General features: G+C 39.7%; 7 protein-coding genes and 4 long non-coding RNA genes across 22 annotated transcripts in view; 5 read left to right on the top strand and 6 right to left on the bottom strand.

Moving 5' to 3' along the window:
- LOC113168689 (Fc receptor-like protein 5) overlaps positions 1 to 8,350 on the top strand; it is a gene marked incomplete at its 3' end in the record, with an annotated part of 12,420 nt that extends 4,070 nt beyond the window's left edge. The window contains exons 3-4 of the mRNA XM_033326742.1: positions 7,781 to 8,044; positions 8,124 to 8,350. Of these exons, the coding sequence (XP_033182633.1) occupies positions 7,781 to 8,044; positions 8,124 to 8,350 (491 nt within the window). The remainder of the gene's footprint in view (positions 1 to 7,780; positions 8,045 to 8,123) is intronic.
- A 14,005-nt stretch (positions 8,351 to 22,355) lies between these two features.
- Positions 22,356 to 24,199, top strand: LOC117153089. Its single transcript, XR_004463522.1, has 2 exons — positions 22,356 to 22,843; positions 23,924 to 24,199. It is a non-coding gene; the product is annotated as an uncharacterized LOC117153089 (long non-coding RNA).
- Positions 24,200 to 26,076: 1,877 nt separating this feature from the next.
- LOC113168386 (hepatitis A virus cellular receptor 2 homolog) lies at positions 26,077 to 28,990 on the top strand. Of its 2 annotated transcripts, none has more exons than XM_026369421.2 (3): positions 26,077 to 26,515; positions 27,014 to 27,049; positions 27,893 to 28,990. In XM_026369421.2, exons 1-3 carry the CDS (start codon positions 26,494 to 26,496, stop codon positions 28,408 to 28,410), a joined length of 576 nt encoding a protein of 191 aa, XP_026225206.1. In that variant the 5' UTR covers positions 26,077 to 26,493; the 3' UTR covers positions 28,411 to 28,990. The 2 variants fall into 2 exon arrangements, with proteins under 2 accessions (XP_026225206.1, XP_026225205.1); XM_026369420.2 differs by having other exon boundaries at positions 26,078 to 26,524.
- Positions 28,991 to 31,561: 2,571 nt separating this feature from the next.
- LOC113168363 (coxsackievirus and adenovirus receptor homolog) lies at positions 31,562 to 38,332 on the top strand. The gene is made up of 6 exons (XM_026369381.1): positions 31,562 to 31,591; positions 32,918 to 32,973; positions 33,472 to 33,507; positions 36,100 to 36,435; positions 36,604 to 36,936; positions 37,236 to 38,332. Exons 2-6 carry the CDS (start codon positions 32,943 to 32,945, stop codon positions 37,739 to 37,741), a joined length of 1,242 nt encoding a protein of 413 aa, XP_026225166.1. The 5' UTR covers positions 31,562 to 31,591; positions 32,918 to 32,942; the 3' UTR covers positions 37,742 to 38,332.
- Positions 38,228 to 59,431, bottom strand: LOC113155710 (uncharacterized protein PB18E9.04c-like). Of its 3 annotated transcripts, XM_033326667.1 has the most exons (9): positions 59,302 to 59,431; positions 43,526 to 43,955; positions 42,665 to 43,362; positions 40,796 to 40,846; positions 40,211 to 40,474; positions 39,886 to 40,131; positions 39,227 to 39,313; positions 38,899 to 38,911; positions 38,228 to 38,790 (listed from the first exon to the last, which is right to left on the bottom strand). In XM_033326667.1, the coding sequence occupies exons 3-9, from the start codon at positions 42,693 to 42,695 to the stop codon at positions 38,664 to 38,666; spliced, it is 819 nt and encodes a 272-aa protein (XP_033182558.1). In that variant the 5' UTR covers positions 42,696 to 43,362; positions 43,526 to 43,955; positions 59,302 to 59,431; the 3' UTR covers positions 38,228 to 38,663. The 3 variants fall into 3 exon arrangements, with proteins under 3 accessions (XP_033182558.1, XP_033182557.1, XP_033182556.1); XM_033326666.1 differs by having other exon boundaries at positions 38,228 to 38,911; XM_033326665.1 differs by having other exon boundaries at positions 38,228 to 39,313.
- Positions 56,170 to 62,297, bottom strand: LOC117153111 (Fc receptor-like protein 5). Its single transcript, XM_033326741.1, has 5 exons — positions 62,267 to 62,297; positions 61,851 to 62,114; positions 61,545 to 61,771; positions 58,031 to 58,247; positions 56,170 to 56,243 (listed from the first exon to the last, which is right to left on the bottom strand). Exons 1-5 carry the CDS (start codon positions 62,295 to 62,297, stop codon positions 56,170 to 56,172), a joined length of 813 nt encoding a protein of 270 aa, XP_033182632.1.
- Positions 62,298 to 73,714: 11,417 nt separating this feature from the next.
- Positions 73,715 to 91,503, bottom strand: LOC113155764 (putative protein TPRXL). Of its 5 annotated transcripts, none has more exons than XM_033326671.1 (10): positions 90,658 to 91,503; positions 89,419 to 89,454; positions 82,963 to 83,226; positions 78,997 to 79,089; positions 77,376 to 77,639; positions 77,094 to 77,186; positions 75,326 to 75,388; positions 75,044 to 75,136; positions 74,083 to 74,240; positions 73,715 to 73,885 (listed from the first exon to the last, which is right to left on the bottom strand). In XM_033326671.1, exons 1-10 carry the CDS (start codon positions 90,686 to 90,688, stop codon positions 73,859 to 73,861), a joined length of 1,122 nt encoding a protein of 373 aa, XP_033182562.1. In that variant the 5' UTR covers positions 90,689 to 91,503; the 3' UTR covers positions 73,715 to 73,858. The 5 variants fall into 5 exon arrangements, with proteins under 5 accessions (XP_033182562.1, XP_033182561.1, XP_033182565.1 ...); XM_033326670.1 differs by having other exon boundaries at positions 74,083 to 74,223; XM_033326674.1 differs by lacking the exons at positions 75,044 to 75,136; positions 75,326 to 75,388.
- Positions 91,504 to 91,923: 420 nt separating this feature from the next.
- Positions 91,924 to 100,236, bottom strand: LOC113168381 (T-cell surface glycoprotein CD4-like). 4 transcript variants are annotated; one of them, XR_004463476.1, is made up of 3 exons: positions 99,829 to 100,236; positions 95,674 to 96,006; positions 91,924 to 92,454 (listed from the first exon to the last, which is right to left on the bottom strand). XR_004463476.1 is itself a non-coding variant. In XM_026369415.2 (3 exons), exons 1-3 carry the CDS (start codon positions 96,306 to 96,308, stop codon positions 92,330 to 92,332), a joined length of 603 nt encoding a protein of 200 aa, XP_026225200.1. In that variant the 5' UTR covers positions 96,309 to 96,343; the 3' UTR covers positions 91,924 to 92,329. The 4 variants fall into 4 exon arrangements, 2 of the variants coding, with proteins under 2 accessions (XP_026225200.1, XP_033182590.1); XR_004463475.1 differs by lacking the exon at positions 95,674 to 96,006 and adding an exon at positions 92,754 to 93,086; XM_026369415.2 differs by lacking the exon at positions 99,829 to 100,236 and adding an exon at positions 96,164 to 96,343.
- Positions 95,328 to 97,732, top strand: LOC113168416. The gene is made up of 3 exons (XR_003299418.1): positions 95,328 to 95,346; positions 96,806 to 96,807; positions 97,573 to 97,732. It is a non-coding gene; the product is annotated as an uncharacterized LOC113168416 (long non-coding RNA).
- A 16,138-nt stretch (positions 100,237 to 116,374) lies between the features above and the next one.
- On the bottom strand, positions 116,375 to 130,756 carry LOC113168402. The gene is made up of 3 exons (XR_003299401.2): positions 130,316 to 130,756; positions 118,830 to 119,159; positions 116,375 to 117,241 (listed from the first exon to the last, which is right to left on the bottom strand). It is a non-coding gene; the product is annotated as an uncharacterized LOC113168402 (long non-coding RNA).
- A 956-nt stretch (positions 130,757 to 131,712) lies between these two features.
- Positions 131,713 to 137,241, bottom strand: LOC113168413. Of its 2 annotated transcripts, none has more exons than XR_004463514.1 (2): positions 136,480 to 137,241; positions 131,713 to 132,649 (listed from the first exon to the last, which is right to left on the bottom strand). It is a non-coding gene; the product is annotated as an uncharacterized LOC113168413 (long non-coding RNA). The 2 variants fall into 2 exon arrangements; XR_003299413.1 differs by lacking the exon at positions 136,480 to 137,241 and adding an exon at positions 132,724 to 133,120.
- Between the last annotated feature and the right edge of the window lie 6,938 nt (positions 137,242 to 144,179).

Genomic DNA, 144,179 nt, shown 5'->3' with positions numbered 1-144,179 from the left:
AGGAAAGGAGGTTCACCACTGTCTCAGTGAAGTTGTTTCTCCTGGGGCTTGTTTTTTTTCCTTTTTAAACTTGCTTAATCCCATTTTTGTGACTTACACGGTTGCTACTTGTAAGACATGGATGAGTACATTCTATTATGGAGTCATTTTAGGACGATCCAAAATGAAAATGTTTACATTAAAAACATAGTGCTAAGTTACTGTCATATAAAACTATGTAGTACAAAAAGATCTTCTTTAATCCCTGTTTACAGACCATCACACATGATGGCAACTAGGCTCCACTCTGCAAGATTTCTGGGCTTCTTTATATGGTCTCTGAAAGATACAAGGACTTGATTACAATTACAAGTTCCAGCTTAACTCACAGCAGTTTAACTAGTTTCCACTGAAAGCGATAAAATGGGCACAAGACAGGTCCGAAGCACCAAGAAGTAGTTTCGTTTTATGTTGATTTAATGATAATGATCAGCTCAGTAAGTTCACTCTCTGCTGTGGGTGTGTTCGTATTGTAATTAACAGCTGTCATTGTTCTGTCACTAACGTGTTTTAATGACAGTGGAAACGTGTTGAGTTCTAATGGAAATGTTTGTATTGCCTCAGAGGAGTTTTATGGTGAAATGAACTTTATCAAAGTACTTTTCTTATCATGCTGTTTTTCAATATGAAACATTTATCTAATAATCTTCATGAAATAATGTAAGCTTCAAATAAATCTATGGTGACTTACATTTACTATATATGATATGGTAATATGGGATTAAATGTTTACAAAACATATTTTTAAGCTGGTTTAGCCTTAGTCCCAAATCTATGTTTTAAGAAAAGTTTAAATATTTAACGTATAGGTCAGAAGATCAAGACATCAGTGTGTTTTATTTACAGTTAAACGTCTTCACTCTTTATCTGAAAAAAATTACATATTTTTTTTTTCTATTTTTTGTGTGTGTAATATATGTAGTATGTGATAATACTACATATGTAATATTATGTATTAGAGGTGCTGAGGTTGTATAAACAATAAGGTTGCAATAATGACAGATTACTAGTAGACTAGTTAGTGTACTAGTTCGTACAACTTCAAAAGTAGATATATAGCGTAAATTAACATGAAGCATCTCCAGATACTACACATAGTGAAGTTAAGTCTTTAGAGAACTGTATATAGAAAACCTACAAGTATGTTGAATTATAAACACAATCCAACAAATCCTCATTAAGCAACACTAGGTGGCAGTGGAGAGGAAAAACAAGGAAGCACAATTACAGGACAAAAAAACACAAACAATGGTGGCAGATATTTATGCAAAGACATGCATAAGGCTGGCCTAAAGTTGCATAAATACAAGTCACACATACTTGCTAAACTTAGACCAAATAAAATCACAAATTAACATCACAAAATGTTAAGTTCGGACGCAACTTCTCGTCCTCCATCACACTCTGCACAGGCCCCCACAGAATGCATTCTTCTTTTTTTTTTTTTAAATACTTTTTGATCTGCTTGGGGAAATTGTGGTTGGACAGACAGTAAATGTTGACTCTACTACAGGGTTTTGGTGTCTTGTCCAAGGACACCTCAGCAAGTAGCCAGGAGGAATGGGGTTCGTAGATGACTGCTCTACCACCTGAGCTACTCCCGCCCCTTCATCCCCATTCCCATCCACTCCTACAACACCATCATCAAATTTGCAGACTACACCACTTTGGTCTACCTAATAACTGGAGGAGACAAGTCAGTATTCAGGAATGAAGTGAGGGCATTCACCAGGTGGTGCATAGACAATAACCTGTCCCTCAAAACCAAAAAGACGAAAGAAATGATGATAGACTTCAGGAGGAACAGAATAGACACCCGCTTTGCATCAACTGGGATATGATGGAGCAGGTCTCCACCTCTGCTGGGGATGACCATTTCATAGGACCAGAGACTAAAAGAGTTAGTATCTAAGATGAAAACTAACTTTGGTCCTGTAAGCTGTGGAACTATTTCAAATTAATGGTGAAACACACCTGGCTACAAAGAAAAAGCAGAATTCGACCATTTAGCCTGTGTGACTATGACCATGATTATTTCAGAAACATCATTTGTGGAACTGTAATGAAAACGAAAACACAACACAAATATTCAAATTTGATCTGTTCTGATTTTAATCTAAACACCAAAATAAAGTTCATGTCAGGATTTTAAACATGAAACTTGAGCAGCTGCAGCAAAATGAAACCAGGCGGTTCTTGAAAAAAAAAATTCAGTAAGTAAACAAGGAAACAGTTTTATAATTGCGAAAGAATATGTTACAGTTCCTCCCTCTGCCCCTGTCTTTTGGTTTGGTTTTGTTTGTTCTGTCTCACTCTCCTGCCACACACCCATATATGGACTTCCTCTTCCCCCACTCTCCACACTCTGGACTGATTACAGACTCAATTCACCTGTGACTCCCTCCATTTTAAAAGCACCCCTCAGTCCTCAGTTCGTTGCTGGTTTGTCACTTCCACTCACACATTGCCTTCACCCTGAATTCATTCATTCTGCACACTACTCCTCCACATCTCTGGTCGGTCTGTTCGTTCGTTTGTTTGTCTGTGAGGCACCTGTCTGTTTTTGGTTTGTCTGTTTTGATTTGTTGGGTCTGCGTTTATGCAGGATTTTTTTGTTGTTACTTTGTCCTGTTGGTTTTGTATGTTTGTTTCCGTCTATCCTGCCTACTGCAGCGATTTTGGTTTGTTACTTTGTACATCTGCTTTGTTCGTTAGTTTGGTCCACATTAGTGTGTAGTTTTCGTTGTTACTTTGTATGTCAGGTCTAGGGTTTGGTTTGTCACTTTGTAGTTAGCACCGTGTGTTCGGGTCTCTTTCATTTGATACTTTGTTGGTTTGTGTTAGTTCCCTGTGTCCCCTGCACTTTGTTAATAAATATATCTTTTTTGTTCTTACTCGTTCGTCCTGTTAGTCTGTTCGTAACAGAATAATGTTCTGCTTTGCCGAAAAGGAGCCAACAGGAATATTTACTCTAAATACTAACTACTAACATGTTGTTCTACAGTAGTATAATAAGCTTATAATGACTACGAGTCCTCAAAAATGAAACTTCAGACAGTCCTTCAAAAATTTTTTTCAACACTTTTTAAGGATTCTGCTCAAAACAAACCTGTGTGAAAATGCTGGAGGCATTCTACTGCTCCACCACTGAGAGCATTTTGACTCACTGCATCACTGTCTGAGAAAATCTCAGACCTTTTCTAGATGATATTGCCCACTCAAGATGTCTGAGCAGAGCCAGTAACATCCTGGTTGTGAGATTAGATATTTTATGATTTACGTGTTCATTTGTTTTATCTTTCATTGGTCAGATTTGGAACATCAAATTTTATTGTACTTATGTACAACGGCAATTAAGCCAGTTAGCACATTAACCAATCTTAGTAAGATAGCTAACTGGCTAACATAGGGAGCACACAGAGAGGCACCACCTACCAATGTAGTCAAACCAAAGTGCATTCTTGCTGTGAGGCAACAATGTCAGCCACCCCAAGACCGTGCCGACCTGAGCAGAGCTGAAGTTTGACTAATTGATTTTTGTGGTTAATTTATTCATTGTCTTATTTTCCTAACCACTTGTCCTCTTAAGGGTTGTGAGGGAGCTGGACACACGTAGAGAACAACTCCACACAGAAAGGCACCCTGCAGACCTGTGGTGCTTCACGCTTTCACATCTGTTCAAATTTACACTAACATAACTCAACAACTAATGACTCTTACAGACATACAGACACTCAGTGCTAAAGTGGTTTTATGTACTGTTTCCACTGCATGGTGTCCATCCTGTTTATAGCCTTGCAGTTTTTGCATTTATGCTATTGGTCAACCACAACCAAACATACAATTTTTCCATCCAGCAACTTGTTAAACCCACAGAACCACACAACAAAACCAACAAATGAGCCAAGCGAGAATTTATTTATGTTGCAGAGAAACCAGGTCACTACTTAAACGACAAGAGCCGGGTCAAAAGATAAATGTCAATAAGGACGTGCATCACAAAACATTTGTGTCTTGATGGACAACAAAAACGCTGACAAAATGATTAATGAAAAGTTTTTAACATTATGTTAATCTATTGTAAAAGTAACTCCCACAAATCATAATAAAATACTTCACCTGGGAAATGGTGGTGGGAAAGCTGTCAGACAGTACCCATCAGCACTACTACAGGGTGTTGGTGTTTTGTCTAAGGACACATCGACAAGTAGCCAGGAGGCACCGGGAATCAAACCACTAACCCTGGGGTTCGTAGACAACTGCTCCACCATCCGAGCTACTGCTGCCCAAAAGTGACAGCATCTTGTATTCCCAGGCAGTCTCCCATCCAAGTGCCAACTAGGCCCGACTGTTTAGCTTAAGGGATGAGCTGCTAATATAAACATTTTTTATTATTATACATTTTGTAAATTTTCACTTTGCAAATTCAAAATGATTGTGTGGCCTGTGTAGATATGTGAAGGTTTCTTTAATGTTTTCCGCATGTTCTGTGTAGCAGAAAAGGTTCACTTGATGACACTTGAGAACATAATCACAGAGTGATCATGGTTCATCTGTAAAATACTGACAAAATCTAAATGTGCTCTCTCCTGCCAACTGCTGGAAAGGAAATTACACACTAACATACTCAAGTACAAAGAGGAAGGAAGTGGGACTAACTGCTGTGACTGAAATAAGTTTTCAGGTCACATCATCAAGTTTTACAATGGACCAAACATCTATTCAGCGACTGCTCTGTAAGTACAATCTAAAGTTTTTATTATTTCACTTCTGTCAGATGTCTTGAAGAACAGGATGAAACCTTTAGTACAGAAATTAGTTTTGAAATATAATATGTTTTTAAACAGGATTACGAAAATAGGAAACAAGAAAAATAGATAGATGTTAATTGTTGAAAAGTTTATCTTCGGAAAATATTGATCACTGTAAAGAAGCATTTGAAACTATGGCAACTTGTTAAAAATATGATTTATATAGTATGACAGTATTGGGTATTAGGCCCATGAGGAAGATTCTTTTTTTTCTTGTGTAGATTTAAGTCTAAATTAAAAAAAAAAAAAAAAAAGTCAAAATGTTAAGAATGAATTAAACTACCAGCTTTAATGCAAAGGCTCAGCAAAGTACCTTGTGTAGATGAACTAGTGACATAGTACTCGAGCACTGGTTTTATTAGCCTGGGCATTTTTGGGGGGCTGGTAAACGTAGTGTGATATTAGGAATTAGGACTTTTAGATAGATTATAGATTGTGCTGATATCTGCTAACTGCATCTGTTCAAAAGGACAAAAACCACACAAACTTGTGAGACGTGGTTGGACTTACACAGATGGCTATATGGCTGCACCTGCATGTATTACAGAGAGCAAACAGTCAACCACCTCCTTGGGCCCCACAAATGCATGAAGGGTTTCCTATTCGGTTTCTTACATATCTGCAGGCTGCAGGAAACAATAAAAAGTCACGAATAAGGCAAAATAAAAAAAAATACATTTCTTGATTCAGTCATGTCACAGATGATATAATCAACAGTTTAAACTCAGGCAACAAACCACAATTTCGGCCTCCACACCACCACTTTAAGTTTTTAAAGTGAAGCATCACATTGTAAGTCTAAGGACAAGTCTATGAAATGTAAATTGAAACTTTGGAGCAATGAATAAAGTTCATGTGGTTTGATAAGTCCACATCGATCAGTCTGCAGTCTGACTCTGCCATCGTCAAAACCATTGTGAAGATGAGAAAAGTTGATGAAACTCTGGACAGAAATACTGTAAATTTTGTGACACTGCAGAAGCATATCAAAATGATGCCTCAGCAAATTTGTGTTGTAATAACAGCTAAAGACAGTCCAACAAAATATCAGAGTGTGTGACTTTTTTTTGGACAGGCAGTTTTTTACTCACAGGGAATAAATGCACTTCACAACATTTTATGTGATTGATGAACAAGACTGAGCAGTTAGGCTGTGAAAACAATGAGCTTGAGGAGAGTGACAGTGAGAAAGAGTGTACCCCAGAATCAGGTTTGAAGGAGAGTTAGGAGATCGGGTTCAGTCAGTGAAGTAACATACCCCCAGAACAGAGCCAGCCCTCCTAATCAGTTTGTTTAGTCTGTTAGTGTCTGCCACCTTCATGTTGCTGCCCTAACAGACCACAGCATAGAAGATGACACTGGGACCATAGCCCAAGTTCAAATCCCCACTCAAATGGCAATTGTCACATAGGAAAATCTTACAGGTGTAAAACCAAATTAGATTAATAATAATTAACTGAAAGTTTGGAACTATGTGTGTGCTGTCAAGCACTTTAGAGATATTTATTTTATTGTTATATAAAAATTGAAGAGAATATTGAAAAATTGGCTGATGCTTCCACTGACTGTGACCAGTGCACATTTAGGTGCAAATGTTCAAGTGTCATCTGGACAAAGGATTAAATTCTTATTAGCAGGTGTCAGATCCCAGGCTGTAAAACAATATTTATATTTTTTTATTTTCTGTTTCTATTGAATAGATGTAATCAAGCAAAGAGAGGGAAGACTGAGGAAGAAAATTGTTATCCTCCAAAAATGTTACAGGTTAAGGTTCATTTGTCTGACAAATGAAAAATGCAATTTTATAAAACTCAATTAAAATAAGTTACCAAAATGTTTCAACTTTAGTAACGCTCCTTTGTATTATTTTGGTAAATTGGATAATTTGGCTAACTTAAGCCTATTAATAAAATTGGTTTAGGCTGGCTAAATGGATGTTAAGAATTTACATACAAATAATTATTAGATCAATTACCTATTATAATTAGAATGCTAACATCAGTGCTATTTCAGTTTGCAGAATAAGCAAATAACTATTTTTGAGGTGCATGAGGACACAAAAAAGTAAATACAGAGAGTCACAGAACTATTAATTATGCAGAATCAGTATCATACTATTGATACAGGTTGATGAAGACAGATAATTTTTTTATAGTTGTTTAAATTTATATTTGGTGCTTGGTGGTGGTGCTGTGACAATGTTCTCTGTAACATAATTATTCTATGAATATCATTATTAAATGTCATATTTCTATTTAGTTGTGACCTCACTACTGTGCTGCCCAGCTAAACAAGGTTAGTAAACCTCTACTCTAATTCTCTGAAGGAGTTACAGGGTCAGTTCACTGATTTTTGCTTATTATATTAGGTGTTACATATATGTATTTTTCACAAACTGACAGAAGTGACAGTGCTTGGGGCTGAGCCTGTGTTTTAAAATGGCCATATGATTTACATCCATGATTTAACTGAGTCAATTGACTAGTTTTAACACATAGACTCCTCCAAAATCAAAAACACATTTCATATACTGCATATTAATAAAAGCAACTAAGAACTAACTAACCAATAAACAATCGATGAGTGTAACAATAATTCTACTGAAACATCAATAGTGGTGTGATGACTGAACTGCTAACAACCTTTCTGTGTAGTTAATAAAACACTGTATTATGTCCCTTACACTCCCTTGGCTTTCCTGTGCTATTTTCAGGAAAGCACAGCCTTTTGTATTAGTCTTTGAGAGAAAAAATAAACTTACTCCACTCTGGCCAGAATGTGACATTAATAAGAGGTCAAAAACAAACAAAGGAAAGAAAAAAGAACACCTTACTATTAGTTGGTATTTTAAAGAAATGTTGCCATAAGCCCACTGACTTATTTCATAATGTAATATTCTGAGAAAATATATATACTGAATCTTTCTACAGTTCATCTGACTGTGAGTCCCAGCAGATCTCAGTTGTTTGTTGGAGAGTTCGTCTCTCTGAGCTGTGAGGAGGACGACAGCTCTGCTGGATGGACACTGAGGAGGAACACAACCAAACGACAGATGACTCAGTGTGGAGATGGTTGGGGAAGAACAGCTGGTTCTTCTTGTAACATCAGTTACATCGACCCACTGGAAAGCGGAGTTTACTGGTGTGAGTCCAGAGAGGGATCAACCAGTAGCATCATCAACATCACTGTCTCTGGTAAGATCAGACTGTGGAGTTAGTGTTGATGAGTCTGTGTGGAAATGGATGAAATGCTGTAGTTTGTCTCTGTGTTGAGGTGGATCAGTGATCCTGCAGAGTCCTGTCCTCCCTGTGATGGAGGGACATGATGTCACTCTGCACTGTCAAACAAAGAGCCCTCCCTCCAAGCTCCCAGCTGATTTCTATAAAGATGGCTCCCTCATCAGGACTGAGCCTACAGGTCACATGACCATCCACCATGTTACCAAGTCTGATGAAGGCCTCTACAAGTGTCACATCAGCAGTCATGGAGAGTCTCCACCCAGCTGGATCTCCGTCACAGGTCAGGAGGGTGGAGAAAACTCAAATTCTCTGTTTTGATATTAATAAAGTTATTATCCATAATGTGACAATATTTTAATATGTTAATTGGTTAATTTTAGGGAAAACAACTACATCACCTCCACCAACCCCCACTTCTACTTCTACTGCCTACGTACCTTCCTCCCCTCCTCCTCTCCTCGTCACAGTGTCTGTTATATCTTCTGTTGTCCTTGTTCTGCTTCTACTGATTTTACTGATTCTACTGATGAGACACTGTGTTTGGAAGAAATCTAAAGGTGAGATACTAACTCCTGTTTTTTACACCTGGCTTTTATTCTGTTTAACATTTGTTCATCCATGTTAACTTAAATTACTTTTTACTGTTTCCTTCAATTATACTGAAACTATGAGTTCATATTTCATTTAGTGGTTCATTTTGATTTGTTGCAGTTCAGGAAATAAAGGTTGATGAAGATGACATCATATACAGTGACATCAAAATATTAAATACAAAAAGTCAACAAAAACAGCCGATCAAGCAAAGAACAGGCAAGTTTTGTTATGTTTTAATTTCTACTGCTTGTGTTTTCATGGTTTATTAATATTAAAAATTATGGGTTCATTTATTAAGTATTTTTAAATGCAAAGACATTTCAGTTCACATGCATTTCATGAAAACATCTGTACACATGAAAAGTAAGGACTTTTAAAAAGTGAGGAGTTTTGTAAAATAGATGATGAAATGTTTTCGTGAGGCACAGTCACCTCACAGCTAGAATGTTTGAATCCAGGAGTCAGTCAGGTCTCTGGCTGTGTGGAGTTTGTGTCTTCTCCGATTCTCCGGCTTCCCCCATGACCCTTAACAGGAAAAGAGGTTAATCTAATGGATTGACAGAAAATTCAAATGTCGGCAGGTAAAAAATCCCTAGTTTCTCACGCTGGTCTTTGTCAAAGTCAGTATACTCATTCATTTTAGTAGCACGTGTAAAACCACATCAACTTTAACAAGTTCTGCTTTAGCTAATAATATGTATTCAGTGTGACCATTGTAATGGAAACAACTAGACTTTGGTGAGAGCTGAAACAAACCACAATGACAGATTTGTCTTTTGCAAGTTTTGCAAGTGTAACTAAAAGCCGACAGTCATACAGAGTGTCGAAGCAAGGTGCAAGATAGTGGGTGTGAAACAAACATATAGAGCTCTATATACAAGTGGGAGGTTGTGATACTCACAAAGAGCTATGTTTCTTGGTTTCTGCTATCTTTCACATGGCAGTAGAATGTGAAGATTGTATGATTATAAATCAATCATGGTCAATAAAAGTTGGTGACTTTGACAAAAATATAAATTTATATCAAAGGTTTCTTCAAAGTAATGTCAATTAAATGAAAACATGTCAGGTGAAATCAGTGTTTGCATTAATATTCACCCCCTTTAAAATGACTGACCTAATTCCAAAAGAGGTCCGGGTATTTGGTGCTAGTAGTTCCACAGTTAATGAAATAGGGATCACCTGAGTGTAGTCAATGTGTCTCAACTGATTGCAGTATAAAGAAAATTGTATCTGGAAGGTCCTGTCACTGGTTCTTCAGTATTCCTGGCTACCATTACACAACAAAGACAAAAGAAAACTCCCAGCAACTCAGAGAACAGGTCACTGAAAAGCATAAGTCAGGAGATGGATACAAAAAAATCACTGAACACCCCCCAGAGTTCAGTGAAATCCATCATCAATAAATTATAGGAATATTGCACATGTCTAAATCTGCTTAGAACAGGTCGTCCACACAAACTGAGTGAAGGAGACTAGTGAGAGAGGCCACTAACACACTGATGACTACTCTGAGGGAGTTACAAGCTTCAGCAACTGATAGGAGAGACAACAGGGTGAATGTTCTGGAGTTACTGAGTCAAAGCCCAGACGTCAATCCAATAGAGAATTTGTGGATGAACTTGAAAAGGGTTGTTCACACAACCTGACTAATTGAGATGTATTCACACAGACTCCATGCTGTGATTGCAGCCAAAGGTGCCTCTTCTGAATACTGGCCTGGAGGGGGTGAATATTAATACAAACACTGATTAGACCTTCACATTTTTATTTAATTGACATTACTTTGTAGGAACCTGTTTTCACTTTGACATTAATTAGGTATTTTTCTGAAATTATTTTTATCAAAGTCACCAACATTTATTGACCATGATAGATTTTTAATGTCAATAAACAATAAAACATCCAAGGGGGTGAATACTTTTTATAGGCACTGTAGGTACTGGTGACATATTGGTGACAAAAATCCTGAACCACAAGCTGCAAATAAAATGTATATCTTCTAAACTCAAAATGTCTTTTACATGATGTGTTTATCTTTTTGTCTTAAAGTAAAATGTGTTTTTCATTAATTGAGTGGATCTTTGTTTACGCATAACATTGGTGTTATAAGGAAATCTAGCCACAGGGGTTGCAAGCCAGTTACTTCTGTGCCGGTCCCAAGCCCGGATAAATAGAGAGGGTTGCGTCAGGAAGGGAATCCGGCGTAAAACTTGTCAAAATTACCATGCGAATGATTCACAACACTTTCATACCGGATCGGTCGAGGCCCGGGTTAACAACGACCACCACCGATGCTGTTAACCTACAGGGTGTCGGTGGAAATTTGACTACTGTTGGTCGAAGAAAGAGGGGAGGCAGAAGGGTTCGTGGTCAGAGAGAGAAGGGAAAAGGCAGGAGCATAGATCTGAGAATAGGGACTCTTAACGTTGGCACGATGACAGGGAAAGGCAGAGAGCTGGCAGACATGATGGAGAGAAGGAAGGTAGATGTTCTGTGTGTGCAGGAGACAAGGTGGAAGGGCAGCAAGGCACGTAGTATTGGAGGAGGATACAAACTGTTCTACCATGGTGTGGATAGGAAGAGAAACGGGGTAGGAGTGATCTTGAAGGGGGAGTTTGTGAACAATGTTCTAGAGGTGAAAATAGCCTAAAGCTAGAAATTGAAGGGGTGATGGTGAATGTAGTCAGTGGGTATGCTCCACAAGTTGGCTGTGAGTTAGAAGAGAAGGAGAGATTCTGGAGTGAGTTTGATGAGGTCATAGAGAGTATCCCCAGAGGAGAGAGAGTTGTTGTTGGAGCAGACTTCAATGGGCATGTTGGTGAGGGCAACAGAGGTGATGAGGAGGTGATGGGCAGGTTTGGTGTGAAGGAAAGGAATCTGGAAGGACAGATGGTGGTGGACTTTGCTAAGAGGATGGAAATGGCTGTAGTCAACACTTACTTCCAGAAGAGAGAGGAACATAGAGTGACATACAGAAGTGGAGGTAGGAGTACGCAGGTGGACTACATCCTATGTAGACGAGGTCATTTGAGAGAGGTTAGTGACTGCAAAGTGGTGGTAGGAGAGAGTGTAGCCAGACAGCACCGCATGGTGGTGTGTAAGATGACTCTGGAGGTCAGGAAGAAGAAGAGAGGGAAGACAGAGAAGAAGACCAAGTGGTGGAAGTTAAAGAATGAAGAAACTTGTGAGGAATTCAGACAGACGTTGAGACAGGTTCTGGGTGGTCAGGATGAGCTTCCAGATGACTGGGAAACTACAGCAGAGGTTATCAGGGAAACAGGTAGGAAGGTGCTAGGTGTGTCATCTGGAAAGAGGAAAGAAGGTAAAGACACTTGGTGGTGGAATGAGGAAGTACAGGAATGTGTCCAGAGGAAGAAGTTAGCTAGAAGGAAGTGGGATGTAGAAAGGACTGAGGAAAGTAGACAGGAGTACAAGGAAGCGCAGCGTAGAGTGAAGAAGGAGGTGGCAAAGGCCAAACAGAAAGCTTACGATGAGCTGTATGACAGGTTAGACACAAAGGAAGGAGAGAAGGACTTGTACAGGCTAGCCAGACAGAGAGATAGAGATGGGAAGGATGTGCAACAGGTAAGGGTGATTAAGGACAGAGATGGAAAGGTACTAACAACCCAGGAGAGTGTGCAGAAAAGATGGAAGGAGTATTTTGAGGAGCTGATGAATGAGGAAAATGACAGGGAAAGAAGGGAGGAAGATGTGGATGTTGTGGAGCAGGAAATAGCAGAGATTGGGAAGGATGAGGTTAGGAAGGCTCTGAAAAGGATGAAGAGTGGAAAGGCTGTTGGTCCTGATGACATACCTGTGGAGGTGTGGAAGTGCTTAGGAGAGACAGCAGTGGAGTTTTTAACCAGTTTGTTCAATAGGATTCTAGAGAGTGAGAAGATGCCTGAGGAATGGAGGAGAAGTGTTCTGGTTCCGATCTTTAAGAACAAGGGTGACACGCAGAACTGCAGCAACTATAGAGGAATAAAGTTGATGAGCCACACAATGAAGCTGTGGGAAAGAGTAGTGGAAGCCAGGCTTAGGAAGAAGGTGGAGATTTGTGAGCAGCAGTATGGTTTCATGCCCCGTAAGAGCACCACTGATGCTGTTTTTGCTTTGAGAATGTTGATGGAAAAGTACAGAGATGGTCAGAAGGAGCTGCATTGTGTCGTTGTAGATTTAGAGAAGGCGTATGACAGGGTGCCGAGGGAGGAGCTGTGGTACTGTATGAGGTCGTCTGGAGTGGCAGAGAAGTACGTCAGACTAGTTCAGGACATGTATGAGAGAAGTATGACGGTGGTGAGATGTGCTGTAGGTCAGACAGAGGAGTTCAAGGTGGAGGTGGGACTACACCAAGGATCAGCTTTGAGTCCCTTCTTGTTTGCTATGCTGATGGACAGGCTGACAGATGAGGTCAGACAGGAATCACCCTGGACAATGATGTTTGCGGATGACATTGTGATTTGCAGTGAGAGTAGAGAGCAGGTGGAGGAACAGCTGGAGAGGTGGAGGTTTGCTCTGGAAAGAAGAGGCATGAAGGTCAGTCGTAGTAAGACAGAATACATGTGTCTGAACGAGAGGGATCAAGGTAGAAGCGTTAGGTTACAGGGGGCTGAGGTGAAGAAGGTGCAGGAGTTTAAGTACTTGGGGTCAACAGTTCAGTGTGATGGAGAGTGTGGAAAAGAGGTGAAGAGGAGAGTGCAGGCAGGTTGGAGCGGGTGGAGGAAAGTGTCAGGAGTGTTGTGTGACAAAAGAGTGTCAGCAAGACTCAAAGGAAAGGTCTACAAGACAGTGGTGAGACCAGCTCTGCTCTATGGGTTAGAGACGGTAGCAGTGAGAAAGAGACAAGAGGCTGAGATGGAGGTAGCAGAGATGAAGATGTTGAGGTTCTCCTTAGGAGTGACCAGGTTAGACAGAATAAGGAACGAGTACATCAGAGGGACGGCTCACGTTGTCTGTGTTAGCAACAAAGTCAGAGAGGCCAGACTGAGATGGTTTGGACATGTGCAGAGGAGGGACAGTGAGTATATTGGTAGAAGGATGTTGGAAATGGAGCTGCCAGGCAGGAGGACAAGAGGACGACCAAGGAGGAGATATATGGATGTTATAACAGAGGACATGAGGTTGGCTAGTGTTAGGGTAGAAGATGTTCATGATAGAGTGAGGTGGAAAAGATTGGTGTTATAAGGATTAAAAGTGTAACTGTACCTGCTGCATCTGAAAAGAATTACATTATTTGTTATAGCTCTAGTACTACAGTTCTAACTCGTCGTTCTAACATGTGCAGTAAAAAGTAATATTATCAACTATCTGCAGTGATGTCTTCTGTATTTTATTTTGCAGATACTGATCCAGATGTTGTCTACTCAGGTGTGAGAACAGAAGACGTCAGTTATGAACAAATAGTCATCAGACCAAACAGGAGCAGAGGAGCAGCTGCAGGTACAGCTACATTCACTGTTTCCTTATGCTAAGCTAAGCTAAGCTAAGCTAAGCTAAGCTAAGCTAAGCTAAGCTAAGCTAAGCTAAGCTAAGCTAAGCATGTCGTGCATCCAACTCTGTACTTTACAGAGTTACAAACCCAACAAACCCCTTTGAGCAATCAATAGGTGACAGTAGGTTGCTCCAGGGATGGGTAAATCAGGTCCTTGAGGGCCACGTCCCTGGTTGTATTTAAAAAAAACTTCACACTGTAACTACACTGGAAAACTGTAGTTACTAAAGGCTTCTTTCAGCCTTAATGCACACTCATTTATGACCTGCAGTAGAGTAGCCAGACATTTAACTAATTAAATACTAACTATTTAACCAACACCTACATGATGAAGTGATAGTAATCTTACATATGTCAGAAATATCTTACTTACTTAAAAATCTTAGAGTGGAGAGATCATGTCGTCAGAGGCTGATTAACAAACGTGTGACTGTGTGTTTGTGTTCAGACTTTTCTCCAGAACCAGAGGTCGTCTACTCTTCACTGAAGTCGAGCTTCACACCTTCACAACAGTTCAAACACTGACGTCCACCTGCTGATCTGGAACTGGTTACAACACCTTAAATTCTTTTATTTCATTTTTAGACATGGATCATTTTTTGTGGTTTATACAAAGGTGTCAAAATGGAAACTTTGACTTGACTTTTGACTGGTAACAGATCCACACCTCTCTACTGTGCACAAACATTCACAAACCATAACCACAGACTATTAACAGCACCGACATCATTTAGTGTTAAACTGAACAGGTAACAGCTTTAGTAGAGGAGGTCTGTGTTTGTTTAGATACAACCAACTCTTTGTGCAATGAATTATTGAGATGATTCAGGCTGAAAGTTTCTTCTCTCATCTGTTAAGATATTCAATATTGTTATTACAGTTTTTCTCAATAGCTAAAACACTACACCCTATTGTCTGAACCAAATGTTCAGTTGCCTGAACCCACTGATTGAATCAATCACTCTTTTGGCAAAACCAGAAGGACTTTTCACCTGTTTAGACACAACTTGCCAACACATTTTCATTGTGATGCACCAGCGCTGCATAATGGTGAGCACAGATGACAAAAGTCAAACACAAACTGTGGCCTGACCCAGTACGGAGACATGATGCTGTGGCTGAGTAATGCGCTTATTTGCATATTTTTGCATTTTATTTTTACATAGGCTTACTGTACACAAGTGGCAAATGCATAAGATTTCGCTTGTTTTGCAACATGCATTTAGCCTACAGTGAACAATAAACTTTTATTTCTCCAGCTTCATGTCCTGAGCATTGTGTTTTATATTTTTCTACATAGTGTTTAGTGACTGTTCAGTAGTGTTTTTAATTTTGATTGACTCGGGGCACGATTTGACATCATAGTTCAGTTTTGAGTACAGATTGAACTGTTTTGAGGTGAAAGTTTGGTTTTGCAAGAGGAGTCTGAGGTTTTGTGAATGTAGCTTGAAACTTTGGTTTGTGTTCACAGTTTAGAGAAAAGGAGAGCAGCTTTCAAGAAATGTGTCTTAGCAATCGAGAAAAACTGTAATATATTATCTTTCAATTGTTTTAACTTTAGGGCAGCGTTAATGTACTGTCACCTAAAAGCAAGGAGGTAACAGGTTCAGATCCATAGCTCAGCGGGGTGCCTTTGTGAGGTGTTTGCATGTTCTCCCTATGACTGTGTGGTTTCTGTCTGGGTACTCCAGCTACCTCTCACCTCCAAAGACATGTATGTTAGGTTAATTGGTGACTCTAAATTGCCCATATATGTCAATGTTTGCCTGTCTCTGTATGTTGGTCCTGTGATGGACTGCTGACCTGTCCAGGTGTACCCTGCCTCTCACCCTGTGACAGATGGGATAGGCTCCAGCATTCCTGCAACCTTTCAGAGGACGAGGAGAAGTGGTTAAGATGATGGATGGATGGATGTATTCATTTTATCACAGTCAAATATAGTATAGGAGCAGTATAGGCGGCTGGTTAGTATAGTGGTAAGATCACCACCTTCCATGTGGGAGACTGGGGTTTGAATCAAAGCTGTGGTCTACCTTCAGTAGGGGTCCTTAGGCAAGACCTTGTTATGCTTACCCTCCCTAACCTTGTAAGTTGCTTTGGATAAAAGTGTCTGCTAAATATAAATGTAGTACAGCAGTACTCTAACAGTGTTAAAATTAAACTTAAAGACATTTTTATTGTTACTTGTTGTAAAATGAATTCACCATAAAATAACAGCTTCTTCTGCCCCCTGCTGGACACAGAGAGAGTTACTCTGACTGAAGTAGTGACCGTGGTGAATGTTGGACACAAATATCTTCATCTTCACCATCGTTGGTGACGTCTGCTCTGTGTGGTCTGAACGTCCAGTGAACTAAATGAGGAACATGTTGGTCTCAGTTCTGCAGTAGTTTGTCTGATCACTGCTGATAGAAGGTTCTAACAGAGACAAGTCAGCACTGCTGCTCTGGTTCATGTTGTTCTCCTAGTTTACTGTGTCCCTGTGTTACTGGATGATGGGAGCACATCTCTAATGAGCTCACGCCAAGATAACTCACTGCCAGTTAAAGGCAGTTTATTTTGTCTACCAGTAGATAGTGCAATTTCGCCACCTACTGGTACAGACAATCTACAACGTTTTAGATTCCTGATTGTGTCGTCTTGTAAATCACATGGCAGTTTGGGCGTGGATCAGGATTGAGAAAAAGAAAGTGCTGAACCTTTTACTACTGTAATAACAGAATAATCTGTAATAAGGAGCACTTATTTTGAACTATGTCATGGGTTTAATTAAAGTATGTGCTTTTAGTAAAAGTATATTTACTTTAACATGGACTTTATCGATGTGGCTCATCACCCATTTCCTGGTTTATTCTGTCTCTGGAGGTAAGCTGTGTGAGTGGAGACTCTGATCACTGAAAATTGACTTTATTCACTGAGATGAATAAAACTGAGAAACTGTGTAACTCATGGGGAAACTTACAGGTTCTGTTTTGATGAGCTGCAGATTCAGGGTCATAAAGTTATTGTAGTGGATTTTTTTTTATCAACTCTGTGACAGGTTTTCCTCAAACTGTGTCTCTTCCACTTTAACTGAGCACAAAGTATTAATATATGAAATATGAAACATATTTAAACAGGTTTACAATATTGGTGGTTTAGAGGGAAAATTTGTTTCTTGTAATGTTGGAGTTGAACAGCTGAAGTACTTTTTTCATTTTTGTGTTAAATGTGCAGATTGTGGATCTGAGTTCTTGACGTGAACATGTTTCTCTAAATATCCAGGTCCATTAGTACTGAGAACCATTAGACTTCTCTTAAAGTTTAGAATCAGTATCTGACTTTGTTTGTATATTAGATGTACTGTGGTGTCTGACAGAACAAATCTGAAGAACTCAGCTAGAGTTCATGTTCAGTCTGTAGCCCACTTGAGATACTGTACGCAAAGAGAGGGTATTCTTATTATAAGATCAATTGACAACTTTTCAACAAACTCTATGAATCTGCCCTAAATTCACTGTTATTGATGATATTGGACTTCAGTCTTGGCAACAGGACTAAAAAGGGCTACACAAAAGAAGTGAAAAGAAAGATGATTTTCCAATCACACATTAGTATTTACTATTACTGATAATAAGAAGAAACTGGTTTCTTCCCACAGTCCAAAGACATGAATGTGTTTGTGTGTGACTCTGAGACAGACTGCTGACCTGTTCACTGTACTTCATCTTTCACCCATTGACAGAAAAGACCTTTGACCTTTAACAGGATGAACAGCAGGTCAAATCTGGTTCAACTCAGACCATGATTCGCACACATTAAATCAGTTCTTATCAAAAGTAATTTGTCCATGCAGACAAACTTGGGATTCAGTCAGTACTTTTCAATGATTAGATGGAAAAGCTGGTTGAATATTAGTGAAAAAATATATTCTTTAATTTTTTTTTCTTGTCTTTTAAATATGAAAAAAATAAAGACTTGTATCATTGTCTTCCTGAATATTTCATGGTGGATTTTTTTCAGACCTGCAAGAGATAAAAACCAAACCTGGAGAAAATGTCCTTCTTCAGTGTCAGGGTTCCAGAGATGCTGAAATTGTAATGTTACAGTGGATCAGACCTGACCTTAAGTCAATGGGTAATGTCTTCCTCTTCAAAGATGGGCAATTAAATAATGACGCCCAGCATGAATCATTTTGTGGTCGAGTGGAGCTGAAAGATCCAGAGATGAAGGACGGAGACGTTTCTGTGATTCTGAAGAACGTCAACATTAATGATACTGGAACATATGAGTGTTATGTTGGATATGGAGGAAAACCTGAGCTCATCAACACCACCAACCTGACATTTAAACCAGGTGAGTTAGTGTGTGTGTGTGTGTGTGTGTGTGTGTGTGTGTGTGTGTGTGTGTGTGTGTGTGTGTGTGTGTGTGTGTGTGTGTGTGTGTGTGTTTGTGTGTGGATCAGAGTTGAAGCTGCTTCCTGGTTGTTGATGTGAGAGTGAAACATCACAGATCAGATGTTGGTGTTGATGAGACTTTGTAGAAAACAGCTGGTATGAGTGATGGGATCAAAGTGCAGTAGATAATGTCTGACAGGAGTTTGAAGAGGAAATGGATTCTGTTGTGTTCTTCACTCATCACCTACCTGACACCTGCTGACTCACTGCTGCTTCTCATCTGCAGGTGATGCAGCTGGACGCAAGGGGGGTGAAGAAAACAAGGATGGAGGAAACACTAAAACAAATGTTGGTCTGATAGTTGGTCTGCCACTTTTTGTTATTGTTGTTGTTGTTGTTGGTGTAGTGATCTATAGAAAATATTGTTCTGACCAGAATTACCAACGACCTCCTGCACAATCTGAACTTCACCAACACTGAAGTGACTGCACTGTTGAATTTTCTCCTCCAACTGTCACATAACAATTAAAAAACAGGACTTTGAGAAACTATAAATATTTGAATATGGAACAATTGACACAGTTCAAGTTGATCCTATCTTGAGTGTTTATAGTTTCAGTTAATTAATCAACTCAGCTTTATATTTATATTTAATAAAAACACCTGAAACAGCTGTTTATTTATCATGAGAATAAGAAAGTCTTATATTAAAGAGATGATCTGACAGTATCTGAGGTACCTGGTGCTTCTTCTTCTTCTGAATATTGTTTTAGAATAAAGGAAGAAGAAAGAATTTAAGAAAAGAAAAAGATATTTTTTTAAAAGATATTTACAGATATTTTGTACTTAAATAAAGTTTTTTTTTTTTTTTTTTTTTTTTAAATACAGAACATATGTCTCAGTCATTATAAATAATTCACTGCTCTGGTGAAGATCACAGTTAATTACAATAATTCAGAGGAGACTGTAAATGTCTCAGAATGTGATTTAAAATTAAATAGACCAAAAGATTTAGGAATAAAAATAAATCTGTTTCTAATGTTAAGTCTTTCTGATGGTTATTTAAAAAGGCATCTATAGTCTGTCTGTGACCTTTAGTTCCCTGATTCCTCAGGACAAAGACTCTAAACCACGTGACACTGAAAAAAGAAACCAAACCTGTTTAAACCGTCACTGCTCTGGAACATGTTGAGACTTTTTCTTGACGTGTTGATGTTAGAAACTTAAATAAAGCAGAAATGTTGTTTTACAGTGGGAAACATGATCCATGATCTTCTATGTTACAAACCACACAGACACAGTTTTTATTCATCAACGATAGAAACTCTGCGACTTTAGTTTCAGTGACCTTTATAATCACGTCTCTCTGTGTGTGGATAGAAAAGTTTTTCATTTACTTTTAACAGCAGTTTAATTTGAAGAATTTCCAGTTTTTATGAACAACACAGAAAGAGACAAAGGTGTAGTTGTTGTAGTTGTTGTATTTGACTAATGCAGCAATAACTGAACTGGATTGACTAGATAATTTTTTTCTCTCAGGTTGTTCAACCACTCTGTCTGGGGATCTTTAGGTTTTCAGTGTCGTATCTTGAAAAATGTATGAGTAAGTGGAGTTGGGATTCAAACCACCGGCCCCAGAGTTGATGGGCGACTACTTTGCCAACTGCCCCAGAAAAAAATTTTCCATCATATTGCAGAATGAAAACCTGGATCTTAATGTAAACACAACAGGTTTAGACAGTCAAATCCTCGAATCCCAGTGTCGACTTTATTTACTGACTGTTTTTAATGAAAACATTTTGAAACAGAGCAGAAACAAATCGGTGGGTTGAACAAAACAATGAAAAGACAAACGACAGAGGCTGATATAAGAGGAGCTTTACGAGTGAGTGGGTGGAAGAAGGTGGAGCAAGGTGGAGCAACAATACAAGGAAAACACCTGGGAGGGTGGAGAGAGAGAGAGAGAGAGAGAGAGAGAGACAGAGACAGAGAGCACCATGATAACAACATGTCAGTGTAGGTAAAACACAGATCCAGGAAGTGATGTTATAAAAACACTAAACGTGTTCTTCAAACTGTTCTCATGACTGTCAGAACCTCCAGGTCTGGGGCTGTGTTAGAGTGTGTCACAGTTAAAGCTCCTCATTATTATTATTTTCTTCTGTTGTGCCTCCACCCATTTGTACAATTCTCCTGTAGAAGGGGTGGATGTCATTTTTTAGAAGTGGTTATCTTCTCCCTCCAGCAGAGGGCGCTAACTAACCAAACTGAGGAATAAAGCGATCATCAAGTCAAATTCAAGCTCGTTTGTTAAAGTAAAAGAGTCTGATGGAGAAGAGGAGTCAGATTATTATTAAAAGCTCCAACATTCACCTTCACAGAGCTGAATATACTGAAGTGTCTCTGATTTAAAGAAGTAGGAACCTGCTGCTGTTCAACACAAACACTCTGTCTGCACCTGAAGAACTCATCTCACTGCACTAAATCTACTCCACACAGAGTTTGTTCATGTCTCTGTGTTTGGAAATCAGAATAAGAACTGATGCTGCAGACAGGTACCGTGAAGCTGCAGCATCACCTGCAGCATCACCTGCAGCTCACTTCCTGTCACACAGAGAAAACAGTGACAACACAAGTTTGTACAGGAAGTAACAGCTTATTTTTATTTTTAGTGGTTACTAATGATGTCATTTTCAAAATCAGATATTAATCACTTTCAAACCGCAAACACACTGTTGATTTTAATCCGTCTTTACGTCAGGTTTCATTAACTGAGGCAAAATAAATAAATAAATAAACGAATAAGCACTCAGTGAGAGTGTCAAAGGAAAGAGGAGGTGTTTGATAAAAGTCAGATCTGAAGAAACCAGAGATTTATTCTCACTCAGTGTGAACATGGAAGAACTGTCTCTGCTGTGTCTGCTCTGTAAGTAACATCTGAGGTCAGAGTTCACATAATGAAGGCACTTTGATATCTGCAGCTCATCTGTAGGTTCTAGATAAAAACATCATGTCAAAGCTGATAAAAGAAAACAACTGTGCTGAGAACAAAGTAGAAAACCTGCTTCCTGTGGCTCCGTTCCTCTCACCTCAGTCTTTTACCTTTTTTACTGAGTTGCATGCTGAATAATCAACAAAAACAATAAGTGAAGACTGAATTTTTAGCTCTGTTCTATTAAAACCTAAATATTCCATTAAATTAATTATATTTAGTTTGAATTATTTATTTTGTCTGTTCTCTGTATTATAAACATTAAATACATCCAGGTTCAGGTCTGTCACACAAACACCTGAGTTCATGTTTAATTACATTAAGTCATTTATATTTATTCAGACACTTTTATTCAAAGAGACAATTAGAAATATCTAAACAAGGAGAACTTTACTTTAAAGTGCTGTAGGAGGAGCTGTTTTCATTTCAGGAGGTGGAAGTGAAACATTTTCTTTAAATTTAAAGAAGAGTTTCTGTTTTTAGCAGGTTTTAAATAATTACTTTTACTATCACTACTGTTATTATTACTATTACTATCACTCTCTCTCTTCATTCATTGTTTAGCTCACTCGACCACTGCTCTCTTACTGAACCAGGAAGGAAGAGACCCGTGGTGCGTTCACTGACAGCTACGGACAAATCACTGGCCATAAATTCTTCTTCTGATGACTATATTTAAAAACATATATTAATTCTAACTGTTTAAGTAAAGAGGAGACGACTGGATTAGGGTAATCTGATTACTCCTCTGCCTTGTGCTGATTTTTGAAGCATGGTTCACAGATTTTAACTGTATGAACACAGCAGAGACCACTTCCTGGTGTGTTGGGGAGGTGACTGACAGACACAGTTACAGGTTCTGCTTTTTCCAACTGAACCTCAGTAAAGTGTTTTGTTGGACTCAGTTTTAAATGGACTTTATTTAAAACTAGTTCACGTCGCTCCGTGTTTTCATCTCACTTTTCATCCAGCTCTTCTCAGCTGATCGTAGCAGAGCAGAGAGTGTCTGCAGCTTTTATCCTGCACATGTGCTCTTGTAAAAAGTCATTAGCAGCACGTTTACATGTTTTCATGCCACAGTAATCTGAGTTCTCTGGGTGAAATGTACCTGGAGAAAACGTTTACATGACAGTTCAGAACTCGGCTCTCTGGAGGAATCCGACTTTACTGACTGTGGATTCAAACGTTTGTGTTTCTTCAGTTTCTCTTTTGTCTTGTCCACTGTCAAACCTCAAAGTAACTTCAGTGTCTTTCCTCTTTAGTGGTGGCTTCAGTTATGTGCTGCTCAGATGAACAAGGTTAGTAAACTTCCTCTATCACAGTCTGAAACCTAAGGAGCCCCTTAAGGGTCATTCTGAGAATATGATCCCTGTACTGCAGTAAATCCCCTCTGTCAACAGAGAGTGGTTCAAGTATCACTGTAACTCAGAGAGATAGAGACAGTCAGTTAACAGAGGACAGAACCAGCTCTGCTGAGGCTGATGGAGACAAACTACAGCTGGGATGGAGCTGCTGACTGGGACTGGAGCTGTGTCTGTGCTTTAAAAACTGTATGAATCAGTCTGTAGATAGAGATACAGGAAGAAAGGTTTGTTATTATTGTTATTCATACAGTGTTTAACCATCATCAGCTGTTCAATCAGCCTCGTTGGTGCAGGTTAAAGGCTCCGTTAACTAACTGTGTCCGTCTTACTACAGCGCTGTAACGTGTCCAGTCAGGTTAAGTATAAGTTAATACACTGACACTGCAGAGAGACGATAGTGGATATATTAGTGGAGAACACAGTTACGTGCTCTGTGACATGTTAGGAGATGAATTTACTGCTCATCACTACTTTTAAAAGAGCTCTAATATTGGTCCTGGGCCACTCAGCATATTTAACCATCATTAACTAGCAGGTACAGTGAGCAGCATAAAAAACTGAAGCACAGACACATCTGTAGTCCTAATACATAGGACCATTACAGATCTGAGACCTACAGTGACTCTGTTTTAGTCAGCCTCAGCAGTGCTATATCCAGGTTAATGCCAGGTTATATCCAGGTTATATCCAGGTTATATCCAGGTTAATTCCAGGTTATATCCAGGTTACATTCAGGTTTATCTAGGTTATATCCAACTGTCAAAAATGTCACCACCATGACCCTTAAGGGACTCTGTAGAAACTTGTCGTGTCTGAGAAACACATCTACACATGAATGTTCATAATCCAGTCTTTTATTTACTGATGAATTCACTTCTGTTATTTGAGATAAGGACCACGTTTCATGTGGGCAAAGTTTAGTCAGTAGAGTTGTTTAGATGTTAGCTGAAAATTAAAGTGTTTAATAAATAACTGACTTCATGACTTTTACTTCCTGTTTGTTTAAATCTCAAGACGTAACAGCAAAACCTGGAGAGGACGTCACTCTGCAGTGTCAGGGGCCCAGAGATGAAGCTGTTTTAATGTTGAGGTGGACGAGAGCTGATCTGACGGCAGAGGACGGTTACGTCTTCTTTATGAGAGAAAAACATTTGTCACATGAAAAGTACCAACATGAATCTTATCGTGGTCGAGTGGAGCTGAAAGATCCAGAGATGAAGGACGGAGACGTGTCTGTGATTCTGAAGAACGTCAACATCAATGATACTGGAACATATGAGTGTAGTGTTGGATATGGAGGAAGCTACCCGAAGGTCTTCAACAGCACCAGGTGAGTTAGTGTGTGTGTGTGTGTGTGTGTGTGTGTGTGTGTGTGTGTGTGTGTGTGTGTGTGTGTGTGTGTGTGGATCAGAGTTGAAGCTGCTTCCTGGTTGTTGATGTGAGAGTGAAACATCACAGATCAGATGTTGGTGTTGATGAGACTTTGTAGAAAACAGCTGGTATGAGTGATGGGATCAAAGTGCAGTAGATAATGTCTGACAGGAGTTTGAAGAGGAAATGGATTCTGTTGTGTTCTTCACTCATCACCTACCTGACACCTGCTGACTCACTGCTGACTCTCATCTGCAGGTGAAGCAGCTGGACGCACTGAGGATGAAGGAAGCAAGGATGGATGGGACGAGGAGGAAGACGGAGGAAACACTGCTCTAATTATTGTTGTGATAGTTGTTTTGTTGTTGCTTGTTGTTGGTATTGTTGGATTTAGGATCCATAAAAAATGTGGACGACCTGTGGTTTAATATTCATATCAATGACCTCCTAAACACAGAATTCAAACAGTCTAAACTGACTCTGCTGCTGAATCTTCTTCTCCTGCTCCTGTTACACAACAATGATAAAACAGAACATTTGTAGAAAACTAAAACTATAAAGTCTATAAAATATTTGGGACTCTGTTAAAATGTGGAGAACAGAAGTGACAGTTTGGTCTTTTTCACCAAACTCCATCCAGAGATGTAAAGTGGTCAAACTGCTGCACTCTGATATTTACTCTTTTCATCATCTCTGGAACCAAAGTTGTGCAAACAGTTAGTAATAAACACAGATATTGCTAAAAACTGAAATACAACTACCTGTGGTCATTTTTCATCACGTCGCAGAGGGAAGATCTGCACGAAGCAGGCACAAAGTGAAGTTAATCAATCATGTATGTAAAGATAAAACACGATAAAACAGTCAAATCCACTCAAATGTTAATGTTAAAAAGACAAAACCTAAAACCACCTGTTCTAAAGTATGAGAAATCAAAATCAAACCCAGACAAACGTCAGACAGTCAAAGTCGAACTAAATAACAAAATAACAACCAAATTTAAATTCTGTTACTGAAATCAAAGCCTGAAAACAGCAGCAGCGTCCAGTTGTTCTGCAGTGAATCAAGAACACCGTGGTCAGTGAAGGCCTCACATGATCCAGAACTGTGGCTACAATTATTGTGAACGATCATAAAATAAACCAACACGCGGTTTCTTTGACTTGACATCTTAATGTTAAAATAATGTTTGTCAGACAAAAAATATGGATTTTAAGTCAAATACTGTGACGTGCAGCGTTTGACACATGCTCCTCTTCTTCTTTAGATGCACTTTATAAATTTACATTTATTCTTCATCCTGCACTGCTAATAAAGCATAAAGCTGCTTCTAGCTGTTCTGCCTCCTTCACCTTATAATTAGTTTAATTATATTATATTATAATTCTATTATAGATGCACTGATCTAGATGAGGATTGTTGATGTTCTCTTAACAAAGATTTTCAGTTTAAACACTGAACAGAGCAGATGAGATAATCAGCTTTATGTTTCACACTGAACACTGAGCTGCTAACTGAGCATCTACAGCTTCTTCACCACCACAACTAAAAAAAAAAAAAAACAGCCTGCAGCTCACTTCTTGTCATGTAAACCATCAACACTTACAGGAAGCAGCTTTATTTTCAAACTAACATGTAAGACGACATTTTAAATCAGAGCTTTACGATAATAATCAGTGGTTTAAGATGATTTCAGTTCATCTCTTCCTCCAGGATGAATGGAGTGGGAGAAAATACAACAGACTGAGACAGAGTAAATGTGTGTTTATTTTATTTATTAAATGTTAAACTGAACCCCAGTCTTTCTGTTTAGATTAAAAACCCATTAAAGCCACCACTCTTTCCTTGTGTTGGTTCAGTTTCACCAGGCTTCACAATAATCATATGTTTCTTATAAACTGTCTTTCACACATTCCAGTTGATACCGACTGTAAACCACAAACATCTGTCACTCTGGTCAGTGAACACACCACACAGCTGCTGTTGCTTTGCTTTTACTCTTTCGTTTTACTTCTAATTTACAACTCTATCTTGACTTCAGGTTGTGTTTCATTGTCTTAGTTTATCTAGTTTGTTGCATTTAAAGAAAGGTTTCTGCAGAAACTGTCACAACAGGAAACCACTGACAGACGCTACGTCATCAGAGGAAGGATGGTTTTACTTTATGTATCTCTGCATTCAACCTTAGATTTATTCTCACGCCAGCTGTTAACATGAAGGGAGCTTCTCTGCTCTGTCTGCTCTGTAAGTACAGTGTTTTTTTATTTCAACAGTGATTTGGAGACATATTCAGACATATTTAAGTGTGTGCAGCAAATCAGCAGGTTTTGGTTTCAGTAGTATTTGTAAATCAACCACCATGCCACTAAAAATAAATTACTTTGACCAGATCAAATATGCTGCTGTTAAAAGCAAAGTAGACAATGATAATGTTTAATAACTTTCTGGAACCTCTTAATATGAAATAAGGGAGATAATATAGGAAGAAGTAGAACTAAAGAAAGAAACCGGAAGTTTATGAGGTGATAAAATATAAAATATTAAATATTTAACAGTGAAGCCATTGATTTGATCAAAGACCACAGTGAATTAGTGTTTACCAGAGCCAGAGCTGCTAAACTTGATTTTAAACCTATCCAGACACCAGTAGGTTCAAACATCCTGTTAAAAAAAAAAAAACTAAACAGGAAACCGAACTGAAACTTCATATTAACTTGTGTCATTTCTCTTTAGTTTTCACTTCAGTGCTGAGCTGCTCAGCGAAGAAAGGTTAGTGAACTGTCTTTTATTTTAAATTACAGTAATGTTGTCTGAGTCTTAGTTTGGCTCTAAAGTTTAGTTTTCATGTTTAAAGTCATGTTAGTCTTCTAGAGGTGCTCGCATCAGAAAACTGTGTGAATGACCGGAGAGCATTTTAATTTCACTGTACATGGTTCAATAACACTAAAGATATTAATACAGTGAAACTTCTCGTCAGTGGTCGGTTGTTGTTCACTGTAACAGTCGTGGTGCTCGTACAGATGAGTTAAGAGGTGTTTCGTGCTGTGGAGCTGCCTACAGCACGACACACACTCACATGTTAATGCCAATAAACATGCAGGAGCAATGTGCTCCGAGCCAACAGAGGTCTGCAGAGACGTGTCCATAGACAGAACTGATGATGAGTTATATGAGCACAAGAGAAACTACAGTCAGGCTGCATGTGTCATGGAAATATTCAAACACGTCACTAGCTGTTGGTTATAGATGGTGGTTGTGGTGTGAAGGAGGGCGACACAGACTCGGACAGGTCTAGTACGACACCTCTCTGATTGAAATTACAGCTGGTGCATGAGATGAAGCTGAAGTTCACTAACCTGACTGGATGAACTTAAAGAAGTCAGTTACCACTGAACAGCAGCTTTGATAAACACGACCTGGACGATAATTCACAGCAGACTTCTTAAACCTCATCTCTCTTTATTACAGATCATGTTCTGTGGTGAATTCAGTGTTTAGCTACTGTAGTAGTGAAGTGATTAGACTGTAGAAATGTTTAGAGAAGTGATGAATATGAAAATATTTCCTAAAGAACTTTATCACTGACTTTTGTTTCTCATGTTTTTTCTTCAGAACAATATGAGATTAAAGCTGAACCTGGAGACACAGTCACTCTGCCATGTGGAGTTCACAGTAACATCAGTATTATAGTTGTGGAGTGGAGCAGAACTGACCTGGAGACAGAATATGTCTTTTTACAGAGGGGCAGTAGGTCTGAATCATTCAAACAACATGAATCATTTAAGAACCGAGTGGAGCTGAAGGACAGAGAGAAGAAGGATGGAGACGTGTCTTTGATTCTGAGGAATGTGACGTTCAATGACACTGGAACGTATGAGTGTCGTGTCGTCCAGAGAAGAACAAACCACAGGAAGAGATCCATTTTAAAAAGTGACCCCATCATCACTCTCAAGCTGACAGGTGTTGGAGAAAACACAACTGAAAAACCTGGAAATGAAGGAGACAAGGAGGAAGACGGAGGAAACACCACAGTAATTAGTGTAGTGGTACCTGTTGTACTTCTTTTGTTGCTTGTTGTTGGTATTCTTGGATTTTGGTTCTATAAAAAACAAAGAGGATCCACAGATTAGTCTTCATACCAACAACCTCCTGAACATTGAACTGAACTTCAAACAGTCCAAACTGACTCTGCTGAATCTTCTTCTCCTCTGTGAAGAAAAACAGGCTTAAAAAAACAGTGAAAGAAATGTTTGATAGTTGATTTGCTTGTTTTTGTCTTTTTGTTGTTGTTGTTACTGTTGTTGTTTTTGTTGTTAAGGAGTGATCTATAGAAAATGTCGATCTGATTAAAATTACCAACGACCTCCTGCACAAACTAAACATCACTAACTCTGAAGTGACTGAAGTGCTGAAGAGGAAATGGATTCTGTTGTGTTCTTCACTCATCACCTACCTGACACCTGGTAACTCACTGCTGCTTCTCATCTACAGGAAACAACAACTGAAAAACCTGTGAATGAAGGAGTGAAGGGTGGATGAAGGGTGGAGGAGGTGACAGAGGAAACACTGCACTAATTTTTGTAGTGGTGTTTGTTTTGTTGCTTGTTGTCAGTATTATTGGATTTTTGTTCTATAAAATATCTATATTAAAAAACAAACCACAGTCCAGTGTTCATACCAACAAATGTCTAAATAAAGAATTAAACTTCAGACAGTCTCAGTTTCTCATGATTAGAAATAAGGGGAAGTAACAAAAGATGCCGTGTGGGCCAGGAGGGGAAACGAAAGACAAAATAAAAGCACGGGGACATGAGAATGACACATTTAATATTTCATATTTATCCAACCTCTGCCAAACCTGGGTCTCCTGTGAGAGTTTAAACAATGAACAGAGCAAATGAGATAATCAGCTTTATGTTTTACACTTGAGCAAAATCAGGGAAAACACCACTACACTGAACAATGAGCTGCTACACTGAGTAAAAAAAAAAGACGTGAGAAAGAGGAAAAACACCTGCAGCTCACTTCTTGTCATAAAACCATCATCACTTACAGGAAGCTACTTTATTTTCAAACTAACATGTAACAAGATTTTTTCAAATCAGAGCTCTAAGATCATGTCAGCTGTTTATTGTGAAAGTCTCTGTCACAGATTTCAGTTCATTGTTGCTCCAAACAGTAAACAGAGGCTGATTTTTCTTTTTTTTTGTACAAACCTTTATTCACTTCATCAAACTTCTATTATTAAAAACAGTGCTAATCTGAGCTCTGATGTCCAAAGAGAGACAGTATGTGTGCTCTCAGAATCTCCATCCTGTCTCCTTATCTGAGAGTTTGGTCATTCAGACACATGGACGTCGTGTTCATGTGTCTGCTGCAGGTAGCTACACCATCCGTCTCTTAACTTCTGTGTGAGCATCATGAATGCAGCAGTCGCCTGTCTGCACTGTCAGCACACGCTTTACTGGGAAGTTTTTACTTTGTGCATCCACCTGTAAACTCACACATCCAGTCTGTGTCCTGCTGCAGCCTCTTCCTCATTCTCTCAATGTGCAGGATGAATAGAGAAGGAGGAAATACTAAGGTGTTGAGTGAGATGTTTGAGAGTGTTGGAACAGACTGGGACAGATTAAATGTGTGTGTGTAGGATTCTGATGCTTTTCTTTCATTTATAAAAAGTTGAACTGAATCACAGTCTTTCTGTTTAGAATGAAAAATAATCCAACTCATTGTTCAGGAGTTGATCTTATCTCGTTTCGACTACTGTAATGCACTGCTGATTGGGTTAACAGCATCCACGACCAAACAGATAAAAACTTTTATCTGTTTGTCCTTGTTTTAATTGTCCTGTATCTTCTGCAGAGATGGCAGAGGGCAGCCGATGATCTTCTGGGTTCTCGTGGTGACTCTCTGGAGAGCTTTCCTAGCCGCAGCTGGCAAACCAGGCACAGACACAGTATGATAAGATACTCTCTACTGAGCAGCAGTAGAAGGACACTAGCAGTTTCTCACTCAGGTTGTTTTTCTTTAGAAGACTGAGAAAGTACAGTCTCTGCTGGGCCTTCTTCACCAGAGCAGTGGTGTTGGCGCCCCAGGTCAGGTCCTGCTCAATGGTGACGCCCAGGAGCTTGAAAGCAGCCACCCTCTCCACCCGATCTCCACCAATAAACAGTGGCTGAATGTCTGTTTTGTTCCTCGTGTAGTCCACCACCAGTTCCTTGGTCTTTGTTGTGTTGAGGATCAGATTGTTCTTTCCACACCAGACACAGAGCTGCTCCACCTCGTCCCGGTAAGCGGACTCATCATTTCCAGAGATAAGCCCCACCACTGTGGTGTCATCAGCAAACTTAATGATGGTGTTGCTGGGGTGGGTGGAGGTGCAGTCTTGTGTGTAGAGGGTGTGGAGCAGGGGGCTCAACACACAGCCCTGTGGGGAGCTGGTACTGAGGGTGAGAGCTGTCGACATGTGGGACCCTACTCTAACCCTCTGGGGGCGGGCTGTCAAGAAGTCCAAAATCCAGAGGCATGTGGAGGCTGAGAGTCCGAGGGCATCTAGTTTGGACACAAGTCTGTGAGGAAGGATGGTGGTAAAGGCGGAACTCAAATCCACAAACAGCAGCCTCACGTAGCTCCCCGGCTGCTCCAGGTGGGACAAAGCAGTGTGGAGAGTAGTGGTGATGGCATCTTCTGTGGACCTGTTAGCCCTGTATGCAAACTGGTAGCTGTCCAGTGTATCAGCAGCCTTAACACTGCAGATGATCCAAAATGCAGCAGCACGCCTCATTTTCAATCAACCAAAAAGGTCTCATGTCACACCGCTCTTCAGATCTTTGCACTGGTTCCTGTGGCTGCAAGGATCAAGTTCAAAAGCTCTGTCTCTTGCCTACAGAGTGGTTAACTCCACAGTTAACTTGAAAGCTCCTCACTCCTCACAAGTCGCTTTGGATAAAAGCATCTGATAAATGACTAAATGTAAATGTAATAATAAAACCCCATTAAAGCCACAGCTCTTTCCATGTGTTGGTTCAGTTTCACCAAGTTTCACAATAATCAGTTGTTTCTTATAAACTCTCTCTTGATCTTTACTTAAGGTTATGTTTCAGTGTGCAGTTTACAAAAAATAGCATTTATCTAGTTTGTTGCATTTAAGCAAAGAAATGTTTCTGCAGAAACAACAGGAAACCACAAGGACCACGAAACCATGTCATCAGAGGAAGGATGGTTTTACTTTATGTATCTCTGCACTCAACCTGAGATTTATTCTCACGCAAACTGTGAACATGAAGGGAGCTTCTCTGCTCTGTCTGCTCTGTAAGTTCAGTGTTTTCATATTTGAAGAGTGATAAATTACTTTGACATGATCAAATATGCTGATGTCATTGAAAAGAAAAATAGACAATGATATTGTAATCATAACTTTTTAGAATCTGAAAAAAAAGGAGCTAATATATGAAGAAGTAAAACTAAACAAAGAAACAGGAAGTTTGAGGTGATAAAATATTATAAAATGCGAAAAGTTGAACTGTGAATTTCTCTTGTAAAACTTTCTTCTATATTTTTACTCCTTTATATTTGTAAAATGTTTTTATATGTTTAATTAGTTCAATGAAAGTAAAATAATGAAATATCTGTCCTTCGTGTTGTTCTATGAACAGTGTTTATGTGATGCTTTTATCCATGGATATAGACGAGGATTAGGGGACACTATTAAAGTTTTTTGCTGTCACTTGCAGTAGTCTCCTGAGATTCACCCTACTATGGGGGCATGAAGACATGAGAATGACACATACATATTTAATATTTATCTATCCTCTGCCAAACCTGGGTCAATTTCACAGATGGTTAATTAATTAAAATCATAGCATCATCACATGATTATGTCCTGCGGTCAAATTAGTTTATATATATATATATATATATATATATATATATATATATATATATATATATATATATATATATATATATATATACACAGTATATATTTCATCATTCTTCACAGTCAGGGACCCAGAGATGCTTTTATAATAGACACAGGTTCAGTGCACTGATCTAGATGAGGATTGTTGATGTTCTTTTAACAAAGAAGAAGTTTAAACACTGAACAGAACAAGATGATCAATGAGCTGCTACACTGAGCAATTACAACTTCTTCCACAACTAAAAAAACAGAGGTTCGAGATGCAAAAGCAAAGACACCTGCAGCTCACTTCTTGTCACGTGAACCATCACCACTTACAGGAAGCAGCTTTATTTTCAACATGTAAGACGATTCTTTTAAATCAGAGATTTAAGATAATGATCAGTGGTTCATTATGAAAGTGTCCGTTTATAAAATGTTAAACTGAACCATATTCTGTTTAAATTAAAAACCCACTAAAGCCACAGTTCTTTCCTTGTGTTGGTTCAGTTTCACCAGGTTTCACAATAATCAGTTTTTCCTTATAAACTCTCTCTCAATCTTTACCTCAGGTTATGTTTCAGCGACCAATTAAAAAAAAATAGTATTTATCTTTTTTGTTGAATTTAAACAAAGAAAAGTTTCTGCAGAAACAGTCACAACAGGAAACCACTGACAGTCGCAATGACGTCAGAGGAAGTAAGTTTTACTTTATGTATCTCTGCATTCAACCTTAGATTTATTCTTACACCAACTGTGAACATGAAGGGAGCTTCTCTGCTCTGTCTGCTCTGTAAGTACAGTGTTTTTATATTTCACCAGTGATTCTGAGACATATTCAGACATATTTAAGTGTGTGCAGCAAATCAGCAGGTTTTGGTTTCAGTAGTATTTGTAAATCAACCACCATGCCACTAAAAATAAATTACTTTGACCTGATCAAATATGCTGCTGTCATTTATAAACAAAATAGACAATGATATTGTAATCATAACTTTCTGGAACCTCTTGATATGAAATAAAGGAGATAATATAGGACGAAGTAGAACTGAACAAAGAAACAGCAGGTTTATGAGCTGATAAAATATTATAAAATATTCTTATGTATAACAGTGAAGCCATTGTTTTGATCAAAGATACAAATGAACTGAAATGAAACTTGATTTATAAGTTATCCAGAAACAAGAAGTTGTTAAAAAAGATGTTTGAAAGAAAACAGGAAACCAAACCAACGCCTTTGTGGGTTTTCTCAGAGTGAAACTTTATAGTAAACTGTTTCATTTTTTTTTAGTTCTCACTTCAGTGCTGAGATGCTCAACGAACCAAGGTTAGTGAACTGTCTTTTATTTTTAATGACTGTCAGATAGAGAGTCCAGTTAGTGTGGAGAACAGTGTTAAAGTCTGCAGAAAGCAGCACAAAGGGAAAACATGACATAACACGGACAATCACATGCAGGGTTTGATGTTAACACCCATCAACACACCAAGTCCATGGGTGGGTAACTCAGTCTCTCCAGCTACTTTGACTTGTTGATTTGAGTTCTTGTATTTGTGGACAAATACAAGAAGAACAAAAAGAACATGAACTTAAAACAAGAGATTTGCAAAGTGACACCACAAAACCACAAGTAGAGACTGTTGCAGTGCACAGACGCGATGTGAACAATGAAAAACTTCCAGTAAAACTTCTGTTGGCAGTGCAGACAGGAGCGATGCTCACACACAGAAAAGTTAATAATAATAATAAATTGAATTATAGACCACTTTTCTAAACATATGTTACAAAGTGCTTCACAAAATAGACAAAAACACATGTAGCCCAACAAGATCAACTTGAGCAAGCACTAGGCAAACAGTGGAGAGGAAAAACTCCCCCTAGGGAAGAAACCTCCAGCAGAATCAGGCTCAAGTTAAACGGCCATCTGCCTCGACCGGTTGGGGTGCAGGAAACAGTCATACAAACAAAACAATAATACAAACAACTACCCTAGAGTCCTCCCAAGGACAGATTTGTTTTAATTTACAGAAGATCGCAAAAGGCTCGCCGGTAGAGGTATGTTTTAAGGAGAGTTTTAAAAGATGTTACTGAGTCAGCTGATCTTATATCCTCGGGTAAGTTGTTCCAGAGTTTAGGGGCTCTAACTGAAAAGGCTCTGTCACCTCTAGTAGTCATTCTGACATCAGGGACATACAGAAGATTTCTACCAGAGGATCTCAGGCTACGTTCAGGCTCATAAGGCTTTAACAGCTGGGATAAATAGCTGGGAGAAAGGCCATGCAGAGCTTTAAAAGTTATTAATAAAATCTTAAAATCAATCCTAAAACATACTGACAGCCAGTGTAAGGAAGCTAATACAGGAGTGATGTGATCGTATTTTCTTTTTCTAGTTAAGAGTCTTGCAGCTGAATTCTGAAGAATCTGAAGCCGATTAATAGATTTCTGACTGAGACAGGTGAACAGACTGTTGCAATAGTCAAGGCGTGAGGAAATAAATGCATGTAAGATTACTTCAGTGTCATGAAAAGAAAGAATTTAACGTATTTTGGAGATATTTCTAAGATGATAAAAACATGCCTGAACAAGCTTTGTGACATGATGCGCGAAGTTAAGTTTACTATCAAACCAAACACCAAGACTTTTTGCAGTGGGCTTAGAATTATCTAAGAGAGAATCTGTGAATCTGTGTAGGAAGTGGTGTACAGTAGAGGTGGGATAAACGAGTCTTTGAACTGCAAAGTGAACGAACCATTTTGAGTCATTTCGTTCATTTTACAGCGGGTTGTGGTGTAACCCTCTATTGGGCGATATAAAAATGGCCGCGGTTCTCAGAGACTATATAGTAAAGACAAAATGGTTTGTTCAAATTATAATACACAAAATGCCACAAGCAATTCAAACCATGTTAAAACATAGGAAAGCAAATACACACCACAATAAAGTGACTTGTGTTCCTGCATCCTCCCTGATGTTGTTGTTTAAGGGCGCAGCAGTGACTTTGTTGCTGTCACGTGACAAATGAACAAGAGACCAATTCGCGAACGAGTTACTGCTGCTACAGCCTGAGCTGTGAACGATGAATGATGAACGAGAGCAAGTTACTGCTGCAGCCTTTCCTGTGACGGCTGGTAGAGGATGAGTGAAAGTTAAACTTATTGATAATGAGTGAGACTTTTAAAGCAACAAGTAACAAGTTCCCGAAAATATTTACATGGTGCATTTATTGTGTCCACGCAACATCACTACACACATCTACAAGAATCAAAGACCACTAATTAATTATGATTCCATGAATAAATAATGACGTCAGATATCAGACATCATTCATTTCCATGTTTCTCAGTCCACAGCTCCGTAGCTGAGCTACAGCTGTCACGTGACAAAAGAACGAGGACCTGAGTACAGACTCACAGTTGAGTGAGTCGTGAACGAATCATTTCTGTTTCCTGTCCTGCTGACTGAGCTAATGCAGCTGCTGCCATGTGGCGAGAGAAGGTACAGCAATGAACTGGAGAGGAATGAATCACTCACTGAGAGGACTCATTACTCCCAAGTTATAGAAATGATTCGTTCATATTGAACGAATCATTCAAGACCGAAACAACGCTAGTGTACAGTCATATCATACGTGCAGAGTGCTCTGAACTAGTCCTTGAGCAGAGCCTTAAAGAAAACTCTGACATTAGTAAGTTAGAGTTTTAGACATGAAATCAAGGTTTGGTCTCAGAGTTTTGTTTCTACTGAACCACATTTCTAAACAGTTCTTCCAACATGTCAGAAACAAGTCTTTATTCTTTCAGTCTAGAGAGAAAATCATTACAAATGTGATGTACTGATGACAATAAAATAAAATTGATCGACTGCATCAAACATGTTTTTAAAACCTTTGTTTTGAGTTTTTGGTGATTTTGTGTCAACCAGAAGTCATTAAAGCAAACCCAGAAGACAACGTCATTCTTCAGTGTAAGGGGAGTGGAAATAATGCCAAGTTAATGTTAAAGTGGATCAGACCGGACCTGAGGTCCGAGGGTTACGTCTACTTCTTCAGAGAGGGACGCTCCTATGAACAGTACCAGCATCCGATGTTTCGTGGTCGGGTGGAGCTGAGAGATCCAGAGATGAAGGACGGAGACGCATCTGTGATTCTGAAGCGTGTCGGCATGAATGATACTGGATCGTACAAGTGCTTCATTGTGAATAACAGCACAGCAGGGACCACTGAGCCTATCAGCATCATCCACCTGAAGGTTGAAGCAGGTGAGTTTGAAGTGCAGCTGTTCCCTGGTTGTTGATGTGACAGGTTGAAATAGGTCAACCACTCTCATGTGCCCCCCCGACCTAGTTAAACACAGATCAGCGTCCAGTCTTTGGATACTGTAGAAGTGGGGAGTTGTACTTTTACTTCTTTTGTTTTTTCTCCTTCAGACCAGAAAAACATCACAGCTGAAACTGGAGACGCTGTAACTTTGCCCTGTCAAGTTCCCAGAGACACTCAAATCTTAGTCTTAGAGTGGATCCGACCTGACCTGGAGCCAGAAAATGTGTTTTTCTATAAGAACGGACAATCTCATCCAGAACGCCAGCATCCATCTTTTAGGAACCGGGTGGAGCTGAAGGACGAACACATGGAGGAAGGAGACCTGTCTTTGATTCTGAAGAACGTGGTGATTAGTGACACTGGAACGTACGAGTGTCACGTCTACCAGAGTGAAAGAAACCACACGATGAGCATCATCGACCTGAAGGTCGACGACTCAGGTGAGTTAGTGTGTGTGTGTGTGTGTGTGTGTGTGTGTGTGTGTGTGTGTGTGTGTGTGTGTGTGTGTGTGTGTGGATCAGAGTTGAAGCTGCTTCCTGGTTGTTGATGTGAGAGTGAAACATCACAGATCAGATGCTGGTGTTGATGAGACTTTGTAGAAAACAGCTGGTATGAGTGATGGGATCAAAGTGCAGTAGATAATGTCTGACAGGAGTTTGAAGAGGAAATGGATTCTGTTGTGTTCTTCACTCATCACCTACCTGACACCTGCTGACTCACTGCTGCTTCTCATCTGCAGGAAACGCAGCTGGACAAAAGCTCCGTGGAACAGCTGTCGGTTCAGTTCTTGTGCTGCTTCTTGCTGCTGGTTTTTGTTTTTGGATCCTAAAAATGTGTAAAACTAGAAATGAGGGTGAGACAGGCCAACAGGGAGAGGGTGAGACAGGCCAGCAGGGAGAGGGTGAGACAGTCCAACAGGCAGAGGGTGAGACAGGCCAACAGGGAGAGGGTGAGACAGTCCAACAGGCAGAGGGTGAGACAGTCCAACAGGCAGAGGGTGAGACAGTCCAACAGGCAGAGGGTGAGACAGGCCAACAGGGAGAGGGTGAGACAGTCCAACAGGCAGAGGGTGAGACAGTCCAACAGGCAGAGGGTGAGACAGGCCAACAGGCAGAGGGTGAGACAGGCCAAGAGGCAGAGGGTGAGACAGTCCAACAGGCAGAGGGTGAGACAGGCCAAGAGGCAGAGGGTAAGACAGAAGAAGAGACAGAGTCTGATCCTCTGATAAATAAAAATGATCCCTAACAGCTGAGGAAGGATCCTGAGGACGTCCCAACAGGTGTTTCACAATCTTTGATCCGAACTTCTGAACATGTGTTTCTTGTTGTTGTTAAAGAACCGACAGCTGAACGTACTGAATCAAACTACAGTGAATACGTTAGTGCACTGACATGTGTCACACTGTTTAACACACAGTCACGTTCCTGAGACTTGAAGAATTTGACAGGATGATGTAAAGGTTTCTTTTTTAGTAAATTAATGAAAAGCTTGAATTTACAAACTTCTGCACAGGTCAGTCATTCATCTGATTTCAAAGTAGCTGCGTTTTATCAAACTGAAAACCGAGAAAAGTTAACTTGTGAATTTCTCTTCCTGTGTCTTTCATGTATTTTTCACTCCTTCATTTTTGTAAAATGTTTTTATTGTGATATAAAAATCCAACCAAAATGTTTTTTACATGTTTAATTAGGTCAATGAAAGTAAAATAATGAAATATGAGCTTTGCTGCCTTCTGTCCTACATCTCTTTCTATGTACAGTGTTTATATGATGCTTTTATCCATGGATATAGATGTGGATTAGGGGCCACTATTAAAGTTTGTTGCTGTCACTTGCAGTGGTCTCCTGAGATTCATCCTTCTAAACAATTAGTGATGTGTCAAATAGATTTAACAACAAACAACAAGTAACTGGAAACTGAATGAAAAATAACCTTTGTTAGTGAAAAGAGTGCAGACAGATAAAAACCTTTAAATAGTAAGTCAGAGAAGATTCTCAATCATCCAGGTGGAGTTATCTTCTACCTTCAAAAAGTAGAAGAAACAAAGAGGGAACGTTTTGTTTTTTTGTAGTTTTATGGGACGTTCTTGAAGATGGAGGACGGAAGAATGATCAACAATCATTTTAAGGGAGGTGGGATCCACCCACGGTCACAGTTAGATGAGCTGCTATGAACCCCATAAAGGAGGACAAAGGACAAATGGACAGATCACCACTAAGAGACACGTCCATGTTGATACTGCTGTAGGAGGGGCTGTGGATGTAGAATGCACTGTTGTAGAGGGTGGAGATCTAAAGATGGGATGAGCAGTCGTATGGAGGTCGAATTGTGACGTGGGCAGAGCTCTGGTTGGAGCCATGCGTCCTGATTTGGACTGCACTGTTGTAGAGGGAGGGGCTCTAGAGGTAGGGAGGAATGATGTAGGTGGTGGGGTTCCTGATGTAAGCAGGTCTGCTGTAGATGGTACAGGTCCCAGTCTAGACTGCACTGCCCCTGATGTAAACAGGGCTGTTGTAGGCGACATGGATCCTGACGTGGACTGCACTGTTGTAGAGGGAGGGGCTCCTGAGGTAGGAAGGACTGATGTAGGTGGTGGGGTTCCTGATGTAAGCAGGTCTGCTGTAGATGATACAGGTCCCAGTCTAGACTGCACTGTCCCTGATGTAAACAGGGCTGTTGTAGGCGACATGGATCCTAAAGTGGACTGCACTGTTGTAGAGGGCGGGGCTCCTGTGGGAGGTGGGACCTCTGAGGCAGGTGCAGTTGAAGCAGAGAGCAGACTTCTAGAGGTGGTTGAAGCTACGTCTGAAGGTTTAGCTGTTAGGATAACACGAGGACAGGTGAATATTTGGACCTGGGGTCACTGTCAACCAGACATTTGACAACACTGAACCTGTGCTGCTCCATGAGCTGTCGGTGGACGACAGTTGTTTTTTAATCTATACTTTTTATTAATTTTGTCAAATGATCTCTGACTAAAATCAATAAAGGAAGAGACACCTTTTACTATTTTACTGAATAATGAGGAAAACTGATGATTTTCAGGAAAGTTTTACAGTTTGTCTTCATATTTTTATTTGTCAGAGGTTTTGGGAGAATCACATTTGAACATTGAAGTCTTACTGAAATTAATAATTTCTCATTTATCATTACTGTATCAAATTGTACCATTCTGCTGTGTCTTGTATTAATTTGTGTTTCATAGAGATCTTTGCAGCTACAACTACTGAATCAACTCAACAACTAAACTACAATGATTAACTTCCTTTTGTTTTTAGGACACCTGAGTATCCTGAACCTGTCCCCAGCTGCTGAATCATTTTATGTCCCACTCTCATTCAACTTCTCACAAATTTAAAAATATCTGAAATCCAAGTTTTCCTCCTGACCTGTGACAGAGATCCAGCTGGGTGGAGACTCTCCATGACTGCTGATGTGACACTTGTAGAGGCCTTCATCAGACTTGGTAACATGGTGGATGGTCATGTGACCTGTAGGCTCAGTCCTGATGAGGGAGCCATCTTTATAGAAATCAGCTGGGAGCTTGGAGGGAGGGCTCTTTGTTTGACAGTGCAGAGTGACATCATGTCCCTCCATCACAGGGAGGACAGGACTCTGCAGGATCACTGATCCACCTCAACACAGAGACAAACTACAGCATTTCATCCATTTCCACACAGACTCATCAACACTAACTCCACAGTCTGATCTTACCAGAGACAGTGATGTTGATGATGCTACTGGTTGATCCCTCTCTGGACTCACACCAGTAAGCTCCACTGTCCAGTGGATCCATGTAGCTGATTTTACACAAAGAACCAGCTTGTTCTCCCCAATCAGGTCCACATTCAGCTATGCTGTCTCTGGTTGTGTTTCTCCTCAGCTTCCATCCTGCAGAGCTGTCGTCCTCCTCACAGCTCAGAGAGACGAACTCTCCTTCAAACAGCTGAGAGCAGTTTGGTCTCATAGTCAGCTGAACTAGAGGGAACAGGTTGAATGTAAGAGGTAGAGTACTGTTCAATCTTATGTTTTCAATCATGCTTTTTCCCTTATTTATTTTATCATATACATTTTTTATCTTCTGTTGACCTTGATATCCATTGCCATGAATCACCACCTTCTTGTTATTGATGAATTTGCACAGCTCTGCAATCATGGGAGCTGTGGTTTAGTAGACTGCAGCAATCTTTCTAGATAATGGTGCCAAATGAGTCCTGGCATGTTGCAATACCTTAGAAGGTAAGTCAAGGGCTGTGTTATGTGAGTGTCATTCACTGTCCTCAACACTACTTTACTGACCTTGGTTTGTTGTGCAGCACAGTAGTGAGGTCAAAACCAAACAGGTCACAACTAGAAGAAAAAATAACTGAGGTCACTCTGAGTCATACACTCATTTACAACGTCTGCAAGTCCAGAGCATGTTGGATGGTCCAATGGATCCATGTAGCTGATTAAAGAGTAAAAACCTCAACTATCAGGAAACACTTTGTTATGGGAACAGAATAGTGGGAAGCATCTTTATGGAAAGATGTGGCCAGAGTTGTTGGTACCCTTCTGTAAAGAAAGAAAAACCCAAAAAGACTTCTTCTACTACTATGCCTATCTCCTCACAAGCAAACTGTTCCCGTCCAAACTGTTCGTCCTTCATGTGATTTAGATCAGGACTCATAAAAGGTCACTTCAGAATAGTTCAATGATTTGTCCTAATCCATCCTTGGGTGTTTTCAGCTGTGTTTTTGGTTATTATCCTGTTGGAGGATTATGAAATGACACAAAGACTAAGCTTTCTACTGGGCAGCATGTTTTGCTCCAGATTACCTTGACAGTCTTGAGACTTCATTGTACCCTGTACAGATTTAAGAAACCCTGTGCCAGATGGAGCAAAGCAGCCCCAGAGCATAACCGAGCCTCCGCCATGTTTCACAGTAGGTACACTGATGATGTGCTGATGAGACTCACCAAAAAGTTCCAGTTTTGTCTCATCTGTCATTCTCCCAGAAGCTTTGTGGTTTGTTAATATTTGTTAATATTTGTATTCTATTTTTTTTTTCCAATTTGCTTTTATCAGTGGAGTCCACCTCAGTTGTCTTCTATTCAGTCCACTTTGGCTTAAACAGTGACTGATGGTTTCATCAGTGACCTTTGTGGTTTTTCTTTCTTTAACCTTCCTGTCATGTTCGGGTCAAAATGACAAATGTCGAAATGAAAAACCGGCTGCCATCAGGAACATTTAGGACAGGTGGGTGGGCCGCCTACCACTTATGTACAATCCAGGCCCTGAGGTTGACAGTTGATGAGTCTCTGGTTCCTTTCAGAGGTCGCTGTGCCTTCAAGGTGCACAATCCAAGCAAACCAGGGAAATATGGAATAAGCTCTGGGCAGCATGAAACACCAGGAGCAGCCATGCCTGGAATATGCAGGTATACATGGGGAAACCCAGCAGTGGAAGGGCCGAAAAAAAACAGGGCAAGAGTGTTGTGCTGGACATGACAACCGGTCTTCAAGGGCATAATATCACATGTGACAACTTCTTCACATCATATGCTCTTGGTCAGGAGCTGCTGAAAGGAAAGCTCACGATGGTAGAGACAGTGAGGAAAAACAAGCCTGTACTTCCCCCTGTACTGGTATGGACCAGAAGAAGAGAGGGACTTTCATCAAAATGTACTTTCACTGACATAAACACTCCTGTGTCATATGTTCCCAAGAACAAGAAGAATAGAAATTTCATCCTGATGAGCATGTTTGTTGAGTTTGTTCTTTAGTTTTTCATTTATTTTTAACATTACATACATAACATTAATACATTTTCAGACAGAAAGATATCATGGTAGAAAGCACAACACACACAGGAGAAGTGTTTTGAGTGACTTAAGATTTATTTTCAGTAAATTCAGTTTCATAAATCCAACCTCAGTTACCAAACTGATTGATCCTGAACAACAGGATACCTTACAGGTAATTAAAATCCTGGGTAGAGCCCAAAATGACTGATGTTGTGTTGACAATACTCATAAATTACTCTCTGTAGAGTTTTACAGTTTGTTTTGTCTCTACTCATCAGAAACTGATTTATACCAGGAGATCTAGTCTTTATCATCCCTCTATTCTTTTCATATTGACTAAAGATCTTTTTACTAAAACTTACACAAAACAAACTGTACTTACTGATCCGCCACTGAAGAGACATTTGCCCCATTGTATCAACCGATGGACACAACAGACACTGATTTGTGGGAATGTGAACAGATACGGAAGAACATGAACTGATGTCTTAGTTTGACTGTGGATGTTTTTAACTGTACCAGAGAAATGGGAAATGAAAGTTTTTTTTCTGGACTGTCCTCGTGGTCGGGAATTGCACAGACCGAGGCATGTGCATGTTTTGATGGAAAGAGAAAAAGAGAAGTTCTTTCTTTCAAAATAATAACGACACCCTGCATCCAGTGGCTTTACCATCAAGGTTCACAGATTTGTACTGATTAACCAGACAAGACGGTGATCTGTCACCTACCTGGAGGTGAGAGGCAGCTTTTAGTACAGAAACCTCTGCAGTAACGTAGGTTTCAGTTCAGTAAACAGTTTAACTTAATAACTAAGTTATTAAGTTATTATTAACTAACCAGTGAACTAAACTGGTTTTGACTAGTTGACTTGTAAATGGTCACAGAACTATTTATTACATTTAAAGTCCATTAAATCTCATTTTCAGTGCAGCAGGTGAACTTCTATTTCTAAAATGAATAAACTTCAGTGTAACTATCATCTCACTAACGTAACAGTGAACTGGGATCAGAAGTGATACTCGGTGGTGACTGCTACGATGTCATCAAAGTCCTGGGTGGATGCTGATGTTGGTTCATTATCTGTCAGAGGAAATAATCAGAAACTTTTGATTCAGGTTATAGACGGTAAAAAAAATCAACACGACATAAATAAAATGATAAAAACAAATATCAAGAACTACTATGATTGACTGACTGATTGTGTTGAGTATTTGTTAATTCAGTGACTGATTCAGAGTGTTACCTGTGGGTCTGTGTCGATATAAAGACACCATGTGGAGAGTGGAGATGAAGTACAGACAGAACACCACCAGGTGGAGGACCAGTCTGAACACAAGCTCTGGAGGAATGGAGGTAGGAGGTGGGGTGGCAGATGTGGCTGGAGGTGTGGTGTTATTTTCTGCAGAGAGAATCCAGCTGTTCAGGTAAATGTGTGGCTGTTGATCCCTCTCTGGACTCACACCAGTAAACTCCACTGTCCGATGGGAGGATGTAGCTACTGTTGCAAGAAGAACCATTTCATTCTCTCCAACCATCTCCACACTGAGTCATCTGTCGTTTGGTTGTGTTCCTCCTCAGTGTCCATCCAGCAGAGCTGTCGTCCTCCTCACAGCTCAGAGACACAGACTCATATTCAAACAGCTGAGAGCTGCTGGGACTCACAGTCAGACGAACTGTTGATGATTTTAGTGCATTTGAGAAATCAACAATACAAACTAACAACAAATTTATATGTCTGTTGTCACAAGTCAGTGAAAGATGAAGATTCTTGTTGTACTGACTTTAGCTAAGTGTCGTACTTCTGTGTAGTACTCTTTAGGTAAGACGTCCTCACACTTATTCTACCTGCCTTTGTACCTTGTACATCATAAATACATAAATCTCATTTCATTTTAGCTACTTTTAGTTTTTAATTTAGTCAGTTTACACTGAATCTCAACACCACTTCTCTAAACTCAGCTATAGATATAGAAATTATACAGATTGTACTTACAGAGCAGACACTGCAGAGCTGCTTGATCCATTGTATGACTTTACAGCACAGTTACTGATAATTAGATAATAAGATAGTAAATGTACTTACATCATCCAACAAACATAAAGGAATTGACCATAAATACTTTGGCATGTGACGTGGCAGCCGGGAATCAAACCACAAATCCTATGATTGGCAGATAACTGCTCTACCTATTGATCCACAGCCATCCCCTGTTCTTTTCTCTCTCCTCTTTCCACTTATCCCAACCGGTCGAGGCAGATGGCCGCCCACCCTGAGCCTGGCTCTACTGGAGGTTTCTTTCTCTAAAAGGAGTTTCTCCTCTCCACTGTTGCCTAAAGCTTACTCAAATGGGTTTGTTGGGGTCTTAAACCTTAAACACTGTAAAGTGCCTTGAGATGACTTCTGTTGTAATTTGTTGCTATTCAAATAAAAATAAATTGAATTGAACTGATGATAGATAAATGGTGTGATGGGATCAGGTTTCCATGCTCCACAGTAACTGACCAGATGTGTGGTTTAGAAAAATTATTTGACAGCCTTTGTTGGATTGATCAACAATCTCAAACTACAGATAGATTAATTCCTAAAAATTACACATTGTGTCTTTAAAACTTTAAAACTAGTTCTAGTGAACGACAACAAGTCTCTTTGTGGTATTAAAATACTGTATTAAAAAGTGTCACTAACATCATTTTGTCCCGTTTTCATAATGTATTTACAAAGCAGTGATTCCAGAGTCAGACAGGTTCATAGAAAGAATCACAGTTCATTTTTTTTAACAGCAGATGTCAGCAGAGAGAATCTGAGCAGAAAAAAGAACCACACAGTGTTTAGTTTATGATCTACATCAAAGATATAATGGAGCACAGGATGTAATATTTTTATAAAAATTAATGCAGCCAGACTGGACAAGATTAATACTAATGTTTAAAAAAAAATACAAAATAAAAAAATCCCCACATGACTCAAAATACAAATTTACAGTACAAGACAAAGGACTGACAGGACCACAGGTACAGTTAACAACTGGAAGAAGGAGTTCTTATGATGAATCATTCAAAGACAGAGAAACATCACTGCTGTGTCTCTAACATTCAAATACATCATGCCCATGTTTGATGTCTCCATCCTCAGTGTTTGCTGGAACTGTGGATTAGACCTGAACAACGTCCAAAAGCAAAGCAGCTCCAAGTCATGATGCTCCCTCCACCGTACGTTACTGTTGGGAAGATGATAAAATATTTTCTATTAGAATATTCCTAAGATTGAATGTGATCATATTTGGATAAGATGAACTTGTGATGCATTATATGAATAGAAAGACACAGACTACACAGTGTTTAACTAATTCTGGTTTTTATTTGAGTCCAATTTCAGATTGTCAGAGTTCATTTCAAACTGGTGATCTCACTGAGTAATGTGTCTTTATTCATATTGAAGGTGCTGATCATAATACATAATAAATAATAATGTGTCTCTTTTGACAGGAACACATCGGACAGATTTTATTTTCATTGACATCATAATAAAAATTAAAGGTCAAAGACCAGGTTTTCTGTAATGTTATATTTACACCATGTGTGTAGAAGAAGACAGTGAAAACCAAATCCAGCCGACAACAGCTGTATGACTGTGGATCAATAGGTAGAGCAGTTGTCTGCCAATCATAGGATTGGTGGTTCGATACCCGGCTGCTATGTCACATGCCAAAGTGTCCTTGGGCAAGATACTGACCCCCAAGTTGCCCCCCGGTGAGTCAGGTCAGCTGCATAGCAGCTCTGCCATCGGTGTGTGTGTGTGTGTGAATGGGTGAATGAGATGCAGTGCAAAGTGCCAACTTGAGTACCAGGTAGGTAGAAAAGTGCTATAAAAGTGCAGAACATTTACCATTTACTGTCTGGTTATTTCTACATGTTGAAAAGATCATTAAAGAAAAAAGATGCAGGACACTCACTGATTCAGGAGCCATCAGATGAATCAGCAGGAGCTGGGTTTGGACTCTGTCGTGTTCTCTTCAGTTTTATAAAGAACATAAAACCAAGAACAAGAACAAGAACAGTAACTGAGAGACCGACAGCCAGTCCAACGTGTCCTCTGCTGTTTCCGTCCTTGTGTCCTCCATCCTTGTCTCCTCCATCCTTGTTGTTTCCTGCAGATGAGAAGCAGCAGTGAGTCAGCAGGTGTCAGGTAGGTGATGAGTGAAGAACACAACAGAATCCATTTCCTCTTCAAACTCCTGTCAGACATTATCTACTGCACTTTGATCCCATCACTCATACCAGCTGTTTTCTACAAAGTCTCATCAACACCAACATCTGATCTGTGATGTTTCACTCTCACATCAACAACCAGGAAGCAGCTTCAACTCTGATCCACACACACACACACACACACACACACACACACACACACACACACACACACACACACACACACACACTCACACACACACACACACACACACACACTAACTCACCTGGTTCAACTGTCAGGTTGATGGTGTTGTTGAACTCAGAGCCTGTTCTGTATCCAACATAACACTCATATGTTCCAGTATCATTGATGTTGACGTTCTTCAGAATCACAGAAACGTCTCCGTCCTTCATCTCTGGATCTTTCAGCTCCACTCGACCTCGATAAGATGGATCCTGGTAGTTTTCATAAACACGGTTATCTCTGAAGAAGAAGATATAACCCTCTGAATTCAGGTCCATTCTGATCCATTTTAACACTGTGACGGCAGAAACTCTGAGGCTGTGACACTGAAGGACGACGTCATCTCTAGGTTTTGCTTTCATCTCTCTATCTAGAGAAAAATGAAAAGGCAAAAGTCAATAATATGACCCTTTTTCTGACAAACGTTGTGTCCCAAACATGAACAAGTGACTGACTGGAACATATCAGACATTTAAGATCATTTGGTCAAAGTTCACACTGAGCTGTTGTAAAAGTCTCTGATTTAAAACTGCAGTGACACATAAAGCCTGACACAGCAAAACCATTTCACTGATTCATTTATCTTTATTATTTAGCACATTATTAAATCTCCCATGCATACATCACATTCTGGAGAACACATACTGCCTCAGTACATAAGCTGAACGTAGGATCAACCTGCAGAGGCCAGAGGTCACGACCCTCAACATCCCAAATCCATCACCAGAGCAGGTGAATGGAGAAAATCTTCCAATGACCAAGCAGTTCACATTTGGGCAGTAATGTCAGTGTGAGTGATCAGTGATATAAAGAGTCGTCTTTACAAGAACATGAATGTATTCAGAATGTTGAATAGTGTTTGGAGGTCCCAGCAGAACATCACAAAGACCACTGGGTTATTATTAATGGAGGTAACTGACTGTGGTCCACACTCTGACAGTACTGCAGCTTAACTCTGAACATTAGAGTTCAGGGAACAACTGAACATCTACTAACAGTTCTGATCTCCCTCTTCAACATATACTTTATACTTTATACTGTAAAAATGTGTTTTATTTGTATTTTAACATCAACTGTAGTAATGAGGAAGTTGAGCTGCACTGAACAGAGACAGGGTGAGTTCAGTTATTGATCAGGTTTATTGGTTACAGTTTTATTTCTCCAGTGTTTTAAATCCGTAAATTGAAACTTGTAAGTGGTTTCTCTTGTTTGCCCACAGTTCAGCAAACTTATTCAGTTTTTATTGAATGGCAAACCCGACTTCCTCTCACACAACCTACCTTCAGCAGCAGCGTGATACAGCAAACATGTGATCAGACAAAGGAAGAAAATCCACTGTGAAGACGTCATCTTTACCTTTTCTGATACTGTTACTGTTAATTTTACTGATATTATTTTGAATAAATTTCTTGCCTCATATAAATCTAAAAGTTTTCCTGCTTAAGATTCTTCTTCCGTGTTAAACGTCTCCACATGCGCACTAGTATTTCTGCGCACTAGTATTTCTGCGCACTAGTATTTCTGTGCACTAGTATTTCTGCGCACTAGTATTTCTGCGCACTAGTGTTTCTGCGCAGGTCCTCGTTTACTCACTCTTCCTGCTCCATAAACTACGATGATACAAATATAAAGTTTTGTTGTATCTTTATTAACAGATATTTAAGTAGTTATTTAGTCTCTTGTTTTGTGGTGTATTTCAATCTTTTTTTCTTTTTTGTTGTATTTGAAGAAAGATCAGCTGTAATAAGTCGGCCTGTTGGTCTTAAAAGACCTGATGCTGCAACTTAACACTTTGTGAAGAGTTTTCCAAAAACTACTTTATTTATATTAATTAAATTTTACACTTTCTTACTTTTTTACTGTGTGGATATGAAATTTTAAAAACTATCTTGGAGCACACAGGTGATTTAACTATCAAGCTCCTCTCCTGTGAACCAGCTCCCAGTTCAGGTTCTGGAGGCAGACACCCTCTCTACATTTAAGACTAGACTTTAAACTTTCCTTTTTTATAAATCTTATAGTTAGAGATGGATCAGTGACTCCAGACAGGTCTGCTTCAGGCCTGGCTGGAACTTTTCCACCACCTTCACCATTAAAGTGAATTAAATTTGATGTGGAAATTGGAAACACTGTTTTAACTTCACCTGCAAACTCTTAAACTCTCTACTAACAGAAACATACAGCTCCCACTTTAATGGAACATCTAAAGAGCATCAGTAAGAACATTAATTCTTACCTTAGACTTCATGATGAGGAGGATGGTTCCTTTAGCAAAGGAAAAAACAAAAGACTCATAATCTCCATGTTTCTAATGTAGGATATACAGACAGAAGAACATCTGTCACTGCTGCTGAAACATTTAACAGTGTCAGTAACAAATAAGAACAAGAAGTAAAACCAGACAGCATCACTTACAGGAACCACTGGTTATGTGGTTTATGTAAGTGTGTCATGTATTGAATGTGCAGTTAGTGACAGTCGTCTCTTTTTGTATTTTATAGATGCAGTCTAGCAAAATTCTTAAGTGAAAATCATTATGAACTATCTTCATCATCAGAGTTATCAGTTATCAGTTCAGGAGAGTTCAGTGTTCTGTTGTGATTTGTAGATTTCATTATAGTTTAATTAAATGTCTTTATATCAGAATTGGAAATGAGATAATTTGTGACACTGAACAGGACTGAACTGATAATTCTTCATCACATTAGAGAAACTGTTTTAAATTTTTTTTGTGATATTATCGATTTCTTTCATTTTTATTTCAGAAAAACTTGCAGAACCACATTCAGACGTCATGAGAAACAGGAAACAGGATGACTACAGAGCTCTTCATGTCTTAATCAGCTTCACCACAGAGAACAAAACAGTCTACACAGCACGACACTTCATGTTCAAGATGTCTCAAGTTCTGTCTCAGTCTGAATCCATCAACATGTAACATCAGAATGTATGAAATGGGAATTTTAATGCAGTTCAGTGTAAAATCACAGGATAACATTTGTACTTCACAGTAAATAACATCAAATCTTCATCTTTGCTGTTAAACAACAACTTTTCTAATCCTCATTATTATTATCCATCACTTCTGTAATGTCCTTATCTACAAAGATGTTCTCTCTTCTCAGTTTGAGGATCTTAAATCTAAAGACTGTGAATTACCAAAGTGACTTCAAAGAACTAGAGGCGACTGAGAAACTGCTGAATCACCTCAGTCTGAGAAACAAGAAAATAACTGTCTGTACCAGCAGGTGGCAGCAGTTTGTGTTCATCATCTAAAAGAAAGAGCAGATAAAGGATCACAGATATACAAACTGTTTTTATATCACTCTCTCACCACAGACAGTTCACAGTTACTGCTAAGAGAGAATTTGTCTGAGAAGAAGTTGTAATTGACTCAGTTTATATTCAGAATATGTAAAATAGATTAATGAAAATGGGTCAATATTTATAGTCCATGGTGGAATGACTATAAGATTAAGATAATTATAAGACACAAACTATCACTTCCCCCACCCCTTACAGAGGGTGGAGGAATTGCACAGATTGATGGTCACAGGTAGAAAGGATCTCCTGTGGCGCTCTGTGGATCATTTAATGTCTTTGGCTGAACGTGCTCCTTCATCCAGCCAACACACTGTGTAGTGGGCGGGAGGTTCGTCCAGGATTGAGAGGAGTTTGGACAGCATCCCCCTCTCAGCTACAACATGTAGAGGGTCCAGCTCCACCCCCAGAACAGAGCCAGCCCTCCTAATCAGTTTGTTCAGCCTGTTTGTGTCTGACACCGGAGGCAGACACCCTCTCTTCATTTAAGACTAGACTTAAAACTTTCCTTTTTTATAAAGCTTATAGTTAGAGATGGATCAGGTGAGTTCTGCTGCTATAGGTTAGTCTGCTGGGGGACCTCTACTGATACACTGAGCTCCTCTCCTCTCTCCTTTCTCCTCTCTCCATTCAAATGCTTCCAGAGACCAGTTGATCTGCCCAATGTTCTTGCTGCTTGTTGTTGTCTTATTGCCTGATGTTCTTCTCTCTCTTCTCTTTCCACTCACCCCAACCGGTCGAGGCTGATGGCCGCCCATTATGAGCCTAGTTCTTCCGGAGGTTTCCAGAAGTTAAGCGTTAAACTCTGTCAAGTGCCTCGAGATGACTTCTGTTGATTTGGCGCTATACAAAAAAATTGAATTGAACTGATGATAGATAAATGGTTTGATGGGATCAGTTTAGTTTTTCAACAGCAGAGAGAATCTGAGCAGAAAACAGAACCACACAGTGTTTAGTTTATGATCTACATCAAACATATTCTGCATCACAAGATGTAACTTTTTATAAAAATTAAAGCAGCCAGAATGGACATTATTAATACTAATGTTTAAAAAATAAATCAAATAAAAAATCCCCACATGACTCTTGTAAAACTGCAAATAAAAATTATTACTTACATTAAGAAAATCTCTCACAAAGGACGTGGAGGTCAACAGGGTCAGTTAACAACTGGAAGAATTGTAAGAATTTTAAGTATTGTTTTTTCAAATGATGAATCATTTCTGCCACGTGTGTAGAACGAGACAGTGAAAACCAAATCCAGCAGACAACAGCTGTGTTACTGTTGTTTACTGTCTGGTTATTTCTACAATACTGTGCAAAAGTCTTAGGCACCACTTGATGAACAATGACCAGTATTTCTTTCTCTTTTTCTTTTTTCTTTTACATTAAAACACAAAAACTGGTTTCTTGGCTTTTGTCTTTCTATAAAAAACATTTCTGGTCCAGCTTCTTCAGGCTGCAGAAGGACCAACTCAGCATTCACATGAAGCTACCAGATGCTGAACCATCATCAGATCTTCCACTTCTGTTTCTGTCCTTGATCTTTCCAGATTCCTTTACAGAGGTTCCACTTATTATTTGTCACTTTAGCCACTTAATGTTAAAACAAACATGTTTATTCTGATATATATATATATTTTTTTATCACTGTGAACATATTTCCTATGAACACTAGCTGTATTCTAATCAACTGACTACAATATAAACAGGTTTATAGTTATAATAGTACTGCCAAACCAAAGAAAAAATTAATGATGCCTAAGACTCTTGCACAGTACTGTACATGTTGAAAAGGTAATTCACTGATTCAGGAGCCATCCGATGAATCAGCAGGAGCTGCATTTGTACTCTGTCGTGTTCTCTTCAGTTTTATAAAGAACATTAAACCAACAACAAGCAACAGCAACTAAGAGCCCGACAGCCAGTCCAATGTGTCCTCTGCTGTTTCTGTCCTCGTCTCCTCCACTCTTTCCTCCATTCTCGTCTCCTCCCTCCTTGTCGGTACCTGCAGATGAGAGTCAGCAGTGAGTCAGCAGGTGTCAGGTAGGTGATGAGTGAAGAACACAACAGAATCCATTTCCTCTTCAAACTCCTGTCAGACATTATCTACTGCACTTTGATCCCATCACTCATACCAGCTGTTTTCTACAAAGTCTCATCAACACCAACATCTGATCTGTGATGTTTCACTCTCACATCAACAACCAGGAAGCAGCTTCAACTCTGATCCACACACACACACACACACACACACACACACACACACACACTCACACACACACTCACTAACTCACCTGGTTCAACTGTCAGGTTGATGGTGTTGATGGGGTCAGTTTCTAAAATGGATCTCTTCCTGTGGTTTGTTGAAGCAGTCTGTGTGTACACTTTATGAATATCTGTCAGTGAGTAAAAACCTCATCCATCCTATTTATATAACTCCACCTGTTGATGTCTTTACCAAAGCCATCAGGAAACACTTAGGAACAGAAGAGGTGAAGCACTTTAATGCACAGAGGTAAAGAGGGGTACCAAAAATTTTATCCAGCTGTGTACATACTGACACCACAGACAGAAAGATATTATTGTAGAAAGCACAACACACATAAAAGAAGTGTTTTATTAAAGACTACTTTGAGACATTCTTCAGATCTAAAGAATGTTGACTAAAAATTTGGTGGTGAAAAATGTTTTTTGTGCTAATTTAAGAGCAGTTAAAGCAGACCAGTGAAGTTTGACCGGGAACACTAAAGTAAGGGGCAGGAGACAAACACGACCGGAGGGTTTAGTGACCAGTTGAACCAGGCTTACCTCAGGCTTAAGATTTATTTTCAGTAAATTCAGTTTCATAAATCCAGCCTCAGTTACCAAACTGATCCTGACTCAACAACAGGATACCTTACAGGTAATTAAAATCCTGGGTAGAGCCCAAAAATGACTGATGTTGTGTTGACAATAGTAATAAATTACTCTCTGTAGAGTTTTACAGTTTGTTTTGTCCCTAATCAGAAACTGATTTATACCAGGAGATCTACAGTCTCTATCATCCCTGATCTTGTCTCTATTCTTTTCATATTGACTAAAGATCTTATTACTAAAACTTACACAGAACAAACTGTACTTACTGATCTGATACTGAAGATGGACACAAACATGTGAACAGACACATAAAGTGACGTCTTACTGTTACTGTAGATGTTTTTAACTTTAACAGGAAAATAAGAAATGAAAGTTAATCGTTCTGGATTTTCTCTACGATAAGGAAACTCCCAGACGAGGCATGTGTTTTATTAAAGCGAAAAGGAAAAGAGAAGTGTCTGAGTGAAACATGTTTTAATATTAAGTTAAATATAATATAATATATCAATATAAAGATCAGAGACCTTGTGGTTCAACATTTCTACAACCTCTTTAATCCACATTTGATGTATTAACAGGCTACATTCAGCTTTGTGCCTGTGAATCACCAAAAAGTCCAAGTGTTACATTTCCCCATCAAAATAATAATGACACCCTGCATCCAGTGGCTTTACCATCAAGGTTCACAGATTTGTACTGATTAACCAGACAAGACGGTGATCTGTCACCTACCTGGAGGTGAGAGGCAGCTTTTAGTACAGAAAACTCTGCAGTAACGTAGGTTTCAATTCAGTAAATACTGACAATACCATCAGGACCAAGCAGCTGAACCTGGGACTAGTGGACAGTGTCTCTATGTCCTGAGCCACACTTGGAAGATATGATATGATTTGAAGCTAAATATGAACCTGGAACTACAGCAGCATTACATGGACAGATAAACTTTAAAAGGTAAAGTAGTAATATCAGCATGTCAAGTATAAAAGGTAAAGTGCAATATTTAATAGTAACAAGACACAATAAAACAACACGGACGACATAAGTAGGGAGTAGTAACACTAAAGAGACACGTGTGAAGGTTTCAATAATTATTAACAGTATGAACAATGAACCCCAAAATGACATTTAACCAGAAAAATGAAAGAACATACTCAACAAATACTCCAGGTCTAAGATGTATGTAGACAAATAAAGACACAAAGCAAAGGACTCCAGCAGGAGACGGGACCATGAGGTTAGTGTGGTAGATGGAAATTGTCATACAGGTAATAGATGATGAAGCCTAAAACAATATTGTTAAAATTTAAATAAGTTGGCATTAAGAGAATATTGTAGAGGATACAGAGTTTATTCATGGAGTTGATCCTTTAAAATAATAGAAACATGTTAAGATTAGAAACAGTGTAAATGCTCCATACAGAAACCCAGTTTGTTGTGTAGAGAACAGTAGTATAGTCTGTGATAAAACAGGGAATTCTCTGAATGTGTTCAGTAAAGTTCACCTGTAATGAATTAGTTGTGTCTGTTAATGTCCAGTAGGAGAGTTCTCACCGCGGTAGCTTCATTCTTCATAAAGATGTCATAGACTGAAGTCTGTGGGAGACATCTTTAGTGATTTTCTCCATTTTCAGGTATTTAAAACCTTCCTAAGTTTTGAATGTGTGACCAGTAAGACAGTAAATGCTGATTTAAGTTTGTTTTATAATGTTAGTAACTGTTCTAATAACTGTGTTCACAACATAGTCTGTTTATGTAGTGAAGGAATTAGCATTAAGCTAGCAAGTGTGGTACGATGTATGTTCAGTGTAACAACAAGTGAAGACGAGCTGTGTTGATTAATGTCAGTGGAAAACGTTTTGGATAACCCATAAAGAACATCTGCAAATATAGAAAGTATAAGAGATGGAGTCTGTGGCATATTTGGATTTATTGTAAGTTAGTACAAATGTAAATCAGAGTGTGCAGAGATGTTAGCGCCCAGGTTATAGTCAGTGTCAACATGCATGGTTAGCTCTACATGTGGTTTGAATAGTGAAATTCAAAATGTCATGTGTGTTTATAAAAACATGTTAATGTTACTGTTACTGTTTGTATTCTGACAAAATGTTGTTTATAAGTAATTTAGCAGCTACGTCTGTCAGGATTGAGGGAAACTCAACAGGATAATGTAGACGTGAATTCACATGATATTCTGTGTATTTCTTTTTGGTTGCTACTGTAAAAAAAGGATCATGAGAGTTACTGGACTGATCATAAGAACAGAAGTTGAAGAACTAAGACAGATGTGTATTGAAGTAGAATTTAATGCCAGTAGACACATATCGTGGAACAGGCTTGCTTCTATGTTCATTATGTTTTATGAAATGATTCTGCAAAAAGACGCCATAAAGTGAAGTCCATGTGCGTCATCTTTGTTGATTTTCTCCCTTTTCAGGGTGGAACATTAGCAGGTGTTGCTGGCCTCTCCTGACTCTTAGTCTCTGGCTGAAAGTCTGCGTTGTGTTTTCTTTTTTTGAGAACAGGACAACTGCTGCCTTGCCGACTGGTTTATTTGAGGAAATCTGTATAAAAAAAAAAAAAAAAAAAACACAGTACAGCGACTCCATCAACCGGTCTCTCACATACACACCCTACAAAAAAGAAAAAAAACACAGAACCACCGCATGAAAGACCGACCACATGCTCCACAAACATATCATTTGTTAACTTTGAAATACAAGTTTAAAACTATCGTTTATCAACAACATGTTTTAACATATTTACAGGAGCATCCGCATAAGTTTGCCTTACCTCAGCGAGGCTTCAAGCCGATTGAGGAAAGTAGCGTGACTTAACCGGAAATTACATTTCTAAAAAGGTCAGAGGTCACAAAGAAAACAAATTCAAAAAATAAAAAATAAATAAAAATTCCCTCAAAATAAAAATCACATAAACCATGCACATAATACAAAAATATAACAGAACAAAAACAATGGATGGATAATTGGTGAAATATAAAACACCTTTTGATATTTCACATACACATGCTACACAGGCACCAATCAGTGATACAGTTTTTCTTCCCATGACATAATGCTAAACAGTTAGGTTAACGTAATATCTGGAGTAAACTAAACTGGTTTTGACTAGTTGACTTGTAAATGGTCTCAGAACTATTTATTACATTTAAAGTCCATTAAGTCTCATTTTCAGTGCAGCAGGTGAACTTCTAATTCTAAAATGAATAAACTTCAGTGTAACCATCATCTCACTAACGTAACAGTGAACTGGGATCAGAAGTGATACTCGGTGGTGACTGCTACGATGTCATCAAAGTCCTGGGTGGATGCTGATGTTGGTTCATTATCTGTCAGGAAATAATCAGAAACTTTAGATTCAGGTTATAGACAGTAAAAAAAAAACAACACGACATAAATAAAATGATAAAAACAAATATTAAGAACTACTGTGATTGGCTGACTGATTGTGTTGAGTATTTGTTAATTCAGTGACTGATTCAGAGTGTTACCTGTGGGTCTGTGTCGATATAAAGACACCATGAGAAGAGTGGAGATGAAGTACGGACAGAACACCACCAGGTGGAGGACCAGTCTGAACACAAGCTCTGGAGGAATGGAGGTGGGAGGTTGGGCGGCAGATGTGGCTGGAGGTGTCGTATCAATTTCTGTAGAGAGAATCCAGCTGTTCAGGTGAATGTGTGGATGTAATAAATGTTGAAATCCAAGTTTTCCTCCTGACCTGTGACAGAGATCCAGCTGGGTGGAGACTCTCCATGACTGCTGATGTGACACTTGTAGAGGCCTTCATCAGACTTGGTAACATGGTGGATGGTCATGTGACCTGTAGGCTCAGTCCTGATGAGGGAGCCATCTTTATAGAAATCAGCTGGGAGCTTGGAGGGAGGGCTCTTTGTTTGACAGTGCAGAGTGACATCATGTCCCTCCATCACAGGGAGGACAGGACTCTGCAGGATCACTGATCCACCTCAACACAGAGACAAACTACAGCATTTCATCCATTTCCACACAGACTCATCAACACTAACTCCACAGTCTGATCTTACCAGAGACAGTGATGTTGATGATGATACTGGTTGATCCCTCTCTGGACTCACACCAGTAAACTCCCCTGTCCATCAGGTCAATGTAACTGATTTTACAGGAAGAACCAGCTGGTTGTTCACCCCAAGCAGCTCCACACTCAGCTCTATTGTCTTTGGTTGTGTTCCTCCTCAGTGTCCATCCAGCAGAGCTGTCGTCCTCCTCACAGCTCAGAGAGACGAACTCTCCTTCAAACAGCTGAGATCTGCTGGGACTCACGGTCAGACGAGCTGAAACGATGTAAGATTTAGAAAACACAACATAATTTCCGGAAAAAGTCTGCTAATATTTACTAATTTTCATAACATCTGTGAAGAATCTGAAGCACATTTCCTATGTCACATGTCAACAGGTTCTATATTTTACAGGGTTCTACTACAGATCTCCTCAGTTAATTTGTTGACTTAGTCAACAGCACAGATCTTGTCAAACTCAGTTCAACAATCATTTATCGATTCTTTTCCAATACAGACATTTACTAAGATTCTAAATATTGAACTGTGTGAACAATCAGTCATCACATCCTCCTTACTGACATATCTCCCAGTCTTTCTCAGACACAACCACTGAGTTATAGGCTAAGACTGTTACAGACAGAACGAGACAAACGAGTACAAACCAAAATTATTTATTAACTAAACACCCAGTCCAAAATAGGGAACATGGGGAACCAAACAAGACAAGAAAAACACTAAACAAGCACGATAATAAATGGAGCAAAGTAACACCAAAAACGCTGCAGTGACGCAGGCAAAAATACAAATTAATAAACCAACGTAAACATAGAAAGTACCAACTAATAAAACAATGCACAAAAATATAAAGTAAAACTCACTAATAAGAAATACAAAGAAACAAACATAAATCACTGCCTATGGTGGCAAGACACTAACGGACCAAACAAACCAAACAATACAAAGTAACAACGGAAGTCAACGTGCTAAAAACTAACATAATAACTAGACGTACAAAGTAACAAGGAGCCTCAGGTGTACGGCCTCGACGCAGCAAACCAGACAGGACCATCACCAACTGGTGAGCCAGCTGGAGAACAGGTGATTGAAGAGCTGGCTGAGGGCTCCCAGGCGGACAGCCTTAGGGCAACAAACTAGGCTGAAGAACCCCAGAGAGAGACTGCCTTGCTGCGACGAACAAAGGGCCTGCTGAAGAGTGGAGGCCAGAATGGGACGGCTGGTCTCAGGGGCCTCCCAAGGGGATAGGAGCAGGGTGGGGGCATCTTCGTTGTCATCCTACCACAGATCCTGGAGTGACAAACAAACCTGACAAACAGACCTCGGCGTCGGACCGCCTGATGACTGGACAGGAGCCACTGCGACAGTGACTGCAGGGGCAGAAGCGAGAGAGCTGATCCTGGAGCCAGAGGAACCTTCGGCCTCCGAAGTGGATGTCAGCGCTTGCTGGGAAACCCCATCTATAAGGCTAGGTGGGTTCCCTCATACAGCGAGTATTGGGCTTCACTAAGTACTGGAGGCTGGCTGACTGAACAGCCGCTCCGCAGGTCCAGATCCGGAGGTGACTGGGCTTTGAGCTTTGCATAAATAGAGCGAGCCTCCTCCGGGCTCAGAGCAATGGGTGCTAAAGAGTCAGGTGAAGTGAGTGCAGTGCCTTAAAAGTCCAGGTAAATCCTCATCTGAACTATCAGCACCATGAACAAAACGGGAGCAGGGGAGAAATAAAGAGCGACCAGTGGCGGAATGTGGAATTCCACGGTTGCTATATTTGGCTGCCTAAGGCAGGAAGACGTTAACGGACCAAACAAACCCAACAAAACAAAGTAACAACTGAAGTCAATGAGCTAAAAATGGACAAAAACTAACATAAAAACTGGAAGTAACAACAGAAAGGCACTGCAACGGTAGGCAACAATACAAACTCACAGACGAAACCAAGGTCCAACTAACAGAGGTGCTGTAAAACAAATGGGGAGTCCAGAGTTATCAAAAACAACGAACAAACAAACCAGACGTGGATGTGTAGAGGGGTGTAAGCTTGTGGAAAGAAAATCAGTGAACAAACGAACAGGTGTCCGTCCAATGAAATCCATGTATGATGTAACAACCCAGCAACAAACAAAAGAGTGAGGGGAGCCTGTAAAGCAAAGGGACACACAGGTGAAATGAATCAGTCCATAATGAGTCCAGGAGAGTGGAGGAAAGGAAAGTCCATGTGTGGACAAACAGGAAGTGGCAGGAGAACAGAGTGCGAGCAGGTGACAAACAAAAAGAAAACCAACAGAACGGGGACCAAAGGGAGAAACTGTAACAATGACACAAGTTTACTGACCTTGGTTTATTCTGCAGCACAGCAGTGACATTACAGCTAAAGAGAAACAAGAGGCTCATTGAGTTTAGAGCAGTCACAGAGTTACATTCAATTACAGTAGAACAGTTATACAGTGATATGTTCAATTTAAATTAAGTCATGAAACATATAACAATACATGATTCATTTAAAGGAAACCCAATTTATTACGTGTTACATTTGAAAATCACAGGACATGAACTCAGGTTAAATATTTGATGCAATGGTTTCACTTGAAAATCTGTCTGATGAGAATGTGAATCACTTAAAGTTTAGCACAACCGCTCTGTGGTTCCAACAGTCACATCCCAGTAAGGAGGGACTGGGTCTGAATCCTCTGGGTACTAATATTTCCCCCATGTCTAAAATCTCTGAGTTGTCTTTAATTACATTTTCATCAGTGGGACTAAACATTATCTAGAATTTAGTGACTGAGTGAAGCTGTTTGCTTTTCTAGCTCAGATCAGTTTCATGCGTTTCTCTTCCTGTATTGTCGACACATCTGTCAGTCACAGCAGCTACGTTTGACTTTCTCTAGACTTGAAGCTGTTCACTTTCCACTCTAGTATCTAATCTTCATTTCCCAACATGCTACATATGCTGAACATGTAATTATTGAATCAGAACATGTTGTACTTACAGAGTAGATACTGAACAGATGTTTGTCCCATCATACACTTGGTGGTCTGAGATCAATGTGCTGTGAAGTATTCAGTCAGTCCGAGGTGTTAAAATGAGGTGTTTCCTGTGTTTTCTCTGTTATAGTTTAGAGGAAAGTTGTTGCAGACTGTGATAAAAGTAGCTCTGTGAGCATTTAGCTGTGAAATTCATTCATTTCCTTGAACTTTACACAGACTGATTGTTAATCAGCTTATGGTTTAAGAAACAAGCAGGCACAGTTATGTTGGAATATATGGACAGTATAACTACGACTAAACTAAACGAGAGGTATGAGACACAGATAAATCTGAATCTTCTTAGCGTTTCACTGATTAAAGAATAAAACCTCTTTAAACACACACACACACACACACACACACACACACAGTCGCCTACATGAAACCACAACAAGACACAACTTTCCATCCATTAACTTGTTAAACCCACAGAACCACACAACAACATTTCTCTGAAGAAGAAACTGATCAGCAACAGGAGCAGCTTCTAAAAGAATGAATTAAACATGACCTACAACAAACGGCATTAAACATCAGTAGAAGACACTGATTACTTTAAATCAACATGTTCAACTGATAATATATTGAAACCTGTGACTGGATGTAAATAGTGAAACTCAGAGAACTTAGTGACTTAAACAGTAAATATTTCTGTTAGCACCACTGAAGAACGTAGTTATGTTGGTCAAGACGATGTCATTTCCTCGTAGACATTCAGTAGTGAGCAACAGTTTTTTTTTTTCTTTTCTAACACCTTTACTGATTATTTATTGAAAACAGTGAGTTGGTTGATCACAAGTTAATTTTTTATTCTGTTAAAACACATTTTACAACAGTGCACAAAAAGTAGCAATAAGAAACTTGATGATCTCACTAATTCACAGTTTTGAAGCAGTTACTGCTAAAAATAAATTTAAACAATATTTAAATTTAGTGATGATTTATATAAGATTTTATTGAAGAAGAAGAAGAAGAACACATTAATCACATAGAATCAGTTCAGAAGTGATGCTCTGTGGTGACATCATCATAGTCATCATCCAATCCCTGCTCAGCCTGAGGGGGTGAGGTCATCACCATGGAAACAGACAGGTGATTTTCTACAGTCAGAAAATGTTAAAAAGAAAAAGTAGAAAATTTATCAAGAGACACTGAGATTGATTGATTGATTGATTGATTGATTGATTGATTGATTGATTGGTTGGTTGATTGATTGATTGATTAGTGTTTGTGAGGTCAGTGACTGATTCAGAGTGTTACCTGTGGGTCTGTGTCGATATAAAGACACCATGAGGAGGGTGGAGATGAAGTATGGACAGAACACCACCAGGTGGAGGACCAGTATGAACACAAGCTGGAGGGAGGTGGAGGCAGGAGGTAAGGATGAAGTAGGGATCAGTTCTGAAGCAGAGGATGTGGTGGTGTAAGTGGTTGTGGTTGTAGTTGTAGTTTTCCCTGTAGAGAGAATCCACCTGTTCAGGTGAATGTGTGGATGAAATAAATGTTGAACTCAGAGTTTTCCTCCTGACCTGTGACGGAGATCCAGCTGGGTGGAGACTCTCCATGGCTGCTGATGTGACACTTGTAGAGGCCTTCATCAGACTTGGTAACATGGTGGATGGTCATGTGACCTGTAGGCTCAGTCCTGATGAGGGAGCCATCTTTATAGAAATCAGCTGGGAGCTTGGAGGGAGGGCTCTTTGTTTGACAGTGCAGAGTGACATCATGTCCCTCCATCACAGGGAGGACAGGACTCTGCAGGATCACTGATCCACCTCAACACAGAGACAAACTACAGCATTTCATCCATTTCCACACAGACTCATCAACACTAACTCCACAGTCTGATCTTACCAGAGACAGTGATGTTGATGATGCTACTGGTTGATCCCTCTCTGGACTCACACCAGTAAACTCCACTGTCCGATGGATAAACATTAGTGATGTTACAGAAAGAACCAGCAGGTTTTCCCCACCCATCTCCACACTGAGTCATCTGTTGTTTGGTTGTGTTCCTCCTCAGTGTCCATCCAGCAGAGCTGTCGTCCTCCTCACAGCTCAGAGACACAGACTCATATTTAAACAGCTGAGATCTTCTGGGACTCACAGTCAGAAGAACTGAAGATTTAGACAACACAACATAATTTCGGGAAAAGTCTGCTGGGGGGGGTGACCCCAGGATACATGCTTTTTGGCCATACTTTGGTCTGTAATTGCACATACAGCACAGTAGATGGCAGTGGCGCTCTCTGTGTCACAAGTTTACTGACCTTGGTTTATTCTGCAGCACAGCAGTGACATTACAGCTAAAGAGAAACAAGAGGCTCATTGAGTTTAGAGCAGTCACAGAGTTACATTCAATTACAGTAGAACAGTTATACAGTGATATGTTCAATTTAAATTAAGTCATGAAACATATAATGATACGTGATTCATTTAAAGGAAACCCAATTTATTACGTGTTACATTTGAAAATCACAGGACATGAACTCAGGTTAAATATTTGATGCAATGGTTTCACTTGAAAATCTGTCTGATGAGAATGTGAATCACTTAAAGTTTAGCACAACCGCTCTGTGGTTCCAACAGTCACATCCCAGTAAGGAGGGACTGGGTCTGAATCCTCTGGGTACTAATATTTCCCCCATGTCTAAAATCTCTGAGTTGTCCTTAATTACATTTTCATCAGTGGGACTAAACATTATCTAGAATTTAGTGACTGAGTGAAGCTGTTTGCTTTTCTAGCTCAGATCAGTTTCATGCGTTTCTCTTCCTGTATTGTCGACACATCTGTCAGTCACAGCAGCTACGTTTGACTTTCTCTAGACTTGAAGCTGTTCACTTTCCACTCTAGTATCTAATCTTCATTTTCCAACGTGCCACATATGCTGAACATGTAATTATTGAATCAGAACATGTTGTACTTACAGAGTAGATACTGAACAGATGTTTGTTCCATCATACACTTGGTGGTCTGAGATCAACATGCTGTGAAGTATTCAGTCAGTCAGAGGTGTTAAAATGAGGTGTTTCCTGTGTTTTCTCTGTTATAGTTGAGAGGAAAGTTGTTGCAGACTGTGATAAAAGTAGCTCTGTGAGCTTTTAGCTGTGAAATTCACTCATTTCCTTGAACTTTACTCAGACTGATTGTTAATCAGCTTATGGTTTAAGAAACAAGCAGGCACAGTTATGTTGGAATATATGGACAGTATAACTACGACTAAACTAAACGAGAGGTATGAGACACAGATAAATCTTCTTCTCTTTCGGCTTTTCCCATCAGGGGTCGCCACAGCGAATCATCCTTCTCCACCTAACTCTATCATGAACATCTTCTACCCTAACACTAGCCAACCTCATGTCCTCTGTTAAGACATCCATATATCTCCTCTTTGGCCGTCCTCTTGCCCTCCTGCCTGGCAGCTCCATCTCCAACATCCTTCTACCAATATACTCACTATCCCTCCTCTGAACATGTCCAAACCATCTCAGTCTGACCTCTCTGACTTTGTTGCTAACACAGGCAACGTGAGCCGTCCCTCTGATGTACTCGTTCCTTATTCTGTCTAACCTGGTCACTCCTAAGGAGAACCTCAACATCTTCATCTCTGCTACCTCCATCTCAGCCTCTTGTCTCTGTCTCACTGCTACCGTCTCTAACCCATAGAGCAGAGCTGGTCTCACCACTGTCTTGTACACCTTTCCTTTGAGTCTTGCTGATACTCTTTTGTCACACAACACTCCTGACACTTTCCTCCACCTGCTCCAACCTGCCTGCACTCGCCTCTTCACCTCTTTTCCACACTCTCCATCACACTGAACTGTTGACCCCAAGTACTTAAACTCCTGCACCTTCTTCACCTCAGCCCCCTGTAACCTAATGCTTCTACCTTGATCCCTCTCGTTCAGACACATGTATTCTGTCTTACTACGACTGACCTTCATGCCTCTTCTTTCCAGAGCAAACCTCCACCTTTCCAGCTGTTCCTCCACCTGCTCTCTACTCTCACTGCAAATCACAATGTCATCCGCAAACATCATTGTCCAGGGAGATTCCTGTCTGACCTCATCTGTCAGCCTGTCCATCAACATAGCAAACAAGAAGGGACTCAAAGCTGATCCTTGGTGTAGTCCCACCTCCACCTTGAACTCCTCTGTCTGACCTACAGCACATCTCACCACCGTCATACTTCTCTCATACATGTCCTGAACTAGTCTGACGTACTTCTCTGCCACTCCCGACGACCTCATACAGTACCACAGCTCCTCCCTCGGCACCCTGTCATACTCCTTCTCTAAATCTACAGAGACACAATGCAGCTCCTTCTGACCATCTCTGTACTTTTCCATCAACATTCTCAAAGCAAAAACAGCATCAGTGGTGCTCTTACGGGGCATGAAACCATACTGCTGCTCACAAATCTCCACCTTCTTCCTAAGCCTGGCTTCCACTACTCTTTCCCACAGCTTCATTGTGTGGCTCATCAACTTTATTCCTCTGTAGTTGCTGCAGTTCTGCGTGTCACCCTTGTTCTTAAAGATCGGAACCAGAACGCTTCTCCTCCATTCCTCAGGCATCTTCTCACTCTCTAGAATCCTATTGAACAAACTGGTTAGAAACTCCACTGCTGTCTCTCCTAAGCACTTCCACACCTCCACAGGTACGTCATCAGGACCAACACCCTTTCCACTCTTCATCCTTTTCAAAGCCTTCCTAACCTCATCCTTTCCAATCTCTTCTATTTCCTGCCCCACAACATCCACATCTTCCTCCCTTCTTTCCCTGTCATTTTCCTCGTTCATCAGCTCCTCAAAATACTCCTTCCATCTTTTCTGCACACTCTCCTGGGTTGTTAGCACCTTTCCATCTCTGTCCTTAATCACCCTTATCTGTTGCACATCCTTCCCATCTCTATCTCTCTGTCTGGCTAGCCTGTACAAGTCCTTCTCTCCTTCCTTTGTGTCTAACCTGTCATAAAGCTCATCGTAAGCTTTCTGTTTGGCCTTTGCCACCTCCCTCTTCACTCTACGCTGCGCTTCCTTGTACTCCTGTCTACTTTCCTCAGTCCTTTCTACATCCCACTTCCTTCTAGCCAACCTCTTCCACTGGATGCATTCCTGTACTTCCTCATTCCACCACCAAGTGTCTTTACCTTCTTTCCTCTTTCCAGATGACACACCTAGCACCTTCCTACCTGTTTCCCTGATAACTTCTGCTGTAGTTTCCCAGTCATCTGGAAGCTCATCCTGACCACCCAGAACCTGTCTCAACTTCTGCCTGAATTCCTCACAAGTTTCTTCATTCTTTAACTTCCACCACTTGGTCTTCTTTTCTGTCTTCCCTCTCTTCTTCTTCCTGACCTCCAGAGTCATCTTGCACACCACCATGCGGTGCTGTCTGGCTACACTCTCTCCTACCACCACTTTGCAGTCACTAACCTCTCTCAAATGACCTCGTCTACATAGGATGTAGTCCACCTGCGTACTCCTACCTCCACTTCTGTATGTCACTCTATGTTCCTCTCTCTTCTGGAAGTAAGTGTTGACTACAGCCATTTCCATCCTCTTAGCAAAGTCCACCACCATCTGTCCTTCCAGATTCCTTTCCTTTACACCAAACCTGCCCATCACCTCCTCATCACCTCTGTTGCCCTCACCAACATGCCCATTGAGTCTGCTCCAACAACAACTCTCTCTCCTCTGGGGATACTCTCTATGACCTCATCAAACTCACTCCAGAATCTCTCCTTCTCTTCTAACTCACAGCCAACCTGTGGAGCATACCCACTGACTACATTCACCATCACCCCTTCAATTTCTAGCTTTATGCTCATCACCCTGTCTGAGACTCTTTTCACCTCTAGAACACTGTTTACAAACTCCCCCTTCAGGATCACTCTTACCCCGTTTCTCTTCCTATCCACACCATGGTAGAACAGTTTGTATCCTCCTCCGATACTACGTGTCTTGCTGCCCTTCCACCTTGTCTCCTGCACACACAGAACATCTACCTTCCTTCTCTCCATCATGTCTGTCAGCTCTCTGCCTTTCCCTGTAATAGTGCCCACATTAAGAGTCCCTATTCTCAAACCTATGCTCCTGCCTTTTCCCTTTTCTCTCTGACCACGAACCCTTCTGTCTCCCCTCTTTCTTCGACCAACAGCAGTCAAATTTCCACCGGCACCCTGTAGGTTAACAGCATCGGTGGCGGTCGTTGTTAACCCTGGCCTCGACCGATCCGGTATGAAAGTCTTGTGGATGATTCGCATGGTTATTTTGGCAATTTTTACACCGGATGCCCTTCCTGACGCAACCCTCTCTATTTATCCGGGCTTGGGACCGGCACAGAAGTCACTGGCTTGCAACCCCTGTGGCTAGATTATGAGACACAGACGAATCTGAATCTTCTTAACTGATTAAAGAATAAAACCTCTTTAAACACACACACACACAGTCGCCTACATGAAACCACAACAAGACACAACTTTCCATCCATTAACTTGTTAAACCCACAGAACCATACGACAACATTTCTCTGAAGAAGAAACTGATCAGCAACAGGAGCAGCGTCTAAAAGAATGAATTAAACATGACCTACAACAAATGGCATGAAACATCAGTAGAAGACACTGATTATTTTAAATCAACATGGACAAATGATGAAACCTGTGACTGGATGTAAATAGTGAAACGCTGAGAGAACTTAGTGACTTAAACAGTAAATATTTCTGTTAGCACCACTGAAGAACGTAGTTATGTTGTGAAGATGATGTAATTTCCTCGTAGACATTCAGTAGTGAGCAACAGTTTTTTTTTTTTTTTTCTTTCTAACACCTTTACTGAGCAGGATGTTTTATAATATAACAGGTTATTTATTGAAACAGTGAGTTGGTTGATGACAAGTTATTTTTTTTATTCTGTTAAAGAATGTTGACACATTTTACAACAATGCACAGCAAGTAGAAACTTGATAATCTCACTCAGTTACAGGTTTGATGCAGTTTCTGCTAAAAATGAATTTAAACAATATTGATTTTCTTCAGTCAGAAAATGTTAAAAAGAAAAAGTAGAACATTTTTGAAGCGACAACTGAGATTGATTGATTTAGTGTTTGTGAGGTCAGAGACATGAAGAACCAACTAGTTTTCCCCATTCATCACACTGAGTCCTGGTGTCTTTGGTTGTGTTCCTCCTCAGTGTCCATCCAGCAGATCTGCCGTCCTCCTCACAGCTTAGAGACACAGATTCTTCTGTAAAAACCTGTGAGCTGTTGGGACTCAGTCGGACAAACTGTGAGGTTTAAATAAAGAACTACTGATCATTCAATCGTCAAAACTAATAAAACCTCCCAAATATTAAAATACAATACAAATTTAAACCTGTCTGAGTGTTTTGACAGAAATATCAAATATGTTTTTGCAGTTTCCAGCTCCTGTCACCGGCTGGATGAAGGACTCCATGACCAGAGATAAAACAGAGTACAGGAAGAGTTTAAGGTTTTTATTAACAACAAAAGGTACCAGGGAATAAATCAGATGGATACTTGTAGGAAACTTGTCAGTGCAGATTGAGGGTGCAGGTCTGGGTGAACCGGAAGTAGTAGGTGACAGGAAAGGGGGTGTGATGTCACGGCCAATATGGCCGACCAACAGAGAGCATGTGGAGCAGATGGAGACAGTGAATGGCGACTGGCAACAGTCTAATTAGTCCAGGAGAGTGAAAACTGTTTGCAGAAGTATGATGGGGAAAACGTCCAAATAAAGTCCGGGGCAGAACAGCGATAAATCCAGCAGGCTATAATTCGCAGTCAGGGGCTCAGGGAAGTCCAGCAGACAAAATCCACAACAGAATAGACAGTCCAGGTCAAAAACACTAGGAGGTCCACACAGAGTTAAAGCAGGGAAAGGAACAGAGAGAGAGAACAGATCAGGGGAAAACACTCACACAACAGCAGGTTCAGGTCTGGTGAGGGGAGTCTGGCAGATACAGGTCCAGGTCTGGTACTGTGAGCAGGGGCAATGACGGGGAGTTAGCAGAACTCACAGACCCAAGGGGTCAGGCAAGAGACAGGGTCCAGGGCAGGCAGAGTCCGAAAAACCCAAAGTAAGTCAGTCCAGATGAAACCCAAGATAGTGTTGAGGATTTGAGAACAGACTATCTGTCAGCAGAGGAAGGTGAGCAGGTCTGTATATGTAGTCTGGGGGAAACCAGGTACAATCAATCAGGTGAGTGAAGGTAATCAGACTGGGAGGAGGAAACAGGAAGTTGTCAAAATAAGGGCATAGGGGAAAGACAGGCAGAAAGGAGGATGGAATCGTGACTTTCTATTGACATGAACAACATGAATGAAAGATTAATTTTACCCACAGAACATGATCGCGATTAACAGAATAGTTTTTTTTAAGAGAGTAGGTTGAAAATCAACAAACTTTCACAAATTAGTGGAAGCGAAGAGGCAGAAATAAATGGAAACAGAGTTATTCACAGATGACTACAAAAATTAGGAACTAAACGGGGAGGGGGGGTCAACAGACTCTACAAAAACAGGCAGAAAACACGAAGACAAAGTACAAAAGTTAACCACTGCTCAATGGCAAAAACAACTCACAGAAACAGGTAATAAGTGTCCAAAGTTCAGAGACAGGAATTTCTCCTGCTTCTCTGAATCTTTTTCTGATATTATGAACTGTAGATGATGAAATAAAAGTCATGTTATATTGAGAACATGTCATCTCTAACCAGACACACACTTCTGTCACAGAACGATGAACCTAGCTCAGTGTTTGTTCTTTGTTTTCTTATATTATTTTGCTTTTTGTAGTTTTCACCTGAAACACTTTACTGTTACTGACTTTATTTTAATATCATGTCCTTCAATAACACAAACACACTGATTCTCTACTTACACAGCAGACGGTGTAGAGACGTTCCCTCCATTCCCCTGCACAGTTATTGGTGATCAGCTTGTTGAGTCTTCTGTTGCTGACAGTAAATCCCGCCTTCTTCCTCTGTGTATGTGAGTGTGTGGTTATCACCTCTTTGTCATGAAACACTGTCCTGCATCACGCTGCTCTGTCTTCTACCTCTGTTAACAGTGTCTCTCTTTCTCTGGTCTTAAAGATTCTTTATATGACACCAGTGTTACAGATGTCTGACGGTGACTGAGCTGGAAGAACATGCAGCAGAGTCTGAACGTGTCCACAGGGACATGAACCGATGCCAGTTATCACTGAATAATGTTACAGGCACCATGTGATTAATTTACTTATTCTAGTGTTTATGGTGGAACTTTGTTTTGATGAGACGCTGTGACGACCCTCTCTGGAAACATCTTTCTCTCTGCTGGAGATTTAGCTGGAGGTTATTTTCAGAAACAAGGAACTGAACTATGAATTCTCATTTCATACTCTGTTAAAACATGTCGACACATTTTACCACAAGGCACAGAACAAACTTCATGTTACACTTTATTCACAGTAACATCAGCTAAAGCAGAACCTGCTGAAATAGTTCACTGAAACCAACGAGAGGAAGTTGATGCAGTTGTTTTATCTGTTTAAAAACCGTTGTTTCTTTAGTGTCGGTCCACCATTCACCATCCTACTGCTAGAAATACTAGAAACTGAACGTGGATTAATCTACTGCTGAAAACAGTTTGAGAAAAGAGGGAAAAACAATAGAAGTCACTGAACAAACACAGACCTGAACAAACACAGACCTCGACTGTTTCTGATCAATGATCAGAAACAACTCAAACAACTCAGCTTCATTGAAGAAGGAGAACACATTGATCACAATGGATCAGTTCAGAAGTGATGCTCTGTGGTGACATCATCATAGTCATCATCCAATCCCTGCTCAGCCTGAGTGGATGAGGTCATCACCATGGAAACAGACAGGTGATTTTCTACAGTCAGAAATGTTAAATAGAAAAAGTAGAAAATGTATCAAGAGACACTGAGATTGATTGATTGATTGATTGATTGATTGATTGATTGATTAGTGTTTGTGAGGTCAGTGACTGATTCAGAGTGTTACCTGTGGGTCTGTGTCGATATAAAGACACCATGAGGAGAGTGGAGATGAAGTACGGACAGAACACCACCAGGTGGAGGACCAGTCTGAACACAAGCTGGAGGGAGGTGGAGGCAGGAGGTGAAGATGAAGAAGGGATCAGTTTTGTCAGTTCTGAAGCAGGGGGTGTGGTGGTGTAAGTGGTTGTGATTGTGGGTGTAGTTGTAGTTTTCCCTGTAGAGAGAATCCACGTGTTCAGGTGAATGTGTGGATGTAATAAATGTTGAACTCAGAGTTTTCCTCCTGACCTGTGACAGAGATCCAGCTGGGTGGAGACTCTCCATGACTGCTGATGTGACACTTGTAGAGGCCTTCATCAGACTTGTTAACATGGTGGATGGTCATGTGACCTGTAGGCTCAGTCCTGATGAGGGAGCCATCTTTATAGAAATCAGCTGGGAGCTTGGAGGGAGGGCTCTTTGTTTGACAGTGCAGAGTGACATCATGTCCCTCCATCACAGGGAGGACAGGACTCTGCAGGATCACTGATCCACCTCAACACAGAGACAAACTACAGCATTTCATCCATTTCCACACAGACTCATCAACACTAACTCCACAGTCTGATCTTACCAGAGACAGTGATGTTGATGATGCTACTGGTTGATCCCTCTCTGGACTCACACCAGTAAACTCCACTGTCATATTTGAGGATGTAGCTGAGGTTACAGGAAGAACCAGCTGGTTTTCCCCACGGTTTTCCACACTGAGAGACTTGTTTGTTTATGTTCCTCTTTACCGTCCATCCAGCAGAGCTGTCGTCCTCCTCACAGCTCAGAGACACAGATTCTCCTTCAAACAGCTGAGATCTGCTGGGACTCACAGTCAGACGAGCTGTTGAGGATTTTAGTGCATTTTTAAAATCAACAATACAAACTAACAACAAATGTTTTATCTGTTGTCACAAGTCAGTAAAAGATGAAGATTCTTGTTGTACTGAGTTTAGCTAAGTGTCGTATTTCACTAAACTATGAACAAAATGTTCTTCTTTTCTTCTGACTGTTTCAGATGCATCACCTCCTCCTTCAGACAGATGTGGACAGATGTTTATCCCTTTGTAAATAAAATCATTTTATATTTACTCAGGTTACCTTTGTGTAATATTAAAATTAGTTCGATTATCTGAATGATTTAAATGAAGCAAATGTGCAAAAGAAAAGAAAGTCACAGAGCAAGTACTAATAATAATACTCATTCTTCAGAAACAGGATTCTCATTTAACAGCTGTAGATGATCAGATGAGAAGTTTACTGACCTTGGTTAGTTGTGCAGAACAGTAGTGAGGTCACGACTACATGAACACAAAGACAAATAGTGACGTTTGATTTCAAGATACAGGAAAATATCAGGCTGCAAGCTGAAGCTCAGTAGAAGCTGAGTGAAGCATCAGGACAATGATCCTAATCATCAGAGTAAATCTACTGCAGAATGACTTCTTCCTGTGTTTCACATGTTGTTCTGTAGACTTCTCTTTGCTGCGTGTTGTCATGATGCTGAACTCTGTCATTTTAAATCTCATTTCATTTTAGATACCTTTAGCTTTTAATTTAGTCAGTTTACACTGAATCTCAACACCACTTCTCTAAACTCAGCTGTAGATATAGAAATTATACAGATTGTACTTACAGAGCAGACACTGCAGAGCTGCTTGATCCATTTCATGACTTTACAAAACATCTACACTGAGTTTTTGTAGCAGCAGTTCCCACTTCCTTCCTCATTGTAGCTAACTAGTCAGTGTGTTTCCTCTCCAGGAGATGGCAGAATAGAGCTTATTTAGTTTATATTAGCACACACAGGCCTCCAGTAGCTCCTGTGATAGACTGCTGACCTGTCCAGGGTGTACCCCACCAATCACCCAATGGCAGCTGGAATTGGCTCCAGCACAGTTTTACTTACTGATAATTAGATAATAAGATAATAAATGTACTTACAGCATCCAACAAACATAAAGACATTGACCATAAACACTGAAGTAAATCTACTACAGAATGGCTTCTCAGACAGAGTCCAGACCTCAACCCACTAGAGATGCTGTGGAGTCACATGAAGAGAGACATTCACACCAAACCTCCTCAGAATATGGCTGATCTGAAGCAGTTCTGTAGGAACCAATGGTCCACAGTTCCTCTTGGATATGGTGCAGGTCGTCTACGGCAGTCTGTTAGTGTGTACGGCTGTGGACTGATCCACTGCTCAGTCACAGAGTCACAGCAGGTCTTGAAAATAGGTCTCTGGAAGAAGAACGTTCAAGTCTTCACAGTGTGATGATGTCAGGAGCCAGAATGAAACCAGCAACACAACATTTTACACTTTCACACTTTCTGTTGTTGCTATTGTAAAACCTGCATAAGGTTTGTGGGGCTGCAGTTGGTGAAGGAGCAGTGGACAGTTTCTGTGAGTCTCTGCTTCCTGCCTCGTATGGACCTTGGGTTCAGTGACTCAGATTCAGTAACATGCTACTGTTACATGTTACTGCAGAGATAATATGATGCCACCTGCTGGCTGTTTCCAGTCTGCTCAGTGTGATCCTCTGACAGTGATTCAGTAGGAATTGGCCGTGAAGTGACACCACAAAAACTAGAAAACTCCCAAAGGGGTGTCTGTGGGTGGAGAAGTCCAGGACGGATGGTTTGATTCCTGGTTCGTCCTAAACATGTCTATGATGCTAAATCCAAGAATTTTTGGAAACATCTGTAACACACATTCTGACACCTTCTGATCCTGTCGTCTACATCTTGCTCTAACTTCACCACTGTTTTAAAGACTTATTAGCAACAGAGATCATATTTCTCCAACTTTAGCTTCTCTCCATTGGCTCCCTGTTAAATCCAGAATTGAATTTAAAATTCTTCTCCTCACTTATAAATCCCTTAATAATCAGGCTCCATCTTATCTTAAAGACCTCATAGTTCCATATCTTCCAAGCAGAACTCTACGTTCTCAGACTGCAGGTTTACTTGTGGTTCCTAGAGTTTCCAAATGTAGAATGGGAGGCAGAGCCTTTAGCTACCAAGCCCCTCTCCTGTGGAACCAGCTCCCAGTTCAGGTTCTGGAGGCAGACACCCTCTCTACATTTAAGACTAGACTTAAAACTTTCCTTTTTTATAAAGCTTATAGTTAGAGATGGATCAGGTGACTCTGAACCATCTCTTAGTTATGCTGATATAGGTTAGTCTGCTGGGGGACCTCTACTGATAAACTGAGCTCCTCTCCTCTCTCCTTTCTCCTCTATCCATTCAAATTCTACCATTTCATGTCATTAACTTTGTGTCTTCTCTCTCCTGTAGTTGTGTTTCCTCCTCTCTGTCTCCCTCTCTCTGTACTTTTCTGCAGGTATCCTCGGCCTGGAGCTGTACATCTCCAGAATCCAGTTGACCTGTCCAATGTTCTTGCTGCTTGTTGTTGTTTTTGTTGCCTGCTTTTCTTCTGTTGTGATTTTATATTATAGAAATAAAATTGAATTGAATCAAATAACAGATGTGATTTTGAACATTTATAAAACATGTAAACATGTTCCTAATGGCTTTTTTTTATATCAGAGCATATGCATGATAAAAGCTGCAGACACTTTCAAATCTGCTACAATCAGTTTTACCAAATGAGATGCAGATATCTGGATGATAGAAACATTGTTAGAGTTGTGAAGAAAAAACTTTTATTTTCCAGACAACTCAAATATATAGGCTTCATTGAAGAAGAAGAACACATTGATCACAATGAATCAGTTCAGTGACATCATCATAGTCATCCTCCAATCCCTGCTCAGCTTTGGGGAGGTGAGGTCATCACCATGGAGACAGGCAGCTGATTTTCTACAGTCAGAAAATAAAAAAAAGAGATGATTTATCAAGAGACACTGAGATTGATTGATTGATTGATTGATTGATTGATTGACTGATTGATTGATTAATTGATTGATTGATTGATTGATTGATTGATTGATTGATTGATTGATTGATTGATTGATTGATTGGTGTTTGTGAGGTCAGTGACTGATTCAGAGTGTTACCTGTGGGTCTTTGTCGATAAAGAGCCACCATGAAGAGAATGGAGATGAACAGCGGACAGAACACCACCAGGTGGTAGACCAGCTTGAACACAGGGTGGAGGAAGGTGAAGGCAGGAGGTGGATGTGTGGTTGCAGGTTTCCCTGTAGAGAGAATCCACCTGTTTAGATAAATGTGTGGATGTAATAAATGTTGTAATCCAAGTTTTCCTCCTGACCTGTGACAGAGACAGCTGTTGTTTAGACACGTACTTTTCTAAAATCTTAGATAAGAAAGGTAGTTTGAAGATTGGTCTGTAGTTTTCAAGGAAAAGAGGGATCTAGTCCAGGTTTTTTTCTGACACTGTTTGTAGAAACTCAGATAAGGACATAGGAAGAACCCGGCTTAAGGTGATTTCTACAGAGGGGTGAAAACTTTAACTGGTGAGGAGTTAAGGATAATAGAAGCTCTGACTGATCACACTCTTCATCTCTTTTAGCCAGAATGCTGTGAGGGTTTGGGTTTACTGAGTTATCAACAGTCGGAAATAGAAACTTTCTTTTGTGGAGATGAGCAGTGATCAGGTCTGAGAAGTATTTAGCTCTGGTATTCTTTACCGTTGGATCGTAGGGGTAGTAGTAGTAGAGTAGAGAGTCTTTCTACAAAGTCTCATCAACACCAACATCTGATCCTGTACATGAACATGTAGAACTCTCAATCAGGAACCAACAAGACAGATATTAGTGTTAAATCCAATGCATTTCCTCTTCAAACTCCTGTCAGACATTATCTATTGCACTTTGATCCCATCACTCATACCAGCTGTTTTCTACAAAGTCTCATCAACACCAACATCTGATCTGTGATGTTTCACTCTCACATCAACAACCAGGAAGCAGCTTCAACTCTGATCCACACACACACACACACACACACACACACACACACACACACACACACACACACACACTCTCTCACACTCACCTGGGTGGGAAGAGGCAGGTGGTGAGGATTGTTTATGGGTTGGAGCTTTAGCGGTGGGGGAGGATGTGGTCGCAGGTGAAGTTGTAGGTTTCCCTGCAGAGAGAATGTAGAATTGGAGGGAGGGCTCTTTGTTTGACAGTGCAGAGTGACATCATGTCCCTCCATCACAGGGAGGACAGGACTCTGCAGGATCACTGATCCACCTCAACACAGAGACAAACTACAGCATTTCATCCATTTCCACACAGACTCATCAACACTAACTCCACAGTCTGATCTTACCAGAGAGAGACACAGATTCTCCTTCAAACAGCTGAGAGCTGCTGGGACTCACAGTCAGACGAGCTGCAGCAAAAGATATATCTGTAAATAATTTACATTTAGCCATTTATAAGACACTTTCTTTTAAAAGTAACTTACAGGGGAAGCATAAGGAGATCTTGCCTAAGGACCCCTACTGGAGGTAGACCACGCCTGGGATTCAAACCCTAGTCTCCCACATGGAAGGTGGTGATAGTACCACTACACTAACCAGCCGCTCTAACACTTAAACATTACATTTTGCAAACTCCCATGCAAGTACCTTCATTGAATTATCCCTCATTTCTAATTACTTTACAGGATGGTTGTTTTGCTCCTGGTTAGACTCTCCAGCTTCCATCTAGTCCAGATGATCTGGTTCTGACTCTGCTCTGCCTCCTGACCCTCTTCCTGCCCCTCACCAGCTTTGTAAGTGTGTCTGTCTGTGATTTATTTATTTGAAAAAACCTGGTCTAGATCCCTCATCCCCTGAAAACTACAGACCAATCTCCAAACTACCCTTTATATCTAAGATTTTAGAAAAGTACGTGTCTAAATATTTATTTCTAGCTGCAGACAACTGTAACATTTTTGACGAATTTCAATCTAGTTTTCGCAAACACCATAGTACAGAGACCACCCTACTAAAGCTAACTAATGATATTCTGTTGGCCTCTGACGCTGGTATGTGCTCTGTTCTTGTCCTCCTTGATCTTAGTGCTGCTTTTGATACAGTGGATCCCCACATTTTGTTGAACAAGCTAAAACACTGGGCTGGAATAGAAGGTACTTCAAGTCATCCTTTTCTCCTGTAAAGTACGGAGTCCCACAAGGTTCAGTGCTGGGGCCAATCTTGTTCTCTTTGTAAATGCGCCCTTTGGGACATGTTATTTGTAAACACTGTGTTTCTTTTCATTGCTATGCTGATGACACTCAGCTGTACTGTCCCTTTAGAATCTCTGACCACAGAGGACTGAGTTCCTTACATCAGTGTATAAATGAGATACAAATTGGATGGCTCAAAATTTCCTGCAGCTGAATTCTGACAAAACAGAAATAGTTGTTATCAGTCCACAGCGTGTAGCCAGACACATTCTGCCCTGCACAGATTCTCTCTTAGCTAATTCTAAGCCCACTGCAAAAAGTCTTGGTGTTTGGTTTTATAGTAAACGTAACTTTGAGCATCATGTCTCTAAGCTTGTTCAGGCATGTTTTTATCATCTTAGAAATATCTCCAAAATACGTTCAATTCTTTCTTTTCATGACACTGAAGTAATCTTACATGCATTTATTTCCTCACCCGTTGACTATTGCAACAGTCTGTTCACTTGTCTCAGCCAGAAATCTATTAATTGGCTCCAGATTGTTCAGAACTCAGCTGCAAGACTCTTAACTAGAAAAAGAAAATAGGATCACATCACTTCTGTCTTAGCTTCCTTACACTGGCTGCCAGTAAGTTTTAGGATTGATTTTAAGATTTTATTAATAACTTTCAAAGCTCTGCATGGCCTTTCCCCCAGCTATTTATCCCAGCTGTTAAAGCCTTATGAGCCAAGAAAGATCCTGGTCCTGCATCCACACAACACCTTCATACAACCAGCCAGAGACACCAGCACCTCAGAGCAACTTCACCTCTTTATGAGAATAAAGCTGTTCTAACACAACAACATCTGATCTGTGATGTTTCACTCTTACAACAACCAGGAAGCAGCTTTAACTCTGATCCACACACACACACACAGTAACTCACCTGGGTGGGAAGAGGCAGGCGGTGAGGATTGTGCATGGGTTGGAACTTTAGTGGTGGGGGACGGTGTGGTCGCAGGTGAAGTTGTAGGTTTGCCTGTAGAGAGAATGGAGAATTGGAGGGAGGGCTCTTTGTTTGACAGTGCAGAGTGACATCATGTCCCTCCATCACAGGGAGGACAGGACTCTGCAGGATCACTGATCCACCTCAACACAGAGACAAACTACAGCATTTCATCCATTTCCACACAGACTCATCAACACTAACTCCACAGTCTGATCTTACCAGAGACAGTGATGTTGATGATGCTACTGGTTGATCCCTCTCTGGACTCACACCAGTAAACTCCACTGTCGAATACAAATATGTGACTGATGTTACAGGAAGAACCAGCTTGTTCTCCCCAACCATCTCCACACTGAGTCATCTGTTGTTTGGTTGTGTTCCTCCTCAGTGTCCATCCAGCAGAGCTGTCGTCCTCCTCACAGCTCAGAGACACAGATTCTCCTTCAAACAGCTGAGATCTGCTGGGACTCACAGTCAGATGAACTGTGGAAAAGATATAAAGTCTATACATAATTTACATTTAGCCATTTATAAGAGACTTTCTTTTCAAAGCAACTTACAGGAGAAGGCAGGGTAAGCATAAGGAGTTCTTGCCTAATGCCCCCTACTGGAGGTAGACCACCACTGGGATTCGAACCCCAGTCTCTCACATGGAAGGCGGTGATATTACCCCTACACCAACTATTACACTTTATCATTACATTTGGCAAACTCCCATGCAATCACGGTATAACAACCATCCTGTAAAGTAAATTTGCTTGTCCTGTAGAAATGGGGGATAATTCAATGAAGCTTGTTCTTGTCCTCCTTGATCTTAGTGCTGCTTTTGATACAGTAAACCACCACATTTTGTTGGACTGGCTAAAACACTGGGCTGAAATAGAAGGTACTTCAAGTCATCCTTTTCTCCTGTAAAGTACGGAGTCCCACAAGGTTCAGTGCTGGGGCCAATCTTGTTCTCTTCGTATATGCTCCCTTTAGGACATATTATTCGTTAATACTTTGCCTCTTTTCATTGCTATGCTGATGACACTCAACTGTACTGTCCCTTTAGAATCTCTGACCACAGAGGACTGAGTTCCTTACATCAGTGTATAAATGAGATAAAAATTGGATGGCTCAAAATTTCCTGCATCTGAATTCTGACAAAACAGAAATAGTTGTTATCAGTCCACAGCGTGTAGCCAGACACATTCTGCCCTGCACAGATTCTCTCTTAGCTAATTCTAAGCCCACTGCAAAAAGTCTTGGTGTTTGGTTTGATAGTAAACGTAACTTTGAGCATCATGTCTCTAAGCATGTTTTTATCATCTTAGAAACATCTCCAAAATACGTTCAATTCTATCATTTCATGACACTGAAGTAATCTTACATGCATTTATTTCCTCACGCCTTGACTATTGCAACAGTCTGTTCACTTGTCTCAGCCAGAAATCTATTAATCGGCTCCAGATTGTTCAGAACTCAGCTGCAAGACTCTTAACTAGAAAAAGAAAATACGATCACATCACTCCTGTCTTAGCTTCCTTACACTGGCTGCCAGTATGTTTTAGGATTAATTTTAAGATTTTATTAATAACTTTCAAAGCTCTGCATGGCCTTTCCCCCAGCTATTTATCCCAGCTGTTAAAGCCTTATGAGCCAAGAAAGATCCTGGTCCTGCATCCACACAACACCTTCATACAACCAGCCAGAGACACCAGCACCTCAGAGCAACTTCACCTCTTTATGAGAATAAAGCTGTTCTAACACAACAACATCTGATCTGTGATGTTTCACTCTTACAACAACCAGGAAGCAGCTTTAACTCTGATCCACACACACACACACAGTAACTCACCTGGGTGGGAAGAGGCAGGCGGTGAGGATTGTGCATGGGTTGGAGCTTTAGTGGTGGGGGACGGTGTGGTCGCAGGTGAAGTTGTAGGTTTGCCTGTAGAGAGAATGGAGAATTGGAGGGAGGGCTCTTTGTTTGACAGTGCAGAGTGACATCATGTCCCTCCATCACAGGGAGGACAGGACTCTGCAGGATCACTGATCCACCTCAACACAGAGACAAACTACAGCATTTCATCCATTTCCACACAGACTCATCAACACTAACTCCACAGTCTGATCTTACCAGAGACAGTGATGTTGATGATGCTACTGGTTGATCCCTCTCTGGACTCACACCAGTAAACTCCACTGTCGAATACAAATACGTGACTGATGTTACAGGAAGAACCAGCTTGTTCTCCCCAACCATCTCCACACTGAGTCATCTGTTGTTTGGTTGTGTTCCTCCTCAGTGTCCATCCAGCAGAGCTGTCGTCCTCCTCACAGCTCAGAGACACAGATTCTCCTTCAAACAGCTGAGATCTGCTGGGACTCACAGTCAGATGAACTGTGGAAAAGATATAAAGTCTATACATAATTTACATTTAGCCATTTATAAGAGACTTTCTTTTCAAAGCAACTTACAGGAGAAGGCAGGGTAAGCATAAGGAGTTCTTGCCTAATGCCCCCTACTGGAGGTAGACCACCACTGGGATTCGAACCCCAGTCTCCCACATGGAAGGCGGTGATATTACCCCTACACCAACTATTACACTTTATCATTACATTTAGCAAACTCCCCTGCAATTACAGTATAACAACCATCCTGTAAAGTAATTTGCTTGTCCTGTAGAAATGGGGGATAATTCAATGAAGCTTGTTCTTGTCCTCCTTGATCTTAGTGCTGCTTTTGATACAGTAAACCACCACATTTTGTTGGACTGGCTAAAACACTGAGCTGAAATAGAAGGTACTTCAAGTCATCCTTTTCTCCTGTAAAGTACGGAGTCCCACAAGGTTCAGTGCTGGGGCCAATCTTGTTCTCTTTGTATATGCTCCCTTTAAGACATATTATTCGTAAATACGTTGCCTCTTTTCATTGCTATGCTGATGACACTCAACTGTACTGTCCCTTTAGAATCTCTGACCACAGAGGACTGAGTTCCTTACATCAGTGTATAAATGAGATAAAAATTGGATGGCTCAAAATTTCATGCAGCTGAATTCTGACAAAACAGAAATAGTTGTTATCAGTCCACAACATATAGCCAAACACATTCTGCCCTGCACAGATTCTCTCTTAGCTAATTCTAAGCCCACTGCAAAAAGTCTTGGTGTTTGGTTTGATAGTAAACGTAACTTTGAGCATCATGTCTCTAAGCTTGTTCAGGCATGTTTTTATCATCTTAGAAATATCTCCAAAATACGTTCAATTCTTTCTTTTCATGACACTGAAGTAATCTTACATGCATTTATTTCCTTACGCCTTGACTATTGCAACAGTCTGTTCACCTGTCTCAGCCAGAAATCTATTAATCGGCTCCAGATTGTTCAGAACTCAGCTGCAAGACTCTTAACTAGAAAAAGAAAATACGATCACATCACTCCTGTATTAGCTTCCTTACACTGGCTGCCAGTATGTTTTAGGATTGATTTTAAGATTTTATTAATAACTTTTAAAGCTCTGCATGGTCTTTCTCCCAGCTATTTATCCCAGCTTTTAAAGCCTTATGAGCCTGAATGAGCCTGAGATCCTCTGGTAGAAATCTTCTATATGTCCCCGATGTCAGAATGACAACTAGAGGTGACAGAGCCTTTACAGTTAGAGCCCCTAAACTCTGGAACAACTTAACCGAGGAAATATGATCAGCTGACTCAGTAACATCTTTTAAATCTCTCCTAACATACCTCTACCGTTGAGCCTTTTCTGATTTTCTTTAAACTAAAACAAATCTGTCCTTGGGAGGACTCTCCATTAGATTACCATGTCTTTACGTTGGAACAGGTCTTCCTAAGGACCAATGCTGTAGTTGTTGTAAGTTGTGTTTTGTATTACTGTTTTGTTTGTATAACTGTTTCCTGCACCCCAACCAGTGGAGGCAGATGGCCGTTTAACTTGAGCCTGGTTCTGCTGGAGGTTTCTTCCTCTAGGCGGAGTTTTTCCTCTCCACTGTTTGTCTTGTGCTTGCACCAAATTTCTTGGTGTTCATCTGGAGGAGAACCTCACCTGGTCACTCAACACCCGCTCCATCAGCAAAAAGGCCCAGCAGCGTCTCTACTTCCTGAGGAAGCTGAGGAAAGCCCATCTGCCGCCCCCCATCTTGACTACATTTTACAGGGGAACCATTGAGAGCATCCTGAGCGGCTGCATCACTGCCTGGTTTGGGAACTGCACCGTTTCGGATCGCAAGGCCCTACAGCGGATAGTGAGGACAGCTGAGAAGATCATTGGAGTCTCTCTCCCCTCCATCACGGACATTTACACCACACGCTGCATCCGCAAGGCTACCTGCATTGTGGACGACCCCACCCACCCCTCACACCCAATCTTCACACTTCTGCCATCAGGGAAGAGGTTCCGGAGCATTCGGCCCTCACAACCAGACTTTTGAACAGTTTCTTCCCCCAAGCCATCAGGCTCCTCAACACACACACAACAAACTGAACTGAGCACACACACTCGCTAGATTTGACATGTTTCCATCTTTCAGTTGTTAATTGTATTCATTTCCGCTACTGGTCGCTGCTGTTTTGTGTTTTGTTCTGTTTTCTGTCTTCAGATGTCTGTCTGCACTTTTTCTTTGTGTTCTTGCACTGTTTGCACTAGGTTGCACAGGATGCACTTTATGTGTTTTGCTAGGACAACTTAACAGTCCTCAGCTCCATGTTCTGTCTTGTTGCCGTTTTATGTAGCACCATGGTTCTGGAGAAACGTTGTCTCATTTCACTATGTACTGCTTCAGCTATATGTGGTTGGAATGACAATAAAGCTTCTTGACTTGATTAAAGCTTCTTGACTTGATTAAAACTTCTTGACTTGAGTTTGATCTTGTTGGGCTACATGTGTTTTTGTCTCTTTTGGGAAGCACTTTGTAACATATGTTTAGAAAAGTATAAATAAATGTATTATTATTATTATATTTATTATTTAGTGTTTTGTGTTTCTGCTGTAACAGTCTATAGAACAACTGTTTACTGGGGAAGTTCAAACTGCTCACACGTTTTCCTCTCTCAGTCTTTCACTCACCTCAAGTTACCACGTGGCAGATAGCGATTCACTGGGATCCGCCATTTTGTGTGCTCTCACCTTCACCACTTCCACCTCAGCCAGTTCTCAGCTCTGATTCTGCAGACACCACTTCTCAACAACCCAGACTGGTCTCCACCATGAAGACACACTTCCTGCACTAACTAATGTGTAAAAAAAAACTTTCCTGCTTCCTTTGGCTTTTGTCATTTTAACATTATCTATCTGAGGCCCCCAGGACTCACTGTCCTGCCTCTGCAGAGAAAGATCCTGGTCCTGCGTCCCCACAACACCTTCAGAGAACCAGGCAGAGACACCAGCACCTCAGAGTAACTTCACCTCTTTATGAGAATAAAGCTGTTCTAACACAACAACATCTGATCTGTGATGTTTCACTCTCACAACAACCAGGAAGCAGCTTCAACTCTGATCCACACACACACACACACACACACACTAACTCACCTGGGTGGGAAAGGGGTGAGGATTGTGTATGGGTTGGAACTTTAGTGGTGGGGGAGGATGTGGTTGCAGGTGAAGTTGTAGGTTTCCCTGTAGAGAGAATGTAGAATTGGAGGGAGGGCTCTTTGTTTGACAGTGCAGAGTGACATCATGTCCCTCCATCACAGGGAGGACAGGACTCTGCAGGATCACTGATCCACCTCAACACAGAGACAAACTACAGCATTTCATCCATTTCCACACAGACTCATCAACACTAACTCCACAGTCTGATCTTACCAGAGACAGTGATGTTGATGATGCTACTGGTTGATCCCTCTCTGGACTCACACCAGTAAACTCCACTGTCCCATGGGAAGATGTAGCTGATGTTACAAGAAGAACCAGCTTGTTTTCCCCACCCATCTCCACACTGAGTCCTGTTTTCTCTCGTTGTGTTCCTCCTCAGTGTCCATCCAGCAGAGCTGTCGTCCTCCTCACAGCTCAGAGACACAGATTCTCCTTCAAACAGCTGAGATCTGCTGGGACTCACAGTCAGACGAACTGCAGCAAAGGATGTAAAATCTATAAATATCCATCAGTGTGTTTCACAAATCATCTTTAAGTATTTTTATAGAAAATTAAATCAGTGACTCTTTGAGTGTTCGTACCAACATCACACTAAGCAAGCTCTCATACATTCAACATTCAATGTCTTTGAATTATCCCATTTTTTTTCTACAGGACATGAGAGAAGTACTTAAACTTGCAGAGTGATAAAAGAGGTTCACTGACCTTGATTTGTTGTGCAGCACAGCAGTGAGATCACGACTACAGAGAAACAGGAGTCAGGTTAGTTTGAGTTTCACATACAAGAAAAACAAAACATGAAAAACTCCGACAGAAAACATCAGTTCTCAGTAGTTGGAACAATCATACTCATGATTCACTGTAAAGAACCCAGGAAGTCGAGTAATCCTAAACACTCCTATAAAGGCTGAGAACAAAATCACAGCTACTGTAAAGACCTTCAAGCTGTCAGAGGTAGAAATACACAAACTCAGTACTCAAGTAGAACTGTAGTACTTTAGTGTTTAGTACTGTAGTTTAAAAACAGTACTAAATCAAATTCTTTATTCTATTTGACGTCCATGTTGTAAATGTACCTACAGTCCAGGTACTCCACTAAGACCACAGTATTATTAAGAGTATTGAGTCTTGTCCACATGTGTTTTTACTTTTTAAAGTGAACCTCTACTTCATCCAGTTCTAATTATAAGAGTTGAACTTACAGAGACGCTGTAGAGACGTTTCCTCCATTTTCCTGTTCTGTGACATGTGATTTGCTTCTTTCATGTTCTGTCAGTGACATTAAGTCAAACCCACCTTCTTCCTCTGTGCAGACTGCAGGCTCTAGTCTGTGGTTTTCACCTCGTCTTGTATAAATACAGTGAGGTACTGTAAACCTGAACCCCAGACGCTCGGATGCACCCAGTCATTCCTCAGTTTCCAACATTGTTATGACTCAAAACTAAAAACATGAAGCTCATACACTGAGACGTCTGTTACCTGTGGACAGGTGTCAACCAGCAGGTGGCAGCACATCATCACCACCAGTGGAGCAGTAATGTTAGTTTTTATGAGTTGGTGTTGGGAACATACAGATCCAGGTTCAGACTCTTCTTGTACCTACGTGGTCTGAAAGAGCTTCTGGTCCAATAAGGAGTTTAAAACACTGTTTCTGATTTGACTTATTTCTCTCATGACTTCCTGGTCTTACTCTTTTGCCTCCCTGTTGTCACAGTTCCTGAAAACTCTCCTGCTGCTTTGCTTTCTTCCAGCTAATCAGCTCCTTGTTCTCAGCTTTTCTGAACTCGTTCACTGACCTGTTCACTCGGTTGTTTTGCTCCTGTTCAGACTCTCCAGCTTCCATCCAGTCCAGATGATCTGGTTCTGACTCTGCTCTGCCTCCTGACCCTCTTCCTGCCCCTCACTGGCTTTCTAAGTGTGTCTGTCTGTGATTTAGTGTTTTGTGTTTCTGCTGTAACAGTCTATATAACAACTGTTTACTGGTGAAGTACAAGCTGCTCACACGTTTTCCTCTCTCTGTCTCTCACTCACCTCAAGTTACCACGTGGCAGATAGCGACTCACTGGGATCGGCCATTTTGTGTGCTCTCACCTTCACCACTTCCACCTCAGCCAGTTCTCAGCTCTGACTCTGCAGACACCACTTCTCAACAACCCAGACTCGTCTCCACCATGAAGACACACTCCCTGCACTAACTAATGTGTTCACAGTTAAACTGTCCTGCTTCCTTCGACTACTGTAATATTCATATGATCTATCTGAGGCCCCCAGGACTCACTGTCCTGCCTCTGCAGAGAAAGGTCCTGGTCCCTCGTCCACACTCAACTCAACTTTATTTATAAAGCCCTTTAAAAACCAAAGTGCTGTACACGGCTAGTCAAAAGAAAAACAAGCAATTAAGACGATACTTAAAACAATGAATAATAAATAAGATGACAATAAAAACAAAAGAATAAAACAAAGGAACAAACACAGAGTCTTCATGCTGAATTAAAAGCCAGGGAATAAAAATAAGTCTTCAAGTAAGTTTTAAAAATGGACTCGTCCACACTGCACCTTCATCCAACCAGCCAGAGACACCAGCACCTCAGAGTAACTTCACCTCTTTATGAGAATAAGGCTAATAATAAACCAGAGTTGTTACAGGACAGTAATAAATGTTCTAGTCAGGATCTCCTCTTACGACTGGTTTGATTTTATTCATCTTTGAGTTTTAATGAAAGTCAAAGACTCATTTGCTTTTTCATGTCTTTGTTTTTAAGCACATGATGTTCTGATTCACTTTGACATGAATTTCTACATTAACAAACCTGATCTGCAGTAACCAGCTCCTCAGGACTGAAATCTGTGGTATATAAAACCATCTGACACCAAGTGCAGCTGCTCTGTTTTCAACACTTTGTATCACACCTTAAAGCTGGTGTGAATATTTTGTACATACTGAGTACACACTGGTAGAAGTAGAGAGAACAAGGAAGTAACACGTTTGTATTTAACATTAACTTATAAAACTAAACTAACATGTTCTTCTTAATCTGAACTTAGTGTTTTCAGCAGCAGCAAAGTGAAAAACACTAAACTATATTAATAAGTCACTAGTTTCAAAGCAGCTTTCAGAGTTTTTGTTGATTCATCTACTGTAAAACTTTATGATTTGTAAACCAGATGTTCCTGAACTGAACATTCATGATATTAACACAGTTACTGCATCTTTCCTGTCCTGTTAGTTTAATGGAAAATGAATAACGTTGTGATTAAACAACTCCAGGCTGTGATTATTACTGTTGTAATGAATCAGCAGCTGAATTAAAGTCTTCAGTTTTTAGTTCATTCACAACTCTTCAGTTTATCACTAACATCAGTGCTGCAGCTTGTTTACAAAGAACTAAATGTTAGAAGTCTGAAGTGTGATGTTAGAGTTTCCTGTGAAAACCGTTTCACGACCTTGAGTGTGTGATGTTCAAACAGCTTCTGAACCGAGCGAGAATCCACTTCACTTTACTCCAACTGCAGCTTCTCGATACTTCGCTGATTAAAGTTTGAAAACTCGTAAAGACACTTTGTCTCTTCTGTGCAGTCACCGCCTCCGAATGATGGCGATCTGTGATCGGTCAGCCACAACCAATTTGAAACACGTCAACTCGTTAAACCGACAGAACCACTCGACAGAATCGACCACTGAGATCAACATTTATTAATATTACTGAGATACCAGGTCCTGGATACTAACACAATAAGACTTACAGTCATATTAATGATATTTAACATGTGACCATTAGAATAAAATAAATCAACATTTATTAATATTACTTAGAAACCAGGTCCTGGATACTAACACAATAAGACTTACAGTCATATTAATGATATTTAACATGTGACCATTAGAATAAAATAAATCAACATTTATTAATATTACTTAGAAACCAGGTCCTGGATACTAACACAATAAGACTTACAGTCATATTAATGATATTTAACATGTGACCGTTAGAATAAAATAAATCTACATTTATTAATATTACTTAGAAACCAGGTCCTGGATACTAACACAATAAGACTTACAGTCATATTAATGATATTTAACATGTGACCATTAGAATAAAATAAATCAACTTGTCATCTGATGGACATCATGAAAAACAGAGGGAGCTGATTAAGCTTGGAAATAAATAAACTAAGCTAATACACTCATTTAATACTTTACTTCATATGTGAGGAGTTGTGTGGACCAGTTAAAGGTCAGCAGGTCGTCTTCAGTGGTTGGACTGAAGGTCTGAAGGTGGGAGGGTTTTGTTCAATGAGGAGTAGACCACGTCTGGTTCAGGTTGAAGCTCTGAACACAAACACACAGTTCAAACAACATGAGACGCTGTTGGAGACAAAGATGTCTGACACATGTCTGAGTTCTTCTTCTTCCAACAGGAAGTGTTTGTAAGACCAAGAGTGGAGTCAGCAAAGCCAGTTGCACAGTCAGACAAACTTCTGCTTCCACTAAAACTGCAGAGTGTGGTGTTATCTATCCGTTCTATACAGAGTAACCTCCTAAATACAGAAGTCATGTGAACGTCTACATTTAGTTACAGGAACATTGACTAAGAAGCGACTTCTGGAAGCTTCAGTCTGCCTCTGACCAGAATTCGTACCTCTCTTCTTCTTTGGTTTGATGACTATGTCTCCATATGTGACGTCTCCTGTTTTCACTGCTGAGTAAACTGCAGCTGAACCTCTCTCTGCAAAATAAAAATAAAAGACCAACGTTACCACAAATACTACAACACAGACCAGTACTACACGGAAAATGCTGACACTGCATAATAGCAGCAGTGTTGCTTCATCCACAAGTATAAAAATTGTTTATTGCAGAGTTTGATTTTTCACAGATTAACACGTCTTCAGTGTGTTACGACACATCACTGTTATTTATTATAAACAGAGAACTGCACAGTTTCTTCATTCTCCTAAAATGTGTCATGAGCTAAAGCAGAAGCTGCTGTGGCGAGAAACCAAACCAGCTTCACATTGTAGATAAGTTAAACCTAAAAGAGGAAGTTTCTGCAGAGGTGTTATTTATTATTTATTTATCTATTAAAGGCTGGTTTGAGATGCAGAAAAGTACGTTTGTTCATCAAAATTGTCTTTTCTGTCTATTTCTGCATAAATATCACCTCTAACCCAGTTTAATTTTCACCAGTCAAACCTAGGTGAAGGGACCCAATTATACAAACGAGAAATCACACAAATTATATCCTGCTTTTTTAACCTGTTACCATGAACAGACAAAGCTCAGAGAAGCTGGACTCAGTTCAATAAACAGTATTTTTAAAAACTGTACTCTACCTGTGTCTTGTTTGATTGACTGACGTTTTTTCCTTAATATGTTGACATCACTGTACGTGACGTCATCTTCTCCAACTTTAAATTCATCAGCTGCAAAAAACAAAAATGATAAATATGAAAAATGATGAATTATTTACAAAAAAGAATATAACATATGAACATGTAACCCTGCAAAGATGTGTACAAGTAAAACAAACTGTGAAACCTACATCAGCAGAAATCAGACCAAAATAAATAAAATAAGTAAATGAAAGAATATTAAAAATGGGACCTGTTTGTGAAATAAGTCATGTTTTCACCTTTAGTTTTCCTCTGAACCTGTTTCCACAGTAGAACCAGTGACATCAGAAGAACCAGAAAACAGGCAGATCCAACAGACACCAACACAAAGAGAAGATGAGGGGAGGAGGAGGAACCAGCAGAAGAGGGGGAGGAAGGAGAACCAGGGGTAGAGGATGGAGATGAACCAGAAGAGGGAGAAATGGAAGAACCAGGAAAAGAGGAGGAGGAATGAGAAGTACGGGGTGTTGTGGTGGTGGTGGTGGTGGTGGTGGTGGTGGCGGGTTTCCCTAATATGAACCAAAAACAATAATAAAACTTTGTTCACACAATGAACACAGAAAATGAAGAATGTTCTTTATAGAAATCAGCTGGGAGCTTGGAGGGAGGGCTCTTTGTTTGACAGTGCAGAGTGACATCATGTCCCTCCATCACAGGGAGGACAGGACTCTGCAGGATCACTGATCCACCTCAACACAGAGACAAACTACAGCATTTCATCCATTTCCACACAGACTCATCAACACTAACTCCACAGTCTGATCTTACCAGAGACAGTGATGTTGATGATGCTACTGGTTGATCCCTCTCTGGACTCACACCAGTAAACTCCACTGTCCGATGGATAAACATTAGTGATATTACAAGAAGAACCAGCAGGTTCTCCCCACTCTTTACATTCAGCTCTGGTGTCTGTGGTTGTGTTCCTCCTCAGTGTCCATCCAGCAGAGCTGTCGTCCTCCTCACAGCTCAGAGACACAAACTCAAATTTAAACAGCTGAGATCTTCTGGGACTCACAGTCAGACGAGCTGTTAAAGATTTTAGTGCATTTGAGAAATCAACAATACCAAGTATTTTATATTAATATTTTGTTAATAATCTTGTGTATCTCAGTCTGTTCTCTAGATCATTATCTACTATACTGAACTGGAGTTAATCAGGAACTACTCATTAAGTACTAATTTATTATCTGCTCATTGCTGATTCCTTCTTCAGAAACAGGATTCTCATTTAACAGCTGTAGATGATCAGATGAGAAGTTTACTGACCTTGGTTAGTTGTGCAGAACAGTAGTGAGGTCACGACTACATGAACACAAAGACAAATAGTGACGTTTGATTTCAGGATACAGGAAAATATCAGGCTGCAAACTGAAGCTCAGTAGAAGCTGAGTGAAGCATCAGGACAATGATTCTAATCATCAGAGTAAATCTACTGCAGAATGACTTCAGAGACATAAAATCCACCATTTTGAGTCTGATTCCAGACCTCAACCCAACAGAGATGTTGTTTAATGACATGAAGAGAGACGTTCACAGCAGACGTCCTAAGAATCTCTCTGAGATAAAGCAGTTATGAGAGAAACAATGATCCAAATTGTCTCCTGAATGTTGCAGTATATTGCAAATTATATAAGTATTTACGTACAGAAAAATGTAATTATGTATCTGAAAGACTGAAATTACAGTTTACAGAGCACACTGATTCAAATAACAGATGCCCTTCTCAGTAAAAAAGAGTTTGCTAATTATGTTACACAATTGTTGATATTAATGTAATAACTGATATGATGAAGCTTCTGAACGTGGGTGACGATGAGTTTATCTGCTGCATCTGCTTTTAGTCCATATTGATAAGATATTGACACATCTGTGTGGCTTTGAACGTCTCTAGTAATATATAATGTTTGTTTGAGAGTAGGTAAATGAAAAGTGATATTTAGACAGGGAGGAAAAATAAAAACAATAAGTTCATATTTATTTTATTATTTTAAACAAATATTGGTATGAAATGTTAACACAAGACAAGTCTGACATGTTGCTGTTAAATAAATGAAACAATTTGTGTTGATTTCATTAGTTTTGTAGTTTTATTTAAAAAATCACGCTCAATTAACTATAATAAATAAAAATGTAGTTACTCACAATTAAAATATGTCTCACATGTGGCTCTTCCTAAAAATGTTTATTATCCCCACACTAACGAGAATGGATTTTACAGATTAACAGCAAAGGTTTTAAATCATACATTTAAATTGATCGTCTTTTATTTAATTTATACCTATTTAAAATTATTTCGGAATTAAACTTTTTTCTTCCTGTGTTTCACGTTATTCTGTAGACTTCTCTTTGCTGTGTGTTGTCATGATGCTGAACTCTGTCATTTTATTCTAAATCTCATTTCATTTTAGATACTTTCAGCTTTTAATTTAGTCAGTTTACACTGAATCTCAACACCACTTCTCTAAACTCAGCTATAGATATAGAATTTATACAGATTGTACTCACAGAGCAGACACTGCAGAGCTGCTTGATCCATTGTATGACTTTACAAAACATCTACACTGAGTTTGGTCGCAGCAGTTCCCACTTCCTTCCTCATTGTAGCTAACTAGTCAGTGTGTTTCCTCTCCAGCAGATGGCAGAATAGAGCTTATTTAGTTTGTATTAACACACACATGCCTCCAGTAGCTCCTGTGATAGACTGCTGACCTGTCCAGGGTGTCCCCCACCAATCACCCAATGGCAGCTGGAATTGGCTCCAGCACAGTTTTACTTACTGATAATTAGATAATAAGATAATAAATGTACTTACAGCATCCAACAAACATAAAGACATTGACCATAAACACTGAAGTAAATCTACTACAGAATGGCTTCTCAGACAGAGTCCAGACCTCAACCCACTAGAGATGCTGTGGAGTCACATGAAGAGAGACATTCACACCAAACCTCCTCAGAATATGGCTGATCTGAAGCAGTTCTGTAGGAACCAATGGTCCACAGTTCCTCTTGGATATGGTGCAGGTCATCTACGGCAGTCTGTTAGTGTGTACGGCTGTGGACTGATCCACTGCTCAGTCACAGAGTAACAGCAGATCTTAAAAATAGGTCTCTGGAAGAAGAACGTTCAAGTCTTCACAGTGTGATGACGTCAGGAGCCAGAATGAAACCAGCAACACAACATTTTACACTTTCACACTTTCTTTTGTTGCTATTGTAAAACCTGCATAAGGTTTGTGGGGCTGCAGTTGGTGAAGGAGCAGTGGACAGTTTCTGTGAGTCTCTGCTTCCTGCCTCGTATGGACCTTGGGTTCAGTGACTCAGATTCAGTAACATGCTACTGTTACATGTTACTGCCGAGATAATATGATGCCACCTGCTGGCTGTTTCCAGTCTGCTCAGTCTGATCCTCTGACAGTGATTCAGTAGGAATTGGCCGTGAAGTGACACCACAAAATACTAGAAAACTCCCAAAGGGGTGTCTGTGGGTGGAGAAGTCCAGGACGGGTGGTTTGATTCCTGGTTGGTCCTGGATCACAGAGGTTGTAGATTTGTTAAGTTGAATCCTTCAGACACTGTTCAAGTCAAGGTTCTTTGAACTAGTTTGATGCTGTTGATTCCAGCTCTGATCAAACCTGCATCAACATGTTCAACAGGTCAGAGAAGTTCCAAACATAAACCCTGCTCCTCATAAACATTACTGATAAAGACAGAGTCAGAAATCAAATATGAAGTCAAACTTTATTGACAAATGAAGTTTGACATATTTATGTAGAGTACAGCAAATTAAAAGCACCAGTAAATATAAGAAGCTGCACACAACAAACAACAGTTTCCAATAGTTAATGCAGATATAGAATTTAGTAGGTTGGTAGAAGAAGAACAGAAGAAGAAGAATGCATTTTCAAATGTAAAAAAACTGCACTGATCCAACAGTTTGTTTTACTGAATCAGGTTTTAGTGTTAGATGTGTTTATTATATTTTTATGTGTTTACAGAGTATTATTTCTGTAAATACTGTTACTGTATACAGTATAACATGCAGAACAGTCAGTCAGGAACAAACATGACAGATTTTAGTGTTAAATGATAGATACTAGTGTTAGATCACAGATTTTAGTGTTCTCCTAATGAGTAAAGAGATCTGATGATATTCACCTTCAACATTAACAGGTAGTTAGTATGAATCCTGTCCTCTGTGACCTTTTCTATACAACACAAAACCAACAATACCAGAAACAACAAGAGCAACAACAGTAAGTGACACACCGACTATCAGTCCAGTGTGTTCTCTACTGGGACCTGTAGAAAAAACAGGTGAGAGTCAGCAGGTGTCAGGTAGGTGGTGAGTGAAGAACACAACAGAATCCATTTCCTCTTCAAACTCCTGTCAGACATTATCTACTGCACTTTGATCCCATCACTCATACCAGCTGTTTTCTACAAAGTCTCATCAACACCAACATCTGATCTGTGATGTTTCACTCTCACATCAACAACCAGGAAGCAGCTTCAACTCTGATCCACACACACACACACACACACACACACACACACACACACACACACACACACACACACACACACACACACTAACTCACCTGGTTCAACTGTCAGGTTGATGGTGTTGATGAGTTCAGGTTCACCTCCAAATCCAACACGACACTCATATGTTCCAGTATCATTGATGGTGACGTTCTTCAGAATCACAGACACGTCTCCGTCCTTCATCTCTGGATCTTTCAGCTCCACTCTATTTACAAAGTCAGCACTCTGGTCTCCTGGCCTTGGTTTCCCACCTCTCCACACGTAGACAATCAGATTCTCAGGTTGCTGAGGTTTGTTCCATTCTAACAGCTTAAATAAATCTTTTCTGGAACTGATACACTGAAGAGTGACACTGTCTCCAGATTTTGCATTTATCTCTTTTACATCTGAACAAAAACAGAAAAACAAGAGAGAGAAACAGGAAGTTAAAGTTACTGATACAGTTCTTTAGCAAATACTTTTATTTACATCATTTAACATTCACACAGCTCTGAAGGTTAAACACCAGGCTACACAATTACTCAATGACTCATTTTAAATATATTATTATCATATTTCATTTTAAAATTTATCTCGAGGTTGTTTAAGAAATGTAAAGAAGAGACAGGAGCTTCCCTTTCTGATAAAACTTGCAGTCAGAGATGGCTCAGGTGAAAGAATCCATCCAAATAACAAGAGAGTGAGGGTTGAAATGTGCATTTAATTGTCTAATATGGATTTTTTTAAGTGTTATAGTTCAATTTCAGCGTAACAATGTAGTAACACAGGCACATGTTGGTGACAAAGGGACCTATTTTTATCCCCCCAAAAGAGTAATAATATGGTAACTTTAGGTGAAATTCACTGATTATATTATAGTTTATCAATGTCTTCTTTTGTTGTGGTGAGATAAACTGATAGAGAAGCTTGTTTTTGCCCATTATTAGGGTTAGGGTTAGGTGATGTGTGTAATAAATAAGTTGGTTGGACGCATTTTAGTTCACTTGGATTTTTCTCAGTGTTAAAAGAAACAAAATCAAGAAGAAAATAAAAGTTTCCAAACTCAGTAGAAAAACATGTCTGACACTAACGTTATCTCACCATGGATCATACTTGTGTTTCTCCTCATGTATTTCCTGAACTGTTCTGTCACTGAAGGTAAGTGGTCAGAGTGGATCAACAGTAGGGCCAAATCAAAAACTACTTATTGGGCTCCAGAGCTACAGTACAATTACTTGGTGAATATTCAAGGTGATGTGTGTACTAAATAAGTTGGTGTAGTTATAGCAGGATGCGTATTTTAATAATCAGCAGTGAAAAGCTAACTTCTCTCACCTTGTTCATTGTAGCAGCCTTTAAAATGCATCAGATGTGTTTAAGTGACTGAACAATCCCAGTACACTAAGACAGTGTTTAGGCTGTTTGTTTGAACCATGCAGCGTTCAGAGTGGACTTTTGTTGCATTCTTCAAACAGACATATTCATTTATGTGAGACCAGTTTCTAACAACATGGTTGGAACTCAGTTTTTGTCTCGTTTTGGTTTAAAGTGTTTCCACATTAACTGTGATTAGAAAATAAAGGATGTCTGTTCCCAAGCCGAGAAATACCCGACGTATTTCTACAGTAACACCACGAGTACAGTTAAATAAAAATAATAAATATCAAACTTTTGAAATAAAAAAAAACTCATACTTACAAATTCTAACTAATGAATATCCACATATTTTGGTTCAGCCCTGATAAAATATTTACCAGCTTTAAAGAAGAAGCAGGACTTACAGACAGAACCGGCTCAGGTAATATCTTTACACTGTTGACCCCTGGTTTGAGTTCTAATCTCACTGTCTTACTAACAAACTACAGACATGGAAGAAGCTCCAGGTTTCAAATGGGGTCATTTATCTGAGCCTCTGAAATGTGTGTTAATGCAGCTCAGTCTGTAGAATGACTATGACAAGATGCTAAATGAGTTAAAACAGACATTAAACAACCACAAAGGTTATTATTTAACCTATAGATAGACCTGTTTGTCCACTCTGGATCATTTCTATCAGTCTTTGACTGTAGCTACTTTGCTGTTGTAGTAGTTTAACACTGTAATATGACAAAGTGCAGTACCTTACAGTATATTTCTACACTGAAGATGAAGAACATTTATGTCTGCTCGGCTACTGACGAGTTTACATTTTAGAAAATGAAAGTGAAACTGGATTTTACAGGATCAGTGGCTCATTGTCAGTGGAGACATTTAACATGTGGACTAATCGATCAGGGGACGTGGGTCCTGCTCTATGTTTCTACTTAGACCCTCTGAATAGGACCTAAAGTTAAATTGGAGACATTGAGCATAAATACGACCTCACGACTCTAAACGAGAACGACGTCCTTCGTCTTTTATAATTATTTACTTCAAGTGTCCACAAATGATCACACTTTATGAAGCCGTACCTTCACTATTACCACACAGATGCACTTTGTGTCTGTTTATCGCACTTTGTCACTGTTTAATTGTGATAAAAGCAGCTGCAGAGTTTCTAAAGGTGGAAATACATGTTCGTCTCCTTCCTCCTGCTCCACCCATCCACCGCCGACTGAACCGACATCTACCCGATTTCCTACGAAGACAGTCAGAGCTCACCTGCAGAGGTGGACACCAGGAAAAGGAGTGAAATCCAAATCCAACAGAAGGAGGCCGAGCTGACAGACATAGATCTATTAAAAGAGCTCAAACTCCTGCAAGAAGGTCGACTAACAGCAGCACAACGTTTAGTGAGGGCCGACATGTTGGATCATGATACGACAGTGACGTCATTGTGTCGCAAAGCATTTCGGGATTCGTCATTATCAACATTTAATTATTATCATCATTCATCTTATTTATTTATCTATCGTTAAGTGTTTTAACTCTTTTTGTATCTTGTTGATGTCATTCTTTAATCTTGAGCTGCAGTTTAAACCTTGCGTTCACACACACACACACACACTAACTCACCTGGTTCAACTGTCAGGTTGATGGTGTTGATGAGCTCAGGTTTTCCTCCATTTCCAACATAACACTCATATGTTCCAGTATCATTGATGTTGACGTTCTTCAGAATCACAGACACGTCTCCGTCCTTCATCTCTGGATCTTTCAGCTCCACTCTATTTTTAAAGTCATCATTCTGGTCATCTGGACTCGATTTCTCATCTCTCCACACGTAGACATTCAGATTCTCAGGCTGCTGAATTTTGATCCATTCTAATAGTTTAAATAAAGCATTTCTGGAACTGTTACACTGAAGAGTGACACTGTCTCCAGATTTTGCATTTATCTCTTTTACACCTGAACAAAAACAGGAAAAAAATGCAGAGAGAAACAGGAAGTAAAAGTTAGTGAACAGTTCTTTAATGTGTTGATGTTTTTATTTTGATAATTTAACATTCCACCGCCGACTGAACCGACATCTACCCGATTTCCTACGAAGACAGTCAGAGCTCACCTGCAGAGGTGGACACCAGGAAAAGGAGTGAAATCCAAATCCAACAGAAGGAGGCCGAGCTGACAGACATAGATCTATTAAAAGAGCTCAAACTCCTGCAAGAAGGTCGACTAACAGCAGCACAACGTTTAGTGAGGGCCGACATGTTGGATCGTGATACGATAGTGACGTCATTGTGTCGCAAAGCATTTCGGGATTCGTTTAAGTCATTATAAACATTTAATTATTATCATCATTCATCTTATTTATTTATCTATTGTTAAGTGTTTTAACTCTTTGTGCATCTTGTTGATTCTTTAATCTTGAGCTGCAGTTTAAAGCTTGTGTTTCTTCTACGTTTGTAAAACATTTAATTTTCAAATGTGACTAAAATTGGTGAAAGTTTAATAAATTACAGTTATTGTTTAGTGTAATTTAGTTTAATACAGCCCCACACTCCTAAACAAGAGAACAAAAGAGAATCAGTGTTATTGACTGGTTTCTTTGTTATTTATGATGATTTTACATTTTATTTAAGTTTAATGTTGAGTTTGTTTTGGGACTCTGCAATTTTTACACATACTTAATGACGTTTGACTCAGTTGTCAGTTTTTTCACCTACAGGTAAAACTCAGTCTAATCTAACAGCTCGACTTGATACAGCTGTGTTAGAAGATAATTAAGCATCTATTCTTTTTTAATGACCAGTATAACTGAACTGAGTTTTCTTCATGCAAAAAAAAAGTGATTATAGCTAAAATCTTATTACTGAATTATTATTCTGCATTTGATTGACTTCTGTTCTATTTAAAACACATTAAAATATCAAATCTTTTCATCACTTACTACTATGACCAATTCAGTGGAGGTTTCATCTTTCTATCTTTATTTCTAATCAGCTTTCAGGTGTCTTAAGGTTCTACCTTTTATCCTGTTAGGTCCAGATTGTGTTTTTGCTTCCTTGGCATGAGGCCCTTAAAGTGAACAGTGTGCTTCATAACTATAATTAACGTTAACATTATCCATTTACATGATGAATCAGTATTTATTACCAGGTGTGTACAGTGTGTTTACCTCAACAATCCAGTTGTATTTTAACTTAGCTATCTGTACTAGCTATGCTCCTAATCAGAGTTAATTAAATCCATCACTTTTAGTGGAATAATGTTTAAGGGGGCTTTCACACCTACAGGCCTTAGTTCAATTAAATCGGACTCAAGTTTGTTTTTGGTGCAGTTTGTTTTATCTGGTGTGAACACAGCAAGCGCACTAGAGTTCGCACCAAAACAACCGCACCAAGACCCCCAAAAAGAGGGGGTCTCGATCCGAATCACTTAGTGCGGTCCTCCTGCTAAGAAAGCGAACCGAACCGACATCTACCCGATTTTCTACGAAGACAGTCAGAGCTCACCTGCAGAGGTGGACACCAGGAAATCCAAATCCAACAGAAGGAGGCCGAGCTGACAGACATAGATCTATTAAAAGAGCTCAAACTCCTGCAAGAAGGTCGACTAACAGCAGCACAACGTTTAGTGAGGGCCGACATGTTGGATCGTGATACGACAGTGACGTCATTGTGTCGCAAAGCATTTCGGGATTCGTTTACGTTATTATAACAATTTTAATTATTATTAACGTTCATCTTATTTATTTATCTATTGTTAAGTGTTTTAACTCTTTTTGCATCTTGTTGATGTCATTCTTTAATCTTGAGCTGCAGTTTAAACCTTGCGTTTCTTCTACGTTTGTAAACTGTGTTGCAGTGGATACGTGAGGAGGTGAAATGTCTCAGAGAGACCAGGTCTGATGTAACGTAAAAAAACAATAATCAACAGGATGAACAACCTGTGTTAACATTCATTAAAAATCATCTCTCTCCACACTTCTTCTTCTTCCTGTTTTTACTTTTTCTGTTCCCGCTCATTGGTCAGATGCAAACACATCTGACCAATGAGCGGAGAGAACGATCTCGCGTGATTTGACATGACGCATTTTAGTTCACTTGGATTTTTCTCAGTGTTAAAAGAAACTAAATGAAGAAGAAAATAAAAGTTTCCAAACTCAGTAGAAAAACATGTCTGACACTAACGTTATCTCACCATGGATCATACTTGTGTTTCTCCTCATGTATTTCCTGAACTGTTCTGTCACTGAAGGTAAGTGGTCAGAGTGGATCAACAGTAGGACCAAATCAAAAACTACTTATTGGGCTCCAGAGCTACAGTTTAATTACTTGGTGAATATTCAAGGTGATGTGTGTACTAAATAAGTTAGTGTAGTTATAGCAGGATGTGTATTTTAATAAACAGCAGTGAAAAGCTAACTTCTCTCACCTTGTTCATTGTAGCAGCCTTTAAAATGCATCAGATGTGTTTAAGTGACTGAACAATCCCAGTACACTAAGACAGTGTTTAGGCTGTTTGTTTGAACTATGCAGCCTTCAGAGTGGACTTTTGTTTTTTGACTTTTGTTGCATTCTTCAAACAGACATATTCATTTATGTGAGACCAGTTTCTAACTACATGTTTGGAACTCAGTTTTTGTCTCGTTTTGGTTTAAAGTGTTTCCACATTAACTGTGATTAGAAAATAAAGGATGTCTGTTCCCAAGCCGAGAAATACCCGACGTATTTCTACAGTAACAACACAAGTACAGTAAATTATTACAGATATGTTAGATTTAGTTAAAAAATAAATAAAAATAAGAAATATCAAAGTATTGAAATTAAGAAAAACAAATACTAAAATTTCTAACTAATGAATATCCAGATATTTTGGTTCAGCCCTGATAAAATATTTACCAGCTTTAAAGAAGAAGCAGGACTTACAGACAGAACCGGCTCAGGTAATATCTTTACACTGTTGACCCCTGGTTTGAGTTCTAATCTCACTGTCTTACTAACAAACTACAGACATGGAAGAAGCTCCAGGTTTCAAATGGGGTCATTTATCTGAGCCTCTGAAATGTGTGTTAATGCAGCTCAGTCTGTAGAATGACTATGACAAGATGCTAAATGAGTTAAAACAGACATTAAACAACCACAAAGGTTATTATTTAACCTATAGATAGACCTGTTTGTCCACTCTGGATCATTTCTATCAGTCTTTGACTGTAGCTACTTTGCTGTTGTAGTAGTTTAACACTGTAATATGACAAAGTGCAGTACCTTACAGTATATTTCTACACTGAAGATGAAGAACATTTATGTCTGCTCGGCTACTGACGAGTTTACATTTTAGAAAATGAAAGTGAAACTGGATTTTACAGGATCAGTGGCTCATTGTCTGTGGAGACATTTAACATGTGGACTAATCGATCAGGGGACGTGGGTCCTGCTCTATGTTTCTACTTAGACCCTCTGAATAGGACCTAAAGTTAAATTGGAGACATTGAGCATAAATACGACCTTACGACTCTAAACAAGAACGACGTCCTTCATCTTTAATGATTATTTACTTCAAGTGTCCACAAATGATCACACTTTATAAAGCCGTACCTTCACTATTACCACACAGATGCACTTTGTGTCTGTTTATCGCACTTTGTCACTGTTTAATTGTGATAAAAGCAGCTGCAGAGTTTCTAAAGGTGGAAATACATGTTCGTCTCCTTCCTCCTGCTCCACCCATCCACCGCCGACTGAACCGACATCTACCCGATTTCCTACGAAGACAGTCAGAGCTCACCTGCAGAGGTGGACACCAGGAAAAGGACGGAGATCCAAATCTAACAGAAGGAGGCCGAGCTGACAGACATAGATCTATTAAAAGAGCTCAAACTCCTGGAAGAAGGTCGACTAACAGCAGCACAACGTTTAGTGAGGGCCGACATGTTGGATCATGATACGACAGTGACGTCATTGTGTCGCAAAGCATTTCGGGATTCGTTTAAGTCATTATAAACATTTAATTATTATCATCATTCATCTTATTTATTTATCTATTGTTAAGTGTTTTAACTCTTTTTGCATCTTGTTGATGTCATTCTTTAATCTTGAGCTGCAGTTTAAACCTTGTGTTTCTTCTACGTTTGTAAACTGTGTTGCAGTGGATACGTGAGGAGGTGAAATGTCTCAGAGAGACCAGGTCTGATGTAACGTAATAAACAATAATCAACAGGATGAACAACCTGTGTTAACATTCATTAAAAATCATCTCTCTCCACACTTTAACTTCTTCCTGTTTTTACTTTTTCTGTTCTCGCTCATTGGTCAGATGCAAACACATCTGACCAATGAGCGGAGAGAACGATCTCGCGTGATTTGACATGACGCATTTTAGTTCACTTGGATTTTTCTCAGTGTTAAAAGAAACTAAATGAAGAAGAAAATAAAAGTTTCCAAACTCAGTAGAAAAACATGTCTGACACTAACGTTATCTCACCATGGATCATACTTGTGTTTCTCCTCATGTATTTCCTGAACTGTTCTGTCACTGAAGGTAAGTGGTCAGAGTGGATCAACAGTAGGGCCAAATCAAAAACTACTTATTGGGCTCCAGAGCTACAGTACAATTACTTGGTGAATATTCAAGGTGATGTGTGTACTAAATAAGTTGGTGTAGTTATAGCAGGATGCGTATTTTAATAATCAGCAGTGAAAAGCTAACTTCTCTCACCTTGTTCATTGTAGCAGCCTTTAAAATGCATCAGATGTGTTTAAGTGACTGAACAATCCCAGTACACTAAGACAGTGTTTAGGCTGTTTGTTTGAACCATGCAGCGTTCAGAGTGGACTTTTGTTGCATTCTTCAAACAGACATATTCATTTATGTGAGACCAGTTTCTAACTACATGTTTGGAACTCAGTTTTTGTCTCGTTTTGGTTTAAAGTGTTTCCACATTAACTGTGATTAGAAAATAAAGGATGTCTGTTCCCAAGCCGAGAAATACCCGACGTATTTCTACAGTAACACCACGAGTACAGTTAAATAAAAATAATAAATATCAAACTTTTGAAATAAAAAAAAACTCATACTTACAAATTCTAACTAATGAATATCCACATATTTTGGTTCAGCCCTGATAAAATATTTACCAGCTTTAAAGAAGAAGCAGGACTTACAGACAGAACCGGCTCAGGTAATATCTTTACACTGTTGACCCCTGGTTTGAGTTCTAATCTCACTGTCTTACTAACAAACTACAGACATGGAAGAAGCTCCAGGTTTCAAATGGGGTCATTTATCTGAGCCTCTGAAATGTGTGTTAATGCAGCTCAGTCTGTAGAATGACTATGACAAGATGCTAAATGAGTTAAAACAGACATTAAACAACCACAAAGGTTATTATTTAACCTATAGATAGACCTGTTTGTCCACTCTGGATCATTTCTATCAGTCTTTGACTGTAGCTACTTTGCTGTTGTAGTAGTTTAACACTGTAATATGACAAAGTGCAGTACCTTACAGTATATTTCTACACTGAAGATGAAGAACATTTATGTCTGCTCGGCTACTAACGAGTTTACATTTTAGAAAATGAAAGTGAAACTGGATTTTACAGGATCAGTGGCTCATTGTCAGTGGAGACATTTAACATGTGGACTAATCGATCAGGGGACGTGGGTCCTGCTCTATGTTTCTACTTAGACCCTCTGAATAGGACCTAAAGTTAAATTGGAGACATTGAGCATAAATACGACCTCACGACTCTAAACGAGAACGACGTCCTTCGTCTTTTATAATTATTTACTTCAAGTGTCCACAAATGATCACACTTTATGAAGCCGTACCTTCACTATTACCACACAGATGCACTTTGTGTCTGTTTATCGCACTTTGTCACTGTTTAATTGTGATAAAAGCAGCTGCAGAGTTTCTAAAGGTGGAAATACATGTTCGTCTCCTTCCTCCTGCTCCACCCATCCACCGCCGACTGAACCGACATCTACCCGATTTCCTACGAAGACAGTCAGAGCTCACCTGCAGAGGTGGACACCAGGAAAAGGAGTGAAATCCAAATCCAACAGAAGGAGGCCGAGCTGACAGACATAGATCTATTAAAAGAGCTCAAACTCCTGCAAGAAGGTCGACTAACAGCAGCACAACGTTTAGTGAGGGCCGACATGTTGGATCGTGATACGACAGTGACGTCATTGTGTCGCAAAGCATTTCGGGATTCGTTTAAGTCATTATCAACATTTAATTATTATCAACATTCATCTTATTTATTTATCTATTGTTAAGTGTTTTAACTCTTTTTGTATCTTGTTGATTCTTTAATCTTGAGCTGCAGTTGAAACCTTGTGTTTCTTCTACGTTTGTAAAACATTTAATTTTCAAATGTGACTAAAATTGGTGAAAGTTTAATAAATTACAGTTATTGTTTAGTGTAATTTAGTTTAATACAGCCCCACACTCCCAAACAAGAGAACAACAGAGAATCAATTAGTGTTATTTACTGGTTTCTTTGTTATTTATGATGATTTTACATTTTATTCAAGTTTGATGTTGAGTTTGTTTTGGGACTCTGCAGTTTTTACACATTACTTAATGACGTTTGACTCAGTTGTCAGTTTATTCACCTACAGGTAAAACTCAGTCTAATCTAACAGCTCGACTTGATACAGCTGTGTTAAAAGATAATTAAGCATCTATTCTTTTTTAATGTCCAGTATATCTGTGAACTGAGTTTTTTCCATGCAAAAAAGTGATTATAGCTAAAATCTTATTACTGAATTATTATTCTGCATTTGATTGACTTCTGTTCTATTTAAAACTCTATAAACACTTAAAGTCAACTCAGGTCTTCCTGCATCTGCAGCCTGCCAGAGACTTTTTAGTCCTGCAGGGCTCCTGTTCACTGATAAACAGTCACAGCTTCACTCCAAGAACCTTGAAACCAACTACTATTGAAGCTTAACCATCACTTCACTGAGTGAAAATCCAAACATGCAGACACAGTTTATTATAAAGTGAACTCAATATACACTGGAAAAGTGTATTCTTTATGTTGTGAGATGTTTTTACGAATTTATTTTTATTCATTTCATTCATTTTATTTTATTATTTGGAATCTGCATTATCATTTTAACTGGCTGCAGTGTTCACATAGTTTCTGAGGAAAATAACTAAATAATCGGACATTCCGATGAAACAGATACTCTGTACTTGAGTAGTCTTTTCACCAAATACTTTTTTACTCTTACTTAAGTAATATTTTGGATGACTACTTTTTACTTCTACTTGAGTAACATTATTTTGAAGTACAGCTACTCTTACTTAGAGTACATTTATTGGTTACTCTACCCACCTCTGAGTAAATCTAAAGTCTTATTGTTCCTGATGGTGCAGCTGACAAACTTATTATTATTATAGTTATGATGCTGGTTCAGTAAGTCTGTAAGTGGTGAGTTGATGACGTCACACGCTACTGACGGGGGAATGTACGTCATAATGACAATAACACAGCTAAACTCCCTCGGTAGATAATAAGGACGTAGACTTACAGCTAACAGTTCAATGTCCGGGCTACAGAGAAGCTCCTTTACAGCAGTGCTTCTCAAATAGTGGAGCGCGGTGTTTCCCGCGGGATGGTATTTAGTGGCCCCCACCTTCATATGAAAGTCTCATGTTAGTGCCCCCCCCCCCCCCCCCGAGTTTGATGTTCGGTACTTTACAGAGTTGGTGCGGAGCTGATCGAACCAACCAATCACGGTGGAGTATATTGTTCTCGGGGGCGGGGCATCGGCCGAGCTTAATCCAATCAGAGAAACATTTCTTGATGAATGACAGCAGCGTTGCCATGGAGAGTTTTCAGCCTCGTTTCTATGAAGCTCACGCGGACATTCGTCCCAGTGCTGCGTTCACAACACTTAAAAAATACGTTTTTTTAAGTTTCTGCCCAGCGGGACATTATAAGTCAAAGTGATGCGTTCGCGGCGGGTTAAAAGAAAAGTAAGGAACTTAGTGCAGCCTGATGTAGTCTGCAGTTACATAGAGACACCTGTCCATCGACAATAACAGTCCCCGCTAACCCGGACCATTTATAAGGTCGCACTGTTATTTGTGGGTCATTGTTTTTATTTCCATCGCACTATTTGCAGTTTCAATGAGAACTGACCCCCCATCTACCCTGAACTGAACTTTAATAAGTCCAAGTACAGGTCCAGACTTACTGATGATCATCTTTAAACCATACTGAGGGTCTCAGCTGCTTCCTCCCTCAAGACAAATGTGGCTCGACTATGGAAGAGGAAGAGCTGCCAGGTCTGTAGCAGCAAAGAGTAGATAAGAGAAGAAGAACAGCTGATGTTCTTCAATGTTCAATTCATGTTCAGAAGAAGGTTAAAGAACTGTTAATACAGACATTTGAATCTGGATACAGCAGATATAGAAGACTGAAGAAACCACGTATAGTCACCGACTATTATTATTATTATTATCATTGTTATTATTATTATTATTATTATTATTATTATATTTCTGATGCAGTCCAGCCTCACCCAGACTCTGCTTCCTGCAGCCCCCAGGTTAATTGAGTTTGAGACCCCTGCTCTATGCTGTTATTGCACCGAGTTTGGAGAGTAGCGTAGAGAAGCAGTATCCACTCTTAGGGCAGAAGGCTGTAGAGATTCTTATTCCTTTTGCAACGTCTTCTCTTTGTGAGATTGGCTTCTCTGAAAACCAAGTACAGATCCCAGCTAAACATTGAGCAGGAACTGAGAGTTGCTGTATCCTGCCTCAAACCCCGCTTTGAAAAGCTGTGCACTGCAAAACGTACTCATTGTAGCCATTAATCCTGACTTCCTTATTTTGATAAAAGAAAAAAATCAGCACAAATAGTTTTATTCATTTTTGTTTTGTAGGTGAAAGAGTTTAATATATTGTGCTCCTGAGTTAATGTTGCTGATCACTTTGAATTTATTATTATTTATTGAGTTTATTTAATTTTATTTTTCAGTATCAAATGTTTGAAGTCGGTAAAAAATGTTTATAGTTTAAGTAAGGATTTAATTTCTTTATTATTTCAGGCAAATTGTTGCACTTTAAATTTTTTCTCTTACAGACTAAAAAACAATGTTAATAAAGTTGTTCTTTGTTGTAAGTTGATCTCTGAGAAGCACTGATATAAAGCATATACAGCTTAACTCAGCACCATCATATTAATTATACTCCAGTCAGCCCTTGTCCTCCTTACTATGCTGTTCTACTGTGTCTACACTCCACTGTGCACAGGCCTCCAGTTGTTAAGAAAGTGATCATTAATTTGCCTTCAAGAATGAATAAAGTTTATTCTTATTCTATTAAAATCAAACATCAAACTAACGTATCAGGTAACTATATCTCTGTTTTTATCTTCACACATAACCACTTATCTTTTGATTTGGATGCTGGTTTCATCATCATCAGTTGATCAGAGTCCCATTCCTGTTCTATGTGATTGTTCAGCTATTTAAATAAAGTCATAACAATCAATATAGTGATGTCTAAAATCTATCTAAAAGCTAAATGCAATCATTTGTAAATCTTATAAACCCATATTTTATTTAAGATGCTTTTTTTATATCCAGTCATGTTACTGACATGTTGCCAATTAACATAATTAGTTGTTTTTTTTTTTTTTTTACCTCTGTCCTAACTTTCTTGACTTGTTGTGCCTGACACCTGACCTCTTACCTCCTTGTATACTTCTAATCTTGTTATCTCACCTTAATGCCACCACAAACAATAGCATTGTACTCAGTGTGACATGGTTGCTGGAATTGATCACTGTCATTTTAGTCAATGCTCATGATTTCACCAGCTTGTTCTTACTCAGATGTGTCCTGTGATTGTTAAACAAGACCAAGCTCTAAATGACTAGGTTATAACCTTGGTGCACTTGATTGTAGCTCCAAAATGGTGTTTCTATATCACACTAAGAGCTGTTCAAAAATGGTTATGAGGGTCTGGGATAAAAATCTGTCAGTGAAATTAGTTTCTCAATAAAACTGCTTCTTCAACCTACTAGGATGTGACATATAGAAGTAAAATGACTATGGGGACAAATGTATTTGAAACAGCCACAAATCTTTGATTAGTGTTGTTTATGATGACTTTGCCTAAAGGCTCCAGCACAAGTAGAAAACAAATAAACTAAAACAGACAAGAAAAGAAGTAATTTAACTAAATAGTTACTTACCAACTGTAGACCGTCAAATAAATGAGAAGAAATCAGCACCAACAAACCAGATGCTCTTAGTGAGTTATGAAGCTGTGCAGAGGACAAAGAAAAATGTGTCACGAGTTTAGCGTCACAGATCTGCACCTGTTACTATATTTCCTGTAGAGACTGAAGCCACAGCCATCTCACTAGTTAATTTATTTTTAAACTTAACTCAGAGCCCTGAATTTAATCTCTTACCTCAGTTTCAGAAGAAGTGGGATCCACACATGTGAAAAACCTGCAAAATATATTTTATTCTAAAACCTTAGCATGGAATAGCGTGGAGCGTAGAAAGACCAGAACTCACGGACAAAAGCTTCTGTGTCAAGTTTTATCTTTTCCATCAACATTTAACTTACAGGAACTCCCCAAATAGGAGCAAACTACGAGTTCCTCTTAGATCTAAGAGGCCTCATTAACAGGAAACAAAAGGAGGAACACAACATCCTTTCTAACTGAACAACACATATTTAAATCAAGTCTAAAGTTTCTTCAGCAGAGACTAGAAGATAAACCTTACTTTATCTTTATCTAACCCTCCAGATGTAATATTCATGTCTGACTCTTCAACACAGGTTTCTATGTATTTCTGAAGAGTTTGGACTCCACCAGATGTTAATCAGATCATATTTAAATGGGAAACATTTTGCATCATTGTTTCCCTCTCCAGGAGTGGTCGATCAACAATAATGAAGATGTATGACAGTCCAGGACGTCACAAGGACCTTCAGGTTAAGACATGTTTAGCCACAGTGATCTCTCATATGAGACCATAAGTGCCATATGTTTGATTTATACTGCCCAGGTGGTTATACAAGTGATACCATCTCATGTATGAGCATATCCTCGGCCTTAGGGAGAGGTGAAGACAAACTGCTGTAAAAAAAAAAAGATGTGTGCTGGATTTATAACACGGGACAAACAGAATTGTCACTGTGATTGTTGTAATAATTGTTGATGGCTAAAATTGTAAATAAAAATAAAACCTAATTAATGAGGAATAATCTCTCTATACTTCAGGGCAGGAAAACATCACAGCTGCACCTGGAGAGACATTACATTACATTAAAGCTGTGTAGTGGACCTGCCTTTGATTCTGAGGAATGTGAAAGTTGATGACACTGGAACATATGAGTGTTGTGTCGACAGCAGGAGTAGACTCATTATTGGTGATACTGGCATCATCAGCACCGTTATTAACTGTCACTCTCTGTAGCTGAGTGTGTGTTTGTTTCTGGATCAGAGGTGAAGCTGCTTCCTGCTTCCTCACATCTGGACTGGCAGTTGATCTGTAAGTTGATGTTGTGCTTCTTGTTGTTGGTTTAGTGATCTATAGAAAACACAGAGAACAAAGAGAGCAGCATTAGCAACATACTAACCACCAGGTGAACATCAGCAGGTTAAATGTCTCTGATTTTTACTCCTTAAGTTAAAAACATAGAAACAACCAGACAGCAACTGAAAGTGTTGAAACACCGACAGTGGTCAGATGAATCAGTGTGTTGCTCTCCACAGGGAGTGTTATTCGATTTCAGGATTATTCTAGAGAAAATCTCACAAATACACAGTTTAATAATAAAAAAGACCTTTTGATCTGATCTACTGACAGTTTTATAATAAGCCAGTGATGTATTAAGTGTCTGAGTTTGTGGCAGCAGACAGTGTTGCTGCAGTGTTTGTTCCTGCAGAGTGAAACTCATCGACCTGTTTAATGGTTGATCAGCTTTTACTTTCTAACAGTAAGTTTGGATAATCAGTTTTCTTCTTCTTTTGTTTATTCACTACACAGGGAGCTAATACATTTATTACAGTTTATTTGCTGTTGTTTTTATTCCAACTGCTTCCTAATGTTCTTTGTTGTCAGCAGCTTTTTCTTTTACTGCTGCTTTTTAAGTGCTTTACTGTATGTAAGTATGTAAAGTTAATAAAGTTCTGTCTTTGTTAATACTGTTTATTTTTGGTTCCGTCTTTATCAGTAATGTTGATGATGAGCAGAGTTTATGTTTATATTTATGACTTGTCTGACCTGTTGAACATATTTTCAGAACATCACTAAGTTTTATATAATATTATATAATGTTTTTTATTGGTAAACTATTTATCTAACACCAGTTTGTTCCGTTGGTGAATCATAAATTAACCTACATCTATCAACCAGAATACATAATGAGGAGCTGCTCTGTTACCATAGACTGTACTGTCACTGGGAGATACATTATCATGTGTTTCAGGTCAATAATTCACTATAATCACTGATAAAATACTACAAATATTTACTTAAAATAGTTTTTCATTTCATGGACTCATTAACTCCACCTGCTGGTGTTAATGAGTCTGGTGAAAAGGACAATGAATATTAATTATTATTATCTTAGTTAATTAGCAACTAGATTTAATGATTCAAAATGTTCTTTTAATAAATTTCACTTTACTAAACCAACTGTTTTTAGTATTAATTTAAATTAGTAACCATTAAGATAATAACCCTGGTTCTCACTGGCTGTGTGCCAGGTTACAGAGAACAAAGAACCGCAACAGGTTTATGAACTGGTTCAGGTTAGCATTAGCTTTGGAGTTGGACTTTCAGTTTGAACTCATCATATCAACAGGTTTTAACGACAGAGAGACAGAAATCTGTGGAGAGTCTGTGAGAATTCAACAACAACTTTATGGTTGAATCTGGTTCCACAGGTCTCTGAATGTGAAGTGACATGTTCTTACTTTTAGTTCATGTTGAGACTGATCTGAACTCCACACTGATCCACTTTCATCATCAAGACTTTTTCCTGGTGTATCAAGAACTTGTAGTTCAGTACAAATATACCTGAACATACTAAGTAATACATAGAAACAAGCAGCAGTCAGTGGTTCCTGAAAGACACTGAAACATCGTGTACTAATAAAAACTGCAGCCAGAGGGAGACAGTGTTCAGGAGTTCTTCACTAATGATCTCTCACACTGTTCTGCTTGGTGTAGCATGTAAACAATCCTCATCTACAGCTGATAACGTGCTGCAGGCCTCAGGGTCATTTCACAGTTTTCACTGTAGCTTCTCTCCTGAGTTTAGCTGTAAACCAGGTGGATGTTAAAAGTGAACGTAATCATCCAGCAGGTGAAGAACATCATCAGAACAGTGGAGCAGTAATGAAGACGCATCTAAAATGAACTGTGTGGTTTTAGAAAAAGTACAGATCCAGTTCTGACATGTGTTTAAATTACTGCTATAATAATTATCAGTCTGGTCCAAAAGATGTGTCCAGTCAAATGTTGTGTTTCTAGTTCTAGTGAGTTCTAGTTTGACTTGTTTCAGTCCAGTGTTACTGCAGGATACTGTTTACTAGTACAGTGTGTTTAGCAGCTCCCTCCTCACATCTGACCCTTCACAACTTGACCAACTGCTTCTGTTCTTCTATATTTACTGTGTCGCTGTTTAACTGGAATTAAAGTCAGAAATCTGCTGAAACTCTGACTTCTCTTTTTATTATAGTTTAATGTCTTGATTCTCGTCTTTGGCTTCATTATATTGTATCATCATTTATACCATGAATTGAATAATAATGTGCAGACGTGTCTTTTTATGAACACTGGAAATCTGCTGTACAACCATAAAAAACGTAAACATACTGCTAATGTCTTTTTACAAGAGCTCATGTGCAGGATAAAAGCTGCAGACACTCTCTGCTCTGCTACCATCAGCTGAGAAAGAGCGTGTAGATGAAAAGTGAGATGAATACACTGAGAGACGTGAACTAGTTTTTAAATGAAGTCCATGTAAAACTGAATCCAACAAAGTCCAAACTAATTCAGTCACTTTTAGCTTCATTGAAGAAGAACACATTGATCACAATGGATCAGTTCAGAAGTGATGCTCTGTGGTGACATCATCATAGTCATCATCCAATCCCTGCTTGATTGATTAGTGTTTGTGAGGTCAGTGACTGATTCAGAGTGTTACCTGTGGGTCTGTGTCGATATAAAGACACCATGAGGAGAGTGGAGATGAAGAACGGACAGAACACCACCAGGTGGAGGACCAGTATGACCACAAGGTGGAGGCAGGAGGTGGATGTGTGGTTGTAGTTACAAGGAGAACCAGATGGGTTTCCTCCATTCATCACAGCTCTGGTGTCTGTGGTTGTGTTCCTCCTCAGTGTCCATCCAGCAGAGCTGTCGTCCTCCTCACAGCTCAGAGACACAGACTCATATTTAAACAGCTGAGATCTTCTGGGACTCACAGTCAGATGAACTGTGAGGTTTAAATAAAGAACTACTGACCATTCTATTGTTGTCAAAACTAATAAAACATCCCAAATAGTAAAATACAACACAAATTTAAACCTGTCTGTGATTGTTTTGACAGAAATATCCAATATGTTTTTGCAGTTTCCAGCTCCTGTCACGAGCTGGTTGAAGGACTCCATGACCATAGATGAATCAGAGTACAGGATGAGTTTAAAGGTTTTTATTAACAACAAAAGGTACCAGGGAATAAATCAGATGGATACTTGTAGGAAACTTGTCAGTGCAGATTGAGGGTGCAGGTCTGGGTCAACTGGAAGTAGTAGGTGACAGGAAAGGGGGTGTGATGTCACGGCCAATATGGCCGACCAACAGAGAGCATGTGGAGCAGATGGAGACAGAGTTTGCCAGGAATGGCGACTGGCAACAGTGTAATGAATCCAGGAGAGTGGGGAAAAAGTCCAAATCCAAATAAAGTCCAGGGCAGAACAATGATAAATCCAGCAGGCTATAATTTGTAGTCAGGGGCTCAGGGCAGTCCAGCAGGCATAATCCACAACAGAATAGACAGCCCGGGTCAAAAACACTAGGAGGTCCACACAGAGTTAAAGCAGGGAAAGGAACAGAGAGAGAGAACAGATCAGGGGAAAACACTCACATAACAGCAGGTTCAGGTCTGGTGAGGGGAATCAGGCAGATACAGGTCCAGGTCTGGTACTGTGAGCAGGGGCAATGACGGGGAGTTAGCAGAACTCACAGACCCAGGGGGTCACGCAAGAGACAGGGTCCAGGGCAGGCAGAGTCCGAAAAACCCAAAATAAGTCAGTCCAGATGAAACACTGGATAGTTCAGGGATTGAGAACAGACTATCTGTCAGCAGAGGAAGGTGAGCAGGTCTGTATATGTAGTCTGGGGGAAACCAGGTGCAGTCAATCAGGTGAGTGAAGGTAATCAGACTGGCAGGAGGAAACCAGAAGTTGTCAAAATAAGGGCATGGGGGAAAGACAGGCAGCACGGAGGATGGAATCGTGACAGCTCCACTTTCTATTGACATGAACAACATGAATGAAAGATTAATTTTACCCACAGAACATGATCGCGATTAACAGAATTATATTTTTAAGAGAAAAGGTTGAGAATCAACAAACTGTCACAAATTATTGGAAGGGAAGAGGCAGAAATAAATGGAAACAGGATTCATTCACAGAGAACTAGAAAAATGAGGAACCTACAAAAACAGGCAGAAAACACAAAGACAAAGTACAAAAGTTAACCACTGCTCAATGGCAAAAACAACTCACAGAAACAGGTAACAAGTGTCCAAAGTTCAGAGACAGGAATTTCTCCTGCTTCTCTGAATCTTTTTCTGATATTATGAACTGTAGATGATGAAATAATCAAAGTCTTTGTCATGTTATATTGAGAACATGTCATCTCTAACCAGACACACACTTCTGTCACAGAACGATGAACCTAGCTCAGTGTTTGTTCTTTGTTTTCTTATATTATTTAGCTTTTTGTAGTTTTCACCTGAAACACTTTACTGTTACTGACTTTATTTTCATATCACGTCCTTCAATCGTCCTTCAACAACACAAACACACTGATTCTCTACTTACACAGCAGACGGTGTAGAGACGTTCCCTCCATTCCCCTGCACAGTTATTGGTGATCAGCTTGTTGAGTCTTCTGTTGCTGACAGTAAATCCCGCCTTCTTCCTCTGTGTATGTGAGTGTGTGGTTGTCACCTCTTTGTCATGAAACACTGTCCTGCATCACGCTGCTCTGTCTTCTACCTCTGTTAACAGTGTCTCTCTTTCTCTGGTCTTAAAGATTCTTTATATGACACCAGTGTTACAGATGTCTGACGGTGACTGAGCTGGAAGAACATGCAGCAGAGTCTGAATGTGTCCACAGGGACATGAACCGATGCCGGTTATCACTGAATAATGTTACAGGCACCATGTGATTAATTTACTTATTCTAGGGTTTATAGTGGAACCTTGTTTTGATGAGACGCTGTGACGACCCTCTCTGGAAACATCTTTCTCTCTGCAGGAGATTTAGCTGGAGGTTATTTTCAGAAACAAGGAACTGAACTATGAAGTCTTCACAGAACAAACTTCATGTTACACTTTATTCACAGTAACATCAGCTAAAGCAGAACCTGCTGAAATAGTTCACTGAAACCAACTTGAGGAAGTTGATGCAGTCGTTTTATCTGTTTAAAAACCGTGGTTTCTTTAGTGCCGGTCCACCATTCACCATCCTACTGCTAGAAATACTAGAAACTGAACGTGGATTAATCTACTGCTGAAAACAGTTTAGAGAAAAGAGGGAAAAACAATAGAAGTCACTGAACAAACACAGACCTCGACTGTTTCTGATCAATGAACGACTGAAAATCAGAGTTTTATTTACTGACAACTCAAATATTTTATCTTCATTGAAGAAGGAGAACACATTGATCACAATGGATCAGTTCAGAAGTGATGCTCTGTGGTGACGTCATCATAGTCATCATCCAATCCCTGCTCAGCCTGGAGGGGTGAGGTCATCACCATGGAAACAGAGAGGTGATTTTCTACAGTCAGAAAATGTTAAAAAGAAAAAGTAGAAAATTTATCAAGAGACACTGAGATTGATTGATTGATTGATTGATTGATTGATTGATTGATTGATTGATTGATTGATTGATTGATTGATTAGTGTTTGTGAGGTCAGTGACTGATTCAGAGTGTTACCTGTGGGTCTGTGTCGATATAAAGACACCATGAGGAGAGTGGAGATGAAGTACGGACAGAACACCACCAGGTGGAGGACCAGTATGAACACAAGCTGGAGGGAGGTGGAGGCAGGAGGTGGAGATGAAGCAGGGGTCAGTTCTGAAGCAGAGGGTGTGGTGGTGTAAGTGGTTGTGGTTGTAGTTGAAGGTTCTTCTGTAGAGAGAATCCACCCACTTTAGATAAATGTGTGGATGTAATAAATGTTGAACTCCAAGTTTTCCTCCTTCACTGTGACAGAGATCCAGCTGGGTGGAGACTCTCCATGACTGCTGATGTGACACTTGTAGAGGCCTTCATCAGACTTGGTAACATGGTGGATGGTCATGTGACCTGTAGGCTCAGTCCTGATGAGGGAGCCATCTTTATAGAAATCAGCTGGGAGCTTGGAGGGAGGGCTCTTTGTTTGACAGTGCAGAGTGACATCATGTCCCTCCATCACAGGGAGGACAGGACTCTGCAGGATCACTGATCCACCTCAACACAGAGACAAACTACAGCATTTCATCCATTTCCACACAGACTCATCAACACTAACTCCACAGTCTGATCTTACCAGAGACAGTGATGTTGATGATGCTACTGGTTGATCCCTCTCTGGACTCACACCAGTAAACTCCACTGTCCCATGGAAAAACATTAGTGATGTTACACAGAGAACCATTTGTTCCCCACTCATCTCCACAGTGATTCCTGGTGTCTGTGGTTGTGTTCCTCCTCAGTGTCCATCCAGCAGAGCTGTCGTCCTCCTCACAGCTCAGAGAGACAAACTCATATTTAAACAGCTGAGATCTGTTCGGACTCACAGTCAGACGAGCTGTTGAGGATTTTAGTGCATTTTTAAAATAAACAATACAAACTAACAACAAATGTTTTATCTGTTGTCACATGTCAGTGAAAGATGAAGATTCTTGTTGTACTGAGTTTAGCTAAGTGTCGTATTTCACTAAACTATGAACAAAATGTTCTTCTCTTTTCTTTTGACTGTTTCAGATGCAACACCTCCTCCTTCAGACAGATGTGGACAGATGTTTATCCCTTTATAAATAAAATCATTTAATATTTACTCAGGTTCTCTTTGTGTAATTTAAAATCTTCTACAGTGAGTCCTTAGGTAAGTGTAAGACCTCCTCACACTTATTCTGCTTTGTACCTTGTCCCCACTTGTATTTCGCTTTTTAATTAAAACATCAACCAAATGTAAAACTACTGATTCATTAATCTTGTGTATCTCAGTCGGTTCTCTAGATCATTATCTACTATACTGAACTGGAGTTAATCAGGAACTACTCTTTAAGTACTAATTTATTATCTGCTCATTGCTGATTCCTTCTTCAGAAACAGGATTCTCATTTAACAGCTGTAGATGATCAGATGAGAAGTTTACTGACCTTGGTTAGTTGTGCAGAACAGTAGTGAGGTCACGACTACATGAACACAAAGACAAATAGTGACGTTTGATTTCAGGATACAGGATAATATCAGGCTGCAAACTGAAGCTCAGTAGAAGCTGAGTGAAGCATCAGGACAATGATCCTAATCATCAAAGTAAATCTACCGCAGAATGACTTCTTCCTGTGTTTCACATGTTGTTCTGTAGACTTCTCTTTGCTGCGTGTTGTCATGATGCTGAACTCTGTCATTTTATTCTAAATCTCATTTCATTTTAGATACTTTTAGCCTTTAATTTAGTCAGTTTACGCTGAATCTCAACACCACTTCTCTAAACTCAGCTATAGATATAGAAATTATACAGATTGTACTTACAGAGCAGACACTGTAGAGCTGCTTGATCCATTTTATGACTTTACAAAACATCTACACTGAGTTTGGTCGCAGCAGTTCCCACTTCCTTCCTCATTGTAGCTAACTAGTCAGTGTGTTTCCTCTCCAGCAGATGGCAGAATAGAGCTTATTTAGTTTGTATTAACACACACAGGCCTCCAGTAGCTCCTGTGATAGACTGCTGACCTGTCCAGGGTGTACCCCACCAATCACCCAATGGCAGCTGGAATTGGCTCCAGCACAGTTTTACTTACTGATAATTAGATAATAAGATAATAAATGTACTTACAGCATCCAACAAACATAAAGACATTGACCATAAACACTGAAGTAAATCTACTACAGAATGGCGTCTCAGACAGAGTCCAGACCTCAACCCACTAGAGATGCTGTGGAGTCACATGAAGAGAGACATTCACACCAAACCTCCTCAGAATATGGCTGATCTGAAGCAGTTCTGTAGGAACCAATGGTCCACAGTTCCTCTTGGATATGGTGCAGGTCATCTACGGCAGTCTGTTAGTGTGTACGGCTGTGGACTGATCCACTGCTCAGTCACAGAGTCACAGCAGATCTTAAAAATAGGTCTCTGGAAGAAGAACGTTCAAGTCTTCACAGTGTGATGATGTCAGGAGCCAGAATGAAACCAGCAACACAACATTTTACACTTTCACACTTTCTGTTGTTGCTATTGTAAAACCTGCATAAGGTTTGTGGGGCTGCAGTTGGTGAAGGAGCAGTGGACAGTTTCTGTGAGTCTCTGCTTCCTGCCTCGTATGGACCTTGGGTTCAGTGACTCAGATTCAGTAACATGCTACTGTTACATGTTACTGCAGAGATAATATGCTGCCATCTGCTGGCTGTTTCCAGTCTGCTCAGTCTGATCCTCTGACAGTGATTCAGTAGGAACTGGCCGTGAAGTGACACCACAAAATACTAGAAAACTCCCAAAGGGGTGTCTGTGGGTGGAGAAGTCCAGGACGGATGGTTTGATTCCTGGTTGGTCCTGGATCACAGAGGTTGTAGATTTGTTAAGTTGAATCCTTCAGACACTGTTCAAGTCAAGGTTCTTTGAACTAGTTTGATTCTTTTGATTCCAGCTCTGATCAAACCTGCATCAACATGTTCAACAGGTCAGAGAAGTTCCAAACATAAACCCTGCTCCTCATCAACATTACTGATAAAGACAGAGTCAGAAATCAAATATGAAATCAAACTTTATTGACAAATGAAGTTTGACATATTTATGTAGAGTACAGCAAATTAAAAGCACCAGTAAATAAAAGAAGCTGCACACAACAAACAACATTATGACATTACATGTTATAATTATAATTTTATATGTTTATAGAGTATTTCAGTAGTGTTAATGTGTAGTATAACATGCATCATTCTCAAACAAGATCAGGGGAAAGTCTGCACCAACCATGACAGATACTAGTGTTAAATGACATATACTAGTGTTAAATGACAGATACTAGTGTTAAATGACAGATACTAGTGTTAAATGACAGATACTGGTGTTAAATCACAGATATTAGTGTTAAATCACAGATACTAGTGTTGAATGACAGATACAGGTGTTAAATCACAGATACAGGTGTTAAATCACAGATACTAGTGTTAAATGACAGATACTAGTGTTAAATCACAGATACTAGTGTTAAATGACATTTAATTTATATAATATGCAGATATTAGTGTTCTAAGTAGAATAAAGAGCAGTGAACCTCTCATTCACATCACAGTCCTATGTTATAAAGCATTTAGCACAACAAGATTCTGTATTTTAGTTTCTAAGCTTTGAGCAGAGAACCACAGCTCTCCATGGACTGATACTTTGTTGATTATGAGAAAAATATAGAATAACACCACATCACCATCAGTCTCAGCTGACCTCTGTCTGCTGTGTGTCCAGTCTGGATGTTAAACTGGTCACAAAGGAACCAGCAGCAGGACTCACGGACTGAGTCAAAGATCTGAAGAGATGCTGATGTTCACCTGCATTTTCACTAGATCAGTATGAATGCTGTTCTGTTTGACCTTTGTATTTTCTATAGACCACAAAACCAACAACACCAACAACAAGAAGCCCACCAACAACTGACAGGCCGACTGCCAGTCCAACATGTCCCCTGTTCGAATCTGTAGAAGGAAAAAGCAGATGTGAGTTAGCAGGAGTTGTAGTGGTTGGAGTTTATATGGATGAACATGTACTGTCACATGTTTTAGGTTAAATTACTGCTGTGTCACACTCACACAGAAACCAGTCTGCACCTTCATACACAAACTTATGTAAACTCAGTTATGCAAACTTAATTTTACAGGTAGATCTTTGGATGGTATGGATTTCTGGAACAAGGATCCGTGTTTCTGTCTGAAGACAGAGCGTGACTTAGATAGTTTTGACCAGATATCGTGTTGAATTAGGTCGTATTGATCAGATATCGTGTTGATTTAGGTCGTATTGATCAGATATCGTGTTGATTTAGGTCGTATTGATCAGATATCGTGTTGAATTAGGTCGTATTGATCAGATATCGTGTTGAATTAGGTCGTATTGACCAGATATCGTGTTGAATTAGGTCGTATTGATCAGATATCGTGTTGATTTAGGTCGTATTGATCAGATATCGTGTTGAATTAGGTCGTATTGATCAGATATCGTGTTGAATTAGGTCGTATTGATCAGATATAGTGTTGATTTAGGTCGTATTGATCAGATATCGTGTTGAATTAGGTCGTATTGATCAGATATCGTGTTGATTTAGGTCGCATTGATCAGATATCGTGTTGAATTAGGTCGCATTGATCAGATATCGTGTTGAATTAGGTCGTATTGATCAGATATAGTGTTGAATTAGGTCGTATTGACCAGATATCGTGTTGAATTAGGTCGTATTGATCAGATATCGTGTTGATTTAGGTCGTATTGATCAGATATCGTGTTGAATTAGGTCGTATTGATCAGATATCGTGTTGAATTAGGTCGTATTGATCAGATATCGTGTTGAATTAGGTCGTATTGATCAGATATCGTGTTGAATTAGGTCGTATTGATCAGATATCGTGTTGAATTAGGTCGTATTGATCAGATATCGTGTTGAATTAGGTCGTATTGATCAGATATCGTGTTGAATTAGGTCGTATTGATCAGATATCGTGTTGAATTAGGTCGTATTGATCAGATGTTGTTTTGACTGTATTGCTCAGTAAGAGGCAAAAAAGTGGGGAAAAACAGAATTATATAGCAGGTAGACAAAGGTAGAAAAGAGTGTGACAGAAGCTGAGGGGAAACAAAGTCGAGTGCACACTGGTCTGAACTCGACGTACACACAATACTTTCCAGCTGGAAAAGGTGACTGTTTTCTGCCAGCTAATTTCTTCTTATGTTATAATGTTCATTTGAACTGTGTTGATTTGTTTGTGGTTTAATCTGTAATACGACAGTGTCAGGTAGGTGATGAGTGAAGAACACAACAGAATCCATTTCCTCTTCTAACTCCTGTCAGACATTATCTACTGCACTTTGATCCCATCACTCATACCAGCTGTTTTCTACAAAGTCTCATCAACACCAACATCTGATCTGTGATGTTTCACTCTCACATCAACAACCAGGAAGCAGCTTCAACTCTGATCCACACACACACACACACACACACACACACACACACACACACACACACACACACACACACACACACACACACACACACACACACTAACTCACCTGGTTCAACTGTCAGGTTGATGGTGTTGATGAGCTGCTTTTTTCCTCCATATCCAACACGACACTCATATGTTCCAGTATCATTGATGGTGACGTTCTTCAGAACCACAGAAAAGTCTCCGTTCTTCATCACTGGATCTTTCAGCTCCACTCTATTTTTAAAGTCATCACTCTGGTCTGGCCTTGGTTTACCATCTCTCCACACGTAGAGAATCAGATTCTCAGGCTGCTTAAGTTTGTTCCATTCTAACAGCTCAAATGAAGTATTTCTGGAACCGCTACACTGAAGAGTGACACTGTCTCCAGATTTTGTATTTATCTCTTTTACACCTGAACAAAAACAGGAAAAACAAATGCAGAGAGAAACAAGAAGTAAAAGTTAGTGATATAATTCTTAAGCAAATACTTTTATTTACATCACTTAATATTCACACAGCTCTGAAGATTACTCAATTACACATTGTCTCATTTTTAATTTATAATTATCATAACTCATCAGCTTTCAAATTTATCTAAAGGTTGTTTTAGAAATGTCCCAACTACCAATGAAGACAATAAAGACGAATACTTAATTTCAATATTCAGTTTGTGTATTTTTCTACATTTAAACCAAGAATAAGCAATAGAATAACAAACTGCAGCAGTTTTTATTAGTTTACCTTTAAACACATCAAAGATCTAAATAACAATTCAATTCAATTTTATTTGTAGAGCACTTTTTACAACTGACTCTGTCACAAAGCAGCTTTACACATCCAAAGAACAGTACATGAACAGTAAATGTGTATGAATCATAATAATCAGATTGTCCCTGATGAGCAAGCCGAGGGCGACAGTGGCAAGAAAAACTCCCTGAGAAGGCAACAGGAAGAAACCTTGAGAGGAACCAGACTCAACAGGGAACCCATCCTCATATGGGTGATTATGTGATGCCCACTAATGTGTGATCACATTTATGTGAATATTAATGGATGATGTGCTTTTCTTCTGTAAAGACCTATTTCCTTACAAGGGGTTATGTGGTACAGTGTCAGGGCAATGTTATTTTTACCACAGTAGGTGGCAGTGTGAGATTGTGGTTTAGGTCAAAGACCGCAGCCTCTAGCGTGTCTCCCGCAGTCTTTCTCATAATGGCGAAGAGCTCAGCAATGGAAAGCCACATCTCCCTGTCTCATCAATTCTTTCCTGTATTACAGGATTTGTGTAGCTGCTTACAGGTGCTGAAACCTGGGACCTATAACAGTTTTTTGCTGGCCCGTACAGGGATCACTTCTGCCATGTGGTTGGAAGCTGATCCAGTGATTTCAGACCAGTGCAACAAAAGTCACTACCCATCGGTGACCTGGCAACCAGAAAGCATCATCCAGTGACATCAGTTTTCCTGCCTACTGATGAAGAATCGTCATTCCTGCCTACAGCAGGGAAACGCCTCAAGAAACGTAAATGACAATGTTCAGCTGCATAATCTGCTACACCTGATGAAGAGGCTGCGTTTATGCTCTGTGTGTCACCTATGAGAAAGACGACTTAGGACTGAGACTGAACAAGAATCCAGGACTTTGGGATCAAGGATGAGGAACAAAGAAGCAGTTATGGCAGCAGAAGGTGATTACTCCTCAGGGTAATCAGACCTGAAAGTTTCAAAGACATGTATGGATAAGGATGATTTAACAGTAGAGGAACTGAAAGGCTTTCTCCACTCACACCTGGGAGAACAAACTAATACAGAACTATTCCAAGAACTGATGTGCACTAAACAAAAGGAAAATGAGACTCTTCAGCAGTTCTTATATCGCATCATAGGATTTAAACAAAAGATCATGCTGGCTTCAAAACATAACAGCGTAGATGTCAGGTACAGTGGGAGTACAGTCCAAGATGTTTTTCTCCACACTGTGTATCAAGGCTTAAGACACAAGCATGAAGACATTCCTTGAGAGCTCAAACCACTGCCTGCTGACAACCAAGTGACTGATGAGGCAATTTTAAAACAGATTAAAAAAATTGGTGTGGACCATCAAGAAAGACCTACTCACCCTAAGCGCTGATGAACTGTTCCAGGTTGCCAAGTCAGTGAGTCCAGTGCCAGGATTGGACACATCTCGCCTTATGATAGGAGATGAGGACGGTTGTTTTGAGTACATCACCAGTTTCATGTGCAGTAAGGCCTTAGTAAAATCTGAGGATTCAGGTATGGCACACTTACTAGAGTTAAAGGATGTGATAGATACAGTCATAAAGAGTCATGTTTCTGGTATGTAATTTAGACACTTCCTACCTTTACCCAGTTTGTGAGCTGTCCCACCAGGGGGGAGAGGACATTGGACCTGATGTATTCTAATGTTAAAGATGCCTACAGCTCCACTGCCCTCCCCCCTCTGGGGAAGTCGGATCACAACCTGGTACATCTCCTCCCACAATACACACCTTTGGTTCACAGGCAGCCTCCCACCATTAAAACTGTAAAGAGGTGGACAGAGGGGGCACACCTTGCCCTGCAGGGATGCTTTGAAGAGACAGACTGGAAGACTCTCTGTGAACCTCATGGTGAGGACATTGATGGACTGACAGACTGCATCTCTGACTACATTAATTTCTGTGTGGACACCCAGGTACCTACAAAAACCATTTGCTGCTTCCCAAACAATAAGCCCTGGGTCACTCAGGACATCCAAACCATCCTGAATGACAAAAAGAAGGCATTCAGATCAGGAGACAGGGAGGCAGCAAAGAGGGTCCAGAGACTGCTGTCTGTCAGGATCAGGGAGGGGAAGGAGGTTTACAGGAAAGAACTGGAACAAAGTCTTCAACAGAACAACACCAGGGAGGTTTGGAGGGGCATGAGGACCATCACTGGCTACAAGTCCAGCAGCCAGGAGACTGTAGGGACTGTGGACCGAGCCAATGAATTTAATAATTTCTTCAATCGATTCCAGGCTGATCCACAGAGCCCACTTCAGTTCACTACCTGCTCCTCAGTCCCTCCCCCACACGACTCAGCCACCACCCTAACAATCTCAGCTGAGCAGGTGAGAAGAGAGCTGAACAGGCTTCATCCCACAAAGGCTGCAGGTCCTGATGGGGTCAGCCCAAGGGTGCTGAAAGCCTGTGCTCCTCAGCTATGTGTTGTTCTCCAACACATCTTCAACCTCAGCCTGCACCTGGAGAGAGTTCCTCTAGGGTGGAAAAAGTCGTGCCTTGTTCCAGTGAATAAGACGCCACGTCCCAGAGTCCTCAATGACTTCAGACCAGTGGCTCTGACATCACACATCATGAAGGCTTTTGAGAGGCTGATCCTGGAGTCCCTCCGACCTCTGGTCAAACCCTCACTTGACCCCCTCCAGTTTGCTTACCAACCCCATATTGGAGTGGATGACGCCATCATACACCTTCTCCATCGCACCTACACCCACCTGGATAAGCCTGGGGGCTTAGTGAGGATCATATTTTTTGATTTCTCCAGTGCATTCAACACCATCCGACCTGCACTGCTGGGAGAGAAATTAAAAAACATGCAGGTCAACACTCCCCTGATTTCCTGGATCATGGACTACCTCACCAACCGGCCACAGTACGTCCGCCTGCAGAACTGTGTGTCTGACACTGTGGTCTGTAGCACAGGTGCTCCACAGGGGACAGTTCTGTCTTCATTCCTCTTCACCCTGTACACCTCAGACTTCAGGTACAACTCAGAGTCCTGTCATCTTCAGAAGTTCTCTGATGACTCTGCAGTTGTAGGATGTATTAAGGGTGGAGATGTCACAGAGTACCGTGGAGTGGTGGACAGTTTTGTGGACTGGTGTGGACTCAACCATCTGCAACTTAACATCAACAAAACAAAGGAGCTGGTGATGGACTTCAGGAAATCTGGGAGTCCTGTCATCCCTCTCTCTATACAGGGGGAGGAGGTGGAGGTCGTGTCCGAGTACAAATACCTGGGAGTGTACTTGGACAACAAACTGGACTGGACCAAAAACTCATCAGCATTGTACAGGAAGGCTCAGAGCCGGATGTACTTCCTGAGGAGACTCAGGTCCTTCAACGTCTGCAGCACCATGCTGCGGATGTTTTATAAGTCTGTGGTTTCAGTGTCATCTTTTATGCTGTGGTCTGCTGGGGCAGCAACATGAAGGTGGAGACACTAACAGACTAAACAAGCTGATTAGGAGGGCTGGCTCTGTTCTGGGGGTGGAGCTGGACCCTCTACATGTTGTTGCTGAAAGGAGGATGCTGTCCAAACTCCTCTCAATCTTGGACAATCCCTCCCACCCACTGCACAGTGTGTTGGTTGGACAGAGGAGCACGTTCAGCCAAAGATTTATTAACATTAAATGTTCCACAGAGCGCCACAGGAGATCCTTTCTACCTGTGGCAATCAATCTGTACAATTCCCCCCCCCCTCTGTAAGGTGTGGGGGAAGTGATACTGTCATAACCTTGCTGTGCATATATTGACCCAATTTCATTTATCTATTTACATATTCTGTATATATATTGAGTTTTTCGGTATTGATGTTATTGTGTATTTATGTTTGTGTTGGATCTTTCCTGGTTGTGGTTCCTTTTCTTTCTGTCTGTTTTGTGAAAAATGGTAATGAGGCAAAACCTCTGGGATCAATAAAGTTTTTTGAATCTTGAATCTTGAATCTTTAACAATGATGGTGCAGATCCCTTGTCCTCAAGGAGTGAAGCTGATATTGCTGAAGCAGGTAATGTAGTTGGTGATATTAATGTGTCTGTAACTAATTAACTAGCAATAGTGAAGTTACTGGAGTTGTCACAGACAGTGTGAGTCACCGCGCAGTCGCTACACCCACTAGCTCCCATGATGCAGAACTGCAGAATCTATTCACTAGCTACGAGGAGCTTAGTAAGAAAGGTACACAGTATGTGCCCACACCCACTCGTGTGACTGTACCTCAGTCACCTGTAAGTAAACAGACAGTGTCACAAAATAGTGAGACATCTGCCAGTAGAGGTTTAACTGAACACTCACATATAACACCTGACAAAGTGGTCTCCCTAAGAGATCTTTCATACCTCCATCGGAGAAGTTCAAGATTCAAGGGGGTCAGATTGGAGATCTGGCAGCAGACATCAGTTATGACAGCGTTTGCCAGCAGATTGAAGAAGGCTTAAAGGAACAGTTCAGTGATGCAGAGATTGTAAGAGCACTCCTCAGGGTAATCAGACCTGAAAGTTTCAAAGACATGTATGGATAAGGATGATTTAACAGTAGAGGAACTAAAAGGCTTTCTCAACTCACACCTGGGAGAACAAACTAATACAGAACTATTCCAAGAACTGATGTGCACTAAACAAAAGGAAAATGAGACTCTTCAGCAGTTCTTATATCGCATCATAGGATTTAAACAAAAGATCACGCTGGCTTCAAAACATAACAGCGTAGATGTCAGGTACAGTGGGAGTACAGTCCAAGATGTTTTTCTCCACACTGTGTATCAAGGCTTAGGACACAAGCATGAAGACATTCGTTGAGAGCTCAAAGCACTGCCTGCTGACAACCAAGTGACTGATGAGGCAATTTTAAAACAGATTAAAAAAATAATGAGTGATGAAGGTGAAAGACAACGGCGGTTGGATCTAACTCCCCGCCAGAAACATTCAAATGTGCACAGTGCCCAGCTCGAAGTTAATGCTACTCAGTGCCCTGGTGTTAAAGAGGAAGAGTCAGCAAAGAAACCTAAAACAGATATGATCCAGCAGTTAACAGAGAAAGTTGAGAAACTGACAAGCATGGTTGAGCTTATGAAGCAGTCGCTACCGACTCAGATGTCTGAACAAGGCAGCCTTGCCTTTAACGGGAAAGTAGATCACAGGAGAGCCTCCATTATGTGGATAAAGTGATTGTAACAGACCCACCTGAAACACTCAAACCCACAGTAACTATCAACAGTGCTGCTTCGACATCTGATGGTGCCAGCCCAGCGCAATGGCAACCTCCTGTCGATCTCAGCCACCTTGATGCTGAACAATGAGAAAAAGTTAACATGACTGTGGTGACATTGGATGCATACTCAGCCTGCAGATGTCAGTCACCCTTAAAGATGAGATTCCTGTCCAGAAAGCATACTCCTCAATCACACAGCCCCTGTTTAAAGAGGTAAAAGACTACATAACAGAACTGTTGGTGAAAGGCTGGATAGTTAAATCCAAGTCCTCATATGCAGCTCCCGTTTTCTGTGTGAGGAAGAAAGATGGCAGCCTTTGGCTGTGCATTGACTGTCACCTGCTGAACAAGAAGACTGTCCCTGATCGACACCCCTTGCCCAGAATACTAGACCTGACAGACACATTGGGTGGCCAGACCTGGTTTAGTGTCCTGGACAAGAGAAAAGCCTACCATCAAGGCTTCATCACTGAGGGTTCTCGCCACCTCACTGCCTCCATTACTCCATGGGGTCTCTATGAGTGGATACGCATCCCATTTGGACTCTCAAATGCCCCGCGGCATTTCAACGAAGCATGGAGGAGATGTTAGGGTCCCTCAGGGACGAATGCTGCACTCCATACCTTGATAATGTCCTTTGCTATATGAAAACATTTGACGAGCATGTTGAGGCTGTTCGTGAAGTCCTTCAGGCTCTTCAGAGACATGGGGTAAAACTGAGACCTGAAAAATGCGAACTTTTCAGATGAGAAGTCAGGTACGTGGGTCGCATTGTTTCGACCCATGTGACCTTGAAGCTGTGTAAACCCTGTCAAGTAAGACACCTCAGACCGTTGGTGATGTGAGGAAGTTGACTGGATTCCTGGGCTACTACCCATACTACTCATACATCCAGGATTTTTCCCAGATTGAAAGCCAGGGAGGGCCCAGTCTATTACACCTGGAAAAGGAAACAAATGCCCACAGCTACCTTCCAAAGAGCCTATTGACTGGTCCATTGAGCATCAGGGAACCCTTGAACAACTTGTGACGCTCCTTACAAACCCACCTGTACTGGCATATCCAGATTTCAACCTCTCCTTCACTTTACATACTGATGCACACGGAGTCAGACAGCGAAGCTGAAAGATGTGGCCTGGGTGGCAGCATTAAACATTGCTTCTCCAGACTCATAGCAGCATTCTCACCTGCCCACCATCAGCCATGATGATCTTGTGAGAGCCCAGAGAGAGGATGAAACCGTAGGCAAGATAATTGAGTTAAAGAGATCAGACACCAAACCAGCAGGAGAAACATTTGAAGCAGTAAAAGGAGGCACTCGCAAACTACTGCATGAGTGGAGCAGATTACACCTTGAGGATGATCTCCTTTACAGACAAGTGAATGAAAGGAAGCAGTTAGTCCTCCCTGTAAAGTATAGAAGTCGAGCTTTGAAACATCTTCACAATGAGATGGGTCATGTTGGCACAGGAGAGATTCTACTGGCCTTTTATGGCTAAAGACATTGAAAAATATGTCACTCGAAAATGTCCCTGTATTAAGTCCAAGAAGTCTGCAACACACATTCGAGCGCTAATGGGGAGCATTACATCCAATTTCCCTTTGGAGCTTGTGTGTATTGATTACCTGCACCTGGAAACTAGTCGTGGAGGGTATGAATACATTCTTGTAGTGATCGATCACTTCACCAGATTTGCCCAGGCATACCCCACAAAGAACAAGAGTGGAAGAACAGCAGCTGAGCGTATGTGTAACTGCTGTCAAGAAGCATCAGTTATACTGTTCAAGTATCTGTGATTGTTTTGTTGAATGTTTCAATAATGTATAAATATAAGAAGGGAATTCAAAGTGATATATATTATTAATATAAAGTTATTACAACACGTGTATAGCAGTTTTCTGAGGCGGAACCAATGTTCGCCAGTCTAGGTAATGTCAGGTCCTGTGTTTTGCACACTAACACCTTATGTACCATATGTTTATCTTGCAACCAACACTCCACCCACATACATTCCATCCACTATTCCTGTTTGTTAAAGAGTGATTTAAGGATCAGAGAGTTTTGGTATAAGGTTAAAAGTGAAATGTGTTAAGAGGTTTAGAGAAATGTCAGGAGCCATTTTTATTTTGTGAGGGAGCTTGTGATGCCCACAACTGTGTGATCACATTTGTGTGAATATTAATAGATGATGTGGTTTTCTTTTGTAAAGACCTATTTTCTTGCAAAGGGTAAAGTGTTATAGTGTCAAGACAGTGTTATTTTTTACGACAGCAGGTGACAGTGTGAGATTGTGGTTTAGGTCAAAGGTCGCAGCCTCTAGTGTGTCTCGCGTCGTCTTCCTCATAATGGCGGAGAGCTCAGCAAAGGAAAGCGACGTCTCCCTGTCTCATCAATTCTTTCCTGTATTTCAGGTTAGTAACATGTATAAACTTTGCAAAAGTTCGGTTAACAAAGAACGACAGATGGTTTTGAATGAACAGTTAGTTTGTTTGCATTTGTGAGAACGGTATTTACCGCGGGTAGTGACAATAGCAGCTGACACTGGTTTATTTGCTAGCAAGCATGTTATTCAGGGATAAAGGATTAGCTTTGGCCACATGTCTTCTCTAACAGTTGTGCATCTACACATATATTCATTCTCATGTTTGAATTCAGTTGTGTAAAGTGTAAATTTAAGAGTTTGAACATGGTTGAGATTTGTTTATTAATACTGTACATGTCCAAGTAATACTGAATAGTGTTTTTGTTGTAGTGCCTGTAAGAGGTAAATAGAACCAAAAGCTTATTTGGATAACTGAGAAAAGAGAAGTGGGAAAGTGAGATAAGATGAGTTCCACATGGATTTAGTATTCTATTGTGTTTGTTTTGTGGACATGAAGTATGTGTAAAAACACTGAAAATTGACAAAATGTACAGTGTTAAGTGAAAGTTGTATGAATAAGTGTGTGTGAATAAATATAATGGTGGAGAGCTCAGCAAAGGAAAGCCACGTCTCCCTGTCTCATCAATTCTTTCCTGTATTTCAGGATATGTTTAGCTGCTTACAGGTGCTGAAACCTGGGACCTGTAACAATAACATACTATGTGTCAGGCAGCAGGAAGTTCAGTATAACAGTTAATGTCTATAAGCTATTATGGAGTCCAGTTAGTTATTGCAGGCTCTGGTAGACTGTTCCAGTGCTGGACTACTGAGCGTTGAGAGAGTTGAGAGTGAGGGTTGAAATGTGCATTTAATTGTCTACTATGGAATTTTTTAAGTGTCATAGTTCAATTTCAGTGAGACAATGTAGGAATAAAAGCACATTTTGGTGACTTCAGGGACCTATTTTTATTCCCCCAAAAGAGCAATAATATGGTAACTTTAGGTGAAATTCACTGATTATATTATAGTTTATCAATGTCTTCTTTTCTAGTGCTGAGATGAACTGATAGAGAAGTTTGTTTTTGCCTATTATTATTATTATTATTAATATTATTTTATCATGATGCTATTTTTTTAACAGGAATGAGATCAGCCTACACATTAGAACCACTCCAGGACAACTCCACTGCCCACTCGATAATAAACAAAAACCCTAGAAAGTGATGGCAGAGCTGTATTATATTAGAATGTACAGGTGTATCTAATACAGTGGCCAGAGAGAGTATATATTTATCAGATCATTCATTTAGGTCAAATTTCTCACCCGTACTGATGGTTAATCAGTTAATCAGTTAATTATCTATTTTAACTATGTATTCACCCTGTTTGATGGTTCATCCTTTTATTGACATTATAAATCAATCATGGTCAATAAAAGTTGGTACCTTGACAAAAAAAAAAAAAAAAGAAATCAGAAAAATACCTCATTAATGTCAAAGTGAAAACAGGTTTCTACAAAGTGATGTAAATAAAATAAAAATATGTAAGATGAAATCAGTGTTTAATATTCACCCCCTCAGATATTTGATGCTAGTAGTCCCACAATTAGTGAAATGGGGATCACCTGAGTGTAGTGAAGGTGTTTAGATGTAACTCAAACATTTCTGTGTGTTCACATTAAGTGTTATCTCTGATATTCTGATCATTTATTTATCTGGCTGTTGTTTATTACTAACATTAGTCTCCTGTTGTTCTTGCTGATTTCACATTATTATCAACGGTCTGTCTCCATTAATGGAGGGTGAATAATGAAGGTGGTCATTCAGCAACAAATTTGTCACTTTTATTCTTAAACTCTTAAAATACATTTTCTAATTTGCATGTAGTCTGGTTTAGTGTTATTCCGGGTTTATTGATAGAAAAATCTTTAAGCGAGAGACCCAACTACTTATTGGGCTCCAGAGCTACAGTTCGATTACTTGGTGAATATCAAGCTGATGTGTGTACTAAATAAGTTGGTGTAGTTACAGCAGGATGCGTATTTTAATAAACAACAGTGAAAAGCTAACTTTTCTTGCCTTGTTTTTTGTAGCAGCCTTTAAAATGCGTATTTCCACATTAACTGTGACTAGAAAATAAAGGATGTTGGCTCCCAAGCTGAGAAATATCCGACGTATTTCTACACTAACACCACCAGTACAGTAAATTATTACAGATATGTTAGATTTAGTTAAAAAATAAATAAAAATAAGAAATATCAAAGTATTGAAAAAACCAATACTAATAAATATCTAGCTATTTCGGTTCAGCCCTAATAAAATATTTACAATCTTTAAAGAAGAAGCAGGACTTACAGACAGAACCGGCTCAGGTAATATCTTTACACTGTTGACCCCTGGTTTGAGTTCTAATCTCACTGTCTTACTAACAAACTACAGACATGGAAGAAGCTCCAGGTTTTAAATGGGGTCATTTATCTGAGCCTCTGAAATGTGTGTTAATGCAGCTCAGTCGGTAGAATGACTATGACAAGATGCTAAATGAGTTAAATCAGACATTAACCAACCACAAAGGTTATTATTTAACCTATAGATAGACCTGTTTGTCCACTCTGGATCATTTCTATCAGTCTTTGACTGTAGCTACTTTGCTGTTGTAGCTGTTTAACACTGTAATATGACAAAGTGCAGTACCTTACAGTATATTTCTACACTGAAGATGAAGAACATTTATGTCTGCTCAGCTACTAACGAGTTTACATTTTAGAAAATGAAAGTGAAACTGGATTTTACAGGATCAGTGGCTCATTGTCTGTGGAGACATTTAATATGTGGACTAATCGATCAGGGGACGTGGATCCTGCTCTATGTTTCTACTTAGACCCTCTGAATAGGACCTAAAATAAAATTGGAGACATTGAGCATAAATACGACCTCACGACTCTAAACGAGAACGACGTCCTTCGTCTTTTATGATTATTTACTTCAAGTGTCCACAAATGATCACACTTTATGAAGCCGTACCTTCACTATTACCACAGAGATGCACTTTGTGTCTGTTTATCGCACTTTGTCACTATTTAATTGTGATAAAAGCAGCTGCAGAGTTTCTAAAGGTGGAAATACATGTTCGTCTCCTTCCTCCTGCTCCACCCATCCACCGCCGACTGAACCGACATCTACCCGATTTCCTACGAAGACAGTCAGAGCTCACCTGCAGAGGTGGACACCAGGAAAAGGACTGAAATCCAAATCTAACAGAAGGAGGCCGAGCTGACAGACATAGATCTATTAAAAGAGCTCAAACTCCTGCAAGAAGGTCGACTAACAGCAGCACAACGTTTAGTGAGGGCCGACATGTTGGATCGTGATACGACAGTGACGTCATTGTGTCGCAAAGCATTTCGGGATTCGTTTAAGTCATTATCAACATTTAATTATTATCATCATTCATCTTATTTATTTATCTATTGTTAAGTATTTTAACTATTTTTATATCTTGTTGATTCTTTAATCTTGAGCTGCAGTTTAAACTTTGTGTTTCTTCTACGTTTGTAAAACATTTAATTTACAAATGTGACTAAAAGTGGTGAAAGTTTAATAAATTACAGTTATTGTTTAGTGTAATTTAGTTTAATACAGCCCCACACTCCCAAACAAGAGAACAACAGAGAATCAATTAGTGTTATTTACTGGTTTCTTTGTTATTCATAATGATTTTACATTTTATTTAAGTTAGATGTTTAGTTTGTGTTGGGACTCTAACACATTACTTACTGAAGTTTGACTCAGTTGTCAGTTTATTCACCTAGTTGGTAAAACTCAGTCTAATCTAACAGCTCGAATTGATACAGCTGTGTTAGAAGATAATTAACCAACAAACCATTTGCATAATGAATCAGTATTTATTACCAGGTGTGTACAGTGTGTTTACCTCAACAACCCAGTTGTATTTTAACTTAGCTATCTGTACTAGCTATGCTCCTAATCAGAGTTAATTAAATTCATCAATTTTAGTGCAATAATGTTTAAGGGTGCTTTCACACCTACAGGCTTTAGTTTGCTTAAACTACTCAAGTTTGTTTTTGGTGCGGTTCGTTTTACCAGGCAATCGCACTCGAGTTCGCACCAAAACAATCGTACCAAGACCCCCAAAAAGATCTGGTCTCAATCCGAATCACTTAGCGAACTCTGGTGCGGTCCTCCTGGTGAGAAAGCGAACCAAAACTGGACCAAACACTGTGAATCTAATGATTTGAGGAACTAATGGAGGACACAAGTGGAGACGTGAGCAGGTGAAGTGTCTCAGAGAGACCAGGTCTGATGTAACGTAATAAACAATAATCAACAGGATGAACAACCTGTGTTAACATTTATTAAAATCATCTCGCTCCACACTTTACCATCTTCCTGTTTTTACTTTTTCTGTTCCCGCTCATTGGTCAGATGCAAACACATCTGACCAATGAGCGGAGAGAACGATCTCGCGTGATTTCACATGACGCATTTTAGTTTTTAGTTCACTTGGATTTTTCTCAGTGTTAAAAGAAACAAAATCAAGAGAAAAATAAAATTTTCCAAACTCATCCACTGATTTAGACCAAAGAAAACGAGCTAAGGTGTGAAGGAACCACAGTACATGTGAGAAGCTCTTGTCAGCATGCGAACAAGGCGGAGACGCTGAATAGTCTGTTCCCAAGATCTGGAAACTAACATCTCCGCAAACACAAAATGGCTGCAGTAACTCCCTTGTTGTTGGTTTTGGCTTTGTCTTCTCTGTTGTTGGCTTATCAAGGTGAGCAACTGATAAACTGTCCACGATCTCTGATTTAAACCCAACTGTAATGTTACAGACCCGTCACTTTACTCTTTAGTTTAATGTCATATCACGTTATGTTGCAGTTATTCGCATTCATTCGTACCTGACCCACCCTCCTGTCTTCTGTATCTGTGACGATTATAATATAGTATTAAAAGTGATTAAGTGACGGTGAGAGTAACAGTCGCCTGTATCAGTGGAGGTGAGAGGTCTGGCTTTGGGTTATCTGTGTTTTCAGGTGGTTTGGTGTAAAACTACCTCTGCAAAGAAAGGAGGGAAAGCAGCTGATCGACTGAATGTCCAACGTAGTAGTAAGAGACATGGGTCGGACCTTGTTTACTTGGACCAGCAAGAGTTCAGCTGATCAGTGTGCAGATGTGTGCAGCCAGTAATGACCCATCTAAGATCCTGTTTCCATAAATAAGGAATATTTATGACATGTCTGTTTCCTTAACACTGAAGCTTGGTTTACACTGTGGAGAGTGGAGCAGCTCTGAGGTCAAGGGTTAGCACACAGTCTTTGTTGTACTCACTAGGACAGATGTTGTGTCTTGGTGTAGTGCTTTGCTGACCAGCTGCTGCAGAAGGTCTGTCCTCTCTGCTCGTCCTGGTCGGACACTGTGGAGCTGTCCCTCACCAGGACTTCACTCCCTGTCTTCTCTGATGACAAAGCTGGTATCTCCACACTGGTGGCAACACGACCATCGTCATGTGTAGAAGTGAAACCTGCTATAGGAGAAACAGAATTCATTATCATCAAGTCATGACAAAAAGCATGACAACACTGAGATTCATGTACTAACCTTAACAAAGCAGGGGGATGCTAACAGCTAATTGGCTAACTTAATGGGGTGTGTTGATGTTTTAGCAGTAGATTTCCACATCTTGATGAAGTTGATCATGAACGACACACAAACAGCCCGTAGACATTTACTGTAGTGACTTGTGACATCTGAGGTGTTTAGAGTCTGTGAAGTTTTCTATCTGGAAATTAAAGATAATACATCTGATTTTGTAACCTTTGTACAACTGAAGTATGTTGTGTTTAGATGATTAATCAATAATAGAAAAATGTATTATATTACTTTATATTCTAAACACTCTAATACTGCATTCAACAATGCTGTTACAAACAGAGGGGGCCAACGAGTTCCCACAAAAAACAAGGTTTATTATAACGCCCGGTCCAAAATAGAGAACACAGGGAAACTAAAACAGGCAAAATACAAACTAAATAACCCAACAAAAACATACAAAGTATCAACTAAATAATCAATAGACAAAAAGACAAACTACAACTCACTAATTAGAAATACAAAGTTCAACAAAAATCACTGCCCAGGGCAGGAGAACATTAACAAACAAACAAACCAACAGTACAAAGTATCAACATAAAACGCTGCATAAAGTCAGACAAGAAAAAACACACAGACAGAAACAAACAAACAAACAAACAAACTGACCAGAGTATTGGAGCAGTACGGCACAAATGAAGTCTATGAATAAAGCAAAGTAGTGTGAAACAGACAGAGTCCAGAGTATCCAAAAAGACTGACTAACTGATAGTGATGGACAAATGATACAGAGACTTCGGAGCTTGTATCGAAAACACAAGTGTCACGTGACAGATGACGTTCAGAACCAAATGTCATCGCTGTTTCCTTTCGCGCTTCGTTCCTTCAAAATGTTTCGAAGCTTTTCATTGGCTCAGAGTGTTTCAGCGTGTTTCATTGGCTCAGAGTGTTTCAGAGTGTTTCATTGGTTCAGAGTGTTTCAGAGTGTTTCATTGGCTCAGAGTGTTTCAGAGTGTTTCATTGGCTCAGAGTGTTTCAGTGTGTTTCATTGGCTCAGAGTGTTTCAGTGTGTTTCATTGGCTCAGAGTGTTTCAGAGTGTTTCATTGGCTCAGAGTGTTTCAGTGTGTTTCATTGGCTCCGAGTGTTTCAGTGTGTTTCATTGGCTCAGAGTGTTTCAGTGTGTTTCATTGGCTCCGAGTGTTTCAGTGTGTTTCATTGGCTCAGAGTGTTTCAGTGTGTTTCATTGGCTCAGAGTGTTTCAGAGTGTTTCATTGGCTCAGAGTGTTTCAGAGTGTTTCATTGGCTCAGAGTGTTTCAGAGTGTTTCATTGGCTCAGAGTGTTTCAGTGTGTTTCATTGGCTCAGAGTGTTTCAGTGTGTTTCAGTGTGTTTCATTGGCTCAGAGTGTTTCAGAGTGTTTCAGTGTGTTTCATTGGCTCAGAGTGTTTCAGAGTGTTTCATTGTTTCAGAGTGTTTCAGAGTGTTTCAGAGTGTTTCATTGGCTCAGAGTGATTCAGAGTGTTTCATTGGCTCAGAGTGTTTCAGAGTGTTTCAGTGTGTTTCATTGGCTCATGGAGTTTCAATGCATTCAGAACTAAGGACAGTTTTACAGGTTTTACAGATTTGAGTGTTTGGTTCTTTAGCAGCTGTATAAGATTCATCATTATGCTTCAAATGAGGTTGTGAGGAAACAGAGATTTGGAAAGTGAGAGTATTTTGTCAAGTTTCATGGTGAGTACCACTAATAAGAGATGTTCTAAAGTTTGGGATCATTTTGATCTCATACCACCAAACACTGCGACACTTCAGTGTGCTCAGTCATGAGCCGACTGATCCTGCGACAGTAGAAAAAATAATATTTCTCAATAAAAACCCGTGAAGACAACTAACTTGTCTGCTTCTGTAAATAATCATTTCAAATCAACCATACAAGTCCTCAACTGATAAACTATTATCTTTAAAGGTTTTCCTTAAAAACACTGAATTTAAAAACTGATCATTTGCAAAGTAGGAAGAATCTCTAATCCTGTTAGAGATAATAAACCCTAATAAACCTTTAACCAACCCATATTATAATTTGCATTGATTCTTTGGGTTAATCTGGAATTTGTTTTAGAGAATGGGAGAGAGCATCTGCATATTTTAATAATGCATGAATGAACAAAACACTTGAATGACCACACAGACTTTTCTGAACTCTTATTGGTGTCATGAGATTGAAACAGTACCAGAGCTTCAGTCGTGCCCTTTAGAGGTTGCTATGACTTAAGTTGTCCAGCAGATAATGATAATGGGGCTTCATTTGCCCACCACTACAAACTGACAAACTAGTGGCGTGGATTCCATGAACAGTTTGCAACAAACCAGCAAAAACCAGAGGACTGAGGGGTGCTTACAAAACAACAAAGACCAACAGGTGAAATGAATGAGTTATTAGTCCTGTGAGTGAAGAGTGGAGGAGGAGGAAGTCAATATACGGGAGTGGCAGGAGAGTAAGCAACAAAACAAAACCCACAGACAGGGGCAGAGGGAGGAATTGTAACAAATGCATTTGTCTGAAAACAGTAGTTACTGTTACTTTGAAATTCAAGAGGTTTCAGTCAAAACATTCACTTCAATAAAAATATGTTCTGCTTATCATAAACTAATCAGATCTGATTTAGACAGTTGAATACAACATTTTAAAACAAGATAATAATTATGACTCTTAAGATGTTTCTCTTATAACATTTATCGTTACAGGGATCTAACCTTAACTCAAAGGAGAAGTTGTTAGAAAATATCACAATTCTAAGAATCTTCTCTAAATGTCATCACTAGATCAATTTTTAGCCTTAAGAAGCTTTGTGAATACAACTCCTAATTCTACATGTCACTGTCTAACCTTAACTTCTATCTAGGTCTGAATGAAACAGAAATGTACTTTCTCAAGTCAACAGGTCAAAGAGGTCAAAAGGTTTCTTCTTATCTTTCAAACAAAGCCACAGCTTAGACTTCCTGTCCCAACAGAAAGCCTAACGTCTCTTTGTGGTTCACTTGCATCACTGATGTCTGTTTGAACGTTAACTGAGTGCAGACTGAAGGAAAAGTGAAGAGAGTTTTCTTAAAAGCATGATGTGAAACAAATGGATACGTTTTATAAACTTTAGTTTGTTCATTAATTTAATTATAATGTACGTGTGTTGAAGTTATTTACTTACTTCTTTGATTGTATAATGAGAAAACACAGACTGTCTTCTCAGGTGTAGAGAAGCTAATATCGCTTCTCTGGTGTCCACTGAGAGAAGTGGTATATTTCAGTGATAACATCTCTACTATCTGACAGCATTAAACAATTAAAAAAATAATAAATCTCTAAAATTAAAATATATTAGTTAATAATACATTTACACTATTAATATTTCCACTACTTTAAAATAATTACCAAAATGTACTCTGTTAAACCAATAGGTAAAGTCCACACTGTCAGAACAGAGGATGTTAATAGTTATTAAACTTGATGCTAGGTACTTTACTAGCACAACACAAAAGATCCATGAGCCACCTAAGTGTACGTTGTTTGGCTGAATAACTGCCTTTTAAAAAAATTAAAACATTTCCAGACCGGTATACTTTACAATATGACCACACAGAAATCTATAGAAAACCCAACAACACCTCTGTCTTAACAATCACAATTCATGCGGCTTTAAGTGAATCCAGCAGAGAGTCCACAGAAAAATGAACATTGCATGTCTGTAGTTAAAATAAACCATGTGTTCTTACCTTGTTGTTGTTTGTGAAGAAGATTAGTTTTCTCTGGTAAAAGCAAACATCTTGTCTTGTTCCTGATGCAGCAGCTTCTGAAACAATGAGCTTCTACAAACACAGGCAGTGTGTTTCGATTGTTCCTGTTTTTTCTTTACTTCTGTTTAAGGGGCCCCTTCAAACTGCTGCTTAGAAAATGAAGTCATTCTAGTACGACGTGCATGAGGTTTGAAAATATAAGTAAAGATTCATTTAGACATAATAAACTTTGTCTAAGTCTCAGAAGTGAAGTGTCTCAGAGAGACCAGGTCTGATGTAACGTAATAAACAATAATCAACAGGATGAACAACCTGTGTTAACATTTATTAAAATCATCTCGCTCCACACTTTACCATCTTCCTGTTTTTACTTTTTCTGTTCCCGCTCATTGGTCAGATGCAAACACATCTGACCAATGAGCGGAGAGAACGATCTCGCGTGATTTCACATGACGCATTTTAGTTTTTAGTTCACTTGGATTTTTCTCAGTGTTAAAAGAAACAAAATCAAGAGAAAAATAAAATTTTCCAAACTCATCCACTGATTTAGACCAAAGAAAACGAGCTAAGGTGTGAAGGAACCACAGTACATGTGAGAAGCTCTTGTCAGCATGCGAACAAGGCGGAGACGCTGAATAGTCTGTTCCCAAGATCTGGAAACTAACATCTCCGCAAACACAAAATGGCTGCAGTAACTCCCTTGTTGTTGGTTTTGGCTTTGTCTTCTCTGTTGTTGGCTTATCAAGGTGAGCAACTGATAAACTGTCCACGATCTCTGATTTAAACCCAACTGTAATGTTACAGACCCGTCACTTTACTCTTTAGTTTAATGTCATATCACGTTATGTTGCAGTTATTCGCATTCATTCGTACCTGACCCACCCTCCTGTCTTCTGTATCTGTGACGATTATAATATAGTATTAAAAGTGATTAAGTGACGGTGAGAGTAACAGTCGCCTGTATCAGTGGAGGTGAGAGGTCTGGCTTTGGGTTATCTGTGTTTTCAGGTGGTTTGGTGTAAAACTACCTCTGCAAAGAAAGGAGGGAAAGCAGCTGATCGACTGAATGTCCAACGTAGTAGTAAGAGACATGGGTCGGACCTTGTTTACTTGGACCAGCAAGAGTTCAGCTGATCAGTGTGCAGATGTGTGCAGCCAGTAATGACCCATCTAAGATCCTGTTTCCATAAATAAGGAATATTTATGACATGTCTGTTTCCTTAACACTGAAGCTTGGTTTACACTGTGGAGAGTGGAGCAGCTCTGAGGTCAAGGGTTAGCACACAGTCTTTGTTGTACTCACTAGGACAGATGTTGTGTCTTGGTGTAGTGCTTTACTGACCAGCTGCTGCAGAAGGTCTGTCCTCTCTGCTCGTTCTGGTCGGACACTGTGGAGCTGTCCCTCACCAGGACTTCACTCCCTGTCTTCTCTGATGACAAAGCTGGTATCTCCACACTGGTGGCAACACGACCATCGTCATGTGTAGAAGTGAAACCTGCTATAGGAGAAACAGAATTCATTATCATCAAGTCATGACAAAAAGCATGACAACACTGAGATTCATGTACTAACCTTAACAAAGCAGGGGGATGCTAACAGCTAATTGGCTAACTTAATGGGGTGTGTTGATGTTTTAGCAGTAGATTTCCACATCTTGATGAAGTTGATCATGAACGACACACAAACAGCCCGTAGACATTTACTGTAGTGACTTGTGACATCTGAGGTGTTTAGAGTCTGTGAAGTTTTCTATCTGGAAATTAAAGATAATACATCTGATTTTGTAACCTTTGTACAACTGAAGTATGTTGTGTTTAGATGATTAATCAATAATAGAAAAATGTATTATATTACTTTATATTCTAAACACTCTAATACTGCATTCAACAATGCTGTTACAAACAGAGGGGGCCAACGAGTTCCCACAAAAAACAAGGTTTATTATAACGCCCGGTCCAAAATAGAGAACACAGGGAAACTAAAACAGGCAAAATACGAACTAAATAACCCAACAAAAACATACAAAGTATCAACTAAATAATCAATAGACAAAAAGACAAACTACAACTCACTAATTAGAAATACAAAGTTCAACAAAAATCACTGCCCAGGGCAGGAGAACATTAACAAACAAACAAACCAACAGTACAAAGTATCAACATAAAACGCTGCATAAACGCAGAAAAGAAAAAACACACAGCCAGAAACAAACAAACAAACAAACAAACAAACTGAACAGAGCAGTACGGCACAAACGAAGTCTATGAATAAAGCAAAGTAGTGTGAAACAGACCGAGTCCAGAGTATCCAAAAAGACTGACTAACTGATAGTGATGGACAAATGATACAGAGACTTCGGAGCTTGTATCGAAAACACAAGTGTCACGTGACAGATGACGTTCAGAACCAAATGTCATCGCTGTTTCCTTTCGCGCTTCGTTCCTTCAAAATGTTTCGAAGCTTTTCATTGGCTCAGAGTGTTTCAGTGTGTTTCATTGGCTCAGAGTGTTTCAGAGTGTTTCAGTGTGTTTCATTGGCTCAGAGTGTTTCAGTGTGTTTCATTGGCTGAGATTGTTTCAGAGTGTTTCAGTGTGTTTCAGTGTGTTTCCCTGTGTTTCAGTGTGTTTCATTGGCTCAGAGTGATTCAGAGTGTTTCATTGTTTCAGAGTGTTTCAGAGTGTTTCAGAGTGTTTCATTGGCTCAGAGTGATTCAGAGTGTTTCATTGGCTCAGAGTGTTTCAGAGTGTTTCAGTGTGTTTCATTGGCTCATGGAGTTTCAATGCATTCAGAACTAATGACAGTTTTACAGGTTTTACAGATTTGAGTGTTTGGTTCTTTAGCAGCTGTATAAGATTCATCATTATGCTTCAAATGAGGTTGTGAGGAAACAGAGATTTGGACAGTGAGAGTATTTTGTCAAGTTTCATGGTGAGTACCACTAATAAGAGATGTTCTAAAGTTTGGGATCATTTTGATCTCATACCACCAAACACTGCGACACTTCAGTGTGCTCAGTCATGAGCCGACTGATCCTGCGACAGTAGAAAAAATAATATTTCTCAATAAAAACCCGTGAAGACAACTAACTTGTCTGCTTCTGTAAATAATCATTTCAAATCAACCATACAAGTCCTCAACTGATAAACTATTATCTTTAAAGGTTTTCCTTAAAAACACTGAATTTAAAAACTGATCATTTGCAAAGTAGGAAGAATCTCTAATCCTGTTAGAGATAATAAACCCTAATAAACCTTTAACCAACCCATATTATAATTTGCATTGATTCTTTGGGTTAATCTGGAATTTGTTTTAGAGAATGGGAGAGAGCATCTGCATATTTTAATAATGCATGAATGAACAAAACACTTGAATGACCACACAGACTTTTCTGAACTCTTATTGGTGTCATGGGATTGAAACAGTACCAGAGCTTCAGTCGTGCCCTTTAGAGGTTGCTATGACTTAAGTTGTCCACCAGATGTCACTGAGGTCTTGAAGCTTTGAACCTTTTTACACACAATTGTTAGGAAAGCTTCAAAGTGCTTCATGGGGCTTCATTTGCTCCACCACTACAAACTGACAAACTAGTGGCGTGGATTCCATGAACAGTTTGCAACAAACCAGCAAAAACCAGAGGACTGAGGGGTGCTTATAAAACAACAAAGACCAACAGGTGAAATGAATGAGTTATTAGTCCTGTGAGTGAAGAGTGGAGGAGGAGGAAGTCAATATACGGGAGTGGCAGGAGAGTAAGCAACAAAACAAAACCCACAGACAGGGGCAAAGGGAGGAATTGTAACAAATGCATTTGTCTGAAAACAGGAGTTACTGTTACTTTGAAATTCAAGAGGTTTCAGTCAAAACATTCACTTCAATAAAAATATGTTCTGCTTATCATAAACTAATCAGATCTGATTTAGACAGTTAAATACAACATTTTAAAACAAGATAATAATTATGACTCTTAAGATGTTTCTCTTATAACATTTATCGTTACAGGGATCTAACCTTAACTCAAAGGAGAAGTTGTTAGAAAATATCACAATTCTAAGAATCTTCTCTAAATGTCATCACTAGATCAATTTTTAGCCTTAAGAAGACTTTGTGAATACAACTCCTAATTCTACATGTCACTGTCTAACCTTAACTTCTATCTAGGTCTGACTGAAACAGAAATGTACTTTCTCAAGTCAACAGGTCAAAGAGGTCAAAAGGTTTCTTCTTATCTTTCAAACAAAGCCACAGCTTAGACTTCCTGTCCCAACAGAAAGCCTAACGTCTCTTTGTGGTTCACTTGCATCACTGATGTCTGTTTGAACGTTAACTGAGTGCAGACTGAAGGAAAAGTGAAGAGAGTTTTCTTAAAAGCATGATGTGAAACAAATGGATACGTTTTATAAACTTTAGTTTGTTCATTAATTTAATTATAATGTACGTGTGTTGAAGTTATTTACTTACTTCTTTGATTGTATAATGAGAAAACACAGACTGTCTTCTCAGGTGTAGAGAAGCTAATATCGCTTCTCTGGTGTCCACTGAGAGAAGTGGTATATTTCAGTGATAACATCTCTACTATCTGACAGCATTAAACAATTAAAAAAATAATAAATCTCTAAAATTAAAATATATTAGTTAATAATACATTTACACTATTAATATTTCCACTACTTTAAAATAATTACCAAAATGTACTCTGTTAAACCAATAGGTAAAGTCCACACTGCCAGAACAGAGGATGTTAATAGTTATTAAACTTGATTCTAGGTACTTTACTAGCACAACACAAAAGATCCATGAGCCACCTAAGTGTACGTTGTTTGGCTGAATAACTGCCTTTTAAAAAAATTAAAACATTTCCAGACCGGTATACTTTACAATATGACCACACAGAATTCTATAGAAAACCCAACAACACCTCTGTCTTAACAATCACAATTCATGCGGCTTTAAGTGAATCCAGCAGAGAGTCCACAGAAAAATGAACATTGCATGTCTGTAGTTAAAATAAACCATGTGTTCTTACCTTGTTGTTGTTTGTGAAGAAGATTAGTTTTCTCTGGTAAAAGCAAACATCTTGTCTTGTTCCTGATGCAGCAGCCTCTGAAACAACGAGCTTCTACAAACACAGGCAGTGTGTTTCGATTGTTCCTGTTTTTTCTTTACTTCCGTTTAAGGAGCCCCTTCAAACTGCTGCTTAGAAAATGAAGTCATTCTAGTACGACGTGCATGAGGTTTGAAAATATAAGTAAAGATTCATTTAGACATAATAAACTTTGGTAAAATCTTCTCTTTATTGTAAAAAAAACATTCACAAATTGAAGTAAATATATATTTTTTGTCTCGTCGCTGCCCTTTAATGAAAGGTTAGTGAACTCTGAAGACGCTTTTCCTCCACTGACAGATGTCATAATACATTCACACAGTGCTGATGCTAAGAAGACAAAAGTACAGTTACAGTTACTATTATCAGTGTCCACTGTCCACTCTTTGGCTCTTGTGGAGTGGAGCGTTGTACTTTAACCTTTTAACCTTCTCTGTTTTTTCTTTCTTTCTCTGCTTCAGGCCAGATGAATGTCACAGCTGGAGAGACTGTTACTCTGCCATGTACGACTTCAGCTGTCACCAGTGAATCAATTGTTGAGTGGAAGAAATTAGAGAAGTCAGGTGATGAGCTTTTGGTCTTTTTGTACCGGAGTAGTCAAGTTGACCTAGAAAGTCAGGAGGAATCTTTTAAAAACCGAGTGGAGCTGAAGGACAAACAGATGAAGGATGGAGACGTGTCTGTGATTCTGAAGGATGTGACAATTAATGACAGTGGAAAATATCAATGTCGTATCATACAACCAGGATCAGACATCAAGACGAGCAACATCAACCTGAAGGTTTCAGACTCAGGTGAGTTAGTGTGTGTGTGTGTGTGTGTGTGTGTGTGTGTGTGTGTGTGTGTGTGTGTGTGTGTGTGTGTGTGTGTGTGGATCAGAGTTGAAGCTGCTTCCTGGTTGTTGATGTGAGAGTGAAACATCACAGATCAGATGTTGGTGTTGATGAGACTTTGTAGAAAACAGCTGGTATGAGTGATGGGATCAAAGTGCAGTAGATAATGTCTGACAGGAGTTTGAAGAGGAAATGGATTCTGTTGTGTTCTTCACTCATCACCTACCTGACACTGTCGTATTACAGATTAAACCACAGACAAATCAACACAGTTCAATAAGCCTTAACATAAGAAACAACTCACTCATTCATTCATCCCCAGCTTCTGTCACACTTTTCTACCTTTGTCTACCTGTTGAATAATTCTGTTTTTTCCCACTTTTTGCCTTTTACTGATCAACCACTACAACACCTGCTAACTCACATCTGCTTTTTCCTTCTACAGATTCGAACAGGGGACATGTTGGACTGGCAGTCGGCCTGTCAGTTGTTGGTGGGCTTCTTGTTGTTGGTGTTGTTGGTTTTGTGGTCTATAGAAAATACAAAGGTCAAACAGAACAGCATTCATACTGATCTAGGGAAAATGCAGGTGAACATCAGCATCTCTTCAGATCTTTGACTCGGTCCGTGAGTCCTGCTGCTGGTTCCTTTGTGACCAGTTTAACATCCAGACTGGACACACAGCAGACAGAGGTCAGCTGAGACTGATGGTGATGTGGTGTTATTCTGTAGTTTTCAATAATCAACTAAGTATCAGTCCATGGAGAGCTGTGGTTCTCTGCTCAAAGCTCAGAAACTAAAATACAGAATCTTGTTGTGCTAATGCTTTATAACATAGGACTGTGATGTGAATGAGAGGTTCACTGCTCTTTATTCTGCTTAGAACGCAAATATCTGCAGATTATATAAATTAAATGTCATTCAACACTAGTATCTGTCATTTAACACTAGTATCTGTCATTTAACACTAGTATCAGTCATTTAACACTAGTATCAGTCATTTAACACTAGTATCTGTCATTTAACACTAGTATCTGTCATTGTTGTTCCAGACTTTCATCTGATCTTGTTTAAGGATGATGCATGTTATACTACACATTAACACTACTGAAATACTCTGTAAACTTATATAAGTATAATAAATCTTTATAAAACATCGACAAATACATGTAACACTAAAACCTGATTCAGTAAAACAAACTGTTGAATGAGTTTCACTCATCAACCTGTTAATAGTTATTCATCTTTTCGTTCTAATATTTAAAGCAGAGACTCAGTTTTGTTTTTCTGTTCATTCACTTCACACACAGACACATAATTTATTACTGTTTATTTTCAGTTAAATTTATTCCAACAATTTCATAATATTGTTTGTTGTGTGCAGCTTCTTTTATTTACTGGTGCTTTTAATTTGCTGTACTCTACATAAATATGTCAAACTTCATTTGTCAATAAAGTTTGACTTCATATTTGATTTCTGACTCTGTCTTTATCAGTAATGTTGATGATGAGCAGGGTTTATGTTTGGAACTTCTCTGACCTGTTGAACATGTTGATGCAGGTTTGATCTGTTTGTATTTACTGCAGTATGAACTGCAGTATTTACAGTAGTATGAACTGTAGTATTTACTGTGTGAATCAATGTCTCTGTTTTATCAGGGACATTTTTATTTATTTCAAATATTTTTAGTAAGAGACTTTATCAGTCTTGTAAGTTGATGTTTTTTAAATCATAAAATGTGAA

The sequence above is a fragment of the Anabas testudineus genome, chromosome 18 (genome assembly GCF_900324465.2).
Source record: "Anabas testudineus chromosome 18, fAnaTes1.2, whole genome shotgun sequence".
Classification (NCBI taxonomy): Eukaryota; Metazoa; Chordata; class Actinopteri; order Anabantiformes; family Anabantidae; genus Anabas; species Anabas testudineus.
This window is presented reverse-complemented; position numbering and strand designations above follow the sequence as displayed.

Coding starts and splice junctions, on each gene's coding strand:
- LOC113155764 (XM_033326670.1), bottom strand. CDS start 90,688: ATGGATCAAGCAGCTCTGCAGTGTCTGCTCT. Junction 83,227..89,418: donor GTTCTGCACAACTAACCAAG/GTCAGTAAACTT, acceptor CCTTTGCTGCAG/TTCGTCTGACTGTGAGTCCC. Junction 75,137..75,325: donor AGAATCTGTGTCTCTCTCTG/GTAAGATCAGAC, acceptor TTCTCTCTGCAG/GGAAACCTACAACTTCACCT.
- LOC113168386 (XM_026369420.2), top strand. CDS start 26,494: ATGAAGGGAGCTTCTCTGCTCTGTCTGCTCT. Junction 26,525..27,013: donor TTCTCTGCTCTGTCTGCTCT/GTAAGTACAGTG, acceptor ATTTCTCTTTAG/TTTTCACTTCAGTGCTGAGC. Junction 27,050..27,892: donor GAGCTGCTCAGCGAAGAAAG/GTTAGTGAACTG, acceptor TTTTTTCTTCAG/AACAATATGAGATTAAAGCT.
- LOC113155710 (XM_033326665.1), bottom strand. CDS start 42,695: ATGGGGCAAATGTCTCTTCAGTGGCGGATCA. Junction 40,847..42,664: donor GTCTCTTCAGTGGCGGATCA/GTAAGTACAGTT, acceptor TTTTTCTTCTAG/TTGTGACCTGTTTGGTTTTG. Junction 40,475..40,795: donor GTGCTGCACAACAAACCAAG/GTCAGTAAAGTA, acceptor TGTTCCCTCTAG/TTCAGCTGACTATGAGACCA.
- LOC113168381 (XM_026369415.2), bottom strand. CDS start 96,308: ATGTCGGCCCTCACTAAACGTTGTGCTGCTGTTAGTCGACCTTCTTGC. Junction 96,007..96,163: donor CCTGGTGTCCACCTCTGCAG/GTGAGCTCTGAC, acceptor GTTTTTGTTCAG/GTGTAAAAGAGATAAATGCA. Junction 92,455..95,673: donor CAACCTGACAGTTGAACCAG/GTGAGTTAGTGT, acceptor TTTTTTCTACAG/GTCCCAGTAGAGAACACACT.
- LOC113168363 (XM_026369381.1), top strand. CDS start 32,943: ATGAAGGGAGCTTCTCTGCTCTGTCTGCTCT. Junction 32,974..33,471: donor TTCTCTGCTCTGTCTGCTCT/GTAAGTACAGTG, acceptor ATTTTTTTTTAG/TTCTCACTTCAGTGCTGAGA. Junction 36,436..36,603: donor CCACCTGAAGGTTGAAGCAG/GTGAGTTTGAAG, acceptor TTTCTCCTTCAG/ACCAGAAAAACATCACAGCT.
- LOC117153111 (XM_033326741.1), bottom strand. CDS start 62,297: ATGTCACTGCTGTGCTGCAGAATAAACCAAG. Junction 61,772..61,850: donor CATCAACATCACTGTCTCTG/GTAAGATCAGAC, acceptor CTCTGTGTTGAG/GTGGATCAGTGATCCTGCAG. Junction 56,244..58,030: donor GTTCTCCAGCTGGCTCACCA/GTTGGTGATGGT, acceptor ATTTCCTGACAG/ATAATGAACCAACATCAGCA.